Source organism: Phyllobates terribilis, unplaced genomic scaffold (genome assembly GCF_046119375.1).
Source record: "Phyllobates terribilis strain yellow unplaced genomic scaffold, ASM4611937v1 Scaffold_5__5_contigs__length_657084704, whole genome shotgun sequence".
NCBI lineage: Eukaryota > Metazoa > Chordata > Amphibia > Anura > Dendrobatidae > Phyllobates > Phyllobates terribilis.
In genome coordinates, this window is record NW_027362765.1 from 593,046,701 (window position 1) to 593,190,879 (window position 144,179).

Consider the following 144,179-nt stretch of genomic DNA (forward strand, 5'->3'; position numbering starts at 1 on the left):
AGACGGGTATTTGTACAGTGTGAAGGAGGAAAAAAAAAGGAGGATTTAGATGAAAAAAAAAGGATTTTTCCTGGCCCCCGACACCTGGTGCTAAGTCCAGCAATTTCAGCAACAGGAGCACACAGGACTGTAATGCAGCGTTTGCTGGTATAACCACTGTGTCTCCTATACAGCCTGCCTGCCTGGTATCTGGGATGGATATTAGTCCTGAAAAGGACTGTTTGTTTGTTCTGGCAGTATTTACAGACCCTACACTAACTATTTCGCAGTTCATATCTCTCCCTAAATCAGCAGCGCTGTCCCTACACTGTCTAATCCGGAGCGACTGTGTCCAAGATGGCGGCGCCCCGTTTTAAATACTCGAGGTGACGCTGTGCGGCCAGACAATCACTGTAATGCCCACAACCAGCATGGCTGCAGCATTACAGTGACTGGCTGGCAATCCCTGCATGTTCATTGGCTCTGTAAAGAGCGCCAAACATGCAGGGTGGAGACCCGAGCTCCCGCCCGAGTAACCCGGAAATGCTCGGTCCTCGCCGAACATCCCAAGTAGCGTGATGCTCAGGCGAGTACCGAGCAGTGTCGAGCATGTTCGCTCAACACTAGTGCTAATGATGGCGTCATCGCCACTCACCATCTGGGTGGACTCCTCAAAGTTTGTCAATACGGTACAGATGTCAGACATCCAGGTCCACTCCTGAGGTCTTATGTGTGAAGTCTGACCTGAATATCGACGGCCTTGTTGCAGCTGGTACTCCACAACTGCTCTCTTCTGCTCACAAATCCTTTGCAACATGTGGAGGGTAGAGTTCCAACGTGTGGGGACATCACACACAAGTCGGTGTGACGGAAGCTGCAAACGCTGCTGCAACACAGCAAGGGCGGCGGAAGCTGTAGCCGACTTGCGAAAATGAGTTGACAGGCGGCGTACTTTGACGAGCAGATCTGGCAACTCGGGGTACGATTTAAGAAACCGCTGAACCACGAGGTTAAGCACATGAGCCAGGCATGGTACGTGTGTGATCTCGCCTCGCCTCAGAGCCGCCACCAGGTTACGGCCATTGTCACACAAGACCATGCCTGGATGTAGGTTCAGCGGTCTCAGCCACAGATCTGCCTGCTCTTTCACAGCTGTCCACAACTCACAAGCAGTGTGAGGTTTATCACCTAAGCTTAGGAGTTTCAGCACAGCCTGTTGCCGTTTGGCAGAGGCAGTACTGCAGTGCTTCCAGCTTGTAACTGATGTGTTGATATCTGAGATAGAGGCTGAACATGAGGAGGAGGAGGAGGATGATGCGCAGGAGCTGTTCACTGTGGGGGCAACTCTGACTGACTTAGGGCCCCCAATCCTCGGTGTGGGGAGGATGTGTTCCGTCCCAAGGTCCGACTGGGTCCCAGCTTCCACTATGTTTACCCAGTGTGCCGTCAGGGAGATGTACCTTCCCTGGCAACAAGCACTTGTCCACGTGTCTGTTGTCAGGTGGACTCTCCCAGTAACTGCGTTGTTGAGGGCATGGCAGATGTTTTGGGACACGTGCTTGTGTAGTGCGGGGATGGCACACCAGGCAAAATAGTGTCGGCTGGGGACCAAGTACCGAGGGACGGCCACCGTCATAAGGTTGCTGAAGGATTCCGTCTCCACAACCCTAAAAGGCAGCATTTCCAACGCAAGCAATCGTGAAATGTGCAAATTTAGGACTGTGGCCTGTGGGCCGTTAGCTGCGAATTTCCGCTTTCATTCAAAGGTCTGGGATATGGACAATTTAACGCTACGGTGGGACGTGGACGTTGATGCTGTTTCTTGAGAAACTACCATAGCAAGTGAAGACTGAGAGGAGGGGGCATCTTTGCATGCAGTATGGACAGGGGATTGCCTTGCACACACAACAGGGGGTTCTATTGCACGCACAACAGCGGAAGAAGCAGTGGTGACACCCGCTGACACTGGTCATGGACCCTGGGGTTCGCCCCACAAAGTCGGGTGCTTTGCTGTCATGTGCCTGATCATGCTGGTGGTGGTCAGGCTGGTAGTTTTGTCACCCCTGCTGATGCTGGCATGGCAGGTGGTACAAATGGCCTTTTTGGGGTTATCAGCAGAGTCTTTAAAAAAATTCCAGACTCTGGAAGATCTACCGGTTGTACTGGCAACGTCCCTCGTGTTGGTGTTATGGGGAACGTTTGCCCGCCTTCTGTCTGCAGCCACCACACTGCTTCTTCCTGCCTGTTGGGGTACTCTGCCTCCCTCCCCTTGTGTGCTGATGGCCTCACTCTGCATGTCCTCCTGCCACGTTGGGTCAGTTACTAGATCATCCACCACCTCCTCATCTTCCATTTGCGCACCACGATCCTCCTCCTCACTTCCTGGCAATTGTGTCTCGTCATCGTCCACCTCTTGTGACAAATTGCCAGTGTCGACTTCCTGTGGCCGTGGCTGTTCAAATATTTGGGTATCGCTACATGGGATCTCCTCTTCCACCACTTCAAGGGGAGCAGATGAGGGGCACAAATCTGGAAATGGACCAGTGAACAGCTCTTCAGAGTGTCCAAGAGTGGGATCAGTTGCTGTCTGACGACACTCGGCATGGTGGGAGGAAGGAGCATCAGGGTGAGGAGGAGTATGCGGTCGAGACTCAAGGCTACTAAGAGTCGACCGTGTGGAAGACAGGCCGGAGGTGGTGGTGCCCAGGAAACTAGAAGTATTATCTGCTATCCAATTAATAACCTGTTCACACTGATCAGTTTGCAATACTGGTGTTGTTCTGTGCTTCCCTAGTAATTCGGTCAAGAAGTGTGAGCGAGAAGATGTGGCTGTTGGTTGTGGCACATTTTCACCTTGGCCACGGCCCCGTCCTCTGCACGCACCATCACCAGAACGTCCACTTCCACGTCCATTGCCACGCACCTTGCCCATTGTAAAGGAAGTAAAATAGATTACACTCGCAATCAATGGAAAAAGGGTAACAAAGAGTAGATTAGAACCGTGGAAGAGGAAAACCACAGATCTATTTCTCTGGCCTACACATGACTCTTTTAAACAATCTGAACATTCAGGGAGAAACTATTACTGTTTTTCTTTGTGGAAAAAATACAAAAAAGCTGAATAACAGAGATTTCTTACCGTGGAACAGCAAAACCACAGTTATAATTTACTGGTGTATACTAGACTTTTTTAAATATATATATTTAAGGCTGAACAGTGAGCGACACACTCAAACTGTTTTTTTCAGATACAAATGGCCCAAAAGTGGATAATACAGAGATTTGACTCGTGGAACTGCAAAACCACACTTGTATTTCTTGGGCCTACACCAGACTATTTTCAACAGATATATTTGTGTCTGAACAATCAGGAGACACTATTATTTAGTTTTTACGTCAAAAATTGTGAAAAGCAGGATAATACAGCGATTTGACCTGTGGAACTGCAAAACCACACTTGTATTTCTCGGGTCTACACCAGACTATTTTCAACAGATATATTTGTGTCTGAACAATCAGGAGACACTATTATTTCTTTTTTATGGCAAAAAATGCCAAAAGCAGGATAATAGAGATTTTTTACCGTGGAACAGCAAAGCGACAGTTATAATTGACTGGTGTATACCAGACGTTTTTAAATATATATATTTGCGGCTGAACAGTGAGCGACACACTCAAACTGTTTTTTTTAGATACAAATGGCCCAAAAGTGGATAATACAGAGGTTTGAACCATGTAACTACAAAACCACACTTGTATTTCTCGGGCCTACCCCAGACTATTTTCAACAGATATATTTGTGTCTGAACAATCAGGAGACACTATTATTTATTTTTTACGCCAAAAAATGCCAAAAGCAGAATAATAGAGATTTTTTACCGTGGAACAGCAAAACCACAGTTATTATTGACTGGTGTATACCAGACTTTTTAAAATATATATATTTGCGGCTGAACAGTGAGCGACACACTCAAACTGTTTTTTTTAGATACAAATGGCCCAAAAGTGGATAATACAGAGGTTTGAACCATGTAACTACAAAACCACACTTGTATTTCTCGGGCCTACACCAGACTATTTTCAACAGATATATTTGTGTCTGAACAATCAGGAGACACTATTATTTAGTTTTTATGGCAAAAAATGCCAAAAGCAGGATAATACAGAGATTTGACCCGTGGAACTGAAAAACCACACTTTTATTTCTCGAGCCTACACCAGACTATTTTCAACAGATATATTTGTGTCTGAACAATCAGGAGACACTATTATTTATTTTTTACGTCAAAAATTATGAAAAGCGGGATAATACAGAGATTTGACCCTTGGAACTGCAAAACCACACTTGTATTTCTCGGGCCTACACCAGACTATTTTCAACAGATATATTTGTGTCTGAACAATCAGAAGACACTATTATTTATTTTTTATGTCAAAAATTGCGAAAAGCAGGATAATACAGAGAATTGACCCGTGGAACTGCAAAACCACACTTGTATTTCTCGGGCCTACACCAGACTATTTTCAACAGATATATTTGTGTCTGAACAATCAGGAGACACTATTATTTATTTTTTACGGCAAAAAATGTCAAAAGCAGGATAATAGAGACTTTTTACCGTGGAACAGCAAAACCACAGTTATAATTGACTGGTGTATACCAGACTTTTTTAAATAAATATATTTGCGGCTGAACAGTGAGCGACACACTCAAGCTGTTTTTTTTAGATACAAATGGCCCAAAAGTGGATAATACAGAGGTTTGAACCGTGGAACTGCAAAACCACACTTTTATTTCTCGAGCCTACACCAGACTATTTTCAACAGATATATTTGTGTCTGAACAATCAGGAGACACTATTATTTATTTTTTACGTCAAAAATTGTGAAAAGCGGGATAATACAGAGATTTGACCCTTGGAACTGCAAAACCACACTTGTATTTCTCGGGCCTACACCAGACTATTTTTAACAGATATATTTGTGTCTGAACAATCAGGAGACACTATTATTTATTTTTTATGGCAAAAAATGCCAAAAGCAGGATAATAGAGATTTTTTACCGTGGAACAGCAAAACCACAGTTATAATTGACTGGTGTATACCAGACGTTTTTAAATATATATATTTGTGGCTGAACAGTGAGCGACACACTCAAACTGTTTTTTTTAGATACAAATGGCCCAAAAGTGGATAATACAGAGGTTTGAACCGTGGAACGACAAAACCACACTTGTATTTCTCGGGCCTACACCAGACTATTTTCAACAGATATATTTGTGTCTGAACAATCAGGAGACACTATTATTTATTTTTTACGTCAAAAATTGCGAAAAGCAGGATAATACAGAGATTTGACTCGTGGAACTGCAAAACCACACTTGTATTTCTCGGGCCTACACCAGACTATTTTCAACAGATATATTTGTGTCTGAACAATCAGGAGACACTATTATTTATTTTTTACGGCAAAAAATGCCAAAAGCAGGATAATAGAGATTTCTTACCGTGGAACAGCAAAACCACAGTTATAATTGACTTGTGTATACCAGACTTTTTTAAATATATATATTTGCGGCTGAACAGTGAGCGACACACTCAAACTGTTTTTTTTTAGATACAAATGGCCCAAAAGTGGATAATACAGAGGTTTGAACCGTGGAACTGCAAAACCACACTTGTATTTCTGGGGCCTACACCAGACTATTTTCAACAGATATATTTGTGTCTGAACAATCAGGAGACATTATTATTATTTTTTACGGCAAAAAATGCCAAAAGCAGGATAATAGAGATTTTTTTACCGTGGAACTGCAAAACCACAGTTATAATTGAATGGTGTATAACTGACGTTTTTAAATATATATATTTGCGGCTGAACAGTGAGCGACACACTCAAACTGTTTTTTTTTTAGATACAAATGGCCCAAAAGTGGATAATGCAGAGGTTTGAACCGTGGAACTGCAAAACCACACTTGTATTTCTGGGGCCTACACCAGACTATTTTCAACAGATATATTTGTGTCTGAAAAATCAGGGAGACACTATTATTTTTTTTTTTACGTCAAAAAATGCCAAAACAGGATAATAGAGATTTTCTACCGTGGAACAGCAAAACCACAGTTATAATTTACTGGTGTGTACCATACTTTTTTAAATATATATATTTGCAGCTGAACAGTGAGCGACACATTTAAACTGTTTTTTTTAGATACAAATGGCCCAAAAGTGGATAATACAGAGGTTTGAACCGTGGAACTGCAAAACCACATTTGTATCTCTCGGGCCTACACCAACCTCTTTTTAACAGATATATTTGTGTCTGAAAAATCAGGGAGACACTATTATTTTTTTTTTTACGGCAAAAAATGCCAAAAGCAGGATAATAGAGATTTTTTACCGTGGAACAGCAAAAGCACACTTCTGTCTCTCTGGCCTACGCCAGAGTATTTTCAACAGATATATTTCTGTCTGAAAAATCAGGGAGACACTATAATTTTTTTTTTTACGGCAAAAAATGCCAAAAACAGGATAATGGAGATTTTTTACCGTGGAACAGCAAAACCACAGTTATAATTTACTGGTGCATACCAGACTTTTTTTAAATATATATATTTGCGGCTGAACAGTGAGCAACATACTCAAACTGTTTTCTTTAGATACAAATGGCCCATGGAACTGCAAAACCACACTTCTATTTCTCTGACCTACACCACACTATTTTCAACAGATATATTTGTGTCTGAAAAATCAGAGACACACTTTTTTTTTTGGGGGGGGGGGGGGACACCAAAAGGTTAATAAGACGGGTATTTATACAGTGTGAAGGAGGAAAAAAAAAGAGGATTTAGATGAAAAAAAAAGGATTTTTCCTGGCCCCCGAGACCTGGAGCTAAGTCCAGCAATTTCAGCAACAGGAGCACACAGGCTGTGATGCAGCATTTGCTGGTATAACCACTGCGTCTCCTATACAGCCTGCCTGCCTGCCTGCCTGATATCTGGGATGGATATTAGTCCTGAGAAGGACTGTTTGTTTGATCTGGCAGCCTTTGCAGACCCTACACTAACTATTTCGCAGGATATATCTCTCCCTAAATCAGCAGTGCTGTCCCTACACTGTCTGATCCGGAGCGACTGTGTCCAAGATGGCAGCGCCCGGTTTTAAATACTCGAGGTGACGCTGTGCGGCCAGCCAATCACTGTAATGCCCACAAACAACATGGCTGCGGCATTACAGTGACTGGCTGGCAATCCCTGTATGTTCATTGGCTCTGTAAAGAGCGCCAAACATGCAGGACGGAGACCCGAGCTCCCGCCCGAGTAACCCGGAAATGCTCGGTGCTCGTCGAACATCCCGAGTAGCGCGATGCTCGGGCAAGTACCGAGCAGTGTCGAGCATGATCGCTCAACACTACTTGTGACTGATGTGGTCATTTCAGAGATGAAGGAGGAGGTGCAGGAGCTGAACAATGTGATTACATTGAGGTTAAATTGGTGATGCTGTTTTTTATACTAAAGAAAGATCCTATTGCTTTGTTTTTTTGCGTTAATTTTTAAGACAAATGCATTCACCGGGAAATGTCATTTTAACATTTTACAACCTTATCTTGCAATGTGGTGTGTGACACATCATCAGACACATCCTGTTTTATTTATGATAGAGGGACTCTGAAAGTCATAAAGCCCATTTTTATAGGGCCATCAGACGGCCCTTACTATTCTTAAAAGGCCAGCAGTCGGCCCTCGCTATTGTTAGAGAGCCATCAGCCGGCTATGCTTTGTGGTTCCCATTATTAACAAGTGGGTCTCCTATACTGTTATTGCATATCCAGAGGCTGCAAGGGCTGCCAAAAATTTGGACGCAACAGAATACCGCTTTGAAGAGACATAGAGGAGGGTCTCTGTAAAAAAAAATGTTCCCATTATAAAGGAGCAGGTCTCCTATAGTGGTAATGCCCATGCTGTGACTGCAAGGACTGCCAAAATTTGGGAAAAACCCAACTAAGAATTTAAAAACCCATAGAGCAGGGCCACAGTAACGACAAATTCCCATTAGAAAGGAGAGAGTGTGCTATACAGTTATAGGGTATGTAGTGAGTCCAACAGCTGACCAATTTTAGGAAGAACCCCACTAAGAATTTAAAGACACATAGAGCAGGGCAGCAGTATCGACAAATTCCCATTAGAAAGAAAAGAGTCTCCCATAGTGTTGGCCTATTCAGTGAATGCAAGGGCTGCCAAAAATTTGGAGGCACTACAATGCCCCTTGGAAGAGACGTGGAGGAGGGCCTCATAAAAAAATATTCCCATTAGAAAGGAGCAGGCCTCCTATACTTGTAATGCCCATGCACTAAGTGTATGGGCTGACAAACATTTACCCCTGGGGGGGTATACATGAACATAGTGTAAAAAAAAAATTTTTACGGGCATCATAAACACCCTTAAAAAAAATCATGTGGGTGTTGCATCATGGACCACGGTCACCCTGGTGATATGGTGGTGGAGGATGAGGAGATGGAGAAGGACAAGAGCAAATAGCCAAAATCAGGAAGCGTATACCCATGTCTGGGTGTGAAAAGGTGCATGGGAATACACCTCCCAAGAAAAGACACTGGATTTGAGTTTATGTTACACTGCTATCATTCTGTGGTGTTGAGAAGTCTGGCACAATCCAGCCCTTGTTCATTTTTATAAGAGTCAGCCTGTCAGAATTTTCGGTTGACAGGCGGCTGCGCTTATCAGTTATCATTCCACCAGTGGCACTAAAAACCCACTCTGATACAACGCTGGCGGCAGGGCAGGCCAGGACCTGCAAGGCATAGAAAATCAGTTCATTTCACGTATCCATCTTGGATACCCAATAATTATAAGGCACAGAGGAATCACCGAGGACGTTGGTATGGTCGGCAAGGTACTCCCTCAGCATCTTTCAAAACTTTGCACTCCTTGTGAGAGTACCCAGCGCCTCAGGGCCTGTGCGATGGGAGGTTCTGAGAAAACTCTCCCAGAACTTTGACAATGTTCCCCTGCCTCTGCTGGATTGGTGTAGTGTCTCTCTCGCCTGTACTCCTTGGTTGTCCAATGAAGTGTGCCCTCTGCCGCCAGCGTTTTCAGATGGGAATTTTTTAATAGTTCCGCAACAAGGGCCTTCTGGTACAGCCCCATTTTTGTAGACCTGTCTGCCTCAGGAATAAGAGATATAAAGTTCTCTTTGTAGCGTGGGTCTAGAAGTGACACCAACCAGTAATGACTGTCACCCAAAATTTGAGAACGTGAGGGTCATGGGAAAGGCAGTGTAACATAAACTCAGCCATGCGTGCCAGACTACTGACAGGCAAGACTTCCGTGTCATCACCAAGAGGATGACTGCCCATGCTCTCCTCCTCCTCCTCTCTGTCCTCTGGCCATCCACGCTGAACAGACGGTATGACAGCTGTGCAGGTAGTACCATCTATAGTGCATGAAACTAGCTCCTGTCCTTCCTCCTCCTCCTCCTCTTCCTCATTGTCACCCTATCCACGTTGGGATGATATGAGGCTTGGCTGTGTGTAATCACCCTGTATGGTTCCTTGCTCCATCTCATCGTGCTCCACCTGCAATGCATCCTCTTTGATTGTGAGCAGAGAGCGTTTCAGGAGACAGAGAAGCGGGATGGTGATGCTAATTATGGCATCATCGCCGCTCACTATCTTGGTGGAGTCCTCAAAATTTTGGAGGGTAGTACAGATGTCTGACATCCATGTCCACTCCTGAGGTCTTATGTGTGGAGTCTGAACTGAATACCGACAGCCTTGTTGATGCTGGTACTCAACAACTGCCCTCTTCTGCTCACAAATCCTTTCCAACATCTGCATTGTAGAGTTCCAACGTGTGGGGACATCACACACCTGTCTGTGAGCCAGAAGCTGCAAACGCTGCTGAAACACGGCAAGTGCGGAGGAAGCTGTAGCTGACTTTCTAAAATGGGCACACAGGCGGCATACTTTAACAAGCAGATCTGGCAGCTCCGGGTAGGATTTGAGAAACCGCTGAACCACGAGGTTAAGCACATGGGTCAGGCATGGTACGTGTGTGAGCTTGCCTCGCCTCAGAGCTGCCACCAGGTTCCAGCCATTGTCACACATGACCATGCCTGGCTATATGTTCAGTGGTGTCAGCCACAGATCAGCCTGCTCTTTCAGAGCTGTCCACAACTGTTCAGCATTGTGCGGTTTGTCACCTAAGCATATTAGCTTCAGCACAGCTTGTTGATGCTTGGCCGAGGCAGTGCTGCAGTGCTTCCAGCTTGTAACTGATGTGGTCATTTCGGAGATGGAGGCTGAAGAGGAGGAGGAGGCTGAGGAGGATGAGGTGCAGGAGCTATAGACCGTGGGGGCAACTCTGATTGACCTAGGGCCCGCAATCCTTGACGTCGGGAGGACGTGTTCCATCCCAAGGTCCGACTGGGTCCCGGCTTCCACTATGTTAACCCAGTGTGCCATCAGCGAGATGTACCGTCCCTGCCCACAAGCACTTGTCCACGTGTCCGTGGTAAGTTGGACTTTCCCAGTAACTGTGTTGTTGAGGGCATGGCTAATGTTTTGGGGCACGTGCTTGTGTAATGTGAGGATGGCACACAGGGAGAAATAGTGGAGGCTGGGGACCGAGTACCGAGGGACGGCCACCGCTATCAGGTTGCGGAATGCTTCCATCTCCATGAGCCTAAACGGCAGCATTTCGAGCGCAAGCAGTCGTGAAATGTGAGAATTTAGTAGTGTGGCCTGTGGAGCGTTGGCTGCATATTTGCGCTTGCGTTCTAAGGACTGGGGTATGGACAACTGAACGTTACCGTTGGGACAAGGACATGGACGTGCTTCCTGATGCTGCTACTTGAGAGTGCGCAATGACAGGTGCAGGGCAGGAAGCATCTTCGCATGCAGGCTGGTCGTTTTGCCACCCCTGCTGATGCTTGACTGGCAGGTGGTGCAAATGGCCTTTTTGGGGTTATCGGCAGAGTCTTTAAAAAAAAAACAGACTCGGGAAGACCTAAGAGTTGTACTGGCAACTTCCTTCATGTTGGTGTTGCGTGGAACGGTTGCCTGCCTTCTGTCTGCGGCCACCACACTGCTTCTTCCTGCCTGTTGGGGTGCTCTGCCTCCCTCCTCCTGTGTGCTACTGTCCTCGCTCTGCATGTCCTCCTGCCAGGTTGGGTCAGTTACTATATTATCCACAACCTTGTCTTCCACTTCCGAACCCTGGTCCTCCTCATGACTTTCTGGCAATTGTGTCTCATCATCGTCCACCTCTTGTGACACTTTCCCACCGTCGCCTTTGTGTGACCATGGCTGCTCAAATATTTGGGCATCGCTACACGCGATCTCCTCTTACCCCGTTTCAAGTGGACCGGGCGAGATTCCCGAATCTATAAATGGAAAAGTGAACAGCTCTTCAGAGTGTCCAAGTGTGGGATCAGTTGTCTCTCGGCACTAGACATGGTGGGAGGAAGGAGGATCAGGGTGAGGAATATGCGGTCCAGACTCATGGCTACTGAGACTTGACCGTGTGGAAGACAGGGTGGTGGTGGTGGTGGTGTCTAAGTGACTTGAAGCAATATCCGCTATCCAACCAACAACCTTTTGACACTGCTCTGGGTTCAATAGTGGTGTGCTGCGGTCCCCTAGAAATTGGGACAGGAAGGTCAGGCAAGAAGATGTGGGTGTTTGTTGTGGCACAATTTCAGCTTGCCCACGGCCTTGTCCTCGGCCTCTGCATGCACCATTACCATCACATCCAGTTCCCCGTCCCTTGCCATGTGCCTTGCCCATTTTAAATGGAGGACAGTATCATCCTCACTCACTACAAATGACTGAGTTTGGAGCGAACTTGTATGTGATCCGTGTGACGGAGAAAACAGAGTTTTCAATACCTGGCCTGTAGGTAAGTAGTTTGAACAGCAAACTGCTGTGAATTGCTTCACTGACACACTAAAGGAAATTTTTAATGGAGGCCAGAAATGGCAGTATTTTCTGACAACGTATATGTGATCCGTGTGACGGAGAAAAGAGAGTTTTAAATACCTGGCCTGTAGGTAAGTAGTTTGAACAGCAAACTGCTGTGAATTGCCTCACTGACACACTAAAGAAAATTTTTAATGGAGGCCAGAAATGGCAGTATTTTCTGACAGCATACATGTAATCCGTGTGATGGAGAAAACAGGGTTTTAAATACCTGGCCTGTAGTTAAGTAGTTTGAACAGCAAACTGCGGTGAATTGATTCACTGACACACTGAAAGAAATTTTTAATGGAGGCCAGAAATAGCAGAATTTTCTGACAAAGTATATTGATCCATGTGATGGAGAAAACAGAGTTTTAAATAGCTGGATTTCTAGCGCTGTAATATGGAAAGGACCTGGCTGTATTCTGTAGTGCCTACAAGCAAATGGCGCAGAAAAACGGTGTTCTCTGGATTGCTTTTTAAGCAAATAATGAGGATTAAGATCCAAAAAAAGTGTTCCTGGCCCCTGAGACCTGGGCCTTTGTATTGAAATATCTAACAGCAGCAGAAGGCAGAATTGGAATGGAGCCTCTTGTCCTATATGCACTGCAGTCTGTTATATACCCTGCCTGCCTGTATACACTGTCTGCCTGATATCTCTGCAGATAGATTAGTCCTCAAAAGGACTGTTTGTTAAGCTGAATATGTGTAATGTACGGTTTTTCTCCCTACACTACCTAATACACAAGCAAATCTCTCTCTGACACAGCAGCACCTCTCCCTACACTGTCTGATTCCGGAATGACTGTGACGAGCATGGCGGCCAATCACTGTAATGCCACAACCAACATGGCTACGGCATTACAGTGAGTGGCAGGCAATCCTTGTATGTTGATTGGCACTCTAAAGAGCGCCAAACATGCAGGGAGGGGACCCGAGCTCCCGCCGAGCAACCCCGGAAATACAATGAGCGAGCACCGGGCACTGGCGAGCACCGGGCAGTAGCGAGCATGCTTGCTCACCACTAATACTAACCCAATTAATAATGGCAGCAATTCATATAAAAAATAATGCCACCTGGAATGCAACAATGGAAAAACAAAATTACTTTATCCTAAAGGCCAAAATGGTCTAGTCTTTTAGAGGTTAAATAATTTGCAGCATGATATTTTTTTTTATATGTATTTGTTTAGACATGTGTGTCAAGAATATCTTGGCTTGTGTCCTAATAATTGGAAATACCCTTTTTAAGAAATAGAAATAAATTAGCTGATACATTTCCTCTTAATCTAGTTGTTTTGTATGTGACCTATCACTTTGTACCTCTTTATCAGCAATTTTAGTCATTGACAGGAAGCCTTTACCATCTTGCTGTTTCAGCAATTGGGCAATCAACTCAAATATAATCAGCAAATATCACATTCTTATAAACGGTACATATCCTGGTGGGACTTTCTGTAGAGCAGAGCCATGCGGAACTCTGTAATTTTCTGTTTTGCTGTTATATATTTCAAAGTGACCATTCATGGTTCAGGTAAGTGTTTAACTATATATATATAGCAATCAGTTTATCAGTAAGTTGTAAGCTGAGATATAAATAAAGAATGTAAAAATATTCTCTCACTATATGCAGACACAGTATGTTTATGTTCAACCACGTTGTGCAATGTTCACATATGGACTCTGTTCTGTAGGAGCCATCCCACAATTTAGAAAATGTGAAGGCAGTTCAGGGAAATTTAAAATCTAATGGTAAATAGTAATACACGGTGGGACAGCAGACAGCAGAGGTCTGTGTAATAGCAGTATATGGACATCTTTCTCTCGAATAAGTCATTAAATTGCATCCAATTTATCTCTAACATTTTGTCAGATTATTGCCTTCTATAAAGTGATTCTACACAAAAGTAGTTATGTCTTCTGATCTCTCCTGAAACTTGTATTACAGATATTTCCTGAAAGTCAATAGTAAAATAAGAAATGCCCAGCACATAATGCTTTTTTTGTTTGTGCGGTTTTGTTGCATTTTTACTGCTGTTTACATCCTTAGCTGATCTCTCTATTTCCAGCCCCATCATGACAAATACATGGTACTGCTGCAAGGGATCTCACTGAGATTACTACTGCAGTGGATGCAGGGCCTGGACGAGGGGTAGGCAGGGTGGTCACCCGCCCAGGGCGCTATCTCCTGCCTTTCCGAGAGGGCTGCACTTTGGGGAAAAAAAAGTGACATTGCTAAATGTCTGCGGCCGCTCTGCACCTTCCTCTGGCCACAGTTATTCAGCACACTGCGGCCAGAGTGCAGGCACAGGGGTGAGCAGTGTCAGTCTTTGACACCATTCACCTTTCTCTCTGCCTGTGCACCAGCCATGCGAATACAATTGATTTGAGTGCCGCCTGGCACAGGAACTGTATGCCGTGAACTCCATTAGAACACAGGCCACTTGTGCCCTGCGCCTTATTGGCAATGGTGTATGCAGGGGACGTTGGACAGAGCAATGCAGTGATGTTATTGAGCTGTCCACTGCCCACTGCTGCACCAGATAGAAGAGGAGACAGAGGCTAAGCTGGAAGAGAAGCATCGATTAGTTGAGCATAAGCTTTTTTTATTTTTGTATCGTATTTTGCCAAGGAATGGATGACATTACACGAAGGACTGGCTATGAGGACATAAGAGGGGCTGGCTGTGGGGATTTAACAAGAAGGGCTGGCTGTGCAGACATGGCAAGAGAAGCTAGCAGTAGGGGTTATCACAAGAGGGGCTGTGCAGGACATATTATATACTATGTAGATATGAGGGGGCATCATATTGTATAGGGGACTGTGGGGGGCATTATACTAGTGGCTGTTGAGACATCATACTGTAAAGGGGGCAGTGGTGACCACACTGTATAGTGGGCTGAAAGGAACTATCTGAGATCTGTGGTGACTGTGGCGCCCAGCTGCGCTTGGTACCACAGATCCTAGAAGAGTGCATTGATGGAATCCTCCACAAGAGGCCCCCATAAACATTCACACATCTCCACCTTCCACCTCAGACCAGCAGAGGGAGCCCGTTAGGGATATAAATATTGAAGGTGGAGCTAGGCAGTCAGTTCCTCTGGAGAGTTCAGCAAGTACAGATCTGAATACAGAGTCGAGCTCAGTCTAGTCTGGAGCTAGGCTGATCAGTCTAGCCAGAACAGAGTTCCTGCTCACAGCCAGAGAGGGACAGAGTTCTCAGTTCAGTTCCTGCAGAAGTCTGTCTGCAGAGGTAGGCCAAGCTAGATTCAAGCAGCTCAAGTAAGTGAGCCTAAGGTGTGCCGACACCTGTAAGAGCGGTGAAGAGCGGCAAGCTGCCGTTAGTGTGAGTAGCCTAGTGAGGGCCTGAGCATGGCCGAAGGTGAGTGGAAAGTGAGTAGCAGTGGGGGTAGAGGAGCTTACCCAGCTCACCCCGAAACATATACCGGACACCGGGTCCGAGCTTACCGGGATCTCTACGACCCAGTAAGGCATAACCGGAATCCCTGGAGAACTACAGGTCCCAGGTTTACCAGAGAGCTGATACGTAACAGAGCCAGGAGACACATAGGCCCTGTAAACTGGGAGCGTGCACTCCAAGAGAAGGCCCTACCACAATGTCAGCCGGTGCAGGACAGAGATAAAGTTAGGCCTAGCTCCAGGCAGGTCAGAAACTTACTATGCAGAAGCAAGAAACAGGAGGCCCTACACCTGCTCATTGGGGAGGATCCTGATATGCACCCTTCACCCTACAGTGCTCCGGGACGTGCCTGAATTACCACCAGTAAAAGGTACTGAAGTGACTATCATGTCTGTCCCTGTTCTTGCTCTGACCCGGCTGGGTCTCGCCTGTCCTGCATCCCCCTCTCCATACACTGCCCTGAGGCCTAGCTCCACCTGTGGGGAGCTATACCATCGAGCTGCCTTATCACCGGCCTCAGTGGACTGCCGCAGCGCTGGTGATTCTCACCAGAAACCAGAGGTGGCATCACAAACTTTCATAAAATTAACAAACAATCCCTTTTTAAAAGCTGACCCCAGGGTACGGGCCCGACCACCGCGACATCCTCAAGGCCAGGCAAAAGGCCCGGGTACCGAGTCGTCCCCATTCCCTTGGGCTAGTCATGACCATACTGCACTGGGGGCTGTGGTGACCATACTGTATAGAGAGCTGTTGGGGACATTATACTGTATAGGGGGCTTTGGTAACCAAATTGTATAGGGGGCTGTGGTGGACATCATACTTTATATTGGGGGCTGTAGTGATATCATAGTGTGTCTTGGGAGCTATTGTGGATATCATACTGTATGTGCAGCTATGGTGACCATCATACTGTCTAGGGGGACAGTTTATGGAGGGGAATATAGTTTGTAGAGGACAACTATGGGCACTATGAGGGAATAGTGTCAAAAGGGGGCACAGAATAGATATGGATAGAGGGTAGAGTGAAATGGGGAGAAGTTAACAAAGCATGGGGGACAGTGTGGAGATATTGAGAGTGTAAGGGAAAACAGTGGAGTTGGGCAGTCATGGTATAGGCCTTAGATCATAAGGTTGATGGTGTGGCGGTTATAGCTGATAATGGCAGATAGTGGTGTGGGTATAGCTCATTAAAGGGGTTGTCCTGTCCCAACCAATAAGTCTGCAGTCTCTCTGTGTGACTGCAGACTCATGAATTCCCCAAGCGCACGCACTGTGCACTGCAAGGGTTCACTGGTTTCTGAGCTAGGACCAGAGGGTATGTATGAGTTACATAGTCCCGACCAGAGCCAGACTAGTGAACGTGGCCATACTCCACACACTTGCATTGAGCGAGGCCATACGCCGACTAATGATGCAGCAGTCCAGTGGTCGTGGCCGACTAGAGGGCGCAGCTGGACGGGCTGCGGCCAGGAGTATGTATAATGCGTACATAACCTCCGGTCCCAGCTCAGAAATTGATGAATCCTTGCAGTGCACAGTGCATGCACTGGTTGGATTCATAAGTCTGCAGTTACACAGAGTGACTGCAGGTTTATCAATTTGGACCGGACAACCCCTTTAAGGCAGACAGTGTGGAGGTCATATACCACAGGACGATTATTTTGGTCACAATATGGACAGATATTTTTATGCAGAGGGCATTTTAACAACACTCTTATTTTTAAGGGCACTGTGTAGGGATATGCTGCAGAAGACCAAAGAAGAGGGAAGCTGATGAGAAGGACTGTTGATGTGCAATGTGAAATGTCATTATGGTGTCTGGACAAGATGGAGACGAAAAGAAAGAAATGACTCAGAGAAGATGTCACCTATAAGATACCTGGATGTGAATGTTTACTTGTTGATACTGACTGTGTCTCATCAATACCGAGGTTCCTGTATAGTCCACAGTCTGAAAAAGACTGATAGCAACAACTCTCAGCATCTCTTTACCATTGTTAAAGACATACTGAGAGTTGTAGGTTCATGAGATACAAATGTATATGGGCCTGACTTGATATTACAATTGATGGCTGTACAAAGATTGTTGATGTAGACATGTACTGATTGTGGTTCTGGTGACGTATACATGTACTGATGATGATTCTGGTGTCGTATTTATTTACTGACGGTGGTTCTCATGATGTAATCATGTACTGATTGAAGTTCTGTTGACGCATTAATGTACTAATGGTAGTTCTGGTGGTGTATTCATGTACTGATGGTAGTTCTGGTGATGCATATATCTACTGATAGAGGTTATGGTGCTGCATTCATATACTGATGGTGATTCTAGCGATCGATTTATATACTGATGATGGTTCTAGTGCTGTATTTATGTACTATTGGTGGTTATTGTGTTCAATTTAAGTACTGATGATGATTTTGGTTTTGCATCCATGTACTGATGATTGTTCTGGTGTTGAATACACCACCAGAACCATCATCACTACATGAATATGATGCACCCCATGGGGCCTTGGGGTTCTCGGTAGCCGGGTCGGTCGGTTCTATTGGGGTAGTCACTGTGGCGTGACCCGGTCCGTGGCCCTGGGCGGTCAATAAATAAAGAAAAGAGGGGAATAAAGTTTTGGGGGTAAAGTTTCGTGATGCCACCCGTGGTATGTGGTTATAGGTGGCCGCCGCTGCTGTTCAGATCCACTTGGGCCGTTGGTGACGCAGCAGAGATGGTTCAACTCTCCACGGGTAGAGCTAGGCCCCAGGGCAGTAAAATAGGTAGACTTTGATGTTGTTGGTCTTGTAGTGCAAGGCAGGTGACGCAGTAATTAAGTCAAGGACACAGCGGGGTGCAGTCTTCAAGTTTTTACTCACAGTTTTTACGGTGTTCCAGGTTACAACTGCTAGCCATGTTATAACAGCCCACCGAGTCCTGTGTCCTCCGGGGAAGTGATCCAGACAACTTTCAGATAACTTGGGTGCACTTGATCGGGACCCCCTTCTTGTGTACCATCCCGGGTCGTCTCTCTGTGCTGGCTCTCGCCCTCCTGCCCTGTGCCTCACACACATTGTCCCGAGCCAGTGGCCCCGGGCCTTGTCGGGCGATGTCCTCTCTGTCCTATATGGCCACCTTTTCAGCGAATGTGTGCGGCTTTTGGCTACGGCACTTAGAGATACTGCAGCCTCCGGTTTGCTAGCTGAGTCCTGCAGTCCTCCACTAGTCTGGGGCCGGTCCCCTTCTGCGACCTGATCCCTTCACGGTCGGCATGAACTCGAGCGCATGGGTGGACTCCGCACTTCCCGTGCCCTCTCTGTCTTTGGAGCCACTCACACTGCTCCGGTCTTCTTTCTTCACTCCCTGTGACAGACTCCTGTCACCAACTGCTCTGACTGACTAACTAACTCTTCGACGGCCCTCACTCACTGCGCTCTTGCTCCTAGGACCCTTCTAGATTTTTCTACCTTTCCTTTTATACTACATGTCATGTGACCCACGTCACCAACTGTCACTCTACGTGGTCCCCTCTACCTTCAGTCCTTCCTTCAGTGCTCCCCTAAACTATTTCCTCCACCCACCTCCTCTACCTAGTTTCCCCCTCCAGACAGGGACAGGGACTGTGCTCTCCCTCAGGAGCAATCTCGCCCTTCCCTACTGGAATGATGTGGTGTTGGATGTGAGTGGGTGGGTCCCGGGTAGTGCTCCCTCCTTACCCGAGAGTGGGGCACCACACCTCTGGCTCAGATGCAGTACCTCTGTGGCGACTGGATCCGCAGGGGCGTCACAAATACATCACCAGAGCCATCAGTAGTACATAAATACAGCACCACAACCACCATAAGTAGAGGAATATAACACAAGAACCACCATCAGTACATGAACACATCAACAGAACCACCATCAATTTTATTTCAAACTGTGTTTGTCGCATGATGGATGTCAAAACCACCAGACCTATCCCTTTATCTATAATAGGGTTTATTTAGTTTCCATTAGGGTATCCGCCAAATGCTGGGCATCTTAATTGAAACCAAACAGCCCCCAGTAGAGTTAAGTTATATTAGTTTTCATGAACGTCCATGGGTCTGACATTTACAATATAGAATTTGTCCCTAGTATTGTTTAAAAGGTATGAAAACAATGAATCATTCTATATCTAACTTTGAAAACACACTATCTGTTAAGCCTCACCCCTAAAGTACACTATTTTGTTGACTTTTGCTAGTATTTTTTGGTGAAAAAGGTAAAATTTATAGTCGCTGTGTTCATCAGAGCTTGTTACCTGACCCTATGGAGAGTGAGGAGGGGTGCGTTAGGGGTCCTGTTACCTTAGTCTCTGACCCATTCTTTTACTTGAGAAGGACACAGGAGAGCAGAGAATGGAGTCCAGTATGTGCCTAAATGGTTTTGTCAATTTCATATTGTGTAGATAGGAATTTCACAGCACACTCTTTCAATAATGCAAAAATATTTATTTCTATGTGCAGGCAGAAAGCAGACATGTATTTAAACTTTAAGGTGCAGGGAAGTGAGTGACATATTTTGCATTTCAACCGTATCCTCGGTCTTTAATACAAAGTCACTATATGGAGGGTAAATTAGGGCTCTACTGCACCTAAGTTATATCTGCCAATTCGCCTTACCTAAGTTCATGTTGTGCAAAGTTTTGATACATTTTATATTTGTGTTTTTTTTGTTTTTCTTTTAGAAAATGACCTAGTTCATGTGCCTAACACACAAGTTCCAGGTAAGCTTAAATTTATCAATGCTTGTGTGCCTCTTTTATGTAAAATAAAAAAAAAATTGTGCTACACTTTGGGCCCGATTAATTAAGATTGATATTGTGCACAATAATCTTAATGAAGTAAGTAAGATGAGCCAAATTCATTAAAAAGCGCATGCCTCTTACAAATGGTTCTATTCATTTCCGGTATAATTTGCGCCATTATAGTGGCGTACTGTACATTTTGATGAATTTTCCTGGTGGCCTTCACCATGACCCGTCTTGGCCCAACTCAGCCCATTTTGGTGGAGCTCACTACAATGGGAAAAACCCACCTGATTTTCCAAAATTTTAAGTTATTTTAAGCGAGTATTCTGGCAAAAACACCTTGATGAATTGGGCCTTTTGTTTTTGTTAAAAGATGTTCAACTTCTAGGATTTTGCACTGCTTTAACTTCTTTTGAAATGGTGGGAAAGCAGACATGGTTATCTTTGCAAATAAAATTATGGCATGTTTATAAATTGCAGCTTTAAAAAAAATAAGTCAACAAAAGTGTTATATGTAAAGATGCACCAAATTTATCAAACAGCATGGGAGCATTTGATACATTGAACACAATTAAGGCAATGCAGTCACAAGGAAAAGTGGATACACATGTTCCCATCAAGTGAATCTGTCACCAGGTTTTTGCTACCTCATCTGAGAGCAGCATAATGTAGGGAAAGAGATCATGATTCTTCTTATGTGTAGTTTTTATTAAATCATTGTTTACCAGAAAGAGATTATAACTAGAGGGCTAGTAAACCTCAGAACGATCTTAACGCATGGGCCCAATGGGAACTAACCTGGGGGCCCCAAAAGCATAGGGGCCCCTGCTAATCTGTGTAAGTTAAAGTGTAACTAAATTTTCGGACACTAAAAGAACAGTTGCGTTTAATTGAGCATTTTTCATGGTGGTGACCTTGTAGTCCGCTACCTCCTTCATCCTTAAAAGCAGCAAAATGTAGCCTAAAAAAGAAGAGATTTTTATCTTCGCTAACAGAGTTCAGATAAGATTCCAGCTTCAACCATCCTCTGTCCAACAAGCAAACTGTGAAATGGTAACATATCATGCAGGGGGGCAGTCAGAGAAGAGAAAAAGGCGTAGTCTCCTCACTACTGAATGTGCTGAATGTGCTCCCCTTCTGCCACCAGGTGAATAACCCTTTCAGCATTTCAATGAAATGTAATGATTGAGTGGAGCACAGAAGAGGAAGTGAGCTGCAGAGAAGGAGGACATAGGTAAACTTCCAAAATTAACATTGCGACTCAACATAAGTGCGCCAGCCACTCATACCATTCCTTCAGATATAGCATCCACATCAACATCCACTCCTATAATGTCAGCCATTCCTTAAGATATAACATCCACATCAGCATCCACTCCTACAATGTCAGCAACTAGTGCTATTCCTTCAGCTATAGAATCCACACCAGTATCCACTCCTGCAATGTCAGCCACTAGTGCTGTTCCTTCAGATATAGCATCCACATCAACATCCACTTCTATAATGTCAGCCATTCTTTAAGATATAATATCCACATCAACATCCACTTCTGCAATGTCAGCCAGTAGTGTCTGTGGCCCAGGGTGGTCAACCAAAAGGGGGGGGGGGGTTTGTAACTTGGATAAAAATAAATAAATAGTTGTTACGCCACCTGTGGTACCTGGTAAGGTTTACCAGCGCTGGTGCAGACCTCCGGGGGGTGATGGGATGGCAGCTAAGGTGTTTCTGCTCCCCACAGGTGGAGTGGGCCCCCGGGGCAGTGTGGAGTTTGATGGTGGTGATGCTGGGGCTTGTAGTGCAGGCGGATGGCGCAGCAGGAGTAACTGACAGAGACAGGGGATTCACTTCAATACCTTTACTGGTGCGGACGTCAGGTACAGTCCAGGGTACTCAGTATGATGGGTGCACTTCAGGACTTCTCCCCAGTGAGCGGGTATAAGGCCTCCTGGTCCGTGTCTGCCTCTCTGTATGCTCCTGGCCAGCCTGCAACTGGGCCTAGCTTATGTGTCATGCTGTTTTTTCACCTGTCGCTCGGTAGTAGGACCTTTTGTTGGCAACCACTCTCCCTGGACGCTGGGGCCTTGTAATTCCTGGTCCTGTAATGGGTCTAGCTTCAGGTCTGCCAAGGACTTGTAGTCCTCCTGGAATGCCAGTGGTCCCTACTGGGTATAAAGGGACCCTGTAGGCACGGACCCAGTGTCCGGTTTGTATATCGGGGTGAGCCTATGATGCTCCTCTGCCCCCTCAACTCCTCTCTCCTTTCTCCTCTTGCCTTCGGCCACACTCGGGGCCCTCAGAACTCAGCAGCAGACGAGCTGCGTCTTCGCTGCTCTCAGCGTCAGCACGCTCTCAGACTCTCTGACTCTGTCTGACTGACTCTCTCTTCTGACTGACTGCCTGGCTCCACCCTCCATATATATATCCCTAACGCGCTCCCTCTGGTGGTATGAGGTAGAAGGGTGGAGGTGTTTGTATGTAGTGAGGGCCTCTTGTGGAGAAGTCCGTCCATGCACCCTGGGTCCTGTGGTACCTGTGCGCAGCAGGGTGCCCCATTCCCCCCTAGTACAATTCAGTACTACTGGACTGAAGCATTTTTTTTTTCCAAAACAGGTTAACAACAATAACAACAATAATAATTATATCAACAATTGTTACAGTATGTCCAGTAACCAGGTGTCCATTTCACCGATGAAAGTGTAACAGGGAAAAACATGAGGGACCCGCCTGAAAACCCTCAACGTAGGCCCTGGGCGTGGCTACAGGGCATAAGTGATGCAGGTGCTGGACCACGTCTTCGGCCACGCCAAACGGGTTTTTGTTCTGTAGTCATTTAAGGGGCACTTTGATAAGTGCAAACTATATACATGGACAGTTTTTGGCTGCTCACAGTCCTCAGCCTACAAGTCTTTGTACCCTGGCAGATAACTAATTGCACACATATTATTGACAGTTTATACAATAAATAAGAGGCAATACCCAACTGGGTAACTATTTATAATTTAGGCACTTCATGCTTATTCCCTAAACCGGGCAGGGATTTGTCCTTGTGTGCTGCGTGTGGACCTTCGTAGCCAGGGCCGGCTCCAGGTTTTCTGGGCCATGGGCGAAAGAGTCTCAGTGGGCCCCTTTAACACATACCACGATTCATGATGCAGAGATACGACGGAGAAATATATATATATATATATATATACATATATATATATATATATATATATAGTACAATGCAAAGATTTCACTTCTTACATTACATGAGTGATATCTATTGTAAATTCCACAATAGCTCAGAAACCGGTGAATCGCTCCACACAGAATACTGGCCCCCATATAAGGCTCGATACGGAATACTGGCCCCCATATAAGGCCCCATACGGAATACTGGCCCCCATATAAGGCCCCATACGGAATACTGGCCCCCATACGGAATACTGGCCCCCATATAAGGCCCCATACGGAATACTGGCCCCCATATAAGGCCCCATACGGAATACTGGCCCCCATATAAGGCTCCATACGGAATACTGGCCCCCATATAAGGCCCCATACGGAATACTGGCCCCCATATAAGGCTCCATACGGAATACTGGCCCCCATATAAGGCTCCATACGGAATACTGGCCCCCATATAAGGCCCCATACAGAATACTGGCCCCCATATAAGGCTCCATAAGGAATACTGGCCCCCATATAAGGCTCCATACGGAATACTGGCCCCCATATAAGGCCCCATATGGAATACTGGCCTCCATATAAGGCTCCATACGGAATACTGGCCCCCATATAAGGCTCCATACAGAATACTGGCCCCCATATAACGCTCCATACAGGATACTGGTCCCCTTATAAAACTCCATACAGGATACTGGCCCCCATATAACTCTCCATACAGGATACTGGCCCCCATATAATGCTGCATGCAGGCTGTTACCCCCCACATAATGCCCCATACAGGCTGTCCCCCCCTTATAATGCTCCATGCAGGCTGTTACCCCCCACATAATGCCCCATACAGGCCCCCCCCTTTTAATGCCCCATGCAGGCTGTTCCCCACCTTATAATGCCCCATGCAGGATGTCACCCCCCCACCTCTTTATAATGCCCCATGCAGGATGCCCCCACCCTTTCTCTTTATACTGCCCCATGCCTCCATACATTAAAAAAAAAAATCAAATACTCACCTCCCTTCTCCTCACCTGCTACCTGCTGCAGCTGCTCGGGTCCGAACTCCAGCGTTGTCGGCGTCTTTCCGCTCAGCGCTCCCTGTGACGGCTCAGGGGAGGGAGCGGTGTAAAGACGTCACCGCACCCTCTGACCTGAGACGTCACAGGGAGCGCAGAGCAGGAAGACAGCGGATCTGCGGAGGCACGGGGAGGGGTAAGTATCCGGCTGCCGGGGCCCTGAGCAAGCGGGGGGAAGGGCGGGCGCTGACACCGCTCTCCTCTGCCCATAGCCCAGCGGGGTGCGCGACCGCCAGTGGGCCCCTCTGCCTGCTCAGGGCCCCGGCATTTGCCCGGGTGCGCCGGGTGCTGACGCCGGCCCTGTTCGTGGCACTGGGGTGTCACTACTGTCTGTGCGTACCCTTTCTGTTAATCTAGCAGGTGTACGTGCTGGTAGATGATAAAACTGCCTTAATCTCTCTATGGAACTGGCAAGTACACTCTCCACTGGGCCTTCAGACTCTGTTTCAACGGGTGATCCTCCTCTTACTGGGGACTCTTCCTGATCTTGAGCAAGTTCTTCCAGAGCGCTCACATGTTTTTCTTGTGGCTGATAGAAGTGTATTACAGGTAGAATTACTGCTCCATCAAGTTGAGGCCAGTCCGCAGGGAAATCTCCTAGAACTGTGTGAAACATGTCTTCCTTGGGTTCTTCCGGTGCTATAGGAGTTACTTCTTCCGTTGTCTTCAGTAGACTTGGGCACACTTTCAGATGGTCTCTTGAGACTGTTGCAGTTGTTTTACCTCCATCTTTGCTAATCAGGCAGGTTTTACTGTTGTCAAATTTGGAATTCAGCACTGTGTAGGGCTCTCTTTCCCACTGGTCATCGAGCTTGTGACTTCTTCTCTTCCGCTTTAGCACTATCTCTCCAGGTGCCAAGGGTTCTGCTGGTGCATGTTTATTGTACTGTTCTTCCTGTCTTTCCCTTACTCTGTTCAGACTGTCTTCGACACAGGCCTGTACTCTCCTGTAGTGCTCTTGCCGATTTGTATCCCAGTTTTCAGTGGACATATCTGATTCCGGTTCTACCACTCCGAGTTCCAGGTCCATGGGCAACTTTCCGGGTCTTGCTTTCATGAGGTACGCTGGAGTACAATTAGTAGAACTCACAGGTATGTGATTGTACAGATCTACCAGGTCAGGTAGTTTGTCTGGCCACTGGTTTCTTTCTTCCAATGGTAAGGTTTTCAGCAGGTCTCTGACGATGTTGTTCATTTTCTCACACAAACCATTTGTCTGAGGGTGGTATGGCATAGTCCGGATCTTTTTGCATCCGTACAGGTGGCAGAACTCTTTAAACAGCTCGGCTTCAAAGGCAGGGCCTTGATCCATCAGCACTTTGTCCGGGTATCCATGGGGCCTGCAGAAGTATGCTTGGAACGTTCTTGCTGCAGTCTCTGCTGTCAGGTCCTTGACAGGGGCTACCACCAGGAACCGGGAATAGTGATCCACCATGGTCAGTGCATATGAGTAACTTGACCTGCTGGGTGACAGCTTGACGTGATCCAGAGCGACGATCTCCAGGGACTGGGTTGTTTTGATGGACTGCAAGGGTGCTTTCTGGCTGCCGTAGTCTTTCCTTCTGAGGCTACTGGGCCCACAATTCCGGCACCACCTCTCTATGGAACTCCGCATTCCAACCCAATAGAACCGGTCCTTCAGCAGGGTTTCCAGCTTCTTCCAGCCAAAGTGACCTGCTTGGTCGTGGTAGGCCTCTAGCACCATCTGGATATCCGTCCTGGGTACAACGATCTGCCACACCATTTCATGGGTCTTGGGGTTGACATATCTTCTGCACAGCTTCTCTCTGTAGATGAACAGCCGACTTCTTTCATTCCACAGTTGCTTGGCTTGTGGAGGAGCATCCTTCTCCTGGTGAGAACCTTCCTGGGTGATCAGTCTTTTGATAAGGCTGACAACCGGGTCACTGTCCTGGGTCTCCTTCCAACTGTGGTGGGGTAGAGGATTCAGCGTCCTTCCCTGACGTCTTCTGGTGACGTGTTGCTCATGGACCTCTCTGCTTCGGTGGAAAGCAGGTAATTCAACTTCCTCTAAATCATCCACTTCATCCTCGGTGTCTGACTGATGGGGCATCCTTGACAGGGCATCAGCATTGGTGTTCTTGTGACCTGCCTGGTACTTGATGGTGTACTGATAATTTGACAGTCTGGCCACCCAACGCTGTTCCATGGCTCCCAACCTGGCTGTCTCCAGGTGTGTCAAGGGATTGTTGTCAGTAAAAGCTGTGAATTTCGTTGAGGCTAGGTAATGCTTGAACCTTTCAGTGATAGCCCAAACCAAGGCCAGGAACTCCAGCTTGAAGGAACTGTAGTTCTCCGGGTTCCTCTCGGTAGGGCGTAGCTTCCTGCTGGCATACGCAATTACCTTCTCTCTTCCATTTTGCTTCTGGGACAGCACAGCTCCCAGTCCCTCATTGCTGGCATCGATGTACAGCAGGAAAGGCTGGCTGTAGTCAGGGTAAGCCAGGATTTCTTTACCAGTCAGGATTTCCTTCATTACTGCAAAGGATTCGGCCTGTTCTTTGCCCCACTGGAATGGGGGACTCTTTCCTCTTTTGGACTGTCCTACCAGGAGGTCTTGTAGAGGTGCTCCTATTTGGTATAGTCCTTTATGAACCTCCTGTAGTACCTGACCAGTCCCAGGAATTGACGTACTTCTTTGATGCTTCTCGGTTCAGGCCACTTCTGGATGGCAGTGACCTTCTCCGGGTCTGGTGCTACTCCCTCTGAGCTGACTACGTGTCCCAGCTACTGAACCTTCTGCTTGAGCAAGTGGCATTTAGAAGGCTTTAGTTTCATCCCATACCGGGACAATGCTTCAAATACCTCTGCCAGGTGCTTCAGATGGTCCTCATACGTCCTCGAGTACACGATAACGTCATCCAGGTACAGCAGTACTGTCTCAAAGTTCCGGTGTCCCAAGCAACACTCCATCAGGCTCTGGAACATTCCGGGTGCAATGTAGAGTCCAAATGGCATACTGTTGAACTCTCACAGTCCCATCGGGGTGGTGAAGGCCGTCTTCTCCCTGTCTTCCTCAGCAACAGAGACTTGCCAGTACCCGCTAGTGAGGTCCAGTGTAGAGAAGTAATTGGCAGATTTTAGTGCAGCCAGGGATTCCTCTATATGGGGCAAAGAGTGTGCATCATTATGTGTTATGCGATTAATCTGTCTATAATCTACACACATCCTCATGCTACCGTCTTTTTTCCTGACCAGGACCAGGGGAGCTGCCCAGGGGCTACAGCTATCCCTTACCACCCCTTCCTTTTTCATGTCGTGTAACATTTCCTTGGCTTTCTTATAATGCGCTGGTGGTACAGGTCTGTAACGCTCCTTAATAGGTGGATGGTTACCGGTGGGTATTTGGTGTTGTACCCCTTTGACCCTACCAAAATCAAGTGGGTGCTTACTAAACACTTGTTCATATTCCTGAACGACTCTGTAAACACCGTGTTTTTGATGGACAGGAGTGGCGTCAGTCCCAACATGGAGCTGTTGACACCAATCCTCCAGCTGAGTTTCGGAGTCATTGTCCTCCACTGTATCTGTTGGGGTCAAGGATTCCACTGTGTGTATGGCATCATCATTCACAGTATACAATCTGGCAACAGTGGCGTATCTTGGTAATTTAACTTCCTCCTCCCCACAATATAGGAGACGTATGGGTACCCTCCCATTGCGTACATCAACTACACCTCTAGCAGTCAAGAGTGTAGGCCTGTGCTTGGAGCTAATGGGCTCCACTACCGCCTGGTAGTTCTGTCCCTTGAGACCTATTGCTGCCCTACACCAAATCAGCATTTCACTCATTGGGGGAATCACAATGGGTATCTGGTCTGTCACCCGTACATTACCAATCTCACCACCTGTTAGCTTTACCTGTTGCTGGTACAGGAGGGCTCAAATCTCTCTTTGGAGCACCTTCCTCTGCCCTGGTTTGGCAGTGTCAGCAATCTGTTGGAGTAAAAACAACACTTCTCCCAAACAGTTACCAACAATATTTGTACCAAGTATCATATACAAGTCTGTATCACCAGGGTTAGATTCCACTACAATCAGTCCTTGGTCCTTTAGTTCCACTTTCCCCACCTTCACTGTCACGTCCTTAACTCCTACTAGGTTAAGAGGAAGGCCGTTAGAGGCATACACAGAGATGTTCGGGGCTGGCGACTGGAGTTCATCTAAAGACCAGTACCTTTTGTAGAGGACATCAGGTATGATGGTTACCTGTGAGCCAGTGTCCAGTAACGCAGGTGTTGCTATGCCGTCCAGCACGATGGACAGGAAAGGCCTTCCTCCTACAAACCGGTGGTACCAGCTTGATGGGCCTGGTTGATTTACTCCTGGGTGTCGGCCCTCGGCCCCAGGGTTTGCCCGTTTAAAGGACAGTTCAGCGCGGTGTGGCCTGCCTTGTGGCAGCGGTAGCAGATGAAGTCTCCTGGAGGGCGATGTTGGTCATTGGTCCTCCCACGGGGTGGTGTCCTCCTCCGGGGTGGCGTTGTCCTCATTCTTCTCCTCATCCAGGGGACATCCTCAGGACTGTCGTCGAGTAGGATCCTTCCTTCAGGCTCTGGCTCCGTTGGTAGCTGCAGGGTGCTCAGGACAGTGGCCAGGGTTTTACTTAGCTGACGCACTTCAGAGTGCAGGCTGTCTAGCTCACTAGGGGGCACTGTTTGCATCTTTGTTTCAGCCGTTAATGAAGGAGCAGTGGGTGCTGCGGGCACTGTGGTGGCCCCACCCTGGTAACGCTGGATAGCAGTCCCTGATGTTTCCAGGGGCCTTAGACCATTAATAGCCATGTCCTTCAGGGTGTCAAAGGTGGCATCTGGATGATCTAAAGCCCACCACCATACAGTTCTGCTCTCCTCCTGGGACCTCAGCCCCTGGATGAACTGTTCCGTCAGCATTTTATTCTCATCTTGTATGCTTGCTGGACTAACCTGTTTCAGGGCCCGCAGGGCTTCCTGTAAGCGCCAGGAGTAGTCCCGGATACTGTCCTCAGGTTTCTGGGTACAGTGTGTAAGGCGGCGGTATTCACACCGTGCAGTAACTGAGGCAGTGACCCAAGCAAGTCCAACATAAACTGCTTTATTCAGCAACTCACGGGTAAACAGGACAGTCCTCCGGTTCGCAGTCGGGTTAACACAAGTCTTTAAACAACGTTTGCCGCGGGCAACGGTCGCGCCGGGCCGCTCAGAGCCTGACAGGTGCAGAGCCTTCCCAGGCAGTAGTTCAGCCACACTCAATCCTGCTGAGCTTTCCTGCTGTGCTCCTAGCAGGTTCCAACATAGAACACCACTAATCCTTAGTGCACGGATTTTAAAGGACCTGTGGCAAGAGCCACTGGAAAATCCGGGTTGGAGGGAGGAGGCCGCCCCACTGCCTCCTGTGACCTCCTCCAAGAAATGAAGGCCCTGCCAGGTTTTACTTAATTTGCCTTAGCCAGGTAGTCTGACCAGGTCATTGCTCACCTTCATTCCTGCATTGCATCCGCAGCTGTGTCTGTGACTGCAATGCACTCCAATGGATTTAATAGGTCTCTGTACACATTCTGAGGGATATATAACGTCCCCGGTCACTGCATCACATGTGGTAGAACCTCATCCGGAGATCTGTCTCAGTGCGGTGTTCAAACACAGTTTGCAGTCTTCAAGCGGAGCAGGCGAGGGGCACAAATCTGGAAATGGACCAGTGAACAGCTCTTCGGAGTGCCAAGTGTGGGATCAGTAGCTTTCTGACGACACTCTGCATGGTGGGAGGAAGGAGCATCAGGGTGAGGAGGAGTATCCGGTCGAGACTCACGGCTACTAAGATTTGAGTGTGTGGAAGAAAGACCGGAGGTGGTGGTGCCCAGGTAACTGGAAGTATTATCTGCTATCCAATTAATAACCTGTTCACACTGATCAGTTCGCAATACTGGTGTTGTTCTGTGCTTCCCTAGTAATTCGGTCAAGAAGTGGGAGCGAGAAGATGTGGCTGTTGGTTGTGGCACATTTTCACCTTGGCCATGGCCCCGTCCTCTACACGCACCATCACCAGAACGTCCAGTTCCATGTCCCTTGCCACGCGCCTTGCCCATTGTAAAGGAAGTAAAATAACTTACACTCGCACTATCAATGGAAAAAGGGTAATAAAAAGTAGATTAGAACCGCGGAAGAGGAAAACCACAGTTCTATTTCTCAGGCCTACACCCGACTCTTTTAAACAATCTGAACAATCAGGGAGAACGTATTACTGGTTTTCTTTACAGAAAATATAACAAAAGCTGGATACGGCAAAACCACAGTTATAATTTACTGGTGCATACCAGACTTTTTTAAATATATATATTTGTGGCTGAACAGTGAGCGACACACTCAAACTGTTTTTTTTAGATACAAATGGCCCAAAAGTGGATAATACAGAGGTTTGAACCCTGGAACTGCAAAACCACACTTCTGTTTCTCTGGCCTACACGAGACTATTTTCAACAGATATATTTGTGCCTGAAAAATCAGGGAGACACTATTATTTTTTTTTTTCCGGCAAAAAATGCCAAAAGCAGGATAATAGTGATTTTTTACTGTGGAACAGCAAAACCACAGTTATAATTTACTGGTGTATACCAGACTTTTTTAAATATATATATTTGCGGCTGAACAGTCAGCGACACACTCAAACTGTTTTTTTTTAGATACAAATGGCCCAAAAGTGGATAATACAGAGGTTTGAACTGTGGAACTGCAAAACCACACTTCTGTTTCTCTGGCCTACACCAGACTATTTTCAACAGATATATTTGTGTCTGAAAAATCAGGGAGACACTATTATTTTTTTTTTTACGGCAAAAAATGCCAAAAGCAGGATAATAGAGATTTTTTACCGTGGAACAGCAAAACCACAGTTATAATTTACTGGTGTATACCAGACTTTTTTAAATACATATATTTGCGGCTGAACAGTCAGCAACACACTCAAACTGTTTTTTTTAGATACAAAGGGCCCAAAAGTGGATAATACAGAGGTTTGAACTGTGGAACTGCAAAACCACACTTCTGTTTCTCTGGCCTACACCAGACTATTTTCAACAGATATATTTGTGTCTGAAAAATCAGGGAGACTCAATTAGTTTTTTTTTTACGGCAAAAAATGCTAAAAGCAGGATAATAGAGATTTTTTACTGTGGAACCGCAAAACCACAGTTATAATTTACTGGTGTATACCAGACTTTTTTAAATATATATATTTGCGGCTGAACAGTGAGCGACACACTCAAACTGTTTTGTTTTAGGTCCAAATGGTCCAAAAGTGGATTATACAAAGGTTTGAACCCTGGAACTGCAAAACCACACTTCTGTTTCTCTGGCCTACACCAGACTATTTTCAACAGATATATTTGTGTCTGAAAAATCAGGGAGACACAATTAGTTTTTTTTTATGGAAAAAAATGCCAAAAGCAGGATAATAGAGATTTTTTACAGTGGAACAGCAAAACCACAGTTATAATTTACTGGTGTATACCAGACTTTTTTAAATATATATTTTTGCGGCTGAACAGTGAGCGACACACTCAAACTGTTTTTTTTTAGATACAAATTGCCCAAAAGTGGATAATACAGAGGTTTGAACCCTGGAACAGCAAAACCTCACTTCTGTTTCTCTGGCCTTCACCAGACTATTTTCAACAGATATATTTGTGTCTGAAAAATCAGGGAGACACAATTAGTTTTTTTTTATGGCAAAAAATGCCAAAAGTAGGATAATAGAGATTTTTTACTGTGGAATAGCAAAACCACAGTTAGAATTTACTGCCGTATACTAGTGTTGATCGAGCACTAAAATGCTCGGGTGCTCGAAGCTCGGGCCGAGATACTCGGGTGCTCGACCCTAGCAACGAGCCCAATATTAGTCTACGGGAGACCCGAGCATTTTTGGCGCGGCACCCCCGGCAGTCTTTTAAAAGCCTAACAAGTGCCCAAAATGATAGTGACAGTGCTCAAATGACATGGGGACAGCATGGGGATCACCCCAGGAAGCATTTCTGACCCTCAGGTCACTGCTGTCAACAACGTGGTCAGAGGTATTAAGCCACTTTTAAGGGCTCACAATAAAACGTTCAAAAACGAAACTGAAACTTCTTTCCTGTGAAATATGTTAAGGAACTTCCTTTCCAGGGTAAAGAGTCTTGTGTATAAGGTAAAATAAATACCCCCCCAAAAAAATACTCCTCCACACCTTGGGCTATGTTAACTAGTAGCATTTTTTATGCGTTTTTGCACTTTTGTATTGCTTTCAACCGTGACAAATGCATTCACTGGGCAATGTAATTTTAACATTTTACAACTTATCTGGCCATGTGCTGTGTGACACATGCATATAGTGCTGAAAAGACATGGGAACAGCATGGGGAAGACCCCTGGAAGCATTTCTGACACCCAGGTCACTGCCTAAAAGTGTGCCCATCAGAAGTCATCCTTGCCGCATCAGAAGATGCAGACTTGCAACTATCCCCTTGCAAGTTCTTGTCCCAGGGCACTGTTGAATTGTACCTCCCCCATTCCTTGCAATGCAAGCGCAAGTATGCAGCCTGCCACCCACCCACCCCCAGTCTGCAATACAATACTGCTTGCTTGCATTTGAAATTGGGCTTTTTAGGCATGTGGAGGCGGAATCTGGCAACCACGTCATGGCTGTGTTGGCGGCCTGGAATCCATACTCAGTCCCCAGCCGCTCGGCGGCCGGGTGTCCATACTCGGTCCCCAGCCGCCAGGGGGCGGCCGGATGTCCATACTCGGTCCCCAGGCACCCCGCGGCCGGGTGTCCACACACGATCCCCAGCCCCCTGGGGGCAGCCGGGTGTCCATAAACGGTCCCCAGCCGCCCCTATTTCTCCTGTCAAGTTCCCCCCACACACTTTTCTTAGCCCGGCCTGCTTTAGGGCAGCATTGGATGAGACCACCAGAGAACCAGACTCCTCTGGTGGGCCCTGGCTTCTCCATCAGGGGAGTTGAGAGTGCCAAGGTGAGGACCATGATGATGATGATACAAGTTTGCATCCGCTTTGTTTTCTTGGAATGCAAGCACATGTATGTAGTAGCGGCTAGGCCTGAGGTGGTCAGCGTTTTGGCGCATATCCTACCTCCTCCGAGGATTGCTGGATGTTTTCCTGCTACTATCCCAGTTCTATGACTCCTGTTAAAACAAAGCTTCAGGTGATAAATGATGGATGAGGTAGTGGCAAAGGAGAAAGAGCAGGAGGAACAGTGACCATTCACATCAATATCAGGCCAGTCAACCACATATGTCTTGTAGGATATGTTTCTGTAACAAAAGGAGCGGTTCTGCTACATAGTTATAGGGCATACAGTGAGTGCTATGCCTACCAAAAATTTTGAGGCACTCCAATGCCAGTTGGAAATGATATGGAGGTCAGAGGGCCTTAACCAAACCGTTCTTACCATTTATATCAACTGGGTCTCCTGTACACTGTTAGCCTAAGCAGTGAATGGAAGGCTTTCCAAAAATTATGAGAATCTTGCAATGCCCCTTACAAGAGCCATGCAGTACAGCATATTACAAACAGAAGTCCCATTATTGGGGAGTGGGTCTCCCATAGTATTTGCTTATGACTTCCAAGCAAAAACTTCCAAAAATTAGGACGGACCAACTTGCAATGCCCCTTACAAGAGCCATGCAGTACAGCATATTACAAACATAAGTCCCATTATTGGGGTGTGGGTCTCCCATAGTATTTGCTTATGCCTTCCAAGCAAAAGCTTCAAAAAATTAGGAGGAAATGCAGTGCCCGTTCGAAGACTCGTGGAGGTCCCAGTAGCTTAAAAAGATGGTTTTAATGCCCCTTACAAGAGACGTGGAGGTCAGAGTGGCATAACAAGATGCTTTTAATGCCCTTCAGAAGAGACGTGGAGGTCAGAGTGGTATAACAAGACGCTTTTAATGCCCCTTACAAGAGACGTGGAGGTCAGAGTGGTATAACAAGACGCTTTTAATGCCCCACAGAAGAGACGTGGAGGTCAGAGTGGTATAACAAGACACTTTTAATGCCCCTCAGAAGAGACGTGGAGGTCAGAGTGGTATAACAAGACGCTTTTAATGCCCCTTACAAGAGACATGGGGGTCAGAGTGGTATAACAAGACTCTTTTAATGCCCCTTACAAGAGCCATAAAGTACAGCATCTTAAAAATATTATTCCCATTATTGGGGAGTGGGTCTCCCACAGTCTTTGCTTATGCCTTCCAAGCAAAAGCTTCAAAAAAGTAGGAGGAAATGCCGTGCCCGTTCGAATACTCGTGGAGGTCCCAGTAGCTTAACAAAACGGTTTTAATGCCCCTTACAAGAGACGTGGAGGTCAGAGTGGTATAACAAGACGCTTTTAATGCCCCTCAGAAGAGACGTGGAGGTCAGAGTGGTATAACAAGACGCTTTTAATGCCCCTCAGAAGAGACGTGGAGGTCAGAGTGGTATAACAAGACGCTTTTAATGCCCCTTACAAGAGACGTGGAGGTCAGAGTGGTATAACATGACGCTTTTAATGCCCCTCAGGAGAGACGTGGAGGTCAGAGTGGTATAACAAGACGCTTTTAATGCCAATCAGAAGAGACGTGGAGGTCAGAGTGGTATAACAAGACGCTTTTAATGCCCCTTACAAGAGGCGTGGAGGTCAGAGTGGTATAACAAGATGCTTTTAATGCCCCTCAGAAGAGACGTGTAGGTCAGAGTTGTATAACAAGACGCTTTTAATGTCCCTTCAGAAGAGACGTGGAGGTCAGAGTGGTATAACAAGACCCTTTTAATGCCTCTTACAAGAGACGTGGAGGTCAGAGTGGTATAACAAGACGCTTTTAATGCCCCTTACAAGAGACGTGGAGGTCAGAGTGGTATAACAAGACGCTTTTAATGCCCCTTACAAGAGCCATACAGTACAGCATCTTAAAAATATCATTCCCATTATTGTGGAGTGAGTCTCCCACAGTCTTTGCTTATGCCTTCCAAGCAAAAGCTGACAAAAATAAGGACGGAGGAACTTTCAATAATGGCAACACGGACCACGGTCACCCTGGTGGTATAGTGATGGTGGAGGCTGAGGATAAGGAGAAGAACATAAAACAGCCGAAATGAGGAAGCGTATACCCATGTGTGGGTGTGAAGCGGTGCATGGGAATACACCTCCCGAAATAACACAGTGGATTTGACTTTATGTTATTCTGCTGTCATTTGGTGGTGATGAGAAGTCTAGCCCAATCCAGCCCTTATTCATTTTGATAAGGGTTAGCTTGTCAGCATTGTCAGTTGACAGGCGAGTGCGCTTATCAGTTATAATTCCCCCAGCGGCACTAAAAACACGCTCCGATAACACGCTAGCGGCAGGGCAGGCCAGGACCTCCAAGGCATACAGAGCGAGTTCATTCCAAGTGTCCAGCTTGGATACCCAATAATTAAAAGGCACAGAGGAATCATGGAGGATGCTGTTACGGTCGGCAAGGTACTCCCTCACCATCTTTTGAAACTTTCCACTCCTTGTGAGAGTACCCCGCGCCTCAGGGTCTGTCTGAAGGGAGGGTCTGAGAAAACTGTCCCAGAACATTGACAGTGTTCCCCTGCCTCTGCTGGATTGGAACTGCCTCTCTCTCCCTTGCACGCTTTGGTTGGTCAACGAACTGTGACCTCTGCCGCTAGCGTGTTCAGATGGGAATTTTTTTAACAGTTCTGCAGCAAGGGATTTCTGGTACTGGCCCATTTTTGTAGACCTCTCCACCTCAGGAATAAGAGAGTGAAAGTTCTCCTTGTAGTGGGGGTCTACTGGCAACGGGCAAGATTTCCATGTCCTCACCAAGATGACGACTGACCATGCTCTCCTCCTCCTCCTCCTCCTCCCCCCTGTCCTCAGGCCACCCACGCTGAACCGACGGTATGACACTTGTACAGGTACTACCGTCTACAGCGCATGATAACAGCTCCTGTTCTTCCTCCTCCTCCTCCTCTCCCTCATTGTCCCCCAATGCACGGTGGGATGAGATGAGGCTGGGCTGTGTGTAATCGCCCACTACGGCTTCTTGATCCATCTCATCATACTCTGGCTGCAATGCCTCCTCTTTAATTCTCCGCAGAGAGCGTTGCAAAACACAGACAAGTGGGATGCTGACACTAATGATGGCGTTATTGCCACTCACCATCTTGCTGGCCTCCTCAAAGTTTGTCAGGATGGTACATATGTCAGACATCCAGGTCCACTCATGAGGTCTTATGTGTGGAGTCTGACCTGAATATCGACGGCCTTGTTGCAGCTGGTACTCCACAACTGCTCTCTTCTGCTCACAAATCCTTTGCAACATGTGGAGGGTAGAGTTCCAATGTGTGGGGACATCACACACCATTCTGTGTGCCGGAAGCTGCAAACGCTGCTGCAACACAGCAAAGGCAGTGGAAGCTGTTGCCGACTTGCGAAAATGAGCTGACTGGCGGCGTACTTTCACGAGCAGATCTGGCAACTCGGGGTACGATTTAAGAAACCGCTGAACCATGAGGTTAAGCACATGAGCCAAGCATGGTACGTGTGTGATCTCGCCTCGCGTCAGAGCCGCCACCAGGTTACGGCTAGTGTTGAGCCACCCCCGTAGTGTTCGAGTTCGGTTCGGTTCGTCGAACACCCGTGTGTTCGCCGAACTGTTCGTCGAACTGTTCGTCGAACACCTTCGAACACCGTTAAAACCAATGGCAGGCAAACAAAAACACATAGAAACACATAGAAAACACCTTCAAAGGTGTCCAAAAGCTGACAAACTGCTCAGAAGACACAACTAACACATGGAAAAGTGACAAGTACATATAGTCATGCGAAAAGAAAAGAGGTGGAGGAGTAAAAGGAGGGGGAGACACAGATATAGGCATGTCATGCCCTTCTAAAATCCAAATAGTGAGAAGCCGACACGTTCAGTCCGCTCCTGCCCGTGCCACCTCCGTGTCGCCGGGTTTGTGCCAGAGCCGCGGTGAACCCTGACGGCCAGCCCCCCTCTCCCAATACTGGTGCCTGTACGCTGGTGGGTCGAGTGAGCCCCCCTGTGGTGGAGGCAGCTCTAAGCTTTTTAATTTAAATTGTCTCTCTAATTTGAATGAATACACTTTAAATCCATTTACAAGGATCTATTGGAGGGCAAGTCTCATGCCAGCAGCCGCGTAATTCCAGCTCCAGTAGCGTCCACTAAAGCTGCTGCAGTTAAAAAGCTTTTACAAGGATCGAGCTCGGCTGTCCACCGCAAGGCATCCTACTGCCAGTCCCAGCCCCTATGCCTTGGGGTGCCTCCTGATGCTCTTCACTGAGTATCCCGTGGTCCCGAAGCATTTCCTTTGAAAAAATTAAGTGTCCAAACTACAGGTGGTGTAGCTTGCTTAACAGCCGGGATAATCCGCTGACTAGCAGACACTGCTACTAGGCACAAAGTATTTCCTGGGCTAGATGCAGTTAAAAATTTGTAATTAGATACTCTCGTTGGATGCTGAGAAAGCATTCCATAGAGTCTCCTGGCACGCCATATATTGATTCTCTTAAAAAGCTTGGGGTAGGGGTCTAGGGGACCCTTTTATAGCCAAAATCACGGCCCTGTCTCACAATACGTCACCTAGGCTGAAGATAAATGGAACTGTAGCACCCTGAGGGCTCGGTTGCTACAGAGGTATTGCACCTCACCCAGAGGTGTGATATCTCACTCTCAGGTAAGGATGGAGTGTGGATCAGGACCCGACACCTGCATGCATTACACCACATTGCCGTGGGGCAGGGCGACCAATATGCCTCTGAGAAGGGCACAACAGTTCCTGTCCCTGGCTGGAGTGGGGGGAGGGAACACTGAGGAAGGGGAACCCTGTAGTGCAGGAGCAGGGAGGAAGCAGTTCCTGGGTGCATTGAGAAGGGAGTATAAAAGGTGGGCACCATCTTAGTTCAGTGCAGAGAAGTCTGAGCAGAAGTGGCAGGGAGCAGGGGCTCTGCATGAGCTCTGCTCCGGAGGTGGGCCTAGTAACAGAGTCCCAGGCCTGGAAGAGGGAGAAGGAAGGAAGAGGAGCGGAGAAGGCTCCAGGAACGAGGAATGAAGGGATCCCAGGGGTGCGGACGGGCGAGTCGCCACCGCACGCCCGAATCCACCTGCGTGGAGGGGTCAGGCGAAAGGGGGAGACCGGTCCCCGAAACTAGTGGAGGCAGGAAACGACCCTCAGCTAGAAACCGGAGGCTGTGACATTTTATGTGGCGCAGCCCCTCGCTACACCCGCTAGGAAGGCACCACATAGGGTCAGGGAAACTGGCGCCAAGTTTACCAAGAGGAGGCCCGAGGCAGCCGGACAGAAGGGTTGGTAAGAAAGGCCAGACAAAGGACACACAAAGGGGGTCCTGTGAAGCGCTCCAAAGTTATCTGGGAGTTGTCTGAGCCCCTCACCTGGTGAGCACAGTACGACGTGGGCAGCCGTTACCTGCAGACGTGGTCTGGATAATAAGAACTGTGAGTAAAGGCCCTGGACTGCATCACTGACTCCGTGTCGTTACTGCTGCTGCCCTGCACCATCACCCCCATCCTCCGCATACACTGCCCTGAGGCTATACTCCTCCCGTGGGGAGTTATGCTATGCTCTGCTGCACCCACAACACCAGCCTCAGCGGTCTGCCTTGCAGCGGCGGTTCACTCTGACCGCAATCCACGGGTGGCGTAGTCGGTCATTTAAACATCAAAACCACATAAATAGTTCCGCCACTGGTTTGACCACCCTGAGCCACGGAACCAGGTCGCCGCCACGAAGACTACAACCACCAGCATCCACCAAAAAGGGTCCGTCTCCGGGTGTCCCAAGGCCCAGGGGGTGCATCAGAACATTTTCATCACCTTTCACAATCACCAATGGGACAAGGCAGAGATGTCCTCTGTCCCCTCTCTTATACATCCTAGTGACGGAACACCTGCTCTCAACAATTCGCCATAACCCCAATATTAGGTGGATTGAGGTGGGATGCACCGAGTACAAGTGCTCTCTATTTGCTGATGATGTCCTAGTATATATCACTCAATCACATATATCCATCCATGCTGTTATGGCTGAAATAGATCACTTTGTTACATGGTCAAATTTTAAAATCAATGCAGCGAAGTCTGAGGCCCTCGATGTCTCCCTCCCCAAATCCATATAGGATTCCATCCAGTCCAACTTTCCCTTTGCCTGGCCCTCACAGGGTATCAAATACTTAGGAATTCCTATTCATAGAGACCTCTCCCATCTATGTTATCTTAATTTTGGGACCTTTATTGAACAACTCAATACAAACCACGGTTGGCAAGTTAGAACTGTAAGATTCACTACGTGAACCACTGGTGTTTTGTGGAAAAGCACATGTACACTGTGTTCCAATTTATTATGCAAAAAGTGTTTAGGAGTGATAAGGGAAGAATTTGTTTGTTTGTCAGTTAAACTCATTGATGGTGATGTGTGTCAGGGCTCTTTATATCACTGTAAGCAATTGCAGACACCTGTGCTAATTAGTTTGGCAGGTGTGTCATATGAAAGGCAAGACTACTTAAGAAGGCTGTATCACATTATTAAGCAGCCTACATTCTCTGCCAAAATGGGAAAGAAAAAGGATGTGTCGGCTGCTGAGAAGCAACAAATTGTGGAGTGTTTAGGTCAAGGCATGACTACAATCAACATTGTGCGATGATCAGGATAAAGTGTCTTGGCAATCAAGAAGTATGTAGCTGATTCACAGTACACACGTGTGCGTGCTGATAAGGGCAAATTGAGGACTCTTTCCTACAGGCAATTACGTCAGGTTAAAAGAGCAGCGGCAAAAAAGCCTTGTCATAGCAGCAGACAAGTTTTTGAAGCTGCTGGTGCCTCCAACGTCCCCCGAACAACAAGATGCAGGGTCCTTCAGAGGTTTGCAGCTGTGCATACGCCATCCTGTCGACCTTCTCTATCCAGTTCACACAAGCAGAAATGGCTCCAGTGGGCCAAACATTACATGAAGACTGATTTCAAAACTGTTTTGTTCACGGATGAGTGCCGTGCAGCGCTCGATGGTCCAGATGGATGGAGTGGAGGATGGCTGGTTGATGGATTCCCCAAGCAAACACGGCAACAGCGCCAACAAGGAGGAGGTGGAGTAATGTTTTGGGCTGGAATCATGGGGAGAGAGATTGTCGGCCCCTTTAGGATCCCTGAAGGCGCTAAAGATGAAGTCCATAATGTATGTGGATTTTCTCAAATAGCACTTCCTGCCATGGTTCAAGAAGAAGAACCGTGTATTTTACAGCAAGATCATTTTTTTGCATGATAATGCACCATCTCATGCTGCACATAAAACATCTGCATCTCTGGCTGATATGGGCATAAAAGGGGACAAACTTATGGTGTGACCCCCATGCTCCCCTGACCTCTACCCCATTCAGAACCTCTGGAGCATCATCAAAAGGAGTGTCTATGATGGCGGGAGGCAGTTCACATCTAAGCAACAGCTCTGAGAGGGTATTCTGTCCTCATGCAAAACAATTGAAGCAGAAACCATCCAAAACCTGACAAATTCAATGGACGAGAGAGTTCATAAGCTCCTTTCGAACAAGGGGTCCTATGTGAAAATGTAACATCACCTTGAATAAAATTTGGGTTGAAAACTGTTTGATTTCAGTTTCTAATAACCTGCTAATGCTTATAATTTCAAAAATGACCATTTTTTTGGTCTTTATTAAAATGAAAAGGTTGATCGAAAAGTTTGGGGGATCTAAGAGTGTGGCAACCCAGTAGTCATGATTACTTCGAATTCTGACAATATGAGGGTCATGTTGCAGGTAGTGCAGCAAGAAGGCACTTATGTGTCTTGCGCATCTCGGAGCCCCAAAATTATTTTCCGGGCTAGATGCTGCTAAAAATTATTATTAATTTTAAATCTGGTGGAGCTTAGTATAGATGGCCTAATAGGATCAGTGCTGCACACTGCTACAAAGCCCAAATTATTTTCCAGTCAAGATACAGATAAACATGATTAGTAATTTTAAATCTGGTGGAGCTTATTATAGATGGCCTAATAGAATCAGTGCTGCACACTGCTACAAAGCCCAAATTATTTTCCAGCCAAGATACAGATAAACGTGATTAGTAATTTGAAAGCTTAAAACGGTTGGTAGGGTGATTTTAACCAATCATCAAGCTTTTACTCTCCCCAGGATGACACAGGGGTAGAAAAGTCGTTTTGGATCCATGATTTGTTCATCTTTATGAACGTGAGTCTGTCTACATTAACAATGGAGAGCCGCGTGCGCTTATCTGTCAGCACACCACCAGCAGCGCTGAACACACGTTCAGACAGAACGCTGGCTGCGGGGCATGACAAGATCTCCAAGGCGTAAGTGGCTAGCTCCGGACATTTATCCAGATTGGACACCCAAAAAGAACAAGGGTCCAGTGACACAGTCATGGCTTCAATGTTTACTTGGACATACTCCTGTACCATCGTCTCTAGGCGTTGACTATGTGTCAGACTTCTTGTCTCCTGTGGCCTTGCAAAGGATGGGCTAAAAAAGTGGTGAAATGATTCCGCAAAATTGATGTTATCAGCAGATACTGTGGTTCTGTTACGGTTTGAGTGCTGAACACTTGACGGTCCCACGGTTGGCAAGTTGGAACTGTAAGATTCACAACGTGCACCACTGGTGTTTTGTGGAAAAGCACATGTAAGATTCTGCAACAGTCTCTGCTGATACTCCTGCATGCGTGCATCCCTTTCTATGGCAGGAATAATTTCTGCAAATTTACTTTTGTACCGGGGATCTAACAGTGTGGCAACCCAGTAGTCAGGATTATTTCTAATTCTCACAATTCGAGGGTCATGTTGCAGGTAGTGCAGCAAGAAGGCACTCATGTGTGTTGCGCATCCAGGAGCACCAAGTCCCTGTTGTGTTGGTGGCGAGGTAACAATCATGCTTCCTTCCTCTGTCCTCTCCCCCAACCTCGCACAACAGAAATGTGATCAAGGTCTCCCTCATCTGATGAGTCTTCCATCAGTTCGTCCTCCACTTCTTCCTGGGCTCCTGCACCTTCCTCACTAGTTTGGCTGCTACCATGCGCCCTGGTAAAACCATCTCCCCCACCCTCACATGCCTGCCGCCTTGGTGCTGCCGACCGTCTGGACCTTGCAGATGTTAGCCCTTCCGCATACAACTCCTCCTCCTCTACTTCCTCCACCTCCTCTTGTGCCACCACCTGACTCCGAATTATGTTTAACATGTGCTCCAGCATGTAAATCACCGGAATAGTCATGCTGATAATGGCATCGTCAGCTCTAAACATCTTCGTCGCCATTTCAAAACTGTGCAGAAGGGTGCATAGGTCCCTGATCTGAGACCACTCCTCCAGCGTGATTTGCCCCACCTCTGGATCTCGTTGGCCCAGGCTATACGTCAGAACACATTGCACCAGGGCTTGTCGGTGCTGCCACAGTCGCTGCAACATGTGCAGAGTTGAATTCCACCGGGTAGGCACATTGCATTTTAGCCGGTGAAGTGGCAGGCCCAACGACTTCTGTAGAGATGTAAGTCGCTGAGCTGCGGGATGCGAACGGCGGAAGTGAGCACACAGCGACCGTGCCCTCTGCAGAAGGCCATCTAGTCTGGGATAGTGGGCTAAAAATTGCTGGACAACCAGGTTCAACACGTGAGCCATACAAGGCACGTGTGTGACATTGCCCCGGCGAAGGGCCGCACCCAGGTTTGCAGCATTGTCGCACACGGCCTTCCCTGGTTTCAGGTCCAGTGGAGACAACCATTCATGAAATTGGTTCTCCAGAGCTGACCACAACTCCTCAGCTGTGTGACTCACATTTCCCAGACATTTCAAAGTAAAAACCGCCTGATGACGTTGAGCCCTACTGCCAGCATAGTAAGGAGGTGTGCAGGATCCCTTCTGCGCAGTTAGAAAGCTTGTGGCATGACCAGACAGGCTTTGGGTGCAGGTGGAAGACCGAGAGGAGGTTGAGGAGGCAGAAGCAGTGGAGGAACTTTGACATAAAGAGGATTGACGCACAACTCGTGGGGACGGCAAGACTTGGACAGCAGCCCCTTGTCCTGCTGTCACCATAGTTACCCAGTGCCCAGTCAGCGACATGTAACGCCCCTGTCCATGCCTACTCGTCCAAGTGTCTGTGGTGAAATGCACACTGTCACACACAGGGTTTCTCAAAGAAGCGGTGATGTTGTGTGCGACATGCTGGTGGAGCGCAGGCACACCTTTCTTTGAGAAGTAGTGCCGACTGGGCATCTGGTACTGGGGCACTGCGACGGACATAAGGTCTCGAAAATCCTCTGTGTCCACCAGGCGGAAAGGCACCATTTCTGTAGCCAAGAGCTTGCAGATGGTGAAATTCAGCCTCTTAGCTTTCTCATGGCTAGGAGGAAATGGAGGAAATGGTCTTTTATTTGTCCACATCTGAGGGACCGAGGGCTGGCTATTGTGCTTAGACGGGGTTGATAAGGGTGTCCCCGGCAAACTGCCGGTCTGTGAGGAAGATGCAGGCGGACATGTTAGGTTGCCTTGATCCAAAGGTGGTGCTATCGATGTCGGACAGCGCTCAACACCAGCTGGTGTTACCACCTCCAAAGAAAATGATGACCTGCCAATCACGATGGCTGTTGCGGGTAAAGAGGTGGCAGGTCTGCGCCCCAAAACAGGTGTGACTGCTGTCCCCCCAGTCACAGAGGATGAAGAGGCCGCGGATGCACAAAATATGGCAGACGGTGGTTGGCCCGGCCGGCTAGGCCGCATTGTAGCACACTGAGCTTCCCACTGCAACTTATGCTTCATGTCCATGTGCCGGTTCATGCATGAAGTACTCAAACTATGTATTTTTTGGCCTCTACTTAGCTTTCGCTGACAAATGTTACAGATAACACGAGTTAGGTCATCTTTATCGATCTGAAAAAATGCCAAGGCTATGCAAGGCTTAGCACCCATGCGACCTGAAGAGCCACCACGACTTGTGGTGAGAGGCAGAGTTGTGTTTGAGGATGCAGTTGTTGACGTGCTTCCAGTACTACGTCTCTGTCCAGGAAGGCGCAACCTGACCTCGTCGTCACTAGCATCTTCCTCCACCTCCTCTGCTGACCTCATCTCTTGGCTGACTGTGGGTTGACAGTAAGTGGGATCTCCAACCTCATCATCATCACCCTGTGCGTTATCACACCCGTCGTCCTCAGAGCCAACCTGTTCCTGCCCTGACAAAAAACTAAAGTTGTCGCTCCAATCAGGTATTTGAGTCTCATCATCGTCTTTCTCATTGTCTCCACCAACAGGAGTTACAGTTTGGGAATGAGGGTCTACATTATGGTCAGAACCATCTGCGTCTGGTCCTGGATCCGACTCATAAAGATTCTGGGCATCAGTGCAGATCATTTCCTCGTCTGGATTCACAGAAGCGCTGGAGTCGACCTCTGATTCCCAGGCTATAGTATGAGTAAACAGCTCTGCAGACTCAACCATCTGTTCTACCTCATACTCAGACGGGCAGCTGGAGATTTGGGAGCTGTGAGGAAGCAAGTGCGATTGGGGTGACACCTTTGAGGACTGGAGTATTTGTGATGTTGAAGTTGATGTGGAGGAGAGCCCACTTAAAGGAGCACTTGATATCCGTTGAAGCACCTGCTGTTTTTGTGCCTCATCTGGAATTTGTAGCGATTGGCGTGGCCGTAAGAAAGGGATCTTATCACATTGTCCGCTAAAAGAAGTAGATGGTCTTTCTTCTGCAGATGTTACTGTTGCTTTAACACCTACCCCACGGACACAACCTTTTTTCCCCTTCCCAACACGCCTGTTCCCCTTTCCACCAGCAGCAGGCCTTTTTCCACTCATTTTGGTGGTTAACTAATTCACAACTCTGGAGTTGTTTGCACAAAAAAACAATGGATGGGAACCGAGCAGAGCTGAGTGGCCAAACTGTGGTATTAGGCCAAAACTATTGGCTGGGTTAGATGCAGAAAAAAATTATATTCAATTTGCAACCTGATGGAGGTCAGTATAGATGGACTAATAGAACAAGTCCCACACACAGCTAGAAGCCCAAATATTTTTTCAGAGGTAGATGCAGAAAAAAATTGTATTCAGTTTGCAACCTGATGGAGGTCAGTATAGATGGACTAATAGAACAAGTCCTACACACAGCTAGAAGCCCAAATATTTTTTCAGAGGTAGATGCAGGAAAAAAATATATTCAGTTTGCAACCTGATGGAGGTCAGTATAGATGGACTAATAGAACAAGTCCCACACACAGCTAAAGGCCAAATATTTTTTCAGAGGTAGATGCAGATAAAAATTATTTTTAATTTGCAGCCTGATGGAGGTCAGTATAGATGGACTAATAGAGAAAGTCCCACACACTGCTAGAAGGCCAAATATTTTTTCAGAGCTAGATGCAGACAAAAAATTATTTTGAATTTGCAACCTGATGGAGGTCAGTATAGATGGACTAATAGAGAAAGTCCCACACTCTGCTAGAAGGCCAAATATTTTTTCAGAGCTAGATGCAGATATAAATTATTTTTAATTTGCAACCTGATGGAGGTCAGTATAGATGGACTAATAGAGAAAGTCCCACACACTGCTAGACGGCCAAATATTTTTTCAGAGCTAGATGCAGACAAAAAATTATTTTGAATTTGCAGCGTGATGGAGGTCAGTATAGATGGACTAATAGAACAAGTCCCACACACTGCTAGAAGGCCAAATATTTTTTCAGAGCTAGATGCAGAAAAATATTATATTCAGTTTGCAACCTGATGGAGGTCAGTATAGATGGACTAATAGAACAAGTCCCACACACTGCTAGAAGCCCAAATATTTTTTCAGAGCTAGATGCAGAAAAAAATTATATTCAATTTGCAACCTGATGGAGGTCAGTATAGATGGACTAATAGAATGATGCTATGCCCATAAGATTTTACTTCACTAGGTGCAGTAAAAAAATTGGTATTCTATACACAGGTGGTATATCTTGCAACACAGATAGGCTACTCCACTGACTAACACACTCTGCAATAGGCCAAAAAGGATTAGCTTTGCTAGATTCAGCCAAATGCTGTGAAAAAAACTTGCACAGCACTGGCACAGACCTGCCTGGCAAAAACTGATAGGAACTGATGTAACCTAGTCCTGAAAAGGACTGCAATTACAATTAGTCTTTACTCCCACAATCTATCTATTTAAGAGCACAGACCTGCCTGATAAAAGTCGTAGGAAATGCTGTAACCTAGTCCTTAAAAGGACTGCAATCACAACTATTCCCTACTCCCAAGCTATCTGTAGATTTGTGCGAAAATTGGCTTGAAATTAACAAGGTATAGCGCACACAGCAACAGCGGTGCCGTCTAACACGTAGCTGCAGCAGTGAGAAAATGGTGGCGACGGGGAAAATGGCTTGGTCTTATATGGCAAGGACATGTGACATACACTGCCAATGACACATGCCCTTGCTTGTGTGAAAAAAAGCACTTCGCTCCGTGTGTGCGCTGCTGATAGGCTGACAGATTGCACCTCCCCACTGTAAATGCGGGAAAGAGAAAAAAAAATGGAGATCTTCATTATTCCTGCAGAGATCCATCCCCTGCCCCTCCCCCCACCCCGCTGTACACTCAAACTGCGTATTAACATTAATTTTCATCATTACTGAGAAAAAATCCAGTTATGATTTTGGTGCACGAACATTTATCGAACATAACCTCGAACAGCCGAATTTTTCTCAAATCATTCGTGTTCGCCGAACGGCTCGAACACCGCCCAAAACAGCTCGAATTTGAGATTGGCGAACAGTTCGAGTCGAACAACGCTCATCTCTAGTTACGGCCATTGTCACACATGACCATGCCTGGATGTAGGTTCAGCGGTCTCAGCCACAGATCTGCCTGCTCTTTCACAGCTGTCCACAACTCACAAGCAGTGTAAGGTTTATCACCTAAGCTTATGAGTTTCAGCACAGCCTGTTGCCGCTTGGCGGAGGCAGTACTGCAGTGCTTCCAGCTTGTAACTGATGTGGTGATATCTGAGATGGAGGCTGAACATGAGGAGGAGGAGTAGGAGGAGGTGGAGGATGATGCGCAGGAGCTGTATACTGCGGGGGCAACTCTGACTGACTTAGGGCGCGCAATCCTCGGTGTGGGGAGGATGTGTTCCGTCCCAAGGTCCGACTGGGTCCCGGCTTCCACTATGTTTACCCAGTGTGCCGTCAGGGAGATGTACCGTCCCTGGCCACAAGCACTTGTCCACGTGTCCGTTGTCAGGTGGACTCTCCCGGTAACTGCGTTGTTGAGGGCACGGCAGATGTTTTGAGACACGTGCCTGTGTAGTGCAGGCATGGCACACCGGACAAAATAGTGTCGGCTGGGGACCGAGTACCGAGGGATGGCCACCGCCATAAGGTTGCGGAAGGATTCCGTCTCCACCAGCCTAAAAGGCAGCATTTCCAACGCAAGCAGTCGTGAAATGTGTGAATTTAGGACTGTGGGGCGTCAGCTACGAATTTCCACTTTCTTTCAAAGGTCTGGGATATGGACAATTGAACCCTGCGGTGGGACGTGGACATGGACGTTGATGCTGTTTCTTGAGAAACTGCCATAACAAGTGAAGACTGAGAGGAGGGGGCATCTTTACATGCAGTATGGACAGGGGATTGCCTTGCACACACAACAGGGGGTTCTATTGCACACACAACAGCGGAAGAATCAGTGGTGACACACGCTGACACTGGTCGTGGACCCTGGGGTTCGCCCCACAAAGTCGGGTGCTTTGCTGCCATGTGCCTGATCATGCTGGTGGTGGTCAGACTGGTAGTTTTGTCACCCCTGCTGATGCTGGCATGGCAGGTGGTACAAATGGCCTTTTTGGGGTTATCTGCAGAGTCTTTAAAAAAATTCCAGACTCTGGAAGACCTACCGCTTGTACTGGCAACGTCCCCCGTGTTGGTGTTACGGGGAATGGTTGCCCGCCTTCTGTCTGCGGCCACCACACTGCTTCTTCCTGCCTGTTGGGGTACTCTGCCTCCCTCCCCAGGTGTTCTGCTGGCCTCAATCTGCATGTCCTCCTGCCACGTTGGGTCAGTTACTAGATCATCCACCACCTCCTCCACTTCCATTTGCGCACCACGATGCTCCTCCTCACTTACTGGCAATTGTATCTCGTCATCGTCCACCTCTTGTGACAAATTGCCAGTGTCGACTTCCTGTGGCCGTGGCTGTTGAAATATTTGGGCATCGCTACATGGGATCTCCTCTTCCACCACTTCAAGCGTAGCAGGCGAGGGGCACAAAATATGGAAATCGACCAGTGAACAGCTCTTCAGAGTGTCCAAGTGTGGGATCAATTGCTGTCTGACGACACTCGGCATGGTGGGAGGAAGGAGCATCAGAGTGAGGAGGAGTATGCGGTCGAGATTCACGGCTACTAAGAGTTGACCATGTGGAAGACAGACCGGAGGTGGTGGTGCCCAGGTAACTGGAAGTATTATCTGCTATCCAATTAATAACCTGTTCACACTGATCAGTTCGCAATACTGGTATTGTTCTGTGCTTCCCTAGTAATTCGGTCAAGAAGTGGGAGCGAGAAGATGTGGCTGTTGGTTGTGGCACATTTTCACCTTGGCCACGGCCCCGTCCTCTGCATGCACCATCACAAGAACGTCCAGTTCCACGTCCCTTGCCACCCGCCTTGCCCATTGTATCAATGGAAAAAGGGTAATAAAAAGTAGATTAGAACCGTGGAAGAGGAAAACCACAGTTCTATTTCTCTGGCCTACACCCAACTCTTTTAAACAATCAGAACAATCAGGGAGAAACTATTACTGTTTTTCCTTATGGAAAAAATACCAAAACCTGAATAATAGAGATTTTTTACTGTGGAACAGCAAAACCACAGTTTTAATTTACTGGTGTATACCAGACTTTTTAAAATATATAGATTTGCGGCTGAACAGTGAGCGACACACTCAAACTGTTTTTTTTTTTTAGATACCAAAGGCCCAAAACTGGATACTACACAGATTTTACCCGTTGAACTGCAAAACCACACTGGGATTTGTCAGGCGTACACCAGACTATTTTCAACAGATATTTTTTTGTGTCAGAACACTCAGGAGACACTACTGTTTTTTTTTTACTGCAAAAAATGCAAAAAGCAGGATAATAGAGATTTTTTACCGTGGAACAGCAAAACCACAGTTTTAATTTACTGGTGTATACCAGACTTTTTAAAATACATAGATTTGCGGCCGAACAGTGAGCGACACACTCAAACTGTTCTTTTTTTTAGATACCTAAGGTCCAAAACTGGATACTACACAGATTTTACCCGTTGAACTGCAAAACCACACTTCTGTTTCTGTGGCCTATACCAGACTCTTTTCAACAGATATATTTGTGTCTGAAAAATCAGAGACACACTTTATTTTTTTGGGGGATGGGGTGGGACAGCAAAAGGTTAATAAGACAGGTATTTGTGCAGTGTGAAGGAGGAAAAAAAAAAGAGGATTTAGATGAAAAAAAAAAGGATTTTTCCTGGCCCCCGAGACCTGGAGCTAAGTCCAGCAATTTCAGCAACAGGAGCACACAGGACTGTAATGCAGTGTTTGCTGGTATAACCACTGCGTCTCCTATACAGCCTGCCTGCCTGGTATCTGGGATGGATATTAGTCCTGAGAAGGACTGTTTGTTTGATCTGGCAGCCTTTACAGACTCTACACTAACTATTTCGCAGTATATATCTCTCCTTAAATCAGCAGCGCTTTCCCTACACTGTCTGATCCCAGCCGTCTGTGTCCAAGATGGCGGTGCCGGTTTTAAATACTCGAGGTGACGCTGTGCGGCCAGCCAATCAATGTAATGCCCACAAACAACATGGCTGCGGCATTATAGTGACTGGCTTGCCATCCCTGCATGTTCATTTGTGAAACGCTGGAAGCCCTACCCTGGGAGATGGGGGACTCGGAGCCGGGTCCTGTGTAGTAGATGGGGTGCAGCCATGGCCCGGACCTGCTCTGTGCCCAGGGCCGTCACACTAAAAAAAGTATGGTACGGGCTTAACCGGGTTGAGTGGCTGATCTCGACTACGCCACCTGTAGCACCTGGTGAAGGCCACCAGCGGTGCTGCAGTCCGCTGAGGCAGGGTGTTATGGCAGCCGTCGCTGTTACTACTCCCCACAGGCGGAGCAGGGCCTCAGGGCAAAGAGACAGGATGGAGGGGGTTGTAGTCTAGGAGGTCTGGTGCTGCGTAGTGCGGTGTAATGCAGAATAAACAGTCCGGCGGCCATAGGGGTTAAATTCCAGGGTTTTTACTCACGGTGGAGATTGCAGTTGAAAGGCTTCTCTCTGCTCCTCGCGGAGTTCTGCGGTCACCTGAGACGGGGGGTGTGGAGGGTGTCCGACAACCTCTGAGTAAGTCCAGTGTTCAATCAGGACCCCGCACCAGAGTGTTCCTAGACTTCAGACCGGGTCCTTTCCTGTCTGTGTGTATGTAGATAGGCCGGGTCACCCTCTGAACTTCACTCAGAAAAAGGGTACGGGTGCCAGCTCCGCTCCTTCCGTTACCGGGTGAGATCCTCAGGGCCTATCGGACTTCCCTGTCCAGGACGTAGAGTGGCAAGGTCAGGTGTCGGGGGCCGGTACCCCTCTTGCAGCCGGAATCCCTCTGAATAGATCAGGTTGGCGAGGACAGATGGCGTATACCGCTCCGTCTGCATTCCCCTGGGATCCATTTGTGGTGGAGCTACACTCCTAAGCTCCGGGCCTTCTTGGTCATGGTCCTTGACCGGGCTGAGACATACATTATCTGCAACCTGCCCCTCGACCCAAGGCCAGGGTACGAGGGCCGTGCCTCCATCCTCTGCAGGTCCACACAGGATCCACTCTCAGGGAGGAAGGTCACGATTAAAGAACCCAGAACCAAGATGGCTGTGTATTAAATATGAAATTTAAAGTGTCACTAAAATGTGAATCCTCCACCCTCACCCTCTAGTTGGTTCCCCTATCTCTTGGTTCCCTAGTCTCCCAACTTCCAGTAGGGGCTGCACCTAGTGCCTTCTAGCCCCCTCTGGTGGGAGAAGTGTGGTGTTGTATGTGGAGGTAGGGTTCTGACCACTGCACTGTTCTTGCCTCAAAGGAGGAACACTACACCCCATTAAAGAGGTGCAGCATCCCTGTGGCGGTCGAACCCTCAGGGGCGCCACACATTGGCTCTGTAAAGAGCGCCAAACATGCAGGGTGGAGACCCGAGCTCCCGACCGAGTAACCCGGAAATGCTCGGTGCTCGCCGAACATCCCGAGTAGCGTGATGCTCAGGCGAGTACAGTAACACTAATACAGACTTAAGTTTCTCGTCACTTATTATATCCTCTACTTGTTTTGGCTTGAAAGAGAATGAAAACGGCATTATGTGAATCCTGCTGTCTTGTAGCTGGTTAAAAAAATTTCACAAAGTCTTTTTACCTTTTCCTTTTAGAATTAGCCAAGATTTCCAAAGACAATAATGATAATGCCAGAGACATGTCTTACAAATCTTTACAAAAGAAATTAAAGGTAAGAATTAAAAATAACATTAGTCTTCTTTAGAATGATTATCTTTATGACTTATGGCTGTTAATACATTCTGTTCTCCAAGTTGTATAAAAGTTTAATAAGACATCCATTATTTTTTTACCGTACTCCCATATGTGTCTGATCATATACAGAAGCATACTTTTTTTATTCTGCCAGAATATGTATAAATCCATCATATGCCGTAGCATACGCCATCATATGGAGACAAAATTACACCACCATATGGAGACAACATATGTTAGGATACAGATTCCTTAAAATTATTTTGTGAAAAGGTATAATGTCTCTGTGTGCCTAAATTTGCACACATCATAGCTCCCTATTTTTAAAGAGTTTATACTTAGATTTTAAATTATTCCTACCAATAAGATAGGGCATAAACTACTGATCACTGTTGGTCCAACCAATGGGACCTCCATCAACGCTAGCACCACAGAGTCAAAGAGTGCTTTGCTGTCTCCATCAGTCCTATACAGAATGAATGAAGCGGAGGAGCACTTGTTTGTCTTCTGTTCATTTCCGTCAAGGCTCTGCAGAGCCCATTCTCTGGATCAGCTTGGGTCTCATTAATCCAAATCTCATCAATCATAAAATTATCCTCTATCATATGGATAAGGTATTATTTATGATTTTGGTCCAAGCTCTTTAAAGGCAATCTGTCAGCCGGTGTCTGCTATGCAATCTGAGAACACTATGAGGTAGTTTCTGAAACACTGATTTCAGTGATGTGTCACTTACTAGGCTGTGTGCTGTAGTTTAAATACTATCAGCGTTTTATCAGTAGGAGATTATCACTGCTGGATTGGCTGCTTATGTGCCTTCTGGTCCCACCACACCCCCAGCACTGATTAACAGCTTGCTGTCACTATACAATGTACATAGAAAGCTGCTAATTAATGATGTTGGCAGGGTCAGCTTTCTGAGCACTGCTACATCTACAACAGAGAAAATGCTAATTGTATCCTAACACTGTAATCTAAGTGATACATCGCTGGAATCAGATTCTCTTTCCCTACATTATGCTGCTCTTGAATGAGGTAGAATAAACCTGGTGTCAGATTCCCTTTAAGAAATAGGGAATTAAGATACTCATGTTCAATTGTACTTCAGAAAAATATATTGCATTGTTAAAACGTGTAGTAAGATAAAACATTTTCAATTCTAGCACTTCATCAATCTTGATAAAGAACTCACAAACTTGACACTGTCACAGATTAATTCACTGATCTTGTGGACACAACAGGCACTTGTCAGTCTTAAAGAATACCAAACAAAAGGTAAAGCCCTTTCCATAATATAAAACTACTATACTTCTGTCTATTGCTGATAACAATCATTTACTTATTTCTTCTTTCTTTCTTCTAAGTTTATAACAAAAGTGTGATGACAACGAACTGCACAGTGCCGCTGGTGCCCAAACATGGTGGTTTGGTGTGTGCTTATTTTGATAATGTTTACTACTGCAAACCAATGTGTGATCAGGTATTCATCCTTAGTACATTTTGCATATGCTTTACTCATATAACAGTATGGCTAGTTTCCCAGTATGTTTAGGTAGATGATTTGGTAAATGGAGCAGGAAAAGGTCCTGTTGTCTAGATAAGCCAAATTTATACCAAAAATACAGTATTGTAAATATTTAGTAAGGTATGAAGAAAATACTACAAAGTAAGAATGCTTTAAAAAAATAGAACTATTCCTAGTTTATTTTTATCAATTAACATAATTCAAAGTAAATGAACAGGAGAGAAAGCAAAATCACATCAAAACATGATATGACTGCCATTTGTCTTCAAACCAGCATCAATTCTTCCAGGTACACTTGTACAAAGTTTTTGAAGGAACTTGTCAAGGAGGTTGTTCCAAACATCATGGAGAACTAACTACATTTGTTTGTGCAAATCCCTCTGTCTCTTCGTGTAATTCCAGATGCTGCTGAGATAAGAGCTCTGTGGGGCCATATCATCACTTCTAGAACTCCTTATCCTTAATGACATTGGCAGTATGTTTGGAGTCATTGTCTTGTTGCAGAATAAATTTGGAGCCAATCAGATGCCTTAGTGATGGTATTACATGATGGATACATATCTGTCTGTATTTCTCACTATTGAGAACACTAATAGATGGCAACATTTAGGAATGTAGAGTGGTTTGCAAAGAAAGCCCAGTGCTACAGATGAAAGACACATCATCCTTAAATACCTTTGAAACTGGAAGATGTCCAGCGGTGCCATCAACGCAGAACTGGGAGAAACTGGTGGGTCCAGTTACACTCATCTTCTGATGGAGAAGTGGTCTTCATTGAAGAATTGCGGCCAAAAAGTCATACCTTTGACATGCAAATAAGGCGAAGTCTCAAAACTGGACAAGAAAACAGCAACTAGGGTGCAGAAAAATGGTTGCAGGTGATCTAGACTGTTAAATCAGAATGTGAAATATTTGGCTGTAACAGAAAGCAGTTTGTTCCCAAAAGGCTGGGGCTGCTTTTCAGCAAATGGAGTTAGGGATTTGGTAAGGATTAATGGTGTCTTCAATATTGAGAAATACAATCAGATATTTATCCATCATGCAATACCATCAGGTGTTATGACTGCCAAAGCACAATATCGTACAAACCAGTGAGACAAATACCTAAACCAGACAGAACCCTGTTCAGACTAGGAAAAGACATTTTCTGCCTGATCCTGGTCTGTCTCTGCCTAACCGCGGAGGTTGGCACTCTAAAATAACTCAATGGCGCCCCCACTTGATTGCGGCTTACCCTAAATGTGCTTAGCTGCTCCTAGTGTCAATAGAGTAGCAATTCCATAAGGAATAGAGGAATCACACACAAATCAACTGCAACCAACTTACACTACAGTAAAGTAAATGATTCCAACAAAGACTATCACCAGCAGGATACACAAGCAGTGGAAGCTATGTAAAGCTGCACCGGAAAGGTGATAGGGCAGACAGAGTAAATGAAAAACACCTATTACTCAAAACTGACAGGAAAAAAAATAACAGAACTAAATCATCCAAAGAAAAGTTGTATCTGCTGTTGCTCAGCTGAAAGAGAAACCGATCAAAGAACACAGGATCCAGTGTTCAAATCCAGACGCATGACATCAGGGAGGCATCTGATTGGCTCCAAATGTATTCTGCAGCAGGACAATGGCCCCAAACATACAGCCAATGTCATTGAGAACTTTCTACAATGTAAATAAGAATAAGGAGACCTGGAAGTGGTGATATGGCCCCACACAGCCCTGATCTCAGCATCATCCAGTCTGTATGAGATTCCATGCACAAACAGAAGAATTTGCATAAGCCACATCTACAGAATGTCTGTGGTTAATTCTCTAAGTTGTTTGGAGCAACCTGCGTTCTTTTAAAAATTGTGAAGAAGTGGACCTAGAAGAATTAATGCTATTTTGAAGGCTAAGAGTGGTCACGCAAATATTGGTTTGTTTTTTATTTTTCTTTTGTTCATTCACTTTACATTTTTTTTTAATTGATAAAAGTAAAATTTTTACATTTCTATTTTTTTAAAGCATTCTTACTTTGCAGCTTTTTTCACACCTGCTTTAAACTTTAGCACAGTTCTATATGTCTGATTCTCATCTGTGTAGCCAGCATAGGTCGGTATGCCTATTTTTTCAGCGTGACTTTATGCAGTGCATAGTTATTACAATAGCAGGTACTGGCGGAGGAAGGTAACTGCATAAACCAACCAGCCAATCACTTCACACGTCTGGGGCATACATTCAATGAAGGTGTCTTAACAAATGTAATAATCATATGTTCTATGAAGCACGCCTAATAAAACAGATTTTTCAATAGATATATCAAGAAAAACAGACAAGACTAGATAGATGAACAGTTATGAAAAAAATCTCATCAAAATGTTCACATTTGTGTATTTTGCCTTCTAACATAGTACTACAAGGTAATATAATTAATATATTCTTGTTCTTAGGGTTATGATTTTTCATTTCTAAGGAGAAGTAGGCTGTATGAAAAATGTGGACCTGAAACTGGGTTTTCTTGGACATCTCAATATCCTGGTGGAAACAGACTAGCTGAGTGTACAGGTTTGTGTGGATATATGTTGCTTCAACTCTGTGTTCATTCATAATTATTTTATGGTATTTACAGTATACTCAAGTTTAAACGACATATTCTGTATAGAAACACAAAGAGTCAAATTCATCATTACATATCCAAAAGTATTTTGGCATGAATAGATCTCAATTAGTGACATTTTGATTTGTGACAAATTCATGAAATGATGTGGATCTTTTTTCAAGTTAGATTTCACTTCATTGTGCCTTTTCTAAATCTTTAAGACTGATTCATTTAAAAAGTCACAAAATTTGATGCAACTCTACTCAAGTTTCCCCTGGAGTGATTTTATATTTAGATAAAATTAACTTTCACTGATGTTGCGATACCAAATAATCTTATTTTTTAATTTTTAAACATTTCTTTATTAATAATTGTGAAAAAGAGGATGATTTACTTTTTTCTTCTTTTAATATTTTTAAAAATGTTTTTGTATTCCTTTATTTTTTTAGTCCCCTTAGGGAACGTGAACCTGCGATTGTCTGGCTGCTTGTGCTATATACTGCAATACAGGAGTACTGTGGTATATAGACAAAATGATGTTCTCCTATCCCCAACAAAGGTTTCACAGGAGGACAAAGATGGCAGCAGAGGGGCTTTGCCAGGCTCTCCGTTGTCAATATAATCCATTGGCCTCCAACAATCATGTCATTTAAATAATGATTTTACATACAGTAGATCATTACAAGGTTAACAGTTTGCTGTATAATTTTCTAAACTTCTTCAAGAGGTACCCTGCATAACTCAAAAGAAATATAAAGACATTTAATTTAGCACTGCTCCCTGGACCAACCGGTAAGAATGTACCCTTTAAATTTCATTGTTAAATTATACTCATGAACCACCATTCACAAAAATAGACACCATGAAATACTGTCAAGGGTATATGGTAGAATCTGGATGTACTCTTGAATATTTACAAGACTGTCATGCACACACTTCCCAGCACGTGACATGAGTGTGTCTGCAAAGGTTAATTTATCTCCTCTCTCTCAATCCAGCACTCTGTTACAGGCTCTAAAGTAGCGTTGAGCCACCCCCGTAGTGTTCGAGTTCGGTTCGGTTCGTCGAACACCCGTGTGTTCGCCGAACTGTTCGTCGAACTGTTCGTCGAACACCTTCGAACACCGTTAAAACCAATGGCAGGCAAACAAAAACACATAGAAACACATAGAAAACACCTTCAAAGGTGTCCAAAAGCTGACAAACTGCTCAGAAGACACAACTAACACATGGAAAAGTGACAAGTACATATAGTCATGCGAAAAGAAAAGAGGTGGAGGAGTAAAAGGAGGGGGAGACACAGATATAGGCATGTCATGCCCTTCTAAAATCCAAAAAGTGAGAAGCCGAGACGGCCAGTCCGCTCCTGCCCGTGCCACCTCCGTGTCGCCGGGTTTGTGCCAGAGCCGCGGTGAACCCTGACGGCCAGCCCCCCTCTCCCAATACTGGTGCCTGTCCGCTGGTGGGTCGAGAGAGCCCCCCTGTGGTGGAGGCAGCTCTAAGCTTTTTAATTTAAATTGTCCCTCTAATTTGAATGAATACACTTTAAATCCATTTACAAGGATCTATTGGAGGGCAAGTCTCATGCCAGCAGCCGCGTAATTCCAGCTCCAGTAGCGTCCACTAAAGCTGCTGCAGTTAAAAAGCTTTTATAAGGATCGAGCTCGGCTGTCCACCGCAAGGCATCCTAGTGCCAGTCCCAGCCCCTATGGTTTGGGGTGCCTCCTGATGCTCTTCACTAAGTATCCCGTGGTCCCGAAGCATTTCCTTTGAAAAAATTAAGTGTCCAAACTACAGGTGGTGTAGCTTGCTTAACAGCCGGGATAATCCGCTGACTAGCAGACACTGCTACTAGGCACAAAGTATTTCCTGGGCTAGATGCAGTTAAAAATTTGTAAGTAGATACTCTCGTTGGATGCTGAGAAAGCATTCCATAAAGTCTCCTGGCACGCCATATATGATTCTCTTAAAAAGCTTGGGGTAGGGGTCTAGGGGACCCTTTTATAGCCAAAATCACGGCCCTGTATCACAATACGTCACCTAGGCTGAAGATAAATGGAACTGTAGCACCGAGGGCTCGGTTGCTACAGACGTATTGCACCTCACCCAGAGGTGTGATATCTCACTCTCAGATAAGGATGGAGTGTGGATCAGGACCCGACACCTGCATGCATTACACCACATTGCCGTGGGGCAGGGCGACCAATATGCCCCTGAGATGGGCACGACAGTCCCTGTCCCTGGCTGGAGTGGGGGGAGGGAACACTGAGGAAGGGGAACCCTGCAGTGCAGGAGCAGGGAGGAAGCAGTTCCTGGGTGCATTGAGAAGGGAGTATAAAAGGTGGGCACCATCTTAGTTCAGTGCAGAGAAGTCTGAGCAGAAGTGGCAGGGAGCAGGGGCTCTGCATGAGCTCTGCTCCGGAGGCGGGCCTAGTAACAGAGGCCCAGGCCTGCAAGAGGGAGAAGGAAGGAAGAGGAGCGGAGAAGGCTCCAGGAACGAGGAATGAAGGGATCCCAGGGGTGCGGACGGGCGAGTCGCCACTGCACGCCCGAATCCACCTGCGTGGAGGGGTCAGGCCAAAGGGGGAGACCGGTCCCCGAACTAGTGGAGGCAGGAAACGACCCTCAGCTAGAAACCAGAGGCTCTGACATTTTATGTGGCGCAGCCCCTTGCTCCACCCGCTAGGAAGGCACCACATAGGGTCAGGGAAACTGGCGCCAAGTTTACCAAGAGGAGGCCCGAGGCAGCCGGACAGAAGTGTTGGTAAGAAAGGCCAGACAAAGGACACACAAAGGGGGTCCTGTGAAGCGCTCCAAAGTTATCTGGGAGTTGTCTGAGCCCCTCACCTGGTGAGCACAGTACGACGTGGGCAGCCGTTACCTGCAGACGTGGTCTGGATAATAAGAACTGTGAGTAAAGGCCCTGAACTGCATCACTGACTCCGTGTCGTTACTGCTGCTGCCCTGCACCATCACCCCCATCCTCCGCATACACTGCCCTGAGGCTATACTCCTCCCGTGGGGAGTTATGCTACGCTCTGCTGCACCCACAACACCAGCCTTAGCGGTCTGCCCTGTAGCGGCGGTTCACTCTGACCGCAATCCACGGGTGGCGTAGTCGGACATTTAAACATCAAAACCACATAAATAGTTCCGCCACTGGTTTGACCGCCCTGAGCCACGGAACCGGATCGCCGCCACGAAGACTACAACCACCAGCATCCACCAAAAAGGGTCCGGCTCCGGGTGTCCCAAGGCCCAGGGGGTGCGTCAGAACATTTTCATCACCTTTCACAATCACCAATGGGACAAGGCAGGGATGTCCTCTGTCCCCTCTCTTATACATCCTAGTGACGGAGCACCTGCTCTCATCAATTCGCCATAACCCCAATATTAGGTGGATTGAGGTGGGAGGCACCGAGTACAAGTGCTCTCTATTTGCTGATGATGTCCTAGTATATATCACTCAATCACATATATCCATCCCTGCTGTTATGGCTGAAATAGATCACTTTGTTACATGGTAAAATTTTAAAATCAATGCAGCGAAGTCTGAGGCCCTCGATGTCTCCCTCCCTAAATCCATATAGGATTCCATCCAGTCCAACTTTCCCTTTGCCTGGCCCTCACAGGGTATCAAATACTTAGGAATTCCTATTCATAGAGACCTCTCCCATCTATGTTATCTTAATTTTGGGCCCTTTATTGAACAATTCCATACAGACCACGGTTGGCAAGTTAGAACTGTAAGATTCACTATGTGAACCACTGGTGTTTTGTGGAAAAGCACATGTACACCGCGTTCCAAATTATTATGCAAAAAGTGTTTAGGAGTGATAAGGGAAGAATTTGTTTGTTTGTCAGTTAAACTCATTGATGGTGATGTGTGTCAGGGTTCTTTATATCACTGTAAGCAATTGCAGACACCTGTGCTAATTAGTTTGGCAGGTGTGTCCAATGAAAGGCAAGACTACTTAAGAAGGCTCTCTCACATTATTAAGCAGCCTACATTTTCTGCCAAAATGGGAAAGAAAAAGGATGTGTCGGCTGCTGAGAAGCAACAAATTGTGGAGTGTTTAGGTCAAGGCATGACTACAATCAACATTGTGCGATGATCAGGATGAAGTGTCTTGGCAATCAAGAAGTATGTAGCTGATTCACAGTACACACGTGTGCGTGCTGATAAGGGCAAATTGAGGACTCTTTCCTACAGGCAATTACGTCAGGTTGAAACAGCAGCGGCAAAAAAGCCTTGTCATAGCAGCAGACAAGTTTTTGAAGCTGCTTGTGCCTCCAACGTCCCCCGAACAACAAGATGCAGGGTCCTTCAGAGGTTTGCAGCTGTGCATATGCCATCCTGTCGACCTCCTCTATCCACTTCACACAAGCAGAAACGGCTCCAGTGGGCCAAACATTACATGAAGACTGATTTCAAAACTGTTTTGTTCACGGATGAGTGCCGTGCAGCGCTCGATGGTCCAGATGAATGGAGTGGAGGATGGCTGGTTGATGGACACCCCACGCAAACACGGCTACAGCGCCAACAAGGAGGAGGTGGAGTAATGTTTTGGGCTGGAATCATGGGGAGAGAGATTGTCGGCCCCTTTAGGATCCCTGAAGGCGCTAAAGATGAACTCCATAATGTATGTGGATTTTCTCAAACAGCACTTCCTGCCATGGTTCAAGAAGAAGAACCGTGTATTTCACAGCAAGATCATTTTTCTGCATGATAATGCACCATCTCATGCTGCACATAAAACATCTGCATCTCTGGCTGATATGGGCATAAAAGGGGACAAACTTATGGTGTGACCCCCATGCTCCCCTGACCTCTACCCCATTCAGAACCTTTGGAGCATCATTAAAAGGAGTGTCTATGATGGCGGGAGGCAGTTCACATCTAAGCAACAGCTCTGGGAGGGTATTCTGTCCTCATGCAAAACAATTGAAGCAGAAACCATCCAAAACCTGACAAATTCAATGGACGAGAGAGTTCAGAAGCTCCTTTCAAACAAGGGGTCCTATGTGAAAATGTAACATCACCTAGAATAAAGTTTTGAGTTGAAAACTGTTTGATTTCAGTTTCTAACAACCTGCTAATGCTTATAATTTCAAAAATGACCATTTTTTTGGTCTTTATTAAAATGAAAAGGTTGATCGAAAAGTTTGGGGGATCTAAGAGTGTGGCAACCCAGTAGTCATGATTACTTCGAATTCTGACAATATGAGGGTCATGCTGCAGGTAGTGCAGCAAGAAGGCACTTATGTGTCTTGCGCATCTCGGAGCCCCAAAATTATTTTCCGGGCTAGATGCAGCTAAAAATTATTTTTAATTTTAAATCTGGTGAAGCTTATTATAGATGGCCTAATAGGATCAGTGCTGCACACTGCTACAAAGCCCAAATTATTTTCCAGTCAAGATACAGATAAACATGATTAGTAATTTGAAAGCTTAAAACGGTTGGTAGGGTGATTTTAACCAATCATCAAGCTTTTACTCTCCCCAGGATGACACAGGGGTAGAAAAGTCGTTTCGGATCCATGATTTGTTCATCTTTATGAACGTGAGTCTGTCTACATTATCAGTGGAGAGCCGCGTGCGCTTATCTGTCAGCACACCACCAGCAGCGCTGAACACACGTTCAGACAGAACGCTGGCTGCGGGGCATGACAAGATCTCCAAGGCGTAAGTGGCTAGCTCCGGCCATTTATCCAGATTGGAAGCCCAAAAAGAGCAAGGGTCCAGTGACACAGTCGTGGCTTCAATGTTTACTTGGAGATACTCCTGTACCATCGTCTCTAGGCGTTGACTATGTGTCAGACTTCTTGTCTCCTGTGGCCTTGCAAAGGATGGGCTAAAAAAGTGGTGAAATGATTCCGCAAAATTGATGTTACCAGCAGATACTGTGGTTCTGTTACGGTTTGAGTGCTGAACACTTGACGGTCCCACGGTTGGCAAGTTGGAACTGTGAGATTCACTACGTGCACCACTGGTATTTTGTGGAAAAGCACATGTAAGATTCTGCAACAGTCTCGGCTGATACTCCTGCATGCGTGCATCCCTTTCTATGGCAGGAATAATTTCTGCAAATTTACTTTTGTACCGGGGATCTAACAGTGTGGCAACCCAGTAGTCATTATTATTTCTAATTCTCACAATTCGAGGGTCATGTTGCAGGTAGTGCAGCAAGAAGGCACTCATGTGTGTTGCGCATCCAGGAGCACCAAGTCCCTGTTGTGTTGGTGGCAAGGTAGCAATCATGCTTCCTTCCTCTGTCCTCTCCCCCCAACCTCGCACAACAGAAATGTGATCAAGGTCTCCCTCATCTGATGAGTCTTCCATCAGTTCGTCCTCCACTTCTTCCTGGGCTCCTGCACCTTCCTCACTAGTTTGGCTGCTACCATGCGCCCTGGTAAAATCACCTCCCCCACCCTCACATGCCTGCCGCCTTGGTGCTGCCGACCGTCTGGACCTTGCAGATGTTAGCCCTTCCGCATACAACTCCTCCTCCTCTACTTCCTCCACCTCCTCTTGTGCCACCACCTGACTCCGAATTCTGTTTAACATGTGCTCCAGCATGTAAATCACCGGAATAGTCATGCTGATAATGGCATCGTCAGCACTAAACATCTTCGTCGCCATTTCAAAACTGTGCAGAAGGGTGCATAGGTCCCTGATCTGAGACCACTCCTCCAGCGTGATTTGCCCCACCTCTGAATCTCGTTGGCCCAGGCTATACGTCAGAACGTATTGCACCAGGGCTTGTCGGTGCTGCCACAGTCGCTGCAACATGTGCAGAGTTGAATTCCACCGGGTAGGCACATCGCATTTTAGCCGGTGAAGTGGCAGGCCCAACGACTTCTGTAGAGATGTAAGTCGCTGAGCTGCAGGATGCGAACGGCGGAAGTGAGCACACAGCGACCGTGCCCTCTGCAGAAGGCCATCTAGTCTGGGATAGTGGGCTAAAAATTGCTGGACAACCAGGTTCAACACGTGAGCCATACAAGGCACGTGTGTGACATTGCCCCGGCGAAGGGCCGCACCCAGGTTTGCAGCATTGTCGCACACGGCCTTCCCTGGTTTCAGGTCCAGTGGAGACAACCATTCATGAAATTGGTTCTCCAGAGCTGACCACAACTCCTCAGCTGTGTGACTCACATTTCCCAGACATTTCAATGTAAAAACCGCCTGATGACGTTGAGCCCTACTGCCAGCATAGTAAGGAGGTGTGCAGGATCCCTTCTGCGCAGTTAGAAAGCTTGTGGCATGACCAGACAGCCTTTGGGTGCAGGTGGAAGACCGAGAGGAGGTTGAGGAGGCAGAAGCAGTGGAGGAAAAATGACATAAAGAGGATTGACGCACAACTCGTGGGGACGGCAAGACTTGGACAGCAGCCCCTTGTCCTGCTGTCACCATAGTTACCCAGTGCCCAGTCAGCGACATGTAACGCCCCTGTCCATGCCTACTCGTCCAAGTGTCTGTGGTGAAATGCACCCTGTCACACACAGAGTTTCTCAAAGAAGCGGTGATGTTGTGTGCGACATGCTGGTGGAGCGCAGGCACACCTTTCTTTGAGAAGTAGTGCCGACTGGGCATCTGGTACTGGGGCACTGCGACGGACATAAGGTCTCGAAAATCCTCTGTGTCCACCAGGCGGAAAGGCAGCATTTCTGTAGCCAAGAGCTTGCAGATGGTGAAATTCAACCTCTTAGCTTTCTTATGGCTAGGAGGAAATGGTCTTTTGCTTGTCCACATCTGAGGGACCGAGGTCTGGCTATTGTGCTTAGACGGGGTTGATAAGGGTGTCCCCGGCAAACTGCCGGTCTGTGAGGAAGATGCAGGCGGACATGTTAGGTTGCCTTGATCCAAAGGTGGTGCTATCGATGTCGGACAGCGCTCAAGACCAGCTGGTGTTACCACCTCCAAAGAAAATGATGACCTGCCAATCACGCTGGCTGTTGCGGGTAAAGAGGTGGCAGGTCTGCGCCCCAAAACAGGTGTGACTGCTGTCCCCCCAGTCACAGAGGATGAAGAGGCCGCGGATGCACAAGATATGGCAGACGGTGGTTGGCCCGGCCGGCTAGACCGCATTGTAGCACACTGAGCTTCCCACTGCAACTTATGCTTCATGTCCATGTGCCGGTTCATGCATGAAGTACTCAAACTATGTATTTTTTGGCCTCTACTTAGCTTTTGCTGACAAATGTTACAGATAACACGAGTTGGGTCATCTTTATCGATCTGAAAAAATGCCCAGGCTATGCAAGGCTTAGCACCCATGCGACCTGAAGAGCCACCACGACTTGTGGTGAGAGGCAGAGTTGTGTTTGAGGATGCAGTTGTTGACGTGCTTCCAGTACTACGTCTCTGTCCAGGAAGGCGCAACCTGACCTCGTCGTCACTAGCATCTTCCTCCACCTCCTCTGCTGACCTCATCTCTTGGCTGACTGTGGGTTGACAGTAAGTGGGATCTCCGACCTCATCATCATCACCCTGTGCGTTATCACACCCGTCGTCCTCAGAGCCAACCTGTTCCTGCCCTGACAAAAAACTAAAGTTGTCGCTCCAATCAGGTATTTGAGTCTTATCATCGTCTTCCTCATTGTCTCCACCAACAGGAGTTACAGTTTGGGAATGAGGGTCTACATTATGGTCAGAACCTTCTGCGTCTGGTCCTGGATCCGACTCATAAAGATTCTGGGCATCAGTGCAGATCATTTCCTCGTCTGGATTCACAGAAGCGCTGGAGTCGACCTCTGATTCCTAGGCTATAGTATGAGTAAACAGCTCTGCAGACTCAACCATCTGTTCTACCTCATACTCAGACGGGCAGCTGGAGATTTGGGAGCTGTGAGGAAGCAAGTGCGATTTGGGTGACACCTTTGAGGACTGGAGTATTTGTGATGTTGAAGTTGATGTGGAGGAGAGCCCACTTAAAGGAGCACTTGATATCCGTTGAAGCACCTGCTGTTTTTGTGCCTCATCTGGAATTTGTAGCGATTGGCGTGGCCGTAAGAAAGGGATCTTATCACATTGTCCGCTAAAAGAAGTAGACATTTTAGTTTGGCTGGAAGATGGTCTTTCTTCTGCACCTACCCCACGGACACAACCTTTTTTCCCCTTCCCAACACGCCTATTCCCCTTTCCACCAGCAGCAGGCCTTTTTCCACTCATTTTGGTGGTTAACTAATTCACAACTCTGGAGTTGTTTGCACAAAAAAACAATGGATGGTAACCGAGCAGAGCTGAGTGGCCAAACTGTGGTATTAGGCCAAAACTATTGGCTGGGTTAGATGCAGAAAAAAATTATTTTTAATTTGCAACCTGATGGAGGTCAGTATAGATGGACTAATAGACCAAGTCCCACACACCGCTAGAAGCCCAAATATTTTTTCAGAGCTAGATGCAGAAAAAAATTATTTTTAATTTGCAACCTGATGGAGGTCAGTATAGATGGACTAATAGACCAAGTCCCACACACCGCTAGAAGCCCAAATATTTTTTCAGAGCTAGATGCAGAAAAAAATTATATTCAATTTGCAACCTGCTGGAGGTCAGTATAGAAGGACTAATAGAACAAGTCCCACACACTGCTAGAAGCCCAAATATTTTTTCAGAGCTAAATGAAGAAAAAAATTATTTTTAATTTGCAACCTGATGGAGGTCAGTATAGATGGACTAATAGACCAAGTCCCACACACTGCTAGAAGCCCAAATATTTTTTCAGAGCTAGATGCAGAAAAAAATTATTTTTAATTTGCAACCTGATGGAGGTCAGTATAGATGGACTAATAGACCAAGTCCCACACACTGCTAGAAGCCCAAATATTTTTTCAGAGCTAGATGCAGAAAAAAATTATTTTTAATTTGCAACCTGATGGAGGTCAGTATAGATGGACTAATAGACCAAGTCCCACACACCGCTAGAAGCCCAAATATTTTTTCAGAGCTAGATGCAGAAAAAAATTATATTCAATTTGCAACCTGCTGGACGTCAGTATAGAAGGACTAATAGAACAAGTCCCACACACTGCTAGAAGCCCAAATATTTTTTCAGAGCTAAATGAAGAAAAAAATTATTTTTAATTTGCAACCTGATGGAGGTCAGTATAGATGGACTAATAGACCAAGTCCCACACACTGCTAGAAGCCCAAATATTTTTTCTGAGCTAGATGCAGAAAAAAATTATTTTTAATTTGCAACCTGATGGAGGTCAGTATAGATGGACTAATAGACCAAGTCCCACACACCGCTAGAAGCCCAAATATTTTTTCAGAGCTAGATGCAGAAATTTTATTTATTCAATTTGCAACCTGATGGAGGTCAGTATAGATGGACTAATAGACCAAGTCCCACACACTGCTAGAAGCCCAAATATTTTTTCAGAGCTAGATGCAGAAAAAAATTATTTTTAATTTGCAACCTGATGGAGGTCAGTATAGATGGACTAATAGACCAAGTCCCACACACTGCTAGAAGCCCAAATATTTTTTCAGAGCTAGATGCAGAAAAAAATTATTTTTAATTTGCAACCTGATGGAGGTCAGTATAGATGGACTAATAGAACAAGTCCCACACGCTGCTAGAAGCCCAAATATTTTTTCAGAGATAAATGAAGAAAAAAATTATTTTTAATTTGCAACCTGATGGAGGTCAGTATAGATGGACTAATAGACCAAGTCCCACACACTGCTAGAAGCCCAAATATTTTTTCAGAGCTAGATGCAGAAAAAAATTATTTTTAATTTGCAACCTGATGGAGGTCAGTATAGATGGACTAATAGACCAAGTCCCACACACTGCTAGAAGCCCAAATATTTTTTCAGAGCTAGATGCAGAAAAAAATTATATTCAGTTTGCAACCTGATGGAGGTCAGCATAGATGGACTAATAGAATGATGCTATGCCCAAAAGATTTTACTTCACTAGGTGCAGTAAAAAAATTGGTATTCTATACACAGGTGGTATATCTTGCAACACAGATAGGCTACTCCACTGACTAACACACTCTGCAATAGGCCAAAAAGGATTAGCTTTGCTAGATTCAGCCAAATGCTGTGAAAAAAACTTGCACAGCACTGGCACAGACCTGCCTGGCAAAAACTGATAGGAACTGATGTAACCTAGTCCTGAAAAGGACTCCAATTACAATTAGTCTTTACTCCCACAATCTATCTATTTAAGAGCACAGACCTGCCTGATAAAAGTCGTAGGAAATGCTGTAACCTAGTCCTTAAAAGGACTGCAATCACAACTATTCCCTACTCCCAAGCTATCTGTATATTTGTGCGAAAATTGGCTTGAAATTAACAAGGTATAGCGCACACAGCAACAGCGGTGCCGTCTAACACGCAGCTGCAGCAGTGAGAAAATGGTGGCGACGGGGAAAATGGCTTGGTCTTATAGGGCAAGGACATGTGACATACACTGCCAATCACACATGCCCTTGCTTGTGTGAAAAAAAGCACTTCGCTCCGTGTGTGCGCTGCTGATAGGCTGACAGATTGCACCTCCCCACTGCAAATGCGGGAAAGAGAAAAAAAAATGGAGATCTTCATTGTTCCTGCAGAGATCCATCCCCTGCCCCTCCCCCCGCCCCGCTGTACACTCAAACTGCGTATTAACATTAATTTTCATCATTACTGAGAGAAAATCCAGTTATGATTTTGGTGCACGAACAGTTATCGAACATAACCTCGAACAGCCGAATTTTTCTCAAATTGTTCGTGTTCGCCGACCGGCTCGAACACCGCCCAAAACAGCTCGAATTTGAGATTGGCGAACAGTTCGAGTAGAACAACGCTCATCTCTACTCTAAAGTGAGCATAAATCACCCCCCCAACACGGACTACACACCTCGGACACTAAACACACTGCCACCACTCATCAAACACACGGGATGATGAGTCCCAAATATATGTCACTGTCAGACAATAAAAAAAAAAGGTCACACACTCTCTGCGTGACAGTGCGGGAAACAGAGTCTCTGATTGATGGTAACATTGTTATTGCTAGTCAGAGCACTGCGAGATCACGGTGTCAGATGTTAGTGTGATCCCGCAGCTGTGACTGTGACCCGCGGTAAAAAGCTTACCGCCGATCAGAACCCATGTTTCCCACGCTGTCACGCAGATGACAGTGCAGGAAACAGCCAAACCCGAACAGTAACACAGGTTACAGTAACAGTAACACGGAGGTCCGTGTTCGGGGTCCATACCCGAACACTAGGTGTTCTGTACGGACCCCGAACTTTACTGTTCGGGTTCGCCCATCTCTGTGCAAGACAGCTCAGCTTCTACAGACTGGCATCTAATAGCAGGGCTTTCTGGAAGGTCTGCAGGTGACGGCCTAGTGGGGATGCCAGACACTGGTCAGATGCTGAGTTTCCTGAATTTTCTAGCTGGAATCTTACTAGATCTGTGATTTGGGGAGGCTCCTGGGTAGTATTAGAGCCTTCATGTTCTGGCAGTTCTTTCTGAGACAGCAGCCCCATAAGTATGGTCCTGCACGACTGCAAAGAGTGTGATACACTAGCCACCTACCTAAACACGGCTGCTTTATATAAATTCCTTCTTTAACCACAATGAAAACACACAGAAACGTATGTGGGATAAGTGGGCTGTCCACAGCTTTATTATAACCAAAATCCAAAAAGTTCTATGCCCATTTCCTTTCTTTCGACCGATCTCATTTAAACCCCCAAAGGACAACCGCTGTATTACAGCGGGCCTTGCAGAATGCACATAATTGGGCATGGATGAGAAAAAAGGCCCCATGCTGTGACAATTGTATACCTTACATAACATAAATATATAAACCACATTTTATATATATAACTGATAGAATACTTAACAAAACATATACATAAAACTTTCATTAATAACCAACTGCTTGGTCCTTTATGCATGAACCTTCATATATCAACATAAATCAAAGAAAAACATAAAAGACAGGGCACGGTGGATGAGCATCAAGATGAAGGTAAAATGGCTGACATGCATATTGGTGCCAAAACCACTATATATACACTTGTAATAAACCCACCCCTTTTTATTCAGTGCAGCCTCTAAAGTTTCCCAAATTTTTCTTTAACCCTTTCCTACTCCCTTGCAGTCCCAGTGCCTTTCCTTATACAGTTCAGGCCCTATAAATCTTCTTTCTCTATGCAGACCTATTGTACTAGCCATTTGGACTTCTGTTCTACATTCTCCTTCCACATCTGTAGATTTCCCTGCATCACACAGCCTCTCAGGTGGGTAACTGGCTTCCACCTTCACTGTGGCATTCACTTGCAAAGCATGGATATAGTGGGACACCATCCTGTCCAAGTCTGTGCCTAGCAAAACATTGGTAGGGATAGTGTCTGATGCACCCACTTTCCTCAATCCTTTCCTTGCTGCCCAGTCCAGATACACACAGACTATGGGCACGGCAGGGCTGATCCCCCCCCCAACTCCGGATACACATATTGTCTTTCCTGGAATTATACCCTCAAGGGTCGCCATTTCTAGACGCGCCAGGGTTACTTCTGCTCCAGTTTCGATGAGGTCAATGATAACTTTATTGCTCACAGTGACAGATTGACAGATCTCATTATTCCTCACATGAGTGCCACCCACAAATAAGAAAGAAGGTGAGGGCTTTGGTGTCTTGATGGTCATAGTGGGACCTCTCTTCCTATCAGGGCAAGCAACACTAACATGTCCCACTTTATTTCTCATATAAAGAAATAAATGAGCAAAATATTTATAAGCAAAATATTGTCTGGTCCCAGGGGCCCCAGAGAAAGTAGATGCTGGCAGAAGGGTCTCCAAATGGCTTACCTCCCTTCCAGCTGAATCCCTATGGTTTCCACGCTTCTGGCATCTTGTTGGCAGCATAAGTCAGCAATCTTTGCAGCTTGATCAGCAGTCTTTGGCTCTCAATCGCGCACAAATTGTCGTACATTCATGGGACATATGTGAAGGAACTGTTCCTTAACCATAAAATCCTCTAGTTTCTCAAAACTGGTAAGAGAAAGTTCTCGAATCCATTGATGTAATGTGGCCCTCAAAGTATTCACATAGCTGTCAGTTGATACCCCCTGTAGACTCTGGGACTATTTCAGATATTCCTCTGGAGCGAAGTTGTATTTTATGCCCAAGGCCTCTTTTATAGTGTCATAGTCCCCATCTAGCTCTGGTGAAAGGTCAGCAAAAATATCCAAGGCTTTGCCTTTCAGCCATGGAGTTAAACACTGTGCCCACTGATCACGGTGTAGATGGTGTTGCCTGCAGGTTTTTTCAAACCCCCAAAAGAAAAGTATCTAAGTCTCCATCTTTCTCCAACACAGGGAAGTTTTCCAAGCGCGGTCTCCTTTGATTTATGTCCTAGGAATGGGGTAGCTGAAAACTGTTACCCCTTGGTATTTGGGTCATCTGAAGCTGGAAATCTCTCTCAGCCTGACATCCTGCAGCAGCAGCCTCTCTCTCAGCCTGGACCTGGTGTTCTGCAGCAGAAGCCTGTTGGTAGTGTAGAATAAGCTTCAGGCGCATACTGGCATCACGTTCTTCCAGCTGTTGTAAGGCCATTTGCCAAGAAAAGTCCAAGCTTGTCTCAGAACTGGCATTGTTGGTACCCCCAAAAGTTATTTCAGGGACAAGGTCCATTGCTTGGCTCCTCAGAGTTTCGGCTTCCTCTTTGTCCATATGTCCCAGTACTCTGCTCCTAGTCCTGCTCCTGGATTTGTCTGCTGTGTCTATTCTTCTCTGATCACAGAGGTTAATCAGAGCCTCCTTACTCTGCTTCTTGCATACAGCTGCCATATCGGTAAACAGCATTTCACCAAATAAAAGATGGAAAAGAAAAACAAGGAAGGGGAAAACTGTTTGCAAGTATGTCTAAGTAAGCACTGAGTTGAACCTTATAGAACTGGTGCACTCTTTGCAAGAATATCAGTCCTTTAGTATAGGGAATAATTGCTTAAACTGTGTACCAATGCTCTAATAGAAGTAAACTATTCCACTGCTGCCAACCAAGTTGTCACATACACATTTTCTAGCATGTCATGTGGGTGTGTCTGCAAGGGTTAATTTATCTCCTTTCACTTAATCCAGCATTCAATCTCTGTTACAAGCTCTAAAGTGAGCAAAAATCACACCCTCAACACAGATTACACACTCCGGATATGTAACACACTGCCACCACTCATCAAACACACGGAGTGATGATTCCCCAAAATATGTTACTGTCAGACAATCAAAAAAACACACTCTCTGAAAGGCTATGGATTCTTTAAACCATACAAGGATCAAACTTATTAAAGATTCTAAGCTTTAATATAAAAATATACAGTGCTTACAATAAAAGATATAAAAAGATAAAAATAAAATGACATACAAATATGCAAAACAGTTATAAAATATAAAGGGAGAAATAACAAAAATACCTAACTGTAGATGAAAATGTTTATTTTCTGTTTCCTTGAGAGAAGAAGAAATGAATTATGGATCACAATCAGCATGCACTGATTCCCACATGTGAACATCTTCCTATTGTGTCACCCATCTTTAATATGCCTGGTCCTGGGCTATTACCAGGACAGCCTGAATTGGACTATTTAAAAATTGCTGTTTGTGACTGGATGGGGGGGTAATTTAGGGGCCAGGACCTTGCATTTCAAATATCCCGTGTCTCTAGCTACACCCTCCATACACTACATAGGAAATATTCAGCTGGGTTATAATCACCATCTTCCCACACTTTGAAGTTGGCTCACTAGACCGAGGTGTCACGATTGACAGCGCTCATTATTCTTCCAGGAAATCCCCTATGTCTCTGTGTTCCTGGTAAATACAATTTGTCCTTTTGTCAACTAAATGTATCTATACTGCTGTTATATATTCCCTTACAACTATATTTTTCCTTTACAAGGACTATCAGATCTTTTGTTGATTTTCTGGTTCTATGAGTTGTATTTAAAGCTCTATGTTTAATTACAGCCTCAGCTATTGCCATAAGTGGACAATCCTCAGCATATTTCAAGGAGAAAAAGTGCCAAGAAGCTGTCACTATGGGGACAGAAGAAATCTACATAGATGAGTTTATAAAGGAGCTGGACGACAATGGTATAACAAAAAATCACAAGAGAGAACGCAATATTCTTGTATGTAGATAATGGTTCAGAGAAAAGTATAAGAGAAAAAATCTTGAATAAAATTTTTAACTAGTTGTGTTGATAATAATATTTGGATGTGGTGGTTAATATAAATGGTTATTTGTGCTTTCACAATTATATTTGAAGCTATCTTATTTGTTATTGACATTTTGATTTGGTGTATGTATCAAAGGAGAACTTCTAAAGTTTGCTTGGAGAATGAAGCCCTAGACCTGGTTTGGGCTCATCTTTTCATTACATGGAAGCTAAAGATGAGCGGATCTTTTGAAATGTGAAATCACTGACTTCGACAAATTTTTGCAAAACAAATTGATTTGCGACGAATACATTTGTACAGATTTCAATACTGGAAAACTTGTAATTGCTTGAAAAATACAATACAAGAGAGAGAACCTCACTAATCATAAGAGTTACACTCTACAGAAGAGAGAGACTTACCCATTGACTCTGGAGATGGAAAACTACTCTGCCATACAAACTGAGCTCCGCAGGGAACCACTAATCTGTGATGAGCCAGGTACTTACCACCACTGTACAAGTTATGATAATTCAAAAGTTGTCATAGCTGCAGGGCATTATGGGGAGGTCCACACTACAATGCAAAATTACGTTTTCTTGCTCTCTAATGCTTCAACAGTGTGGGAAATGCTGCTGGGCAAGTTAGCTTTATTTTGCGAATCAAATCTCAAAATGTTCAAATATATATGAAACCACAAAGTTCAAGAAATTTCGACTCAAACTTAATCCTCCACCAATTAATCCACTCATCTCACGGTAGCGAGAGCCTATGCAGGACTCCACTCTCCAGAAGAGCTGAATTGTTAGCAAGGAGGTGGGGACTTGGTCCATTTGTCATAGAGGGAAGGTGGAGAATTAAAAAAACACTAGACCTAACCAACGGGTGTGTCAAAACCCAGTCTATAAGGCAACATTGGTCTTTGCTCTGGGACCCCCTCACTTGTACATTTGCCAATTTTTTTTTTTTTATAAATTTAAATTTTCTGGACACTGGCTTCTTAACTTTACAGTCATCTTTGGATTCAAAATGGTTTTCTATTTTCATATATTAAAGCCTAATTTTACCTTTAAAGCTAATGATGAGCAAATGTGCTCGTCACTGCTCGGTACTCGCCAGAGCATCATGGTGCTCGACAAGATCGGCGCTCGTTGAGTATTTCCGGGTTGCTTGGGTGGGAACTTGTGTCCCTTCCTTGCATGTTTGGCTCTCTTTAGAGAGCCAATGAACATGTAGGGATTGCCTGCCATGCACTGTAATGCCGTAGCCATGTTGGTTGTGGGCATTACAGTGATTGGCTGGCCGCACAGCGTCATCAGGTCTACGTAAGACCTGGCGCCGCTATGCTTGCCACAGTCTACCCCGGAATCAGGCAGAGTAGGAAGAGGTGCTGCTGCATCAGAGAGAGATTTGCTTGTTTATAGTTAGTATAGGTATTACTAAACATATATATATATATATATATATATATATATATATATATATATATACAGTACAGACCAAAAGTTTGAACACACCTTCTCATTTAAAGATTTTTCTGTATTTTCATGACTATGAAAATCGTACATTCACATTGAAGGCATCAAAACTATGAATTAACACATGTGGAATTATATACTTAACAAAAAAGTGTGAAACAACTGAAAATATGTCTTATATTCTAGGTTTTTCAAAGTAGTCATCTTTTGCTTTGATGACTGCTCACCCCAAACCATCTCAATTGGGTTCAGGTCTGGTGACTGTGGAGGCCAGGTCATCTGGCGTAGCACCCCATCACTCTCCCTCTTGGTCAAATAGCCCTTACACAGCCTGGAGGTGTGTTTGGGGTCATTGTCCTGTTGAAAAATAAATGATGGTCCAACTAAACGCAAACCGGATGGAATGGCATGCCACTGCAAGATGCTGTGGTAGCCATACTGGTTCAGTATGCCTTCAATTTTGAATAAACCCCCAACAGTGTCACCAGCAAAGCACCCCCACACCATCACACCTCCTCCTCCATGCTTCACGGTGGGAACCAGGCATGTAGAGTCCATCCGTTTACTTTTTCTGCGTTGCACAAAGACACGGTGGTTGGAACCAAAGATCTCAAATTTGGACTCATCAGACCAAAGCACAGATTTCCACTGGTCTAATGTCCATTCCTTGTGTTCTTTAGCCCAAACAAGTCTCTTCTGCTTGTTGCCTGTCCTTGAAGGCCTGCTGCACAAAGTCTCCGCTTAACAGTTGTTGAAAAGATATGTCTGCTGCTAGAACTCTGTGTGGCATTGACCTGGTCTCTAATCTGAGCTGCTGTTAACCTGCGATTTCTGAGGCTGGTGACTCGGATAAACTTATCCTCAGAAGCAGAGGTGACTTTTTGTCTTCCTTTTCTGGGGCGGTCCTCATGTGAGCCAGTTTCTTTGTAGCGCTTGATGGTTTTTGCAACTGCACTTGGGGACACTTTCAAAGTTTGCCCAATTTTTCGGACTGACTAACCTTCATTTCTTAAAGTAATGATGGCCACTCGTTTTTCTTTACTTAGCTGCTTTTTTCTTGCCATAATACAAATTCTAACAGTCTATTCAGTAGGACTATCAGCTATGTATCCATCTGACTTCTGCACAACACAACTGATGGTCCCAACCCCATGTATAAGGCAAGAAATCCCACCTATTAAACCTGACAGGGCACACCTGTGAAGTGAAAACCATTTCCGGTGACTACCTCTTGAAGCTCATCAAGAGAATGCCAAGAGTGTGCAAAGCAGTCATCAAAGCAAAAGGTGGCTACTTTGAAGAACCAAGAATATAAGACATATTTTCAGTTGTTTCACACTTTTTTGTTAAGTATATAATTCCACATGTGTTAATTCATAGTTCTGATGCCTTCAGTGTGAATGTACAACTTTCAAAGTCATGAAAATACAGAAAAATCTTTAAATGAGATGGTGTGTCCAAACTTTTGGTCTGTACTGTATATACAGTGCATTGTGAAAGTATTTGGCCCCCTTGAACTTTCCTGCCTTTTACCACATTTCTGGCTTCAAGCATAAAGATATAAAATTCCAATTTTTTGGGGAAAAATCAACAACAAGTGGGACACAATCGTGAAGTGGAATGAAATTTATTGGATATTTTAAACTTTTTTAACAAATTAAAAACTGAAAAGTGGGGCGTGCAATATTATTCGGCCCCCTTGAGTTAATACTTTGTAGCGCCACCTTTTGCTGCGATTACAGCTGCAAGTCGCTTGGGGTATGTCTCTATCAGTTTTGCACATCGAGAGGCTGAAATTCTTACCCATTCTTCTTTGCAAAACAGCTCGAGCTCATTGAGGTTGGATGGAGGGCGTTTGTGAACAGCAGTTTTCAGCTCTTTCCACAGATTCTCGATTGGATTCAGGTCTGGACTTTGTTTTGGTTATTCTAAAACCTGGATACGTTTATTTTTGAACCATTCCTTTGTAGATTTTGCTTTATGTTTGGGATCATTGTCTTGTTGGAAGATAAATCTCCGTCCCAGTCTCAGGTCTTTTGCAGACTCCAACAGGTTTTCTTCCAGAATGGTCTTGTATTTGGCTCCGTCCATCTTCCCATCAATTTTAACCATCTTCCCTTTCCCTGCTGAAGAAAAGCAGGCCCAAACCATGATGCTGCCACCACCACGTTTGACAGTGGGGATGGTGTTTTGAGGGTGATGAGCTGTGTTGCTTTTACGCCAAACATATCGTTTTGCATTGTGGCCAAAAAGTTTGATTTTGGTTTCATCTGACCAGAGCACCTTATTTCACATGTTTGGTGTGTCTCCCAGGTGGCTTGTGGCAAACTTCAAACTAGACTTTTTATGGATATCTTTGAGAAATGGCTTTCTTCTTGCCACTCTTCCATAAAGGCCAGATTTGTACAGTGTACGACTGATTGTGGTCCTATGGACAGACTCTCCCACCTCAGCTGTAGATCTCTGCAGTTTATCCAGAGTGATCATGGGCCTTTTGGCTGCATCTCTGATCAGTCTTCTCCTTGTTCAAGATGAAAGTTTAGAGGGACGGCCGGGTCTTGGTAGATTTGCAGTGGTCTGATACTCCTTCCATTTCAATATGATCGCTTGCACAGTGCTCCTTGAGATGTTTAAAACTTGGGAAATCTTTTTGTATCCAAATCCAGCTTTAAACTTCACCACCACAGTATCTCGGACCTGCCTCGTGTGTTCCTTGGTCTTCATGATGCTCTCTGCACTTGAAACAGAACCCTAAGACTATCACAGAGCAGGTGCATTTATATGGAGACTTGATTACACACAGGTGGATTCTATTTATCATTGCCAGTCATTTAGGACAACATTGGATCATTCAGAGATCCTCACTGATCTTCTGGAGTGAGTTTCCTGCACTGAAAGTAAAGGGGCCGAATAATATTGCACGCTCCACTTTTCAGTTTTTAATTTGTTAAAAAAGTTTAAAATATCCAATAAATTTTGTTCCACTTCACGATCGTGTGCCACTTGCTGTTGATTCTTCCCAAAAAAAATAAAATTTGATATCTTTATGTTTGAAGCCAGAAATGTGGCAAAAGGTAGAAAAGTTCAAGGGGGCCAAATACTTTCACAATGCACTGTATATATATATATATATATATATATATATATATATATATACATCTGAACTAACAGTCCTTCTGAGGAATAACCCAGCTGCATATAATCAGTGCAAGGCAGGAGTTAGGCAGACAGGCAGTGTATGTGGTAGACTGCAGTGCATACAGCGCAAGAGCGTCCATTGAACGTCCTATCTGCTGCTGTAATAATTACAGATATTTGTAGACATAGCCCCAGATATCAGGGGCCAGGGCAAATTTGTCAGACATATCACCTATAAGACTGTTCCAAAATCAGACATTTCTTCCATTTCCATTCTGTTGCAGTGTGTCAGTCAAGCTATTCACATTAGGTGTCTGTGAAGAATAGTATTAGTAGCTTACAGGCCTGCTATTTAAAACCGTGTTTCTCTGTCAGACATATCACCTATAAGACTGTTCCAAAATCAGACATTTCTTCCATTTCCATTCTGCTGCAGTGTGTCAGTCAAGCTATTCACACTAGGTGTCTGTGAAGAGTAGTATTAGTAAATTACAGGCCTGCTATTTGAAACCGTGGTTCTCTGTCAGACATATCACCTATAAGACTGTTCCAAAATCAGACATTTCTTCCATTTCCATTCTGCTGCAGTGTGTTGGTTAGGCTATTCACATTAGGTCTCTGTGTAGAATAATATTAGTGAATTACAGGCCTGCTGTTTAAAATCGTGGTTCTCTGTCAGACATATCACCTATAAGACTGTTCTAAAATCAGATATTTCTTCCATTTCCATTCTGCTGCAGTGTGTTGGTTAAACTATTCACATTAGGTCTCTGTGTAGAATAATATTAGTGAATTACTGGCCTGCTATTTAAAATCGTGATTCTCTGTCAGACATATCACCTATAAGACTGTTCTAAAATCAGGCAATTCTTCCATTTCCATTCTGTTGCAGTGTGTCGGTCAAGCTATTCACACTAGGTGTCTGTGAAGAATAGTATTAGTAAATTACAAGCCTGCTATTTAAAACCGTGGTTCTCTGTCAGACATATCACCTATAAGACTGTTCCAAAATCAGACATTTCTTCCATTTCCATTCTGTTGCAGTGTGTCAGTCAAGCTTTTCACACTAGGTGTCTGTGAAGAATAGTATTAGTAAATTACAAGCCAGCTATTTAAAACCATGGTTCTCTGTCAGACATATCACCTTTAAGACTGTTACAAAATCAGACATTTCTTCCATTTCCATTTTGCTGCAGTGTGTCGGTTAAGCTATTCACATTAGGTCTCTGTGTAGAATAATATTAGTAAATTACAGGCCTGCTATTTAAAATCGTGATTCTCTGTCAGACGTATCACATTATAACTGCATTCCAAAATCAGCCATTTTTCGTGAACATGGAAAATATTGTCCTCCATTTAAAATGGACAAGGTGCGTGGCAAGGGATGGGGAAGTGGACGTGATGGCGATGGTGCATGCAGAGGCCAAGGACGTGGCCGTAGGCAAGCTGAAATTGTGCCACAACAAACACCCACATCTTGTCGCTTGACCTTCCTGTCCTAATTACTAGGGGACCGCAGTACACCACTATTGAACCCAAAGCAGTGTCAAAAGGTTGTTGGTTGGATAGTAGATAATGCTTCCAGTCACTTTGCCACCACCACCACCACCCTGTCTTACACACGATCAAGTCTCAGTATCCAAGAGTCTGGACTGCATATTCCTCACCCTGATCCTCCTTCCTCCCACCATGCCGAGTGCCCGGAGACAACTGATCCCACACTTGGACACTCAGAAGAGCTGTTCATTTTTCCATTTGTAGATGCAGGCCTCTCGCCCGGCCAGCTTCAAGCGAGTCAAGAGGAGAACACGTGGAGCAATGCCCAAATATTTGAGCAGCCACGGTCACATGAAGGCAACGGTGGGAAAGTGCAATTACTTTCGCAAGAGGTGGATGATGATGATAAGACACAATTGCCAGAAAGTCAGGAGGAGGACCAGGGTGCAGAAGTGGAAGACAAGGTGGTGGATGATATAGTAACTGACCCAACCTGGCAGGGGGACATACAGAGCGAGGACAGCAGCACACAGGGGGAGGGAGGCGTAGCACTACAACAGGCAGTAAGAAGCAGTGTGGTGGCTGCAGACACAAGGCGGGAAAGCGTTCCTCATAACGCTAACACGACGGAAGTTGCCAATACAACATTTAGGTTTTCCCGAGTCTGGTAGTTTTTTAAAGACTTTGCAGATAACCACAAAAAGACCATTTGCACCACCAGCCAGGCCAGCATCAGCATGATAACGCACATGGCAACAAAGCACCTGACTAAGTGAAGTGGGCCGACCCCCAGGGTCCAGCAACAGTGTCTGTGGGTGACACCACTGCTTCTTCTGCTGTTGTGCATGCACACCAATCCCCTGTCCATGGCACATGCCAAGATGCCCCGCCTTGCACCTGTCATTGCACACTCTCAAGTAACACCATCAGCAAGTACGTCCATGTCCTTGTCCCAGCGCAGCATTCAGTTGTCCCTACCCCAGTCCTTGGAACACAAGCACAAATACGCAGCCAACACCCCACAGGCCACAGTACTAAAGTCACACATTTCGCAAATGCTTACGCTCGAAATGTTGCCTTTTAGGCTCGTGGAGACGGAAGCTTTCCGCAAACTGATGGCAGCAGCCATCACTTGGTACTCGGTCCCCAGCCGCCACTATTTCTCCCAGTGTGCCGTCCCCGCATTACACCAGCACATGTCCTACAACATTAGCCGTGCCCTCAACAACGCAGTTACAGGGAAAATCCACCTAACCACGGACACGTGGAAAAGTGCTTGTGGGCAGGGACGGTACATCTCGCTGACGGCACACACGGTTAATATAGTGGAAGCTGTGACCCAATTGGACCTTGGGACGGAACACGTCCTCCCGATGCCAAGGATTGAGGGCCCTGGGTCAATCAGGGTTGCCCCCACATTCTACAGCTCCTGCACCTCCTCCTCCTCTTCAGCCTCCATCTCCTAAATGAGCACATCAGTCGCAAGCTGGGAGCACTGCAGCACTGCCACTCGGCCAAGCGGTAACAGGCTGTGCTGAAGCTAATATGCTTAGGTGGCAAACAGCACAATGCTGAAGAATTGTGGACAGCTCTGAAAGAGCAGGAAAATCTGTGGCTGACTCCACTGACCCTACAGCCAGGCATGGTTGTGTGTGACAATGGCCGGAACCTGGTGGTGGCTCTTAGGCGAGGCGAGCTCACACACGTACCATGCCTGGCCCATGTGCTTAACCTCGTGGTTCAGCGGTTTCTCAAAACCTATCCAGATCTGTCGGATCTGCTTGTCAAAGTATGCCGCCTGTGTGCCCATCTTAGAAAGTCAGCTACAGCTTCTGCTGCCCTTGGTGTGTTTCAGGTGCTTCAGCAGCATTTGCAGCTACCAGCTCACCGACTGGTATGTGATGTCCCCACGGGTTGGAACTCTACATTGCAGATGTTGGGAAGGATTTGTGAGCAGAGGAGGGCAGTTGTTGACTACCAGCATCAACAAAGCCGTCGGTATTCAGTTCAGACTCCACACATAAGACCTCAGGAATGGACATGGATGTCAGATATATGTACTATCCTCCAAAACTTTGAGGACTCCACCAAGATGGTGAGAGGTGATGACGCAATAATTAGCATCACCATACCACTTCTCTGTCTTCTTAAATGCTCTCTGCTCACAATTAAAGAGAATGCATTGCAGGCGGAGCACAATGCGATGGAGCAAAGAACCATACAGGGTGATTCCACACAGCCCAGCTCCATCTCATCCCAATGTGGATTGAGGAGGAGGAAGAACAGGAGCTAGCTTCCTGCACTATAGACGGTACTACCTGCACAACTATCATACCGTCTGTTCAAGGTAGATGGCCTGAGGACAGGGAGGAGGAGGTTGAGAAGGAGAGCCTGGTCAGTCGTCCTCTGGGTGAGGACACGGAAGTCTTGCCTGCTTGCAGTCTTGCACACATGGCTGAGCTTATCTTACGCTGCATTTCCCGTGACCCTCGAATTGTCCAAATTTTCGGTGACAGTCATTACTGGTTGGTGACATTTCTAGACCCATGCTACAAGGAGAACATTCTGTCTCTTATTCCCGTGCAGGACAGGACTAATAAAATGGTGCAGTAAGAGAAGGCCCTTGTTGCAGAATTATTAAAACAATTCCCATCTGAAAACGCTGGCGGCAGAGGTCACAGTTCATTGGACAATAAAGGAGTACAGGAGAGAGAGACACAAATGCAATTCAACAGAGGCAAAAGTTCAAAGTGTCAAAGTTCGGGGAAAGTTTTTTCAGACCCTCCAAACGCACATGCCCTGAGTAGTGATGAGGGAGTAGTGTTGAGCCACCCCCGTAGTGTTCGAGTTCGGTTCGGTTCGTCGAACACCCGTGTATTCGCCGAACTGTTCGTCGAACTGTTCGTCGAACACCTTCGAACACCGTTAAAACCAATGGCAGGCAAACAAAAACACATAGAAACACATAGAAAACACCTTAAAAGGTGTCCAAAAGCTGACAAACTGCTCAGAAGACATAACTAACACATGGAAAAGTGACAAGTACATATAGTCATGCGAAAATAAAAGAGGTGGAGGAGTAAAAGGAGGGGGAGACACAGATATAGGCATGTCATGCCCTTCTAAAATCCAAAAAGTGAGAAGCCGACACGGCCAGTCCGCTCCTGCCCGTGCCACCTCCGTGTCGCCGGGTTTGTGCCAGAGCCACGGTGAACCCTGACGGCCAGCCCCCCTCTCCCAATACTGGTGCCTGTCCGCTGGTGGGTCGAGCGAGCCCCCCTGTGGTGGAGGCAGCTCTAAGCTTTTTAATTTAAATTGTCTCTCTAATTTGAATGAATACACTTTAAATCCATTTACAAGGATCTATTGGAGGGCAAGTCTCATGCCAGCAGCCGCGGTAATTCCAGCTCCAGTAGCGTCCACTAAAGCTGCTGCAGTTAAAAAGCTTTTATAAGGATCGAGCTCGGCTGTCCACCGCAAGGCATCCTACTGCCAGTCCCAGCCCCTATGCCTTGGGGTGCCTCCTGATGCTCTTCACTAAGTATCCCATGGTCCCGAAGCATTTCCTTTGAAAAAATTAAGTGTCTAAACTACAGGTGGTGTAGCTTGCTTAACAGCCGGGATAATCCGCTGACTAGCAGACACTGCTACTAGGCACAAAGTATTTCCTGGGCTAGATGCAGTTAAAAATTTGTAATTAGATACTCTCGTTGGATGCTGAGAAAGCATTCCATAGAGTCTCCTGGCACGCCATATATGATTCTCTTAAAAAGCTTGGGGTAGGGGTCTAGGGGACCCTTTTATAGCCAAAATCACGGCCCTGTATCGCAATACGTCACCTAGGCTGAAGATAAATGGAACTGTAGCACCCTGAGGGCTCGGTTGCTACAGACGTATTGCACCTCACCCAGAGGTGTGATATCTCACTCTCAGGTAAGGATGGAGTGTGGATCAGGACCCGACACCTGCATGCATTACACCACATTGCCGTGGGGCAGGGCGACCAATATGCCCCTGAGATGGGCACGACAGTCCCTGTCCCTGGCTGGAGTGGGGGGAGGGAACACTGAGGAAGGGGAACCCTGTAGTGCAGGAGCAGGGAGGAAGCAGTTCCTGGGTGCTTTGAGAAGGGAGTATAAAAGGTGGGCACCATCTTAGTTCAGTGCAGAGAAGTCTGAGCAGAAGTGGCAGGGAGCAGGGGCTCTGCATGAGCTCTGCTCCGGAGGCGGGCCTAGTAACAGAGGCCCAGGCCTGGAAGAGGGAGAAGGAAGGAAGAGGAGCGGAGAAGGCTCCAGGAACGAGGAATGAAGGGATCCCAGGGGTGCGGACGGGCGAGTCGCCACCGCACGCCCGAATCCACCTGCGTGGAGGGGTCAGGCCAAAGGGGGAGACCGGTCCCCGAACTAGTGGAGGCAGGAAACGAAACCGGAGGCTCTGACATTTTATGTGGCGCAGCCCCTCGCTACACCCGCTAGGAAGGCACCACATAGGGTCAGGGAAACTGGCGCCAAGTTTACCAAGAGGAGGCCCGAGGCAGCCGGACAGAAGTGTTGGTAAGAAAGGCCAGACAAAGGACACACAAAGGGGGTCCTGTGAAGTGCTCCAAAGTTATCTGGGAGTTGTCTGAGCCCCTCACCTGGTGAGCACAGTACGACGTGGGCAGCCGTTACCTGCAGACGTGGTCTGGATAATAAGAACTGTGAGTAAAGGCCCTGGACTGCATCACTGACTCCGTGTCGTTACTGCTGCTGCCCTGCACCATCACCCCCATCCTCCGCATACACTGCCCTGAGGCTATACTCCTCCCGTGGGGAGTTATGCTACGCTCTGCTGCACCCACAACACCAGCCTCAGCGGTATGCCCTGTAGCGGCGGTTCACTCTGACCGCAATCCACGGGTGGCGTAGTCGGACATTTAAACATCAAAACCACATAAATAGTTCCGCCACTGGTTTGACCGCCCTGAGCCACGGAAGCGGGTCGCCGCCACGAAGACTATAACCACCAGCATCCACCAAAAAGGGTCCGGCTCCGGGTGTCCCAAGGCCCAGGGGGTGCGTCAGAACATTTTCATCACCTTTCACAATCACCAATGGGACAAGGCAGGGATGTCCTCTGTCCCCTCTCTTATACATCCTAGTGACGGAGCACCTGCTCTCATCAATTCGCCATAACCCCAATATTAGGTGGATTGAGGTGGGAGGCACCGAGTACAAGTGCTCTCTATTTGCTGATGATGTCCTAGTATATATCACTCAATCACATATATCCATCCCTGCTGTTATGGCTGAAATAGATCACTTTGTTACATGGTAAAATTTTAAAATCAATGCAGCGAAGTCTGAGGCCCTCGATGTCTTCCTCCCCAAATCCATATAGGATTCCATCCAGTCCAACTTTCCCTTTGCCTGGCCCTCACAGGGTATCAAATACTTAGGAATTCCTATTCATAGAGACCTCTCCCATCTATGTTATCTTAATTTTGGGCCCTTTATTGAACAATTCCATACAGACCACGGTTGGCAAGTTAGAACTGTAAGATTCACTACGTGAACCACTGGTGTTTTGTGGAAAAGCACATGTACACTGCGTTCCAAATTATTATGCAAAAAGTGTTTAGAAGTGATAAGGGAAGAATTTGTTTGTTTGTATGTTAAACTCATTGATGGTGATGTGTGTCAGGGCTCTTTATATCACTGTAAGCAATTGCAGACACCTGTGCTAATTAGTTTGGCAGGTGTGTCCAATGAAAGGCAAGACTACTTAAGAAGGCTCTCTCACATTATTAAGCAGCCTACATTTTCTGCCAAAATGGGAAAGAAAAAGGATGTGTCGGCTGCTGAGAAGCAACAAATTGTGGAGTGTTTAGGTCAAGGCATGACTACAATCAACATTGTGCGATGATCAGGATGAAGTGTCTTGGCAATCAAGAAGTATGTAGCTGATTCACAGTACACACGTGTGCGTGCTGATAAGGGCAAATTGAGGACTCTTTCCTACAGGCAATTACGTCAGGTTAAAAGAGCAGCGGCAAGAAAGCCTAGTCATAGCAGCAGACAAGTTTTTGAAGCTGCTGGTGCCTCCAACGTCCCCCGAACAACAAGATGCAGGGTCCTTCAGAGGTTTGCAGCTGTGCATACGCCATCCTGTCGACCTCCTCTATCCACTTCACACAAGCAGAAACGGCTCCAGTGGGCCAAACATTACATGAAGACTGATTTCAAAACTGTTTTGTTCACGGATGAGTGCCGTGCAGCGCTCGATGGTCCAGATGGATGGAGTGGAGGATGGCTGGTTGATGGACACCCCACGCAAACAAGGCTACAGCGCCAACAAGGAGGAGGTGGAGTAATGTTTTGGGCTGGAATCATGGGGAGAGAGATTGTCGGCCCCTTTAGGATCCCTGAAGGCGCTAAAGATGAACTCCATAATGTATGTGGATTTTCTCAAACAGCACTTCCTGCCATGGTTCAAGAAGAAGAACCGTGTATTTCACAGCAAAATCATTTTTCTGCATGATAATGCACCATCTCATGCTGCACATAAAACATCTGCATCTCTGGCTGATATGGGCATAAAAGGGGACAAACTTATGGTGTGACCCCCATGCTCCCCTGACCTCTACCCCATTCAGAACCTTTGGAGCATCATTAAAAGGAGTGTCTATGATGGCGGGAGGCAGTTCACATCTAAGCAACAGCTCTGGGAGGGTATTCTGTCCTCATGCAAAACAATTGAAGCAGAAACCATCCAAAACCTGACAAATTCAATGGACGAGAGAGTTCAGAAGCTCCTTTCGAACAAGGGGTCCTATGTGAAAATGTAACATCACCTACAATAAAGTTTTGAGTTGAAAACTGTTTGATTTCAGTTTCTAACAACCTGCTAATGCTTATAATTTCAAAAATGACCATTTTTTTGGTCTTTATTAAAATGAAAAGGTTGATCGAAAAGTTTGGGGGATCTAAGAGTGTGGCAACCCAGTAGTCATGATTACTTCGAATTCTGACAATATGAGGGTCATGCTGCAGGTAGTGCAGCAAGAAGGCACTTATGTGTCTTGCGCATCTCGGAGCCCCAAAATTATTTTCCGGGCTAGATGCAGCTAAAAATTATTTTTAATTTTAAATCTGGTGGAGCTTATTATAGATGGCCTAATAGGATCAGTGCTGCACACTGCTACAAAGCCCAAATTATTTTCCAGTCAAGATACAGATAAACATGATTAGTAATTTGAAAGCTTAAAACGGTTGGTAGGGTGATTTTAACCAATCATCAAGCTTTTACTCTCCCCAGGATGACACAGGGGTAGAAAAGTCGTTTCGGATCCATGATTTGTTCATCTTTATGAACGTGAGTCTGTCTACATTATCAGTGGAGAGCCGCGTGCGCTTATCTGTCAGCACACCACCAGCAGCGCTGAACACACGTTCAGACAGAACGCTGGCTGCGGGGCATGACAAGATCTCCAAGGCGTAAGTGGCTAGCTCCGGCCATTTATCCAGATTGGAAGCCCAAAAAGAGCAAGGGTCCAGTGACACAGTCGTGGCTTCAATGTTTACTTGGAGATACTCCTGTACCATCGTCTCTAGGCGTTGACTATGTGTCAGACTTCTTGTCTCCTGTGGCCTTGCAAAGGATGGGCTAAAAAAGTGGTGAAATGATTCCGCAAAATTGATGTTACCAGCAGATACTGTGGTTCTGTTACGGTTTGAGTGCTGAACACTTGACGGTCCCACGGTTGGCAAGTTGGAACTGTGAGATTCACTACTTGCACCACTGGTATTTTGTGGAAAAGCACATGTAAGATTCTGCAACAGTCTCTGCTGATACTCCTGCATGCGTGCATCCCTTTCTATGGCAGGAATCATTTCTGCAAATTTACTTTTGTACCGGGGATCTAACAGTGTGGCAACCCAGTAGTCAGGATTATTTCTAATTCTCACAATTCGAGGGTCATGTTGCAGGTAGTGCAGCAAGAAGGCACTCATGTGTGTTGCGCATCCAGGAGCACCAAGTCCCTGTTGTGTTGGTGGCGAGGTAACAATCATGCTTCCTTCCTCTGTCCTCTCCCCCCAACCTCGCACAACAGAAATGTGATCAAGGTCTCCCTCATCTGATGAGTCTTCCATCAGTTCGTCCTCCACTTCTTCCTGGGCTCCTGCACCTTCCTCACTAGTTTGGCTGCTACCATGCGCCCTGGTAAAACCATCTCCCCCACCCTCACATGGCTGCCGCCTAGGTGCTGCCGACCGTCTGGACCTTGCAGATGTTAGCCCTTCCGCATACAACTCCTCCTCCTCTACTTCCTCCACCTCCTCTTGTGCCACCACCTGACTCCGAATTCTGTTTAACATGTGCTCCAGCATGTAAATCACCGGAATAGTCATGCTGATAATGGCATCGTCAGCACTAAACATCTTCGTCGCCATTTCAAAACTGTGCAGAAGGGTGCATAGGTCCCTGATCTGAGACCACTCCTCCAGCGTGATTTGCCCCACCTCTGAATCTCGTTGGCCCAGGCTATACGTCAGAACGTATTGCACCAGGGCTTGTCGGTGCTGCCACAGTCGCTGCAACATGTGCAGTGTTGAATTCCACCGGGTAGGCACATCGCATTTTAGCCGGTGAAGTGGCAGGCCCAACGACTTCTGTAGAGATGTAAGTCGCTGAGCTGCGGGATGCGAACGGCGGAAGTGAGCACACAGCGACCGTGCCCTCTGCAGAAGGCCATCTAGTCTGGGATAGTGAGCTAAAAATTGCTGGACAAGCAGGTTCAACACGTGAGCCATACAAGGCACGTGTGTGACATTGCCCCGGCGAAGGGCCGCACCCAGGTTTGCAGCATTGTCGCACACGGCCTTCCCTGGTTTCAGGTCCAGTGGAGACAACCATTCATCAAATTGGTTCTCCAGAGCTGACCACAACTCCTCAGCTGTGTGACTCACATTTCCCAGACATTTCAAAGTAAAAACCGCCTGATGACGTTGAGCCCTACTGCCAGCATAGTAAGGAGGTGTGCAGGATCCCTTCTGCGCAGTTAGAAAGCTTGTGGCATGACCAGACAGGCTTTGGGTGCAGGTGGAAGACCGAGAGGAGGTTGAGGAGGCAGAAGCAGTGGAGGAACTTTGACATAAAGAGGATTGACGCACAACTCGTGGGGACGGCAAGACTTGGACAGCAGCCCCTTGTCCTGCTGTCACCATAGTTACCCAGTGCCCAGTCAGCGACATGTAACGCCCCTGTCCATGCCTACTCGTCCAAGTGTCTGTGGTGAAATGCACCCTGTCACACACAGAGTTTCTCAAAGAAGCGGTGATGTTGTGTGCGACATGCTGGTGGAGCGCAGGCACACCTTTCTTTGAGAAGTAGTGCCGACTGGGCATCTGGTACTGGGGCACTGCGACGGACATAAGGTCTCAAAAATCCTCTGTGTCCACCAGGCGGAAAGGCAGCATTTCTGTAGCCAAGAGCTTGCAGATGGTGAAATTCAACCTCTTAGCTTTCTCATGGCTAGGAGGAAATGGTCTTTTACTTGTCCACATCTGAGGGACCGAGGGCTGGCTATTGTGCTTAGACGGGGTTGATAAGGGTGTCCCCGGCAAACTGCCGGTCTGTGAGGAAGATGCAGGCGGACATGTTAGGTTGCCTTGATCCAAAGGTGGTGCTATCGATGTCGGACAGCGCTCAACACCAGCTGGTGTTACCACCTCCAAAGAAAATGATGACCTGCCAATCACGCTGGCTGTTGCGGGTAAAGAGGTGGCAGGTCTGCGCCCCAAAACAGGTGTGACTGCTGTCCCCCCAGTCACAGAGGATGAAGAGGCCGTGGATGCACAAGATAAGGCAGACGGTGGTTGGCCCGGCCGGCTAGGCCGCATTGTAGCACACTGAGCTTCCCACTGAATTATGCTTCATGTCCATGTGCCGGTTCATGCATGAAGTACTCAAACTATGTATTTTTTGGCCTCTACTTAGCTTTTGCTGACAAATGTTACAGATAACACGAGTTGGGTCATCTTTATCGATCTGAAAAAATGCCCAGGCTATGCAAGGCTTAGCACCCATGCGACCTGAAGAGCCACCACGACTTGTGGTGAGAGGCAGAGTTGTGTTTGAGGATGAAGTTGTTGACGTGCTTCCAGTACTACGTCTCTGTCCAGGAAGGCGCAACCTGACCTCGTCGTCACTAGCATCTTCCTCCACCTCCTCTGCTGACCTCATCTCTTGGCTGACTGTGGGTTGACAGTAAGTGGGATCTCCAACCTCATCATCATCACCCTGTGTGTTATCACACCCGTCGTCCTCAGAGCCAACCTGTTCCTGCCCTGACAAAAAACTAAAGTTGTCGCTCCAATCAGGTATTTGAGTCTTATCATCGTCTTCCTCATTGTCTCCACCAACAGGAGTTACAGTTTGGGAATAAGGGTGTACATTATGGTCAGAACCTTCTGCGTCTGGTCCTGGATCCGACTCATAAAGATTCTGGGCATCAGTGCAGATCATTTCCTCGTCTGGATTCACAGAAGCGCTGGAGTCAACCTCTGATTCCCAGGCTATAGTATGAGTAAACAGCTCTGCAGACTCAACCATCTGTTCTACCTCATACTCAGACGGGCAGCTGGAGATTTGGGAGCTGTGAGGAAGCAAGTGCGATTTGGGTGACACCTTTGAGGACTGGAGTATTTGTGATGTTGAAGTTGATGTGGAGGAGAGCCCACTTAAAGGAGCACTTGATATCCGTTGAAGCACCTGCTGTTTTTGTGCCTCATCTGGAATTTGTAGCGATTGGCGTGGCCGTAAGAAAGGGATCTTATCACATTGTCCGCTAAAAGAAGTAGACATTTTAGTTTGGCTGGAAGATGGTCTTTCTTCTGCAGATGTTACTGTTGCTTTAACACCTACCCCACGGACACAACCTTTTTTCCCCTTCCCAACACGCCTATTCCCCTTTCCACCAGCAGCAGGCCTTTTTCCACTCATTTTGGTGGTTAACTAATTCACAACTCTGGAGTTGTTTGCACAAAAAAACAATGGATGGTAACCGAGCAGAGCTGAGTGGCCAAACTGTGGTATTAGGCCAAAACTATTGGCTGGGTTAGATGCAGAAAAAAATTATATTCAATTTGCAACCTGATGGAGGTCAGTATAGATGGACTAATACAACAAGTCCCACAAACAGCTAGAAGCCCAATATTTTTTCAGAGGTAGATGCAGAAAAAAATATATTCAGTTTGCAACCTGATGGAGGTCAGTATAGATGGACTAATACAACAAGTCCCACACACAGCTAGAAGCCCAATATTTTTTCAGAGGTAGATGCAGAAAAAAATATATTCAGTTTTCAACCTGATGGAGGTCAGTATAGATGGACTAATACAACAAGTCCCACACACAGCTAGAAGCCCAATATTTTTTCAGAGGTAGATGCAGAAAAAAATATATTCAGTTTGCAACCTGATGGAGGTCAGTATAGATGGACTAATACAACAAGTCCCACACACAGCTAGAAGCCCAAATATTTTTTCAGAGGTACTGTAGATGCAGATAAAATTATTTTGAATTTGCAACCTGATGGAGGTCAGTATAGATGGACTAATAGAGAAAGTCTGACACACTGCTAGAAGGCCAAATATTTTTTCAGAGCTAGATGCAGAAAAAAATTATATTCAGTTTGCAACCTGATGGAGGTCAGTATAGATGGACTAATACAACAAGTCCCACACACAGCTAGAAGCCCAATATTTTTTCAGAGGTAGATGCAGAAAATAATATATTCAGTTTGCAACCTGATGGAGGTCAGTATAGATGGACTAATACAACAAGTCCCACACACAGCTAGAAGCCCAATATTTTTTCAGAGGTAGATGCAGAAAAAAATATATTCAGTTTGCAACCTGATGGAGGTCAGTATAGATGGACTAATACAACAAGTCCCACACACAGCTAGAAGCCCAATATTTTTTCAGAGGTAGATGCAGAAAAAAATATATTCAGTTTGCAACCTGATGGAGGTCAGTATAGATGGACTAATACAACAAGTCCCACACACAGCTAGAAGCCCAAATATTTTTTCAGAGGTACTGTAGATGCAGATAAAAATTATTTTGAATTTGCAACCTGATGGAGGTCAGTATACATGGACTAATAGAGAAAGTCCGACACACTGCTAGAAGGCCAAATATTTTTTCAGAGCTAGATGCAGAAAAAAATTAGATTCAGTTTGCAACCTGATGGAGGTCAGTATAGATGGACTAATAGAATGATGCTATGCCCAAAAGATTTTACTTCACTAGGTGCAGTAAAAAAATTGGTATTCTATACACAGGTGGTATATCTTGCAACACAGATAGGCTACTCCACTGACTAACACACTCTGCAATAGGCCAAAAAGGATTAGCTTTGCTAGATTCAGCCAAATGCTGTGAAAAAAACTTGCACAGCACTGGCACAGACCTGCCTGGCAAAAACTGATAGGAACTGATGTAACCTAGTCCTGAAAAGGACTCCAATTACAATTAGTCTTTACTCCCACAACCTATCTATTTAAGAGCACAGACCTGCCTTATAAAAGTCGTAGGAAATGCTGTAACCTAGTCCTTAAAAGGACTGCAATCACAACTATTCCCTACTCCCAAGCTATCTGTATATTTGTGCGAAAATTGGCTTGAAATTAACAAGGTATAGCGCACACAGCAACAGCGGTGCCGTCTAACACGCAGCTGCAGCAGTGAGAAAATGGTGGCGACGGGGAAAATGGCTTGGTCTTATAGGGCAAGGACATGTGACATACACTGCCAATGACACATGCCCTTGCTTGTGTGAAAAAAAGCACTTCGCTCCGTGTGTGCGCTGCTGATAGGCTGACAGATTGCACCTCCCCACTGTAAATGCGGGAAAGAGAAAAAAAAATGGAGATCTTCATTGTTCCTGCAGAGATCCATCCCCTGACCCTCCCCCCACCCCGCTGTACACTCAAACTGCGTATTAACATTAATTTTCATCATTACTGAGAAAAAATCCAGTTATGATTTTGGTGCATGAACAGTTATCGAACATAATCTCGAACAGCCGAATTTTTCTCAAATTGTTCGTGTTCGTCGAACACCGCCCAAAACAGCTCGAATTTGAGATTGGCGAACAGTTCGAGTAGAACAACGCTCATCTCTATGAGGGAGCACTAAAATGCTTGGGTACTCGTTCCTCGGGTCGAGCTAATTGGTATACTTGGGTGCTCGACCCGAGCAACGAGCCCAATGTAAGTCTATGGGAAACTCGAGCATTTTTCAGGTGGCTCCCCCCGGCGGTCTGTAGAGGGCCTAAAAATTGCCCAAATCGACAGGAACAGTGCTCAAATGACATGGAAACAGCATGGAGACGACCTCTGGAAGCATTTCTGACTCCCAGGTCACTGCTGTCAACAATGTTGTCAGAGGTATTACACCATTTTTACGGACTCACAATAAAACATTCAAAAACTAAACCAAAATGGATTTTCTTGTGAAATATGTTAAGGAATAGTGTTGAGCGAGCATGCTCGACACTGCTCGGTACTCGCCCGAGCATCACGCTACTCGGGATGTTCGGCGAGCACCGAGCATTTCCGGGTTACTTGGGTGGGAGCTCGAGTCTCCGCCCTGCATGTTTGGCGCTCTTTACAGAGCCAATGAACATGCAGGGATTGCCAGCCAGTCACTGTAATGCCACAGCCATGTTGTTTGTGGGCATTACAGTGATTGCCTGGCCGCACAGCGTCACCTCGAGTATTTAAAAACGGGCGCCGCCATCTTGGACACAGTCGCTCTGGATCAGACAGTGTAGGGAGAGTGCTGCAGAGCTACGGAGAGATTTATACTGCAAAATAGTTAGTGTAGGGTCTCTAAAGCCTGCCAAATCAAACAAACAGTCCTTCTCAGGACTAATATCCATCCCAGAAATCAGGCAGGCAGGCTGTATAGGAGACGCAGTGGTTATACCAACAAACACTGCATTACAGTCCTGTGTGCTCCTGCTGGTCAAATTGCTAGACTTATCCCCCGGTCTCAGGGGCCAGGAAAAATCCTTTTTTTTTTCATCTAAATCCTGTATTTTTTTTTTCCTCAGTCAGACTGTACAAATACGCGTCTTATTAATCTTTTCGTATTCCCCCCCACAAAAAAAAAATTGAGTGTGTCTGTGACTGTTCAGACACCAATATATCAGTTTAAAATATTCTGGTGTAGGCCAGATAACTAGAAGTTTGATTTTGCAGTTCCACGGTTCAAATCTCTGTATTATGCAGCTTTTGGCCTTTTTTACATAAAAAAACAGTAATAGTGTCTCCCTGACTGTTCAGACACAAATATATCTGTTTAAGATATTCTGGTGTAGGCCAGATAACTAGAAGTTTGGTTTTGCAGGTTCACGGTTCAAATCTCTGTATTATGCAGCTTTTGGCCTTTTTTACATAAATAAAAACAGTAATAGTGTCTCCCTGACTGTTCAGACACAAACATATCTGTTTAAAATATTCTGGTGTAGGCCAGATAACTAGAAGTTTGGTTTTGCAGTTCCACGGTTCAAATCTCTGTATTATGCAGCTTTTGGCCTTTTTTACATAGAAAAACAGTAATAGTGTCTCCCTGACTGTTCAGACACAAATATATCTGTTTAAAATATTCTGGTGTAGGCCAGATAACTAGAAGTTTGGTTTTGCAGTTCCACGGTTCAAATCTCTGTATTGTGCAGCTTTTGGCTTTTTTTTACATAAAAAAAACAGTAATAGTGTCTCCCTGACTGTTCAGACACAAATATATCTGTTTAAAATATTCTGGAGTAGGCCAGATAACTAGAAGTTTGGTTTTGCAGTTCCACGGTTCAAATCTCTGTATTATGCAGCTTTTGGCCTTTTTAACATAAAAAAACAGTAATAGTGTCTCCCTGACTGTTCAGACACAAATATATCTGTGTAAAATATTCTGGTGTAGGCCAGATAACTAGAACTGTGGTTTTCCGCTTCCATGGTTCAAATCTGGGTGTAATCCACCTTTTTGCATAAAAAAACAGTAATAGTGTCTCCCTGACTGTTCAGACACAAATATATCTGTTTAAAATATTCTGGTGTAGGCCAGATAAAGGCCAGATAATTAGAAGTTTGGTTTTGCAGTTCCACGGTTCAAATCTCTGTATTATGCAGCTTTTGGCCTTTTTACATAAAAAAAACAGTAATAGTGTCTCCCTGACTGTTCAGACACAAATATATCTGTTTAAAATATTCTGGTGTAGGCCAGATAACTAGAAGTGTGGTTTTGCAGTTCCACGGTTCAAATCTCTGTATTATGCAGCTTTTGGCCTTTTTTACATAAAAATAACAGTAATAGTGTCTCCATGACTGTTCAGACACAAATATATCTGTTTAAAATATTCTGGTGAAGGCCAGATGACTAGAAGATTGGTTTTGCAGTTCCACGGTTCAAATCTGGGTGTAATCCACCTATTTGCATAAAAAAACAGTAATAGAGTCTCGCTGACTGTTCAGACACAAATATATCTGTTTAAAAGATTCTGGTGTATGCCAGAGAAATAGAACTGTGGTTTTCCTCGTCCACGGTTGTAATCTCCTTTTTATTACCCTTCACAGTGCGAGTGTAAGCTATTTTACTTCCTTTACAATGGGCAAGGCGCGTGGCAAGGGACGTGGAACTGGATGTTCTGGTGATGGCGCATGTAGAGGACGGGGCCGTGGCCAAGGTGAAAATGTGCCACAACGAACAGCCACATCTTCTCGCTCCCACTTCTTGACCGAATTACTAGAGAAGCACACTACAAAACCAGTATTGCAAACTGATCAGTGTGAACAGGTTATTAATTGGATAGCAGATAATACTTCCAGTTACCTGGGCAACACCACCTCCGGTCTGTCTTCCACATGGTCAAGTTTTAGTAGCCGTGAGTCTCGACCGCATACTCCTCCTCACCCTGATGCTCCTTCCTCCCACCTTGCCGAGTGTCGTCAGACAGCAACTGATCCAAGAGTTGGACACTCTGAAGAGCTGTTCGCTGGTCCATTTCCATATTTGTGCCCCTCGCCTGCTCCGCTTGAAGTGGTGGAAGAGGAGATCCCATGTAGCGATGCCCAAATATTTGAACAGCCACGGCCAGAGGAAGTCGACGCTGGCAATTTGTCACAAGAGGTGGACGATGACGAGACACAATTGCCACGAAGTGAGGAGGAGGATCGTGGTGCGCAAATGGAAGAAGAGGAGGTGGTGGATGATCTAGTAACTGACCCAACGTGGCAGGAGGACACGCAGAGCGAGGCCAGCAGCACACAGGGGGAGGAAGGCAGAGTACCCCAACAGGCAGGAAGAAGCAGTGTGGTGGCCGCACACAGAAGGCGGGCAACAGTTCCCCGTAACACCAACACGAGGGACGTTGCCAGTACAACCAGTAGGTCTTCCAGAGTCTGGATTTTTTTTAAAGACTCTGCTGATAACACCAAAAAGGCCATTTGTACCACCTGCCAGGCCAGCATCAGCAGGGGTGATAAAACTACCAGCCTGACCACCACCAGCATGATCAGGCACAAGGCAGCAAAGCACCCGACTTTGTGGGGCGAACCCCAGGGTCCACGACCAGTGTCAGAGGGTGTCACCACTGCTTCTTCCGCTGTTGTGCGTGTAAGAGAATCCCATGTTGTGTGTGCAAGGCAATCCACTGTCCATACTGCATGCAAAGATGCCCCCTCCTCTCAGTCTTCACTTGTTATGGCAGTTTCTCAAGAAACAGCATCAACGTCCATGTCCACATCCCACCGTTCAATTGTACTTATCCCAGAGCTTTGAACGAAAGCGCAATCTCGCAGCCAACGCCCCGCAGGCCACAGTCCTAAATTCGCACATTTCACGACTGCTTGCTTTGGAAATGCTGCCTGTTAGGCTGGTGGAGATGGAATCCTTCCGCAACCTTATGGCAGTGGCCGTCCCTCGGTACTCGGTCCCTAGCTGACACTATTTTGTCCGGTGTGCCTTCCCCGCACTGCACAAGCACGTGTCCCAAAACATCTGCCGTGAACTCAACAACGCAGCTACTGGGAAAGTCCACCTGACAAAGAACACGTGGACAAGTGTTTGTGGCCAGGGACGGTACATCTCCCTGACGGCACACTGGGTAAACATAGTGGAAGCCGGTACCCAGTCGGACCTTGGGATGGAACACATCTCCCCACACTGAGGATTGCGGGCCCTATGTCAGTCAGAGTTGCCCCCACAGTGTACAGCACCTGCGCATCCTCCCCCTCCTCATGTTCAGCCTAAATCTCAGATATCACCACATCAGTTACAAGCTGGAAGCACTGCAGTACTGCCTCAGCCAAGCGACAACAGGCTGTGCTGAAACTCATAAGCTTAGGTGATAAACCTCACACTGCTTGTGAGTTGTGGACAGCTGTGAAAGAGCAGGCAGATCTGTGGCTGAGACCGCTGAACCTACATCCAGGCATGGTCGTGTGTGACAATGGCAGTAACCTGGTGGCAGCTCTGAGGCGAGGCGAGATCACACACGTACCTTGCCTGGCTCATGTGCTTAACCTCGTGGTTCAGCAATTTCTTAAATCGTACCCCGAGTTGCCAGATCTGCTCGTCAAAGTACGCCGCCTGTCAGCTCATTTTCGGAAGTCAGCTACAGCTACCGCCGCCCTTGCTGTGTTGCAGCAGCATTTGCAGCTTCCGGCACACCGACTGGTGTGTGATGTCCCCACACGTTTGAACTCTACCCTCCACATGTTGCAAAGGATTTGCGAGCAGAAGAGAGCAGTTGTGGAGTACCAGCTGCAACAAGGCCGTCAATATTCAGGTCAGACTCCACACATAAGACCTCAGGAGTGGACCTGGATGTCTAACATATGTACCATCCTGACAAACTTTGAGGAGTCCACCAAGATGGTGAGTGGCGATGACGCCATCGTTAGCGTCAGCATTCCACTTGTCTCTCTTTGGCAACTCTCCCTGCTGAGAATTAAAGAGGAGGCATTGCAGCCAGAGTATGATGAGATGGATCAAGAAACCATATTGGGCGATTACACACAGCCCAGCCTCATCTCATCCCAAAGTACATTGGGGGACAATGAGGGAGAGGAGGAGGATGAGGAGGAGGAGGAGGAGGAAGAACAGGAGCTGGTATCATGCGCTGTAGACGGTAGTACCTGTACAGCTGTCATACCGTCGGTTCAGCGTGGGTGGCCTGAGGACGGGGGGGAGGAGGAGGAGGAGGAGGAGAGCATGGTCAGTCGTTATCTTGGTGAGGACATGGAAGTCTTGCCCGTTACCAGTCAGGCACGCATGGCTGACTTTATGTTATGCTGCCTTAACCGTGACCCTCGCGTTGTCAAAATGTTGGGTGACAGTCATTACTGGTTCGTGACACTTTTAGACCCCCGCTACAAGGAGAACTTTCACTCTCTTATTCCTGAGGTGGAGAGGTCTACAAAAATGGGGCAGTACCAGAAGACCCTTGCTGCAGAACTGTTAAAAAAATTCCCATCTGAACACGCTAGCGGCAGAGGTCACAGTTCGTTGACCAACCAAGGCGTACAGGCGAGAGAGACGCAACTCCAATCCAGCAGAGGCAGGGGAACACTGTCAACGTTCTGGGACAGTATTCTGAGACCCGCCCAGCTTACAGGCCCTGAGGCGTGGGGTACTCTCACAAGGAGTGGAAAGTTTCAAAAGATGGTGAGGGAGTACCTTGCCAACTGTGCCAGCATCCTCCGTGATTCCTCTGTGCCTTTTAATTATTGGGTATCCAAGCTGGACACTTGGAATGAACTTGCTCTGTACGCCTTGGAGGTCCTTGCCTGCCCTGCTGCTAGCGTGTTATCAGAGCGTGTTTTTAGTGCCGCTGGGTGAATTCTAACTGATAAGCGCACTCGTCTGTCAACTGACAAGGCTGACAAGCTGACCCTTATCAAAATGAACAAGGGCTGGATTGGGCCAGACTTCTCATCACCACCAAATGACAGCAGAGTAACATAAAGTCAAATCCACTGTGTTATTTCGGGAAGTGTATTTCCCTGCACCGCTTCACACCCACACATGGGTATACGCTTCCTCATTTCCGCTGTATTTTGCTCTTTTCCTTATCCGCAGCCTCCACCACCACTATACCACAAGGGTGACCGTGGTCCGTGTTGCCAGCATTGCAAGTTCCTCCGTCCGAATTTTTGGCAACTTTTGCTTGGAAGGCAAAGGCAAAGACTATGGGAGACCCACTCCCCAATAATGGGAATAATGTTTTGAATATGCTGTACTGCATGGCTCTTGTTTTCCAGCATTGCAAGCTCCTCCGTCCTACTTTTTGTCAGCTTTTGCTTGAAAGGCATAGGCAAAGACTATGGGAGAGCCACTCCTCAATAATGGGAATAATGTTTTGAATATTCTGTACTGCATGGTTCTTGTAAGGGGCTTGAAATCCGTCTTGTTAAGCTACTCTGAACTCCACTTCTTTTCCAAGGGGCATTAAAACCGCCTTGTTAAGCTATTGCGACCTCCACCGCTCTTCCAAGGGGCATTAAAACCGTCTTGTTAAGATACTGCAAGCTCCACATCTCTTCCAAGGGGCATTAAAACCATCTTGTTAAGCTACTGCGACCTCCACCACTCTTTCAAGGGGCATTAAAACCATCTTGTTAAGCTACTGCGACCTCCACCACTCTTCCAAGGGGCATTAAAACCATCTTGTTAAGCTACTGGAACCTCCACCACTTTTCTAAGGGGCATTAAAACCGTCTTGTTAATCTACTGCGACCTCCACCGCTCTTCCAAGGGGCATGAAAACCGTCTTGTTGAGATACTCTGAACTCCACGTCTATTCCAAGGGGCATTAAAACCGTCTTGTTAAGCTACTGCGACCTCCACCACTTTTTCAAGGGGCATTAAAACCGTCTTGTTAAGCTACTGCGACCTCCACGTCTCTGCCAAGGGGCACTAAATCCGTCTTGTTAAGATACTGCGACCTCCACCACTTTTCCAAGGGGCATTGATATTGTCTTTTTATTCCACTGTGACCTCCACGTCTCTTCCAAGGGGCATTGATATTGTCTTTTTATTCCACTGTAACCTCCACCACTTTTCCAAGGGGCATTGATACTGCCTTTTTATTCCACTGTGACCTCCACATCTCTTCCAAGGGGCATTGATATTGTCTTTTTATTCCACTGCGACCTCCACCACTCTTCCAAGGGGCATTGATATTGTCTTTTTCATTCCACTGTGACCTCCACGTCTCTTCCAAGGGGCATTTAAACCGTCTTGTTAAGCTACTGCGACCTCCACCGCTCTTCCAAGGGGCATTAAAACCATCTTGTTAAGCTACTGCGACCTCCACCGCTCTTCCAAGGGGCATTAAAACCGTCTTGTTAAACCACTCTAAACTCCACAGCTCTTCCAACTGTGAAATGTTGTTTTTAATTAACTCTAACCTCCACAACTCTTCCAATGGGCATTGCATTTCCTCCTAACTTTTGTCAGCTTTTGCTTTTCAAATGCATAGGCGAACACTAAGGGAGACCCATTCCCCAATAATGGGTAGAAGGTTTTTAGTACGCTGTAATCCACGTCTGTTTCAAGGGGCATTGCAGTTCCTCATAATTTTTGGAAAGCCTTCCATTCGCTGCTTGGCCAACAGTGTACAGGAGACCCAGTTGCTATAAATGGAAAAAACGGTTTAGTTAAGGCCCTCTGACCTCCATGTCACTTCCAAGGGGCATTGGAGTGCCTCGACATTTTTGGTAGGCATTGCACTCACTGTATGCCCTATAACTGTGTAGCCGAACTGCTCCATTTGGTACAGAAACATATCCTACAAGACATGTGTGGTTGACTGGCCTGATATTGATTTGAATGGTCCCTGTTCCTCCTGCTCTTTCTCCTCCACCTCATCCATCATTCATCACCTGAAGCTTTGTTTTAACGGGAGTCATAGAACTGGGATAATAGCAGGATAACAACCAGCAATCCTCGGAGGAGGTAGAATATGCGCCAAAATGCTGACCACCTCAGGCCTAGCCGCTACTACATACATGCGCTTGCATTCCAAGGAACAGAAAGCTATGGAGAAGGTTGGCCTCATGATCATTAATAATTTACTCATTGTGTAGGAGGCCGACCACTGCTGCTGTCTATCTTCTGAACTTTGTGTTGAAGCCTGTTTGACCCAGGACCCGCAATCCTCTATGTCTGGAGGACGTGTTGCATCCCAGTGTCCAATTGTGTCCCGGCTTCCACAATATTAACCCAGTGTGAAGGCGTCAGTGAGATGGACCATCCCAGGCCACATTCACTTGTCCACGTGTTTGTGGTTAGGCTGTCCTTCAAATAGGGGCGGCTGGGGACCGTTTATGGACACCCGGCCGCCCCCAGGTGGCTGGGGACCGTGTGTGGGCCCCCAGCCGTGGAGCGGCTGGGGACCGAGTATGGACACCCGGCCGCCCCCTGGTGGCTGGGGACCAAGCGTGGACACCCGGCCGCCGGGCGGCTAGGGACTGAGTATGGATACCAGGCCGCCAACGCAGCCATGACATGGTGGCCAGATTCCGCCTCCACATGCCTAAAAGGCCCAATTTCAAGTACAAGCAAGCTAGCAGTATGGTATTGCAGCTTGGGGGTGGGTGGGTGGCATTCTGCACACTTACGTTTGCATTCCAAGAAAACAAAGCAGATGCTAACTTCTATCATCATCATGCTCCTCATCTTGGCACTCTCAACTCCCCTGATGGAGAAGCCAGGGCCCACCGGAGGAGTTTGGTTGTCTGATGGGCTCAGCCAATGCTGCCCTAAAGCAAGCCAAGCTAAGAAAAGTGTGGGGAAGGTTACCGGGACAAATAGGGGCGGCTGGGGACCGTTTATGGACACCCGGCCGCCCCCTGGCGGCTGGGGACCAAGCGTGGACACCTGCCCGCCGGGCGGCTGGGGACGGAGTATGGATACCAGGCCGCCGACGCAGTCATGACGTGGTGGCCAGATTCTGCCTCCACATGCCTAAAAGGCCAGTTTCAAGTGCAAGCAAGCAAGCAGTATGGTATTGCAGCCTGGGGGTGGGTGGCAGGCTGCATACTTGCGTTTCCATTGCAAGGAATGGGGGAGGTACAATTGAACACTGCCCTGGGACAAGGACTTGCACGTGGATAGTTGCAAGTCTGCATCTTCTGATGTGGCAAGGATCTCTTCTGATGGGCACACTTTTAGGCAGTGACCTGGGTGTCAGAGATGCTTCCAGGGGTCTTCCCCATGCTGTTCCCATGTCTTTTCAGCACTGTATGCATGTGTCGCACAGCACATGGCTAGATAAGGTTGTAAAATGTTAAAATGACATTTCCCGGTGAATGCATTTGTCACGGTTGAAAGCAATACAAAAGTGCAAAAACGCATACTTGTGAACATAGCCCAAGTTGTGGAGGAGTATTTTTGTTTTTGGTTATTTATTTTACCTTATACACAAGTCTTTACCCTGGAAAGGATGTTCCTTAACATATTTCACAGGAAAGCAGTTTCAGTTTCGTTTTTGAATGTTTTATTGTGAGCCCGTAAAAGTGGCTTAATACCTCTGACCACGTTGTTGACAACAGTGACCTGGGGGTCAGAAATGCTTCCTGGGGCGATCCCCATGCTGTCCCCATGTCATTTGAGCACTGTCACTATCGTTTTGGGTACTTTTTAGGCTTTCTACAGACTGCCGGGGGTGCCGCCGCAAAAATGCTCGGGTCTCCAATAGACTAAAATTGGGCTCGTTGCTCGGGTCGAGCACTCGAGTATCACGGTGAGCTCGGCCCGAGCTTCGAGCACCCGAGCATTTTAGTGCTTGCTCAACACTATTAAGGAACATCCTTTCCAGGGTAATGACTTGTATATAAGCCAAAATAAATAACCAAAAACAAAAATACTTCTCCACACCTTGGGCTACGTTGACACTTAGCTTTTTCGATGCGTTTTTGCACTTTTGCATTGCTTTCAACCAAGACAAATGCATTCACTGGGAAATATCATTTTAACATTTTACTACTTTATCTGGCCATGTGCTGTGTGAAATATCATCAGACACATGCCTACAGTGCTGAAAAGGCATGTGAACAGCATGGGGAAGACCTCTGGAAGCATCTCTGACTCCCAGGTCACTGCCTAAAAGTGTGCCCATCATAAGTGATCCTTGGTGCATGTGAAGATGCCTCCGCCATGCACCTGTCGTTGCAGACTTTTAACAATCACCGTCCACATCCTTGTCCCAGTGCAGAATTCAATTGTCCTACCCCATTCCTTGTAATGCAAGCGCAAGAATGCAGCCAGCCACCCATCCACCCACAGGCTGCAATACTATACTGCCAAATTTTTGACAGCTCCTGGGTTCAAATCCCAGCAAGGACAACATCTGCAAGGACTTTGTATGTACTTCCCGTGTTTGCGTGTGTTTCCTCCTCAGTAAAAAAGCAGCCATAGAGTGTCCGGGAACCTTCCCACACACTTTTCTTAGCCAGGACTGCGTCTTGGCAGGGTTGGACGGTCCCACCAGAGAATCCTCTAGCGTGCCCTGGCTTCTAGCTCAGGAGAGTTCATGATAGCGCTAACTTTGCAGCTGCTATGGGGCTCTGACCATGCTCTCCTCCTCCTCCTTCTCTCTGTCCTCTGGCCATCCATGCTGAACAGACGGTATGACAGCTGTGCAGGTAGTACCCTCTATAGTGCATGAAACTATCTCCTGTCCTTCCTCCTCCTCCTCCTTTTCCTCATTGTCCCCAATCCACGTTGGGATGAGATGAGGCTTGGCTGTGTGTAATCACACTGTTTGGTTCCTTGCTCCATCTCATCGTGCTCCGCCTGCAATGCATCCTCTTTGATTGTGAGCAGAGAGCATTTCAGATGACAGAGAAGCAGTATGGTGATGCTAATTATGGCGTCATCGCCGCTCACCATCTTGGTGGAGTCCTCAAAGTTTTGGAGGATGGTACATATATCTGACATCCATGTCAACTCCTAAGGTCTTATAAGTGGAGTCTGAACTGAATACCGATGGCATTGTTGATTCTGGTACTCAACAACTGCCCTCTTCTGCTCACAAATGCTTCCCAACATCTGCAGTGTAGAGTTCCAACATGTGGGGACATCACACACCAGTGTGTGAGCCGGTAGCTGCAAACGCTGCTGAAACACGGCAAGGGCGGAGGAAGCTGTAGGTGATTCTCTAAAATGGGCACATAGGCAGCGTACTTTAACAAGCAGATCCAGCAGATCCGGGTAGGATTTGAGAAACCGCTGAACCACGAGGTTAAGCACATGGGCCAGGCATAGTACGTGTGTGAGCTCGCCTCGCCTCAGAGCCACCACCAGGTTCTGGCCATTGTCACACACGACCATGCCTGGCTGTAGGTTCAGCGGTGTGAGCCACAGATCTGCCTGCTCTTTCAGAGCTGTCCACAACTTTTCAGCATTGTGCTGTTTGTCACCTAAGCATATTAGCTTCAGTACAGACTGTTGCCGCTTAGACGAGGCAGTGCTGCAGTGCTTCCAGCTTGTGACTGATGTGGTCATTTCGGAGATGGAGGCTGAAGAGGAGGAGGAGGCTGAGGAGGATGAGGTGCAGGAGCTGTAGAACGTGGGGGCAACCTTGATTGACCTACGGCCCGCAATCCTTGGCGTCGGGAGGACGTGTTCCGTCCCAAGGTCCGACTGGGTCCCGGCTTCCACTAGGTTAACCCAGTGAGCCATTAGCAAGATGTACCGTCCCAACCCACAAGCACTTGTCCACGTGTCCGTGGTTAGGTGGACTTTACCGGTAACTGTTGCTGAGAGCTCGGCTAATGTTTTGGGACACGTGCTTGTGTAATGCGGGGACGGCACACCGGGAGAAATATTGGCGGCTGGGGACCGAGTACCAAGGGACGGCTGCCGCCATCAGGTGGCGGAATGCCTAAAAGGCAACATTTCGAGCGCAAGCAGTCGTAAAATGTGAGAATTTAGTAGTGTGGCCTGTGGGGCATTGGTTGCATATTTGCACTTGCGTTTCAAGGACTGGGGTATGGACAACTGAACGTTACGCTGGGACAAGGACATGGACGTGCTTTCTGATGCTGATACTTGAGAGTGTGCAACGACAGGTGCAGGGCAGGAGGCGTCTTTCCATGCACCATGGACAGGGGATTAGCTTGCATGCACAACAATGGAAGAATCAATGTTGCCACCCACAGACACTGTTCCTGGACCCTGGAGTTCGGCCCACAAAGTCGGGTGCTTTGCTGCCATGTGCCTGATCAAGCTGGTGGTGGTCAGGCTGGTGGTTTTGCCACCCCTGCTGATGCTGGCCTAGCAGGTGGTGCAAATGGCAATTTTGGGGTTATTGGCAAAGTCTTTAAAAAACAACCAGACTCGGGAAGACCTAACAGTTGTACTGGCAACTTCCTTCGTGTTGGTGTTACGGGGAACGGTTGCCTGCCTTCTTTCTGCGGCCACCACACTGCTTCTTCCTGCCTGTTGGGGTGCTCTGCCTCCCTCCCCCTGTGTGCTGCTGTCCTCGCTCTGCATTTCCTCCTGCCAGGTTGGGTCAGTTACTATATCATCCACTACCTCATCTTCCACTTCCGCACCCTGGTCCTCCTCCTGACTTGCTGGCAATTGTGTCTCATCATCGTCCACCTCTTGTGACGCCTTCCCACCGTCGCCTTTGTGTGACCGTGGCTGTTCCAATATTTGGGCATCGCTACACGCGATCTCCTCTTGCCCCCCTTCAAGTGGACCGGGCGAGAGGCCCGAATCTATAAATGGAAAAGTGAACTGCTCTTCAGAGTGTCCAAGTGTGGGTTCAGTTGTCTCTGGGTACTCGGCATGGTGGGAGGAAGGAGGATCAGGGTGAGGAATATAGACTGAACATAGACTGAACATGAGTCAACAGTGTGATGCAGCAGCAAAAAAGGCAAATACAATTCTGGGATGTATTAACAGAAGCATACAGTCTAGATCACGTGAAGTCATTATCGGACTTTACTCCTCTTTGGTCAGACCTCATCTGGAATACTGTGTACAGTTTTGGGCACCACATTTTAAAAAAGACATAGACAAACTGGAGCAAGTTCAGAGAAGAGCGACCAGAATGGTGACTGGTCTGCAAACCATGTCCTATGAGGAACGGTTGCAGGATTTGGGAATGTTTAGCTTGCAAAAAAGAAGAATGAGAGGAGACTTAATAGCTGTCTACAAATATGTCAAGGGCTGTCACATTGTAGAAGGATCATCTTTATTCTCATTTGCACAAGGAAAGTCTAGAAGTAATGGGATGAAACTAAATGGGAGGAGACACAGATTAGATATTAGAAAAAACTTTTTGACAGTGAGGGTGATCAATGAGTGGAACAGGCTGCCACGAGAGGTGGTGAGTTCCCCTTCAATGGACGTCTTCAAACAGAGGCTGGACAGACATCTGTTTGAGATGATTTAGTGAATCCTGCTTTGAGCAGGGGGTTGGACCCGATGACCCAGGAGGTCCCTTCCAACTCTACATTCTATGATTCTATGATATGCGGTCCAGACTCACGGCTACTGAGACTTGACCTTGTGGAAGACAGGGTTGTGGTGGTGGTGGCTAAGTGACTGGAAGCATTATCCGCTATCCAACCAACAACCTTTTGACACTGCTCTGGGTTCAATAGTGGTGTGCTGCGGTCCCCTAGAAATTGGGACAGGAAGGTCAGGCGAGAAGATGTGGGTGCTTGTTGTGGCACAATTTCGGCTTGCCCACGGCATTGTCCTTGGCCTCTGCACGCACCATTACCATCATGTCCAGTTCCCCGTCCCTTGCCACGTGCCTTGCCCATTTTAAATGGAGGACAGTATCTTCCATGCTCACTACAAATGAGTGAGTTTGGAGCGAACTTATATGTGATCCGTGTGATAGAGAAAACAGAGTTTTAAATACCTGGCCTGTAGGTAAGTAGTTTGAACAGCAAACTGCGGTGAATTGCTTCAATGACACACTAAAGGAAATTTTTAATGGAGGCCAGAAATGGCAGTATTTTCTGACAACGTATATGTGATCCGTTTGATGGAGAAAACAGAGTTTTAAATCCCTGGCCTGTAGCTAAGTAGTTTGAACAGCAAACTGCGGTGAATTGCTTCTATGATACACTAAAGGAAATTTTTATTGGAGGCCAGAAATGGCAGTATTTTCTGACAACGTATATGTGATCCGTTTGACGGAGAAAACACAGTTTTAAATAGCTGCTTTTCTAGCACTCTAATATGGAAAGGACCTGGCTGTATTCTGCAGTGCCAACAATCAAATGGCGCAGAAAAAATGGTGTTCTCTGGATTGCTTTTTAAGCAAATAATGAGGATTAAGATCCGAAGAAAAGTATTCCTGGCCCCTGAGACCTGGGCCTTTGTATAGAAATATCTAACAGCAGCAGAAGGCAGAATTGGAATGGAGCCTCTTGTGCTATATGCACTGCAGTCTGCTATATACACTGCCTGACTATACAACCTGCCTGCCTGATATCTCTGCAGATGGATTAGTCCTCAGAAGGACTGTTTGTTAAGATGGATATGTGTAATGTACGGTTTTTCTCCCTACATTATCTAATACACAAGCAAATCTGTCCCTGACGCAGCAGCACCTCTCCCAAAACAAGCAAATGGCACAGAAAAACGGTGTTCTCTGGATTGCTTTTTAAGCAAATAATGAGGATTAAGATCCAAAGAAAAGTATTCCTGGCCCCTGAGACCTGGGCCTTTGTATAGAAATATCTAACAGCACCAGAAGGCAGAATTGGAATGGAGCCTCTTGTGCTATATGCACTGCAGTCTGCTATATACACCGCCTTCCTATACAACCTGCCTGCTGATATCTCTGCAGATGGATTAGTTCTCAGAAGGACTTTTTGTTAAGATGGATATGTGTAATGTACGGTTTTTCTCCCTACACTACCTAATACACGATCAAATCTCTCCCTGACACAGCAGCAGCTCTCCCTACACTGTCTGATCCGGAGTGACTGTGACGAGCATGGCGACGCCAGGTCTAATATAGACCTGATGACGCTGTGTGGCCATCCAATCACTGTAATGCCCACAACCAACATGGCTACGGCATTACAGTGCATGGCAGGCAATCCCTGCATATTCATTGGCTCTCTAAAGAGCGCCAAACATGCAGGGAGGGGACCCGAGTTCCCGCCTGAGAAACCCGAAAATACTCGGCGAGCGCCGAGCATCTCAAGCAGTGAGAAGCTTGGGTGAACACCGAGCAGTAGCAAGCATACTCGCTCATCACTGGTCTCAGTAGCAGAAGGATGATGTTACCTCTGGCAACAACACTATCAGTTTAAATCACTGCTTTGCAAAGAATGGTCTGCCTGATCACAAATAACTAAGAGGGATAATTTCACGCAAGATGAGGGAAAGACTTAATGCAACACAAAGGGAAGAGGGAAAGGGAACCTAGACTCTGGGGAAAGGGGGGGGTGGAGACCTCCTAGGTTGATCTAATATCACCCTGTCTCCACTAATGTCTCTATATTGGTTCTTCACCAATCGCCACATGCGAACCTCGCCCTGTCTTTCCCTGGCATTTTTCCTTGGCTAGGGAAGGGAGGGGGATGAGTGCTAGTCGATCCCTACTGACAACTAAAGACAACAAGGGGGAACAAACAAGGGAAGATAGCTTAGCTCTTAGTCAACTTAAGAGAGATGAACACCCATCCTCATAGCTCCCGAGAGGAAGAAGTAATGCACTTGCTCCGAGCCTTCACAAGGGGTAATGTGAGTATTGCCAGCATCTCCCTCTAGCAAACAGCAGGTATTTATACACCCATTATAAGTCCACCATTATTTTTTGAGTTTCACGTTTTTACAGCTTTCATTGTGTGGTAAAAGTTACCTGGCAATATGATTACCTGTTCATTATTATTGCAGCAATCCCAAATTTGTATCATGTTTTTATTATTATTTTAGTGGATTAAAAAAATTCTGAAGTAAAAAAAATGAGTTTGTGTCATTATTTTCTGAGACCCATAACTTGATTACATTTTTGTTGATTGACCTTTATAAGGATTTGTAATTTTGGAGGCTGTAGTTTTCAATGGTACCATTTTGGCGTTCTTACACATGTTTTTTTGAGGAAGAAACAGTGACCAAAAAAGCAATTTCAGAGGTTTGATTTATTTCTTTACAGCGTTTACTTTATAGGTTAACTAATTTTACATTCTGATAGATCGGGTTTAACGGATGCAGAAATAGCAAAGATGCTTAAATTTTGTTCATTTTTTTATTTTTACCTGGGGAAAAGGGGAGTTGATTTGAATTTTTATGTGTTTTTTAATATTTTAAAATTATTTTTACAAACTTTTTATTACTTAACATTTCTGTTTAGGGAAGTAAATTGGAATATTTAAATATTGCAATATATAATGGAAATCACTATGGCCTATTAACGCCTGCCTGTGACTGGGCTTCACAGAAGTACCAAGATCAGGTAATCTGAGATGGGGGCAATAAGCTACAGAATGGACATAACATTGGAATCACGCATCTTAAATACCATTGACATTGATTAAAAGTGGCAACTAAAAGCTTAAACAGCAGTGATATGAGCTAGCTCTGATTGCTGTTGTAAGCATAAAGGACGGCTATATAACAAAGCAGGCTCAACTACTGAGCAAACACCATGATGTAATAGTACATCATGGACCGGAAACAGATTAATGACAAGCCATTTTTGTTTTTGACAAGCCACAACTACCAGGTCTTTTAACTGACTTTTTTTTATACTTCAGTTTAATATGGCTTTGTAAACATTGAATATGTGTGAGGTTTTTGCTGTATGTCATGTAAATGCATTTTTTTCACATTTCTTTCTAAGGGTACTTTTTTATTTATTTATTTTTTTAAATTCATAAAAGGTTTCTGGGAAACATTACCTTTGTATGAAGTCCCAGTTACAGGTAAAAAGTACCTTTTGCCATCGTTCAACTGACTGGCACAGCTGATCATGATCACTGAGAATAATAGATGCATTGGCATTCCTCACTGTGCATTTTATAGCAGGCCAAAAGAAAGACAAGCAGTGAAAAAGAAATTCCTTCTTCTTGTCGGGATCTCAGGTTTATCCAAAAGAAAGATCCGATCTGCTCCTGCAAGTTGGCAGAAGACCTTACTGTAGACTGGGACCTGTACCACCCACAATTTAAATCAGTGGTCAGAAATTGGTTAAAATTAGGAATCATTCTGCCTTATAGCATTTTGTCATAACATAACAATATGGCATTTATTGAAGATTAGGGGCCCTGGTGCAATTGTTTTGAACAAATAAAAGATTAACAAAACCATTGCTACATGACTGTATAGCAAATACAGAGTTATTTTTCTACTCAAAATGTGAAAATCACATCTTGTTCTTCTGGCAAATTCATCATAGGCTAATATTTCACAATCTGTGTGCTCTCTGTTTGAAGTGAGTGCAGCTGACGACAAAGAGGTTAAGAGGTTTTCAAGGATGTTGCTAGTTTTGTATTGTGTCAAAAGATTTTTCATTTAACTGTTTCCAGACCGCCCACTGTACATAAACGTCGGCGCTGCCTGGACTCTGTGCAGCGCCGACGTTTATGAACGGTTGGTGGTCCCGCAGCCCTCAGGACCCCCAGGGTCCTGCAAGCGCTGTGGGTGCAGTTCAGAGCGACAGCTCTGACAGGGGACATCATCGGGACCTGATTGGATCAGGTCCCAATGATGTTAACGCTTTGCTATCTTCTATATGCCGCGATCTATAGTGATCGCGGCATTTAGAAGATAGTGAGAGGAGAGGGGGTCGTCCACTTACCTCTCCGACGGCCCCCTGATGTCTTACAGGACCTGCCATTGTCATGGCAGCTGAAGGTCACATGACCGCCTCCGGATTTGCCATATATGGTGTCCTGCTAGACTCAGCCTGCAGCTGAAGTCTAGCAGGAGACAGATAGTGTAAAACTGTCAGCAGAGCTCTCTTGCAATGCAATACATGTCTATTGCCTTGCATTAGAACAGTGATTATAACAATAAAAATTAATGTCCCATACAGGGACTAAGTAAAAATGTAAAAAAAAGTCTAAAAAATGTTTTCAAACTGTTAAAAAAAATAACAAATTAAAAATAAAAATAAATAAATAAAATATTAAACCAATAAATCCGTATATTTATGCAAAACAAAAAAAGTACAGATATTTGGTATCGCCGCGTTCGAAACAACCCGATCTATAAACTGTCACACTAATTAACTCCTTCTGTGCACACCGTAATAAAAATAAATAAAAAACTGAGCAAAAAACTATGCTTTTTCATCATATCGTCAAACATAAAGTGGAAAAAAATGCGACCAAAAAGCAAAATGGAAATAAAAATGGTACCGCTGAAAACGTCATCTTGTTCCGCAAAAAAAAAGCCACCATACAGCTCCATCAGCCGAAAAATAAAAAAGTTATAGCTCTCAGAATAAAGCGATGCAAAAAAAATATTTTTTCTATAAAATTGTTTTATTGTGTAAAAGCGCCAAAACATAAAAAAAATATACAGTAAGTATAGTATCGCTGTAAACGTACTGACCCGAAGAATAATGCTGCCTTATCACTTTTACCACATGCAAAACGGCATAAAAAAAACCCCTCAAAAAACAATTCCTGAATTGTTGGTTTTTGTTAATTTTACCTCCCAAAAAACGGAATAGAAAGCGATCAAAAAATGTCACGTACCCAAAAATGGTACCAATAAAAATGTCAACTCGTCCCACAAAAAACTAGCCATCACATGACTCTATCGGCCGCAATATGGAAAAATTATAGCTCTCAAAATATGCGATGCAAAAACTAGATTTTGCAAAAAAAGCGTCTTTTAGTGTGTGACAGCTGTCAGTCATAAAAACCCGATATAAATCTGGTATCGCTGTAATCGCATCGACCCGAAGAATAAAGTAATCTCATCACTTACACCGCACGATGAACGGCGTAAAAAATAAATAAAACCAATTCTTCACCTGCTACTGATTTGTTTATTATGTCTCCCAAAGATCACAGTAAGGCTCTGCTCACATTTATCCTGCGCTCTACGCTGAGCACTTACCCCAGAGTTTCCATGTAAATCTCTGAAATATGTGATTCAGACGGAACCCATGACAGAAGATTCCCTGTAATGAGGCAGATATAGGCCACTGTGGATGCCGTCTGGCCTGTGATCCCACGGTGTCAGTTTTTTTAGGCGTGCATAAAAGTGCGGTTGGCCACAGTTTTGTGCACTTCTGAAAAAAAGGACACCGCTAAACGGAGGCCAGACAGAGTCCAGAGTAACTCTGCTACCTCATTACAGTGAATGGATCCTGCAGGGGTTTCATCTGAATTACATCACTTGGAAATTTAGATCGAAACCCCGATGTAAGTGCTCAGCCTAGAGCACCGGATAAATGTTATGTAAAATGTTCCCAATAAAAGCTTCAACTCAGTCCTCAAAAAAAGCTAGTCCCCACTCAGGTCCGTTATCTGTTAAAAATATAAGGGACTTCCAAGTTACTGGTAGCAGAAAGGCTCTGGAAAAGCGAAATGGCCCTTGCCCCCAAAAGAAATTCAGAAAATGTTGTGCTCCCAAATCCAAATGCCTATTCTACAATAATTTGTTCTCCAATTGTCAAATAGCGCTCCGTCCCTCCCAGATCTCGCCGTATGGCTAAGCGGTACAATACAGCCACCTATGGGGTATTGCCATTTTTACCCATTGCCCTGTGTGGAAATGTAAAATCTGAGGGTAAAACATTTTTTTGTGGTAAAAATATAATTATGTTTTCTTCACTGCCCAATGGTATAAATTTAAAAATGAAAAAATACTCACTACTTCCATAGATGAATTCCTTGAGTGGTGTAGTTTACAAAATGGGGTCACTTGTGGGGGTTTCTGCTGTTTCGGTATGTCAGCGACTCTTCAAATGTGACATGATGTCTGCAACCTATCCCAGCCAACATAGTGCTCCTTTCTCTTCTGAACCCTGCCATACACCAAAAAAGTGGTTTTCCCCCACATATGGGGTATCAGCGTACTCAGGAGAAATTGCACAATAAATTTCATGGGGCAATTTCTCCTATTACCCTTATGATAATGCAAAATTAAGGGATGAAAAACTTTTTTGTGAGAAAAATGTGAAAATTTTATTTTTACAGCTCAATATTATAAACTTCTGTGAAGCACCTTGGGGTTCAAGGTGCTCACCACACATCTAGATAAGTTCCCTAAGGGGTCTAGTTTCCAAAATGATGTCACTTGTGGGAGGTTTCCACTGTTTATGCACATCAGGGGCTCTCCAAACGCAACATGGCATCCGCTAATTATTCAAACAAATTTTACATTCAAAAAGTCTAATGCGCTCCTTCCCTTCCGAACCCTGCAGTGCGCCCAAACGGTGGTTTTCCCTCACATATGGGGTATCAGCGCCCTCATGAGAAATTGCACTATAAATTGTGCAGTCCAATTTTTCCTGTTACCCTTGTGAAAATAAAAAAAATGGGTCTAAAGTAACATTTTTGTGAAAAAAAGTTAAATGTTCATTGTTTTCTTCCACATTCCAAAAATTCCCGTGAAACACCTGAAGGGTTAATAAACTTCTTGAATGTGGTTTTGAGCACCTTGAGGGGTGCAGTTTTTAGAATGGTGTCACTTTTGGATATTTTCTGTCATAAATGCCCCTCAAAGTCACTTCAAATAAGATGTGGTCCCTAAAAAAATGTTTTTGTAAATTTTGTTGGAAAAATGAGAAATCGCTGGTCAACTTTTAACCCTTATAGCTTCCTAACAAAAAAAAAAATTTGGTTCCAAAATTGTGCTGATGTAAAGTAGACATGTGCGAAATGTTATTTATTAACTATTTTGTGTGACATATCTCCCTGATTTAAGGGCATGAAAATTCAAAGTTTGAAAATTGCAAAATTTTCAAAATTTTCGCCAAGTTTCTGATTTTTTCACAAATAAACGCAAGTGATATCGAAGAAATTTTACCACAATCATGAAGTACAATATGTCATGAAAAAACAATCTCAGAATCAGGGGGATCCGTTGAAGCATTCCAGAGTAATTACTTCATAAAGTGACAGTGGTCAGAATTGAAAAAATTGGCCCGATCACGAAGGCAAAAACAGGCTCTGGCGTGAAGTGGTTAAAGGGATTCTGTCATCAGATTTTTTGATAGCAGCATAATCTTGAGACAAATACCCGGATTTCAGAAATGTGCCAGTTAATGGGCTGCTTGCTGAAGTTTTGCTAAAAACACTTTTTTATCTGCACGAGATTATCAGAAGAGGACTAGTAAACCTGCTGCCTGTAGTCCTCCATATTCATAATCTCATTATAACCCTCCCCAGTACTGATTGGCAGCTTTCTACCGACAGTGTTGTTCACCATTATTGGCACCCCTTCATTTTTTTCATACACTGTACAATATCTTCAGAAATAAATGGAAATGTATCAAAGTTATATCCTCAAGATTTTTTAATTAGTGGTCCAAAGTAATACAACAATAAAACATTGTTTTTCAATTTCAATGTTGCAATTTCAAAGAAAAAACTGAATAAATAGCATGTGCAGCAATAAAGGAACCCTTAATTAATACTTGGCTGCATTGATGACAGTCTCCAAATGTTTCTTGTAGCCATCTATAAGCTTTTTGCACTTCTCAGCTGGAATTTTCTCCTACTCTTCCTTTGCAGTTTGTTCAATCTTTTGAATGTTTGCAGGGTTCTTTATCCCAATGGCAGATTTCAGCTCACCCCAAAACTTTTCAATGGGATTGAGGTCAGGATTCATTGCTGGCCATTTTAAAACAGTCCATTTTTTCGTTTTCAACAATTCCTGTATACTTTTGGATGTGTGCTTTGGGTCATTGCCTTGGTGGAGGATCCATGATCTTTGACTCAAACCACGTTTTCTTACACTGGGTAGGACATTTCGCTCCAAAATCTCTTGATAATTATCTGATTTCTTGATTCCTATGATACGGTCAAGGCCTCCAGTACCAGATGCAGCAAAGCAACCCCACAGCATTATGGATCCTCCACCATGCTTAACTTTTGATAAGGTGTTCTTTTCCTTATAAGCTTCATTGCACCATTTGTAAACAAACCGTTGCTTTGTATTGCCTAAAAGCTCTATTTTTGTTTCTTCTGTCCACAGAACATTTTCACAGAAGGATTGTGGTTTGTCAATGTACTCTTTGGCAATGATCAGTTGTTCCTTTTTATTAGTGATGAGTGAGTATGTTCTGTGAACCCTATCGGCAAGCATGCCCAGGTGCTCGCTGAGTATCTTCAGCAGTGCTCGGTGTTATGTTTTTGTCACTCAGTGCTCATGATTTGCGACTGTTTGACAGCATTCCTCCCATGTATTAAAGCTGTCAATCAGTCGCAAATCATGCACACAGAGTGACAAAAACATGACACTCGAGCCCGCTGAAGATACTCGGGAAACACCTGAGTATGCTCGTAAATCTCCAGTAACGAGCATGCTCGCTCATCACTACTTTTTATGTCTTGTCTTCAGCAATGGTTTCTTCATTGGCCTTCGCCCATAAAACTCTGCTTGGTTTAGTGTGCGGCATATGGTACTTGTTGAAACCATGACCCAAACTGTTCCTTCAGTACTTTGGAAGTTTGACGTAGTGTTTTTTCCACCATTCGCACCAACCTTCGAAGATATCCCTTGTCAATTTTCCTCTTTCCCCCACATCCAGGAAGGTTCTTGACAGTTCCATGCTTGGCAAACTTCTTAATAACATTGCGCACTGTTGAAACTGGGAAACCAAGGTCTTTGGAGATGGCCTTATATCCTTTGGAAGCCTTGTACTTGCTAATAATAGCTAATTATGATGTCCTCAGAGAGCTCCTTTGTCTTCACCATTGTTACAAAGGAACAGAGTCTACAATGTGGCTTTTTAAAAAACTGAAGTCATCATTCATTGTCTAATTCATGTCACATGGGCACTGAAAATTAATCACAGGTGAATCTCTTTTGTGATTTACCACAGGTGAGTCAAAAAGTGGTTCCATAATAAATTAATGTAAAAGGTGCAAATACCAGTGACACAGCAAGCTTTAGGAATTTTCCCAATTGTTTTTTGTTTTAAATTATTTTTTATCATTTGCTCTTTTATATATAGCAGGAGTGCTCTATACAAAAAAACAGCTTCACATGATTCAATTTTTCAGGAGATATTCCATATTATGTACTTAAAATTCATGGGAGCCAATAATGATGAGCAGGACTGTATGCACAGAAAGATATCAATCAGTGGTGTTGGCAGAGCTCAGCAAATATTTTTCAGTCTCAGCAACTCCTAACAAATACCACAGGTCGAAACGTCTTATGTTAAAGTGTTGCTTGTACTTTATTGGATTTATGTCTGTTCTATTGAATCTACTTCACGATTGTGTATATCCATTACTGAATAAAATCACCTTGCAATTTATGCCTTGAGATTGCGGTGGATATCTTCTACATGAACTCATTAGGTAAACAGCCTACTCCACCACTACCCCTCTTCCTTTTTCTGAGTGCAGACCATTTTTCTTTATTAGTTATGAGCGAGCACTAAAATTCTCAGATACTCGTTGCTTGAGTCGAGCAAACTGGAATGTTCGAGTGCTCGGTCAGAGCAACAAACCCAATTAAATATAAGGGAAAGTCGAGCATTTTTTCAGCGCCCCTCCCCGGCGGACAACAGAGGGCCTAAAAATTGCCCAAATCGATGGGAGCAGTGCTCAAATGACATGGGAATAGCATCGGGAAGACCCCTGGAAGCATCTCTGACTCCCAGGTTACTGCTGTGAACAATGTTGTCAGAGTATTATGTATTTTTCATGAAAAAACCTGAATTCCAATTTAAAGACACATAGAGGTGGTCCTAATTAACAACATGTTCCCATTAGAAAGGAGCGGTTCTGCTATACAGTTATAGGGTATGCTGTGACTGCAAGGGCTGCCTAAATTTTGGAAATACCCCAATACCAATTTAAAGACACATAGAGGTGGGCCTCAGTAACGACATGTGCCCATTAGAAAGGAGTGGTTCTGCTATACAGTTATAAGGTAAGCAGTGAGTACAACGGCTGCCAAAATTTTTGACGCATCACAATTCCCTTTTTGAAAAGACCTGAGTAACAACATGTTCCCATTAGAAAGGACCGGGTTTCCCATATTATTCTTGGCTATGCAGTGACTGCAAAAGCTGCCAAAGAATTTGAGGCACTCCAATGCCCCTTGCAAGAGACGTAGAGGTTGGAGGGCCTCATGAAAAAAATGTTCCCATTATTAGGAAGTGGGTCTCCCATACTGTTTGCCTATGCAGTGAATGCAATGGATGCAAAAAATTTGGAGGCACGCTAATACCCCTTGCAAGAGATGTAGAGGAGGGCCTCATGAACAAAATTTTCTCATTATTAGGAAGTGGGTCTCCCATACTGTTTGACTATGCAGTGAATGCAACGGCTGCAAAACATTTGGAGGCTCTCCAATGCCCTTTGCAAGAGACGTAGATATGGTGATATGGTAGATATGGTCGTGATATGTTGGTGTAGGATTAGGATGAGGAGAAGGAGGAGGACAAGAGCAAATAGACAAAATCAGGAAGTGTATACCCATGTCTGGGTGTGAAGACAGAGCTGCATGGGAATAGAGTTAGACCTCCCAAAAACAAGACACTGTATTTGAGTCTATGTTATGCTGCTATCATTCGGTGGTGTTGAGAAGTCTTGCACAATCCAGCACTTGTTCATTTTTATAAGATTCAGCCTGTCAGCATTTTCAGTTGACAGGTAGATTCACCTATCAGTTATAATTCCCCCAACGGCAGTAAAAATCCTAGCGGTAGGGGAGGCCAGAACCTTCAAGGCGTAGAGAGCCAGTTCATGCCACGTACCCAAAAATTATAAGGCACAGGGGAATCACGGAGGACATTGGTATGGTTGGACAGGTACTCCTTCAGCATCTTCCCAAACTTTTCCCTCATTGTGAGACTACCCCGCGCATCAGGGTTTGTGTGATGTTAGGGTCTGAGAAAACTGTCCCAGAACTTTGACAGTGTTCCCCTGCCTCTACTGGATTGGATTTGTGTCTCTCTCGCCTGCACTCCTAGGTTGTCCACCGAACTGTGACCGCTGCCGCCAGTGTTTTCAGATGGGAATTTTTTTAATAATCCCGCAACAAGAGCCTTCTGGTACTGCCTCATTTTAGCAGCCCTGTCCGCCATGGGAATAAAAGATAGAAAGTTCTCCTTGTAGCGTCGATCTAAAAGTGTCACCAACCAGTAATGACTGTCACTCAAAATTTGGACAATGTGAGGGTCACGGGAAAGGCAGCGTAGCTTACACTCAGCCATGTGTGACAGACTGCTAACAGGCAAGACTTCCGTGTCCTCACCAATAGGAAGACTGACCATGCTCTCCTCTTCATCCTCCTCAGGCCATCCACACTGAACAGATGGTATGACAGTTGTGAGGGTAGTACCGTCTATAGCGCAGGAAACTAGCTCCTGTTCTTCCTCCTCCTCCTTCTCCTCATTGTTACCCAATCCACGTTGGGATAAGGTGAGGCTGAGCTGTATGGAATCACCCTGTATGGTTCCTTACTCCATATCATCATGCTCCGCCTGCAATGCCTCCTCTTTAATTGTGAGCAGCGAGCATTTCAGTGGACAAAAAAGCGGGATGGTGACACTAATTATGGCGTTATGGAGGTTGGCACAGATGTCTGACATACATGCCCACTCCTGAGATCTTATGTGTGAAGGTTGACCTGAATATCAACTGCCATGTTGATGCAAGTAGTTAACAACTGCCCTCTTATGCTCACAAATCCTTCCCAACATCTGCTATGTTGAGTTTCAACGTGTGGGGTCATCGCACACCATTCGGTCAGCTGGAAGCTGCAAACGCTCTTTAAGCATGGCAAGGGTGGCGGGAGCTGTTGTTGACTTTTTAAAATGGGCACACATGCAGCATTCTTTGACAAGCAGATCCGACAGTTCAGGGTAGGTTTTGAGAAACCACTGAACCACGACATTAAGGACCAGGCATGGTACACGTGTCTTCACAGCCGATACCAGGTTCTGGCCATTGTCACACACGACCATGCCTGGCTTTATATTCAGCGGTGTCAGCCACAGATCTTCCGGCTCTTTTAGAGCTGTCCACACCTCTTCAGAGTTATGTGGTTTTCACCCAAGCATATTAGCTTCAGCACAGCCTGTTGCCACTTGGCCAAGGCAGTGCTGCAGCTTCTGACTGATGTGATCATTTCGGAGATGGAGGCTGAAGAGTGTTAGAACCCTCCTGTTTGTTTTTTCCATCTTGTGTTTTGCGGTCACGTGACCATCTGCCTTTATATTCCAGCTCCGCCCTCCTGGCTGTGCTGGACTTCAGTGTTTGACTGTTTCTCTAGCCAGGTGCCTCTGTGCCTTTATCTGTCAGGTCGCTTGGCTCTTCTGCGACCTCTAGTACCTTTTGTCAGTTTGTTTTTTTGTGTTCTGCAACTACTTCTCTGTTTAGGAGGTGTCCCATATTTTGTCCCAGTCCTTAGTTCTTTTAGGGACCCCTCCCTTTATGCTGTAGGTCTTCATTTAGACTAGCTGAGGACTAAGGCGGGTCTGTTCGCTAGGAACAGGCAGCCTGCTACATCGTAGGGATTCAGCTTAGTCTTACTGTAGGAACAGTCTTCCCCTATCTTTCCTTAGTTCATGTTGCAGATCATAACAGTAAGTCCAGGCCAAAAAAATAAAAGGAAAGAAATTCGAGGATCAGTATGGTTTCTGTCCAGGAGTTAGCTCAACACCTGCAGGGATTGTCTCTGGAGGTGGCTGAGCTTCAGCAACACGTGAGTAGCTGTTCTGGAGCGCATTTTGTCAAACCCAAGGTAGGACTGCCTGATGTTTTTATGGTAAACAGCAAGATTTTTTTTCCTTTAAAAATGCTTGTTTGTTATATTTTTGTTTGAGACTAAGGTCCACTGGGAATGAATCACAGCGCATTGGTTTTATTATGTCACTTTTGCGCAATGAACCACAGGGGTGGGCCTTTACTCTCCAACCTAATGATCCATGTTTAAGGTCTGTTGAAGAATTTTTTTCTGCTATGGGACTATTATATGACGATCCTGATCGAATCTCATTTGCTGAGGCAGAACTCAGGCGTTTGAATCAGGGGTCAGGTGATGTTGAAAATTATTGCACACACTTCAGAAGATTGGCCTCAGAAGTTAAATGGAATGATCTTGCGCTGAAATGCTTATTTTTTGCTGGTCTGAGTGAAAGGGTTAAGGATCTGCTAAATGCATTCCCTGCACCTGAGACTTTGCAGGATGCCATGCAATTAGCTGTTCGTGTGGACAGGAGGCTGAGGTTCAGGCTGAATGAGGTAAAGACTCCTGTAATATCACTTCCTAGTCCCCAGAAAATCTGCTCAGATGGCAGGGAACCGATGGAGGTTGGGGCGATGTCACTCCGCTCTCAGGAAAGAGACCGGAGGTTCACCGAGGGATTGTGTCTTTATTGTGGTAAAGCTGACCATTTGATTAAGTATTGTGAGCTTTGTTTAAGTAAAGAAAAAAAAAAGGTCAGTTACGCCCGTATAGCTTGTTTACGCTCTGCAGGAGTATTTCTTTCTGGGAGTACTACTTTGCAGGGAGATTTGATTGAATTTCAGGTATTTGTGGATTGTGGTTCAGCACTTAATGTAATTGATAAAGGGTTTTTGGAAAACCTTAAATTGAAATCCAAACCTTTGTCATCACCTATTTCTGTGATTGCAATTGATAACACTCCCTTGAAATGTATTACTCACAAGGTTGCTGCATTTCCCCTCACTATCAATGGAGTTCACCAAGAAATATTGGACTTGGTTGTTTTAGATAATTTACCCTCTCCGGTTGTTCTAGGATTGCCTTGGTTAAAAATGCACGATCATTTACTGAACTGGTCTACTAATGTGATTAAGTCTTGGAGTCCGAAGTGCTATGATAAATGTTGTAATGGCCGCATTGCAGCGGTGGAAAAAGGGGGATTACCTGTACCTATTCAAGATTTTTGGAGGGTTTTTTCAGAGGAGGAGTCGCAAGTTTTACCTCCTTATAGGGATTATGATTGCGCCATTGAGTTTGTTCCAGGAGCTACTCTTCCCAAGAGACGCTTGTTTAATCTGACTATCCCTGAAAAAAAGGCCTTGGAGGAATACATACAGACTAGCCTGGCTGCTGGTCACATTAGACTTTATAAGTCGCCTGTGGCAGTTGGATTTTTCTTTGTTAAAAAAAAGAACGGGGGTTTACGTCCATGTCTGGATTTCGTGAAATTAATAAGATTACTGTACTCAAATCCTACCCATTGCCGTTAATTCCTGACTTGTTTAACCAGTTAGTGGGGGCCAAGTGGTTCTCTAAAATTGATCTCCGGGGGGCATACAATTTGTTACGAGTGAAGGAGGGTGATGAATAAAAAACTGCTTTTAACACTCCGGTAGGTCATTTTGAGAATCTGGTGATGCCTTTTGGTCTTACCAATGCACCTATGCACCTGCATTTTTTCAGAACCTTATTAATGAAATCCTGAGCCCTTTGATTGGTAAGAATGTGGTTGTGTATTTGGATGACATTTTGATTTATTCACCAGATCTAGAGTCCCATTAGCAGAGTGTACATGAAGCTTTGCAGTTATTGAGTGATAATTCACTCTTTGCTAAGCTGGAGAAATGTGAGTTCACTGTGCAGAAAATTAGTTTTTTTGGGCTACATTGTCTCCAGCGAGGGCTTTGAGATGGACCCTGTGAAGGTACAGGTTGTGCAGGAATGGCCTAGGCCTATTGGTTTGAAATCTATACAGAGATTTTTGGGTTTTGCCAATTATTACAGGAAATTCATTAAGAATTTTTCTGTAATTGTTAAACCTCTAACCGATATCACCAGGAAAGGTGCGAATACGGCCCAGTGGACTACTGAGGCCATTGAAGTGTTTGAGTATCTCAAAGAGAGGTTCAGTTCTGCCCCTATCCTTATGCAGCCTGATGAGACCAAGCCTTTTTTGGTCGAGGTCGATGCTTCATCGGTGGGGGTCGGAGCAGTTTTGTCTCAGGAAAACAAGGGTGGAGTACATCCTTCTGCCTTCTTTTCAAAAATTTTTTCGGAAACCAAACTGAATTATGATGCTGAAAATCGGGAGTTGCTGGCTATTAAACTCGTGTTTGAACATTGGCGTCATTTTTTGGAAGGTGCTAGATTTCCTATTCAGGTTTTCACAGACCATAAGAATTTGATCTATCTGGATGCTGCCAAGCGTCAAGCTAGGTGGGCACTTTTTTTTTCTCAGTTTCATTTTTCTGTTACCTATATCCCTGGTACTAAGAATGTTAAAGTCGATGCTTTATCTCGCAGCTTCTCTCCTACAGTCGGTGCCGAGGAGGAGGAGAGCATTTTACAGAAAGGAGTTGTGATAGCGGCATTGGACTCCGTGTTGGAGAATGGGATTCTGAAAGCTCAAGATGATGCTCCATCTAACACTCCCCATGGGAGGTTGTTCGTGCCTTTAGGAGAGATTTATTTGTGGAGTGTCATGAGTCTCAGTAGGCAGGTCATCCTGGAATTTCGGAGACTAAGAAACTTATCAGTCTCAGTTTTTGGTGGCCTTGATGGCTGAAGGGAGTCATCAAGTGGGTGCATCATTGTACAGTGTGTGCTAGGTCAAAGGCTTCACATACTCCTGCGGCGGAGTTGCTTTGCCCTCTGGAGGTTCCTGGTGCACCTTGGACGCATCTCACAATGGATTTTATTACTGATCTTCCTGTGTCCGAGGGTTTTACTGTCATCTGGGTGGTTGTGGACTGTTTTAGTAAGATGTGTCATTTGGTTCCATTCATTAAGTTGCCCTGCGCCAAGACACTCGCTAAGGCGTTTCTTAAGGAGATTGTCAAGCTCCATGGCATTCCCTTGGATATTGTTTCTGATAGAGGATCTCAGTTTGTGGCTCGCTTTTGGCATGCTTTTTGTGGCAGGTTGGGAGTCCATTTGTCATTTTCGTCTGTTATCATCCGTCTAATGGACAGCCTGAAAGAAAGAACCAGGATGTTGAACAGTTTTTGCGTTGTTTTGTGGCGGACAATCAAGAGGTGTGGTCTGAGTTTCTGCCTCTCGCAGAATTTGCTCTTAACAATCATACATCCTGCTCTGATGGGTTTTCTCCTTTTTTTTGTTGTACTGGGAGATATCCGTCTTTTGGTTTGTTCTCCAAATTGGGGTCGGCTGTGCCGGAGGAGGAGAAATTTTCCGGTGATTTGGAGAGAGTTTGGACTAATGTACAGTACAGACCAAAAGTTTGGACACACCTTCTCATTTAAAGATTTTTCTGTATTTTCATGACTATGAAAATTGTACATTCACACTGAAGGCAACTGAAAATATGTCTTATATTCTAGGTTCTTCAAAGTAGCCACCTTTTGCTTTGATGACTGCTTTGCACACTCTTGGCATTATCTTGATGAGCTTCAAGGAGGTGGTCACCGGAAATGGTCTTCCAACAATCTTGAAGGAGTTCCCACAGATGCTTAGCACTTGTTGGCCCTTTTGCCTTCACTCTGCGGTCCAGCTCACCCCAAACCATCTTGATTGGGTTCAGGTCTGGTGACTGTGGAGGCCAGGTCATATGGCGTAGCACCCCATCACTCTCCTTCTTGGTCAAATAGCCCTTACACAGCCTGGAGGTGTGCTTGGGGTCATTGTCCTGTTGAAAAATAAATGATGGTCCAACTAAACGCAAACCGGATGGAATAGCATGCCGCTGCAAGATGCTGTGGTAGCCATGCTGGTTCAGTATGCCTTCAATTTTGAATAAATCCCCAACAGTGTCACCAGCAAAGCACCCCCACACCATCACACCTCCTCCTCCATGCTTCACGGTGGGAACCAGGCATGTAGAGTTCATCCATTCACCTTTTCTGCGTCGCACAAAGACACGGTGGTTGGAACCAAAGATCTCAAATTTGGACTCATCAGACCAAAGCACAGATTTCCACTGGTCTAATGTCCATTCCTTGTGTTCTTCAGCCCAAACAAGTCTCTTCTGCTTGTTGCCTGTCCTTAGCAGTGGTTTCCTAGCAGCTATTTTACCATGAAGGCCTTCTGCACAAAGTCTCCTCTTAACAGTTGTTGGAGATGTGTCTGCTGCTAGAACTCTATTTGGCATTGACCTGGTCTCTAATCTGAGCTGCTGTTAACCTGCGATTTCTGAGGCTGGTGACTCGGATAAACTTATCCTCAGAAGCAGAGGTGACTCTTGGTCTTCCTTTCCTGGGGCGGTCCTCATGTGAGCCAGTTTCTTTGTAGCGCTTGATGGTTTTTGCAACTGTACTTGGGGACACTTTTAAAGTTTTCCCAATTTTTCAGACTGACTGACCTTCATTTATTAAAGTAATGATGGCCACTCGTTTTTCTTTACTTGGCTGCTTTTTTCTTGCCATAATACAAACTCTAACAGTCTATTCAGTAGGACTATCAGCTGTGTATCCACCAGACTTCTGCACAACACAACTGATGGTCCCAACCCCATTTATAAGGCAAGAAATCTCATTTATTATACCTGACAGGGCACACCTGTGAAGTGAAAACCATTTCCGGTGACTACCTCTGGAAGCTCATCAAGAGAATGCCAAGAGTGTGCAAAGCAGTCATCAAAGCAAAAGGTGGCTACTTTGAAGAACCTAGAATATAAGACATATTTTCAGTTGTTTCATACTTTTTTGTTAAGTATATAATTCCACATGTGTTAATTCATAGTTTTGATGCCTTCAGTGTGAATGTACAATTTTCATAGTCATGAAAATACAGAAAAATCTTTAAATGAGAAGGTGTGTCCAAACTTTTGGTCTGTACTGTATGTTGCAACCTTCAAGAGGCTAACAAGAAGTCCAAGAAGACAGGAAACGTAAGGAGGTTTTGTTTACTGTGGGTGACATGGTTTGGTTGTCCTCAAAGAACCTGTGGTTGAGGATTCCCTCTAAAAAACTGGGTCCTAAGTTTGTGGGTCCATTTAAAGTGCTTCAGGTTGTTAACCCGTCTGCTGTTAGGTTGGATGTCCCTACTTCCTGGAAGATTAATCCTGTGTTTCATGTTTCCTTGTTGAAAAAGGCTGATGTATCTGATAGGGACTCCACTTTCACAGTTCCTCCTGTTGTGGAAGACGGCGAATATGAAATTTCTCGTATCATGAATTCTAGTTGGCATAGAGGGAGATTACAGTATCTCGTCTCCTGGAAGGGTTTCAGTCCTGAAAACAACTCCTGGATAAGGACGGATGATGTCTCTGCTCCTAGGCTTGTTAAAGCTTTCCACAAGAGGTTTTCGGATAGGCCTGGGCCTGAAGCATCCGGAGGATCCTAATAAAAGAGGGGCTACTGTTAGAACCCTCCAGTTTGTTTTTTCCATCTTGTGTTTTGCAGTCACGTGACTCTCTGCCTTTATATTCCAGCTCCACCCTCCTGGCTGTGCTGAACTTCAGTGTTTGACTGTTTCTCTAGCCAGGTGCTTCTGTGCCTTTATCTGTCAGGTCGCTTTGTCCTTCTGCGACCTCTAGTACCGTTTGTCAGTTTGTCTTTTTGTATTCTGCAACTACTTCTCTGTTTAGGAGGTGTCCCATTTTTTGTCCCAGTCCTTAGTTCTTTTAGGGACCCCTCCCTTTATTCCAAAAGTCTTCATTCAGACTAGCCGAGGACTAAGGCGGGTCTGTTCGCTAGGAACAGGCAGCCTGCTACATCGTAGGGATTCAGCTTAGTCTTATATAAGGACAGTCTTCCCCTATCTTTCCTTAGTTCATATTGCAGATCATAACAAAGAGTAGAAAGAGGTGCAGGAGTTGAAGAATGTGGGGGCAACCCTGACTGACCCAGGACCCGCAATCCTCGCCGTAGGGAGGACGTGTTTCATCCCAAAGTGCGACTGGGTCCTGGTTTCCACTATATTAACTCAGTGAGCCTTCAGCGAGATGCACCGTTCCTGCCCACAAGCACTTGTCCACGTGTCCGTGGTTAAGTGGACTTTCCCCGTAACTGCGTTGTTGAGGGCAGGATTAATGTCTTTGGAACTAGTGATGGCTGGGGACCGAGTACCGAGGGACAGCAGCCGCCATTAGGTTGTGGAAAGCTTCCGTCTCCACGAGCCAAAAAGGCAACATTTCAAGTGCAAGCATTCTCGAAATGTGTGAGATTAGTAGTGTGGCCTGTGGGGCGTTGGCTGCATATTTGCGCTTGCGTTCCAAAGACTGGGGTAGGGACAACTAAACGCTGTGCTGGGACAAGGATGTGGACGTGGTTGCTGATGGTGCTAGTTGAGTGTGCAACAACAGGTGCAGGCCGGGAGACATCTTCGCATGCGCTATGGACAGGGGATTGGTGTGCACGCACAACAGCGGAACAAGCAGTGATGTCACCTGAAGACAGTTTCTGGATCCTGGCATTCGGTCCACTTAGTCGGGTGCTTTGCTTTCATGTGGTTGATCATGCTGGTGGTGGTCAAGCTTTTAGCTTTGCTACCCCTGCTGATGCTGGCCTGGCAGGTGGTGCAAATGGCCTTTTTGGAGTTATCTGCAGAGTCTTTAAAAAATAACCAGACTCGAGAAGACTTAACAGACTGGCAACTTATGTCATGTTAGTGTTCCGTGGAGCAGTTGCCCGCCTTGTGTCTGCGACCACTACACTGCTTGTTCCTGCCTGTTGTGGTGCTACGTCTCCCTCCCCCTGTGTGCTGCTGTCCTCGCTCTGCATGTCCCTCTGCCAAGTTGGGTCAGTGACTTCATCATCCACCACCTCGTCTTCCATTTCCGCACCCTGGTCCTTCTCCTGACTTTCAGGCAATTTTCTCTGATCATCATCATCCACCTCTTGCACTTTCCCACCGTCGCCTTTGTGTGATTGCGGCTGCTCAAATATTTAGGTTTAGCTACACACATTCTCCTCTTGTCTTGCTTGAAGCTGGCACGGCGAGTTGCCCGAATCTGTAAATGGAAAAGTGAACAGGTCTTCAGAGTGTCTAAGTGTGGAATCAGTTGTCTCCGGGTACTCAGTATGGTGGGAGGAAGGAGGATCAGGGTGAGGAATATGTGGTCCAGACTCACGGCTACTGAGACTTGTGGAAGACACAGTGGTGGTGGTGGTGGTGGTGGTGGTGGTGGCAAAGTGGAAGCATTATCCACTATCTGTCATGTTGTGGAATACCTACACTAATTAATAAAAAAAAACACAAAATTTGAGCTTGGTTTAAAATGGTATACATGCAGCACATAAATGCATGTTTCACAATGGCCATGAATCAGAAAAACCTACAAGAAGCCAAATGAAAATAAACCCTGCTGTAAATAAATAAAAAGCAAGTGCATCTAAATAAAAGAGGGTTCTTAGTAACACTGTTTTTTATCAAAAATAGTATGAAAGCTATCCCACCAGCGACAAGGTAAACCCGTTTGAGATAGAACCTACTCTGTCTAATATTAAAAGCTTTACCATGTGTCAAAGTTGACCTCTGTGTGAATAAGGGCAGACTGAGGTCCCGGTCCCAAATTAGGAACACCAGCCAAGGGAAGCTTTTAAATGTGTTGTTCAGTTCTAGGAAGGGAGGCCGCACCCAGGTTTGCACAGAATGCAAAATATACAAAGAAAAAAACACAAAATTTGAGCTTGGTTTAAAATGGTATACATGCAGCACATAAATGCATGTTTCACAATGGCCATGAATCAGAAAAACCTACAAGAAGCAAAATGAAAATAATAAACAAGCATATCTCTCCCTCTCTCAGCAGCAGCTCTCCCTACTCTGCCTGTTTCCGGGCTAGACTAAGATGAGCCAGGTCTTACAGTATATAGACCCGATGATGCTATGCGGCCAGCCAATCACTGTAATGCCACAACCAACATGGCTACGACATTACAGTGCATGGCAGGCAATCCCTGCATGCTCATTGGCTCGCTAAAGAATCTGGCGCTCCTGGTCTGGCCTGCTGCTCACCTAAGCAAAGTTTCATCCATATAATTAGATCTCCTGCGAATTTCTGTCTCTTTAATTAGGCCTCCTCGCCTGCTTCTCACTAGAGCAAAGTTCCATACCTTTTATCAGGATAATCAGACTTCTCTGTACTCTGAAGAGCAAGTCCTCTTCCAAAGATAGTCAAAAGTCTCTAGTCACACTCTTCTGGGATTCGGCTACATGCCAGTTCAGGTGACACTTGACATGCGACTTTATACAGTTCTGGGTGATAACTGAGGTCATGTCCTGGCCACTAAGGCATAGCAGATCACATGCCCCTGTATATCTGACATGTCTCTTGGTCCTGAGTAACTAATCTATTTTTGTGATTCCTAAGTTGCTTTTAGTTCTTATCTCTTGTTTCTGGCCCCTAGATGGCAGCATCCACTCACACAAGTCTCACTGTGCATTCTTATTGTATAAGTCACTTACTTCCTTACATATAAACAAGTCTATCACACATCAAATAGGTTGTCCACTACTATAGAAAATGCTCCAATGATTTAAATGGTGAAAATACGTTTTTATAAATACCTTCTGTTGTGATTGTTGCCTGTAAGTGGAGCTATCGCTGACCATTAACCAGGCATCACGTGACCCCAATGAAGCCAGCTCTGAAATTCGCTGAAGTCACGTCAAGTTCTGGCTGCAGTCGAGCGTGACCCAGTGATGCGCTCTCCCCTGATTGATGGGCTGTGGACGGGGTTTCACTGTGCGTCACAGCCCAGCATCCACCGCGCGCTTTCCCAATGAATTCAGACGAGAGGGAAAGCGCGCGGTGGATGCTGAGCTGTGACATGAAGTGAAACCCCGTCCACAGCCCATCAATCAGGGGAGAGCACATCATTGGGTCACGCTCGGCTGCAGCCAGAACTTGACGTGACATCAGCGAATTTCAGAGCTGGCTGCAGCCGGGTCACGTGATGCCTGGTGAGCGGTCAGTGATAGCGCTGCTCACAGGCAAGAATCACAACACAAGGTACTTACAAAAAAACTTATTTCCACCATTTAAATACATTGGGGCATTCTCTATAGTAGTGGACAAACTTTTTAACTTCAAAGTAACAACAAAACAGAATTTTCATAAAGTACAATAAATGAAACTGTAAGTGAAAAAAACCTTTGAACATTGTCACACATATTCTGAGTCAAAATAGCCTTATTACTTAATTTCAGCTCTACCAAGACTACATGTACTGTAAGGAGGTTGAACTTTATCTCCATTTCCAACACATTTAGGGCTCAGTCACCATATCTTTGGTTAAAGTGTGCTGTTTGCTAAAAAAAGGAGTCCACTTGGACCAATGTTATTCAATGGGGCAGTGCAGATGAGAGATTTATTTTTCACTGACCGAATCTGTGTGTGAACAAAAATTGCAGCATGCACAAGTTTCTTCCTCTCTTCGGATGAGACTCAGCCATTCAAGTCTATGAATGCGCAATAAAGATTGGATGCCATATGAGCCACAGTATAACATTTGAGTTTTATGGATACATTGCAATTCTGTAACATAGGAAACTGCAAATGGTGTATGTAGTTAGAGACCTGTCAATCACCTTCAGTAGTGGTGGGAGCAGGCGGACTAGTCTCGCCTCTGGTTACTGCCCGGACCTTATATGATTTACTGCAATTGTACAGCCAGGCTCTGAATTATGCTACCTGTGCTCTAGGCAGCATGAATCATGTGATAGGTCACCTTTATTAACAAGCATGGCAGCATAAGATGTACCTGATTTATTAAGTATTGCACACCTCTTAATAAGTTAGGAGCATCGAATTTAGAGAGGGCGCTAGAAATACAAATCTACCCCAGCCAAGTTTATGCCACTTTCTGTTGTAAAAAATGATAGCAAATTTGTTGTGTCGTCCGAGGACCCGCTCCTCACACTAAGCTCCCACCACTGTAATGATAAATTGCCTCATAGAATGCAAATGTTTTTTTGAATAGCTGTCTGCTTCTTTAAAAGATCCTACTCAACGGACATGACCATATCTCCAACAGCTATAACGTACAGTACACTGTTGATTCCATACAATGACCTAACATATTTTACTAATGCAAGGTAAAGGTCTAGAAATAAATTTTACAGATTCAGAGCCCAGGAGACAAAAGCGATACAGCAGACAAGTTTTTTATCTGAATCAAGAACTTCAGCTGTAAATTGTCTTTACCGACAATACCTGGAACATTCTGGCTACCTTGAGGTCAGTCTAAGTAACTCATGCTCTACGCATAGCCCTTGTCCTTAATTTAATAGTACAAAATTCCTTTCAGAAATATACCCTATTGGAGATGGTGGTGAGTATGGCCAGGAAATTGTCAGCTCATTTCAACTGTTCTGACATGGCGAAGCATGTCCTCTTGGCTTTGCAAAATCAGAATGGTCTGATTTGTTTGGGACATCACAATCTGCTGAATCTTAAAGCAGTGACGTACTTAATCATGTAGTAGTCAATTTGGAACTTTAGTTTCTTTGAAATCCACTAATGCCAGCCAATGAGAAACGTGTGTCGCTTGCTGACGCCTTTCGAAGAACCAACCAAATTTATAGTAGAGACAAATGTTGAATCAATGAGGTCAAATCCCTTATATTTTTTCTGGAAAAAATAGAATGCAAGAGGTGGTGGAGGAAGAACAATAACTTGCACCTTGTCTCTGTTGGGGGCCTTCATAGTCTGAAGGAAGTGAAGGAAGAAGAGGAGGAGGTGTATGATAAGCAGCAGGTATATGTGGAAGGGGACCAAGACATGGCACAGGCAGAGGACAAGGCTGACAAAGTGAAAATATAGACACCATTGGCAAAGACAGATCTAGGTTTTCCGGGACCCATGGCAAGAAATAAATTTGGCGCCCCCCCCCCTCAAGTGGTTTGAGTAGTCTTCATGTGACTGCTCATATGTGATTTGCTTGCTTAAAGTCACGTGCCTGTGAGCTTATCTTCCTAATTCTCTCAATATTCATTCATAAACTACAGCTCAGATTTCACTGAGAGAAGAAGGAAAAAAATCTACTTGTCACCTGACTATAAATATGACAATCGCATATGATTGGTCATGTGATGACTATTGGAACCAGCAAGCATACAATGAGTATATTACACACGTTTAGGATTGAGCATCCTACAGTGCTTAATTTCATAATTAAAGAGGTTGTCCAGGTATGTGATGAAAGTCTACAGTCACTCTAAGTGACTGTAGACTTCTTAATTACCACAGAGTGTACACTGCACACTTTCAGGATTCTCTTGTGCTGACAGAAAGAGAGCAAGTATGCAATTTGCATACTTCTGACCAAATTCCAACTACATGTGTTTGGCCTTGCTCAATTCACTTCTATTGATTGCGCCCACACAACTTACTAATTGACCAGGTTATTCACACCCAAGTTGACCAGGTTATCTGCTGCAAGCATGGAAAGCCTTACCTTTTATCAAAATGAATCATTGGATCATAACTAGTGATGAGCGAGCATGTTCGCTACTGCTCGGTGCTCGCCTGAGCATCTCACGCCGAGTATTTCCTGGGTTGCTCGGCGGGAGCTCGGGTCTCCTCCCTGCATGTTTGGCGCTCTTTACAGAGCCAATAAACATTCAGGGATTGCCTGCCACTCACAGTAATGCTGAAGCCATGTTGGTTGTGGCATTACAGTGATTGGCTGGCCGCACAGCTTCATCAGGTCTATATCAGACCTGGCGCCGCCATGCTCGTCACAGTCACTCCAGAATCAGACAGTGTAGGGAGAGGTGCTCCTGAGCTAGGGAGAGATTTGCTTGTTTCTACTTAGTATAGGTGTACCAAACTATATTAAAGACACATATCCATCTCATCAAACAGTCCTTCTGAGGACTAATCCATCGGCAGAGATATCAGGCAGGCAGTGTATATAGGCAGGCAGGCAGGGTATATAGCAGACTGCAGTGCACACAGCACAAGAGGCTGCATTCCAGTTTTGTCTGCTGCAGCTGCTGTTAGATATTTCTAGAAATAGGCCCAGTTCTCAGGGGCCAGGAATAATTTTTTTTGGATCTTAATCCTCATTATTTGCTTAAAAAGCAATCCAGAGAACACAGATTTGCTGCGCCAGTTGCTTGTTGCCACTGCAGAATACAGCCAGGTCCTTTCCATATTACAGGGCTAAAAATGTAGCTTTTTAAAACTGTGGTTTGTCCGTCACAAGGATCACATATAATTGCGCTGTAAATACTTCCATTTCTTACCTCCATTAAAAATTTGTTTCAGTGTGCCAGTGAAGCAGTTGACACCAGATTGCTGTTTAAAATAGTTACCTACAGGCCAGGTATTTAAAACTGTTTTTCTCTGTCACACGGATCACATATACCTTTTCAGAAAATACTGACATTTCTGGCCTCCATTAAAAATTAGTTTCAGTGTGCCAGTGAAGCAATTGACACCAGTTTGTGGTTCAAAATAGTTACCTACAGGCCAGGTATTTAAAACTGTGGTTTGTCCGTCACACGGATCACATATTAATTTGCTCCAAATTCAGTCATTTGTTGTGAGCATGGAAGATATTGTCCTCCATTTAAAATGGGCAACACATGTGGCAAGGGACGGGGAACTATACGTGATGGTGATGATGGGGCATGAAGAGGCCAAGGCCGTGGACAAGCTGAAATTGTGCCACAGCAAACACCCACATCTTCTCGCTCGACCTTCCTGTCCCAATTAATAGGGGAACGCAGAACACCACTATTGAACACAGAGCAGTGTGAAAAGGTTAATGGTTGGATAGCAGATAATGCTTCCAGTCACTTAGCCACCACCACCACCACCTTGCCTTCCACACGGTCAAGTCTCAGTAGCTGTGAGTCTGGACCGCATAATCCTCACCCTGAACCTCCATCATCCCACCATGCCGAGTGCCCAGAGACAACTAATCGCACACTTGGACACTCCGAAGAGCTGTTCACTTTCCCATTTATAGATTCTGGCCTTTCGCCCGGTCCACTTGAAGCGGGGCAAGAGGAGATCACATGTATCAATGCCCAAATATTTGAGCAGCCACGGTCACACGAAGGCGATGGTGGGAAAGTGTCAAAAGAGGTGGACGATGATGAGACACAATTGTCAGAAAGTCAGGAGGTGGACCAGCATGCGGAAGTGGAAGACGAGGTGGTGGATGATATAGTAACTGACCCAACCTGGCAGGAGGACATGCAGAGCGAGGAGAGCAGCACACAGGGAGGGCGAGGCAGAGCACCCCAACAGGCAGGAAGAAGCAGTGTGGTGGCCTCAGAAAGAAGGCAGGCAACCGTTCCCCGTAACACCAACACGAAGGAAGTTGCCAGTACAACTGTTAGGTCTTCCCGAGTCTGGTTGTTTTTTAAAGACTCTGCCGATAACCACAAAAAGGCCATTTGAACCACCTGCCAGGCCAGCATCAGGAGAGGTGGCAAAACGACCAGCCTGACCACCACCAGCATGGTCAGGCACATGGCAGCAAAGCACCCGACTTTGTGGGCTGAACCCCAGGGTCCAGGAACAGTGTCAAGCAAGGCAATTCCCTGTCCATGGTGCATGCGAAGATGCCTCCTGTCCTGCACCTGTCATTGCACACTCTCAAGTAGCAGTTTCAGGAAGCACGTCCACGTCCTTGTCCCAGCGCAGCGTTCAGTTGTCCATACCCCAGTCCTTGGAACGCTGGGGCAAATACGCAGCCAACGCCCCACAGGCCACAGTACTAAAGTCCCACATTTCACGACTGCTTGTGCTCGAAATGTTGCCTTTTAGGCTCGTGGAGACGGAAGCATTCCACAACCTGATGACGGCAGCCGTCTCTCGGTACTTGGTCCCCAGCCACCAATATTTCTCCCGTTGTGCCGTCCCCGCATTACACAAGCACGTGCCCAAAAACATTAGCCGTGCCCTCAACAACACAGTTACCAGGAAAGTCCACCTAACCACGGACACGTGGACAAGTGCTTGTGGGCAGGGTCGGTACATCTCACTGATGGCACACTGGGTTAACATAGTGGAAGCGGGGACCCAGTCGGACCTTGGGATGGAACACGTCCTCCCGACGCCAAGGATTGTGGGCCCTAGGTCAATCAGGGTTGCCCCCACTACAGCTCCTGCACCTCATCCTCCTCCTCCTCTTCAGCCTCCATCTCCGAAATGACCACATCAGTCACAAGCTGGAAGCACTGCAGCACTGCCTCGGCTAAGCGGCAACAGCTAATATGCTTAGGTGACAAATAGTGTTGAGCCACCCCCGTAGTGTTCGAGTTCGGTTCGGTTCGTCGAACACCCGTGTGTTCGCCGAACTGTTCGTCGAACTGTTCGTCGAACACCTTCGAACACCGTTAAAACCAATGGCAGGCAAACAAAAACACATAGAAACACATAGAAAACACCTTCAAAGGTGTCCAAAAGCTGACAAACTGCTCAGAAGACACAACTAACACATGGAAAAGTGACAAGTACATATAGTCATGCGAAAAGAAAAGAGGTGGAGGAGTAAAAGGAGGGGGAGACACAGATATAGGCATGTCATGCCCTTCTAAAATCCAAAAAGTGAGAAGCCGACACGTTCAGTCCGCTCCTGCCCGTGCCACCTCCGTGTCGCCGGGTTTGTGCCAGAGCCGCGGTGAACCCTGACGGCCAGCCCCCCTCTCCCAATACTGGTGCCTGTCCGCTGGTGGGTCGAGCGAGCCCCCCTGTGGTGGAGGCAGCTCTAAGCTTTTTAATTTAAATTGTCTCTCTAATTTGAATGAATACACTTTAAATCCATTTACAAGGATCTATTGGAGGGCAAGTCTCATGCCAGCAGCCGCGTAATTCCAGCTCCAGTAGCGTCCACTAAAGCTGCTGCAGTTAAAAAGCTTTTATAAAGATCGAGCTCGGCTGTCCACCGCAAGGCATCCTACTGCCAGTCCCAGCCCCTATGCCTTGGGGTGCCTCCTGATGCTCTTCACTGAGTATCCCGTGGTCCTGAAGCATTTCCTTTGAAAAAATTAAGTGTCCAAACTACAGGTGGTGTAGCTTGCTTAACAGCCGGGATAATCCGCTGACTAGCAGACACTGCTACTAGGCACAAAGTATTTCCTGGGCTAGATGCAGTTAAAAATTTGTAATTAGATACTCTTGTTGGATGCTGAAAAAGCATTCCATAGAGTCTCCTGGCACGCCATATATGATTCTCTTAAAAAGCTTGGGGTAGGGGTCTAGGGGACCCTTTTATAGCCAAAATCATGGCCCTGTATCACAATACGTCACCTAGGCTGAAGATAAATGGAACTGTAGCACCCTGAGGGCTCGGTTGATACAGAGGTATTGCACCTCACCCAGAGGTGTGATATCTCACTCTCAGGTAAGGATGGAGTGTGGATCAGGACCCGACACCTGCATGCATTACACCACATTGCCGTGGGGCAGGGCGACCAATATGCCTCTGAGATGGACACAACAGTCCCTGTCCCTGGCTGGAGTGGGGGGAGGGAACACTGAGGAAGGGGAACCCTGTAGTGCAGGAGCAGGGAGGAAGCAGTTCCTGGGTGCATTGAGAAGGGAGTATAAAAGGTGGGCACCATCTTAGTTCAGTGCAGAGAAGTCTGAGCAGAAGTGGCAGGGAGCAGGGGCTCTGCATGAGCTCTGCTCCGGAGGCGGGCCTAGTAACAGAGGCCCAGGCCTGGAAGAGGGAGAAGGAAGGAAGAGGAGCGGAGAAGGCTCCAGGAACGAGGAATGAAGGGATCCCAGGGGTGCGGACGGGCGAGTCGCCACCGCACGCCCGAATCCACCTGCGTGGAGGGGTCAGGCGAAAGGGGGAGACTGGTCCCTGAAACTAGTGGAGGCAGGAAACGACCCTCAGCTAGAAACCGGAGGCTGTGACATTTTATGTGGCGCAGCCCCTCGCTACACCCTCTAGGAAGGCACCACATAGGGTCAGGGAAACTGGCGCCAAGTTTACCAAGAGGAGGCCCGAGGCAGCCGGACAGAAGGGTTGGTAAGAAAGGCCAGACAAAGGACTCACAAAGGGGGTCCTGTGAAGCGCTCCAAAGTTATCTGGGAGTTGTCTGAGCCCCTCACCTGGTGAGCACAGTACGACGTGGGCAGCCGTTACCTGCAGACGTGGTCTGGATAATAAGAACTGTGAGTAAAGGCCCTGGACTGCATCACTGACTCCGTGTCGTTACTGCTGCTGCCCTGCACCATCACCCCCATCCTCCGCATACACTGCCCTGAGGCTATACTCCTCCCGTGGGGAGTTATGCTACGCTCTGCTGCACCCACAACACCAGCCTCAGCGGTCTGCCCTGCAGCGGCGGTTCACTCTGACCGCAATCCACGGGTGGCGTAGTCGGACATTTAAACATCAAAACCACATAAATAGTTCCGCCACTGGTTTGACCACCCTGAGCCACGGAACCGGGTCGCCGCCACGAAGACTACAACCACCAGCATCCACCAAAAAGGGTCCGGCTCCGGGTGTCCCAAGGCCCAGGGGATGCATCAGAACATTTTCATCACCTTTCACAATCACCAATGGGACAAGGCAGGGATGTCCTCTGTCCCCTCTCTTATACATCCTAGTGACGGAGCACCTGCTCTCATCAATTCGCCATAACCGCAATATTAGGTGGATTGAGGTGGGAGGCACCGAGTACAAGTGCTCTCTATTTGCTGATGATGTCCTAGTATATATCACTCAATCACATATATCCATCCATGCTGTTATGGCTGAAATAGATCACTTTGTTACATGGTCAAATTTTAAAATCAATGCAGCGAAGTCTGAGGCCCTCGATGTCTCCCTCCCCAAATCCATATAGGATTCCATCCAGTCCAACTTTCCCTTTGCCTGGCCCTCACAGGGTATCAAATACTTAGGAATTCCTATTCATAGAGACCTCTCCCATCTATGTTATCTTAATTTTGGGCCCTTTATTGAACAACTCCATACAGACCACGGTTGGCAAGTTAGAACTGTAAGATTCACTACGTGAACCACTGGTGTTTTGTGGAAAAGCACATGTACACTGTGTTCCAAATTATTATGCAAAAAGTGTTTAGGAGTGATAAGGGAAGAATTTGTTTGTTTGTCAGTTAAACTCATTGATGGTGATGTGCGTCAGGGCTCTTTATATCACTGTAAACAATTGCAGACACCTGTGCTAATTAGTTTGGCAGGTGTGTCCAATGAAAGGCAAGACTACTTAAGAAGGCTGTCTCACATTATTAAGCAGCCTACATTTTCTGCCAAAATGGGAAAGAAAAAGGATGTGTCGGCTGCTGAGAAGCAACAAATTGTGGAGTGTTTAGGTCAAGGCATGACTACAATCAACATTGTGCGATGATCAGGATGAAGTGTCTTGGCAATCAAGAAGTATGTAGCTGATTCACAGTACACACGTGTGCGTGCTGATAAGGGCAAATTGAGGACTCTTTCCTACAGGCAATTACGTCAGGTTAAAAGAGCAGCAGCAAAAAAAAGCCTTGTCATAGCAGCAGACAAGTTTTTGAAGCTGCTGGTGCCTCCAACGTCCCCCGAACAACAAGATGCTGGGTCCTTCAGAGGTTTGCAGCTGTGCATACGCCATCCTGTCGACCTCCTCTATCCACTTCACACAAGCAGAAACGGCTCCAGTGGGCCAAACATTACATGAAGACTGATTTCAAAACTGTTTTGTTCACGGATGAGGGCCGTGCAGCACTCGATCTTCCAGATGGATGGAGTGGAGGATGGCTGGTTGATGGACACCCCACGCAAACACGGCTACAGCGCCAACAAGGAGGAGGTGGAGTAATGTTTTGGGCTCGAATCATGGGGAGAGAGATTGTCGGCCCCTTTAGGATCCCTGAAGGCGCTAAAGATGAACTCCATAATGTATGTGGATTTTCTCAAACAGCACTTCCTGCCATGGTTCAAGAAGAAGAACCGTGTATTTCACAGCAAGATCATTTTTTTGCATGATAATGCACCATCTCATGCTGCACATAAAACATCTGCATCTCTGGCTGATATGGGCAGAAAAGGGGACAAACTTATGGTGTGACCCCCATGCTCCCCTGACCTCTACCCCATTCAGAACCTCTGGAGCATCATCAAAAGGAGTGCCTATGATGGCGGGAGGCAGTTCACATCTAAGCAACAGCTCTGGGAGGGTATTCTGTCCTCATGCAAAACAATTGAAGCAGAAACCATCCAAAACCTGACAAATTCAATGGACGAGAGAGTTCAGAAGCTCCTTTCGAACAAGGGGTCCTATGTGAAAATGTAACATCACCTAGAATAAAGTTTTGAGTTGAAAACTGTTTGATTTCAGTTTCTAATAACCTGCTAATGCTTATAATTTCAAAAATGACCATTTTTTTGGTCTTTATTAAAATGAAAAGGTTGATCGAAAAGTTTGGGGGATCTAAGAGTGTGGCAACCCAGTAGTCATGATTACTTTGAATTCTGACAATATGAGGGTCATGTTGCAGGTAGTGCAGCAAGAAGGCACTTATGTGTCTTGCGCATCTCGGAGCCCCAAAATTATTTTCCGGGCTAGATGTAGCTAAAAATTATTATTAATTTTAAATCTGGTGGAGCTTAGTATAGATGGCCTAATAGGATCAGTGCTGCACACTGCTACAAAGCCCAAATTATTTTCCAGTCAAGATACAGATAAACATGATTAGTAATTTTAAATCTGGTGGAGCTTATTATAGATGGCCTAATAGAATCAGTGCTGCACACTGCTACAAAGCCCAAATTATTTTCCAGCCAAGATACAGATAAACATGATTAGTAATTTGAAAGCTTAAAACGGTTGGTAGGGTGATTTTAACCAATCATCAAGCTTTTACTCTCCCCAGGATGACACAGGGGTAGAAAAGTCATTTCGGATCCATGATTTGTTCATCTTTATGAACGTGAGTCTGTCTACATTATCAGTGGAGAGCCGCGTGCGCTTATCTGTCAGCACACCACCAGCAGCGCTGAACACACGTTCAGACAGAACGCCTGCTGCGGGGCATGACAAGATCTCCAAGGCGTAAGTGGCTAGCTCCGGCCATTTATCCAGATTGGAAGCCCAAAAAGAGCAAGGGTCCAGTGACACAGTCATGGCTTCAATGTTTACTTGGAGATACTCCTGTACCATCGTCTCTAGGCGTTGACTATGTGTCAGACTTCTTGTCTCCTGTGGCCTTGCAAAGGATGGGCTAAAAAAGTGGTGAAATGATTCCGCAAAATTGATGTTACCAGCAGATACTGTGGTTCTGTTACGGTTTGAGTGCTGAACACTTGACGGTCCCACGGTTGGCAAGTTGGAACTGTGAGATTCACTACGTGCACCACTGGTGTTTTGTGGAAAAGCACATGTAAGATTCTGCAACAGTCTCTGCTGATACTCCTGCATGCGTGCATCCCTTTCTATGGCAGGAATAATTTCTGCAAATTTACTTTTGTACCGGGGATCTAACAGTGTGGCAACCCAGTAGTCAGGATTATTTCTAATTCTCACAATTCGAGGGTCATGTTGCAGGTAATGCAGCAAGAAGGCACTCATGTGTGTTGCGCATCCATGAGCACCAAGTCCCTGTTGTGTTGGTGACGAGGTAACAATCATGCTTCCTTCCTCTGTCCTCTCCCCCCAACCTCGCACAACAGAAATGGGATCAAGGTCTCCCTCATCTGATGAGTCTTCCATCAGTTCGTCCTCCACTTCTTCCTGGGCTCCTGCACCTTCCTCACTAGTTTGGCTGCTACCATGCGCCCTGGTAAAACCATCTCCCCCACCCTCACATGCCTGCCGCCTTGGTGCTGCCGACCGTCTGGACCTTGCAGATGTTAGCCCTTCCGCATACAACTCCTCCTCCTCTACTTCCTCCACCTCCTCTTGTGCCACCACCTGACTCCGAATTCTGTTTAACATGTGCTCCAGCATGTAAATCACCGGAATAGTCATGCTGATAATGGCATCGTCAGCACTAAACATCTACGTCGCCATTTCAAAACTGTGCAGAAGGGTGCATAGGTCCCTGATCTGAGACCACTCCTCCAGCGTGATTTGCCCCACCTCTGGATCTTGTTGGCCCAGGCTATATGTCAGAACGTATTGCACCAGTGCTTGTCGGTGCTGCCACAGTCGCTGCAACATGTGCAGAGTTGAATTCCACCGGGTAGGCACATCGCATTTTATCCGGTGAAGTGGCAGGCCCAACGACTTCTGTAGAGATGTAAGTCGCTGAGCTGCGGGATGCGAACGGCGGAAGTGAGCACACAGCGACCGTGCCCTCTGCAGAAGGCCATCTAGTCTGGGATAGTGGGTTAAAAATTGCTGGACAACCAGGTTCAACACGTGAGCCATACAAGGCACGTGTGTGACATTGCCCCGGCGAAGGGCCGCACCCAGGTTTGCAGCATTGTCGCACACGGCCTTCCCTGGTTTCAGGACCAGTGGAGACAACCATTCATGAAATTGGTTCTCCAGAGCTGACCACAACTCCTCAGCTGTGTGACTCACATTTCCCAGACATTTCAAAGTAAAAACCGCCTGATGACGTTGAGCCCTACTGCCAGCATAGTAAGGAGGTGTGCAGGATCCCTTCTGCGCAGTTAGAAAGCTTGTGGCATGACCAGACAGGCTTTGGGTGCAGGTGGAAGACCGAGAGGAGGTTGAGGAGGCAGAAGCAGTGGAGGAACTTTGACATAAAGAGGATTGACGCACAACTCGTGGGGACGGCAAGACTTGGACAGCAGCCCCTTGTCCTGCTGTCACCATAGTTACCCAGTGCCCAGTCAGCGACATGTAACGCCCCTGTCCATGCCTACTCGTCCAAGTGTCTGTGGTGAAATGCACCCTGTCACACACAGAGTTTCTCAAAGAAGCGGTGATGTTGTGTGCGACATGCTGGTGGAGCGCAGGCACACCTTTCTTTGAGAAGTAGTGCCGACTGGGCATCTGGTACTGGGGCACTGCGACGGACATAAGGTCTCGAAAATCCTCTGTGTCCACCAGGCGGAAAGGCAGCATTTCTGTAGCCAAGAGCTTGCAGATGGTGAAATTCAACCTCTTAGCTTTCTCATGGCTAGGAGGAAATGGTCTTTTACTTGTCCACATCTGAGGGACCGAGGGCTGGCTATTGTGCTTAGACGGGGTTGATAAGGGTGTCCCCGGCAAACTGCCGGTCTGTGAGGAAGATGCAGGCGGACATGTTAGGTTGCCTTGATCCAAAGGTGGTGCTATCGATGTCGGACAGCGCTCAAGACCAGCTGGTGTTACCACCTCCAAGGAAAATGATGACCTGCCAATCACGCTGGCTGTTGCAGGAAAGAGGTGGCAGGTCTGCGCCCCAAAACAGGTGTGACTGCTGTCCCCCCAGTCACAGAGGATGAAGAGGCCGCGGATGCACAAGATATGGCAGACGGTGGTTGGCCCGGCCGGCTAGGCCGCATTGTAGCACACTGAGCTTCCCACTGCAACTTATGCTTCATGTCCATGTGCCGGTTCATGCATGAAGTACTCAAACTATGTATTTTTTGGCCTCTACTTAGCTTTTGCTGACAAATGTTACAGATAACACGAGTTGGGTCATCTTTATCGATCTGAAAAAATGCCCAGGCTATGCAAGGCTTAGCACCCATGCGACCTGAAGAGCCACCACGACTTGTGGTGAGAGGCAGAGTTGTGTTTGAGGATGCAGTTGTTGACGTGCTTCCAGTACTACGTCTCTGTCCAGGAAGGCGCAACCTGACCTCGTCGTCACTAGCATCTTCCTCCACCTCCTCTGCTGACCTCATCTCTTGGCTGACTGTGGGTTGACAGTAAGTGGGATCTCCAACCTCATCATCATCACCCTGTGCGTTATCACACCCGTCGTCCTCAGAGTCAACCTGTTCCTGCCCTGACAAAAAACTAAAGTTGTCGCTCCAATCAGGTATTTGAGTCTCATCATCGTCTTCCTCTTTGTCTCCACCAACAGGAGTTACAGTTTGGGAACGAGGGTCTACATTATGGTCAGAACCTTCTGCGTCTGGTCCTGGATCCGACTCATAAAGATTCTGGGGCATCAGTGCAGATCATTTCCTCGTCTGGATTCACAGAAGCGCTGCAGTCGACCTCTGATGCCCAGGCTATAGTATGAGTAAACAGCTCTGCAGACTCAACCATCTGTTCTACCTCATACTCAGACGGGCAGCTGGAGATTTGGGAGCTGTGAGGAAGCAAGTGCGATTGGGGTGACACCTTTGAGGACTGGAGTATTTGTGATGTTGAAGTTGATGTGGAGGAGAGCCCACTTAAAGGAGCACTTGATATCCGTTGAAGCACCTGCTGTTTTTGTGCCTCATCTGGAATTTGTAGCGATTGGCGTGGCCGTAAGAAAGGGATCTTATCACATTGTCCGCTAAAAGAAGTAGACATTTTAGTTTGGCTGGAAGATGGTCTTTCTTCTGCAGATGTTACTGTTACTTTAACACCTACCCCACGGACACAACCTTTTTTCCCCTTCCCAACACGCCTATTCCCCTTTCCACCAGCAGCAGGCCTTTTTCCACTCATTTTGGTGGTTAACTAATTCACAACTCTGGAGTTGTTTGCACAAAAAAACAATGGATGGGAACCGAGCAGAGCTGAGTGGCCAAACTGTGGTATTAGGCCAAAACTATAGGCTGGGTTAGATGCAGAAAAAAATTATATTCAATTTGCAACCTGATGGAGGTCAGTATAGATGGACTAATAGAACAAGTCCCACACACATCTAGAAGCCCAAATATTTTTTCAGACGTAGATGCAGAAAAAAATTGTATTCAGTTTGCAACCTGATGGAGGTCAGTGTAGATGGACTAATAGAACAAGTCCTACACACAACTAGAAGCCCAAATATTTTTTCAGAGGTAGATGCAGAAAAAAAATATATTCAGTTTGCAACCTGATGGAGGTCAGTATAGATGGACTAATAGAGAAAGTCCCACACACTGCTAGAAGGCCAAATATTTTTTCAGAGCTAGATGCAGACAAAAAATTATTTTTAATTTGCAACCTGATGGAGGTCAGTATAGATGGACTAATAGAGAAAGTCCCACACACTGCTAGAAGGCCAAATATTTTTTCAGAGCTAGATGCAGATAAAAATTATTTTTAATTTGCAACCTGATGGAGGTCAGTATAGATGGACTAATAGAGAAAATCCCACACACTGCTAGAAGGCCAAATATTTTTTCAGAGGTAGATGCAGAAAAAAATTATATTCAGTTTGCAACCTGATGGAGGTCAGTATAGATGGACTAATAGATCAAGTCCCACACACAGCTAGAAGCAAAAATATTTTTTCAGAGGTAGATGCAGAAAAAAATTATATTCAGTTTGCAACCTGATGGAGGTCTGTATAGATGGATTAATAGAACAAGTCCCACACACAGCTAGAAGCCCTAATATTTTTTCAGAGGTAGATGCAGAAAAAAATTATATTCAGTTTGCAACCTGATGGAGGTCTGTATAGATGGATTAATAGAACAAGTCCCACACACAGCTAGAAGCCCAATATTTTTTCAGAGGTAGATGCAGAAAAAATATATATTCAGTTTGCAACCTGATGGAGGTCAGTATAGATGGACTAATAGAGAAAGTCCCACACACTGCTAGAAGGCCAAATATTTTTTCAGAGCTAGATGTAGACAAAAAATTATTTTTAATTTGCAACCTGATGGAGGTCAGTATAGATGGACTAATAGAGAAAGTCCCACACACTGCTAGAAGGCCAAATATTTTTTCAGAGCTAGATGCAGATATAAATTATTTTTAATTTGCAACCTGATGGAGGTCAGTATAGATGGACTAATAGAGAAAGTCCCACACACTGCTAGAAGGCCAAATATTTTTTCAGAGCTAGATGCAGAAAAAAATTATATTCAGTTTGCAACCTGATGGAGGTCAGTATAGATGGACTAATAGAACAAGTCCCACACACAGTTAGAAGCCCAAATATTTTTTCAGAGGTAGATGCAGAAAAAAATTATATTCAGTTTGCAACCTGATGGAGGTCTGTATAGATGGATTAATAGAACAAGTCCCACACACAGCTAGAAGCCCACTATTTTTTCAGAGGTAGATGCAGAAAAAAAATATATTCAGTTTGCAACCTGATGGAGGTCAGTATAGATGGACTAATAGAGAAAGTCCCACACACTGCTAGAAGGCCAAATATTTTTTCAGAGCTAGATGCAGACAAAAAATTATTTTTAATTTGCAACCTGATGGAGGTCAGTATAGATGGACTAATAGAGAAAGTCCCACACACTGCTAGAAGGCCAAATATTTTTTCAGAGCTAGATGCAGATATAAATTATTTTTAATTTGCAACCTGATGGAGGTCAGTATAGATGGACTAATAGAGAAAGTCCCACACACTGCTAGAAGGCCAAATATTTTTTCAGAGCTAGATGCAGATAAAAATTATTTTTAATTTGCAACCTGATGGAGGTCAGTATAGATGGACTAATAGAGAAAGTCCCACAAACTGCTAGAAGGCCAAATATTTTTTCAGAGCTAGATGCAGAAAATAATTATATTCAGTTTGCAACCTGATGGAGGTCAGTATAGATGGACTAATAGAACAAGTCCCACACACAGCTAGAAGCCCAAATATTTTATCAGAGGTAGATGCAGATAAAAATTATTTTTAATTTGCAACCTGATGGAGGTCAGTATAGATGGACTAATAGAGAAAGTCCCACACACTGCTAGAAGGCCAAATATTTTTTCAGAGCTAGATGGAGACAAAAATTATTTTGAATTTGCAGCGTGATGGAGGTCAGTATAGATGGACTAATAGAAAAAGTCCCACACACTGCTAGAAGGCCAAATATTTTTTCAGAGGTAGATGCAGAAAAAAATTATATTCAGTTTGCAACCTCATGGAGGTCTGTATAGATAGATTAATAGAACAAGTCCCACACACAGCTAGAAGCCCAATATTTTTTCAGAGGTAGATGCAGAAAAAAAATATATTCAGTTTGCAACCTGATGGAGGTCAGTATAGATGGACTAATAGAGAAAATCCCACACACTGCTAGAAGGCCAAATATTTTTTCAGAGCTAGATGCAGACAAAAAATTATTTTTAATTTGCAACCTGATGGAGGTCAATTTAGATGGACTAATAGAGAAAGTCCCACACACTGTTAGAAGGCCAAATATTTTTTCAGAGCTAGATGCAGATATAAATTATTTTTAATTTGCAACCTGATGGAGGTCAGTATAGATGGACTAATAGAGAAAGTCCCACACACTGCTAGAAGGCCAAATATTTTTTCAGAGCTAGATGCAGATAAAAATTATTTTTAATTTGTAACCTGATGGAGGTCAGTATAGATGGACTAATAGAGAAAGTCCCACACACTGCTAGAAGGCCAAATATTTTTTCAGAGCTAGATGCAGAAAAAAATTATATTCAGTTTGCAACCTGATGGAGGTCAGTATAGATGGACTAATAGAACAAGTCCCACACACAGCTAGAAGCCCAAATATTTTTTCAGAGGTAGATGCAGATAAAAATTATTTTTAATTTGCAACCTGATGGAGGTCAGTATAGATGGACTAATAGAGAAAGTCCCACACACTGCTAGAAGGCCAAATATTTTTTCAGAGCTAGATGCAGACAAAAAATTATTTTGAATTTGCAGCGTGATGGAGGTCAGTATAGATGGACTAATAGAACAAGTCCCACACACTGCTAGAAGGCCAAATATTTTTTCAGAGCTAGATGCAGAAAAAAATTATATTCAGTTTGCAAGCTGAT

At 45.7% G+C, this 144,179-nt stretch overlaps 1 protein-coding gene across 1 annotated transcript; it reads left to right on the top strand.

The window, feature by feature from the left end:
• Positions 1 to 13,315: 13,315 nt before the first annotated feature.
• On the top strand, positions 13,316 to 72,316 carry LOC141271356 (uncharacterized). The gene is made up of 7 exons (XM_073681462.1): positions 13,316 to 13,489; positions 20,083 to 20,121; positions 51,887 to 51,963; positions 53,150 to 53,261; positions 53,351 to 53,466; positions 55,943 to 56,057; positions 72,074 to 72,316. The coding sequence occupies exons 1-7, from the start codon at positions 13,426 to 13,428 to the stop codon at positions 72,247 to 72,249; spliced, it is 699 nt and encodes a 232-aa protein (XP_073537563.1). The 5' UTR covers positions 13,316 to 13,425; the 3' UTR covers positions 72,250 to 72,316.
• The last annotated feature ends 71,863 nt before the right edge of the window (positions 72,317 to 144,179 follow it).

Excerpts from the sequence above, each read along its gene's own strand:
- LOC141271356 (XM_073681462.1), top strand. The coding sequence starts at position 13,426 with ATGCGGAACTCTGTAATTTTCTGTTTTGCTGTTATATATTTCAAAGTG. Across the intron at positions 20,122-51,886 it reads GCCTAACACACAAGTTCCAG|AATTAGCCAAGATTTCCAAA; the intron begins GTAAGCTTAAAT and ends TTTTCCTTTTAG. Across the intron at positions 51,964-53,149 it reads CTTTACAAAAGAAATTAAAG|CACTTCATCAATCTTGATAA; the intron begins GTAAGAATTAAA and ends TTTCAATTCTAG.